Here is a 144,179-nt window from a genome sequence, read left to right on the forward strand (position 1 = left end):
TCGTAAACTTTGCGGAAACTTTTCCGGCCCATCGTCTAAAATGACACTCATTTGTAACATGATGTTGAGGATTTGCGGTCGCGAAAGCTTCTTTCTGCGAAAGAAGGAAAATAATAATATAAGAACGCGAAAAGAATTTTACGTGTCGTTCGTAGCTCGAGCCCAACTTCAATGACAGAAAACTGTGCTCATTCAGCAAAAGCTTACGACACGCTCACGCACATGCATATTCACATACAGGTACATGAATATTTATTTGCATAGCATTCACGAGAAGGACACCGTGAAATTTATTCTAGACGTTATTCATTTAAGAACTGATTTCAAGGAATATTTTATTTTGAATGTTCGAAATATTTTTTAGAGGAAGTATATAAATAGCAGATATATATCATATTTACAAGTAACATTCCTCAGAATGGTTTTGGTTTTGGGAAAACACTTTCTATTTGCTATTGCGGACATTATATGCATGAAATTTGTTTTGCAGCAATAATTATGCATGTATTCATAAGTTGTATTCATCATATGTATATTCAGCTACAGATATCTGAAGAAATTTCTGAAAATCTATGAATTCATTGAAAATTTTTTATTTTATTTTTTGAATTTGCCAAAGAATTATTTGAGACCAGGTTGCTTATACATCCTTTTTAATCTAACAAATTTTAAAGTTAATAATTTAATTTCGGGAGATACGACTAATTATCGTTACAAATACAGAAAAGAAATCTCAATGAAAAAATTCTTATACAGAAAACACGAAGGAAACTCTGTAAATGATTTTGGAATATTATTTTTAGACTCTGGTGTCACAATTGTGTGGGGTGCTTTTGTCACTGTAAAAGTTTTTCTTTTGACCCTAGGTCTGGGAGTTAAAACCTAACTTAGAGTATTGTATATGTTTTGAGTTAGAAATATAGTGATTATGAACTTTTGGGAAACTGATGAATCAAAGCGCAGCACTTAATGTTGAACTTGTAGGGGGTTTCTGAGATGGCTTCACGGAAAAAGTGTGATTATGTGAAGATGAATATACCTTGCATAGTCTTGGTTGAAAAAAATTGAAAGCAGTAAATGATTTCTCTTCACAAAAAAATTGAAAAACTTTTTTCGGACATCAAAAATGTAAAAACATTTTGAAAATTCCAAGAAATGAATTCCTGGTGTCTGAAAGGGTTGTGAAGAATTTAGTTTTCTGATACTTTTTTGATGCTTTTAATAAAAAATATGCGATGAAATTCGAAATGTATTTGAATTAATTAGTTTAAGTGAATATGTACATGGAATATGAATTTCCATCTGAGTACAGCTTGATTGCAACCGTGGAAATAACTCAATTAACTCAAGCGACTTATACAAGGATGACGTCATCTGGTGGCAGCGTCAGCAGTTGTGAGCTTGGCCTGAGTCTGGTCCGGCCGCCCATGTACGGTCCCTTTCAGCGTACACGAGCTCCAAGGAAAGATTGAGAGATTCGGTGCCTCTGTAGTCTAGTGGTCTAGGGCATTCACCCGGAAAGTGAAAGGACGTGGGTTCGATTCCCCGCAGGGGCCGCTGAATTTTCTCTCTTTCCAAAATATATCTTCGCAATAGCCAGTTGTTAAAACCTTTGTATGGTAGCGGAGAGTGACGTCATCCTTGTATAATAAAAGGTTAATAACACAATTATCATCATTGTGTATAAAAAATGAATGGAACACCTCCAACACTTATTCTATTCTGGACTATTCGAAATATATAACACATTTTTCGATAATAATAAACGTTGGCATATTTCCAATAAAAAAGCACTGTTTTTATTGACTAAATTGTTCGGTACCGTCAACGGTTGCCCAGTTTTAAAATTGGAATGAAAAATTTCCATTTAACCCGTTGATTAAAAGTCGAAAATAAGGTTTTCATGTTTGGTTATGTTTGGTTCGTACGCACGATTTATGTAGTTTTTTTATTTTAATGAGTCTTCCTTCCTTTTTCTGAAAAAATAAGAAAGGTGGGAAAAGTCACCCGGCAAAATGGGGTGACTTTGCCCACTGCCTAAATTGTGTATGTAAGAAGGATGAATGAATTTAGGGCAACGTGACCAACACGGGGTGTCAAAAGAACAGCAATGGCAATAAAAATAACGTAGAACTATATATGAAATTAAATTTTATTTTTTAACATATGATTCAATTATGACACTTCCATGGAGCAGACTTAAGACACATTACAATAAATTTAAAAAAGTTCACGTCAAAGTTAAAAATTCGGTAAATTATATACATTAAAATTTTTTTATTATAAGGATGTAAGCTGTTTGAAAAAAAAATTTCAAATTCAAAAAAGAATTTTAAATTCAAAAAAGAATTTTAAATTCAAATTTTTCGAAGACAACGAGGGAGTCCACGTAATCATTGGTTTCATTGCAATATAAGCATATATATACAGAGAAAAAAACTTAACATAGTTCAAAGCTCCGAGCACGTATTATCTTTAGAGAGTACGTTAAATCTAATATTGAAAGAGTTGAAAAAAAAGCCAGAATCGAAAGAAAAACATACGTGTTAAGACAGTAAAAGTTTGGTTGAATGACTCCCACAGGAATTTCATGAGTCCGCTCTGAAGCATATCCTGAATAAAGGCAAGCTATTTTCTTTGTATATTGGTTCTTATAAGAGGGAATCTCATATTTTAAGCAACTTTCGATTTTTTTTTCCAGCTGTTGAATAGTTTAAATTCATGTTTACATTATAGAATTCCATTCATTTATAAATTTTAAGTTGGTACTCTGAGACAGACGAAAAACTCTCCAATTGCTTTGCAATCTTCATTACATCTAATAATTATAACATTAACTGATGAGTAAAACTGCACAAATGAAAGTTTGAGGTTTTCAAATTTTTCTTGAAATTGAATCTCGTGGACAAAACGGCTTTATATTGGAAATATCCCTTATTAAGAAACGCCTCAAACCTCAGGTTATCTCATTTATGTGTAAAGCAAATGCCCTGCAGCGCCGTAAACGATCAGCCAAGTAAGTTTTACACCGCCAGAAAATACTTCAAACTGGGCAAAGTCATCCTAGTTGACGGTACCATCAAAAATAGAAGAGCATTTTATGAATGAAATAACTTTTAACCATATTGGAATATAAAGAGGAATCAAATTTAGAAATCGTATTTGCATGTGAAATTAAAAAAAAAATCAAAGATAATTTCTTTTTATCTCACTTTCAGTTTTACATTAATTCTCACTTGGTAGATATATCATCATTTCTGTGAAAAGTTTACCGATGGTATATAAAAGAATGATAGAAATCAAAATACTTCAACACACTCCATTAAACTTCATTACATTTGTTAAAAGATTTTTCATTTTTTTAAAGAAAAATAATGACTGTTACTTGAGAAAAAAACCCGACTTTGAAACTTTGTTATCACTAGGGATGGAATTCTCCAGGTTTTCACCGACTTCATTTATTTATTTTTTTCATGCCGAATCGATGAGGATATAACGATGATGGATTGCATATTCACGAAATTCGATTTCGAGAAATACGATTTTTTCCCTCTCAGTTCGAGCAACATGTATGTTGTGTTCAACCATGAAAATTGTTTCTTTACCCACAGGAATATATACGTAGGTAGATTCTGAAACAATACGATTTCGAAACTTCTTTGGAATCTACAACAGATTAATCTTTCCAGTCTTTTTCGAGTTAATATAATCAAATCAAATCAAATTTCTTTTCGCACTAACTCTTTCAGACTATATACAAGTTTCTCTTAATTAAATATTTCACCGTATAACAGTGGTTACGCCATTTGTATTCAATGAAAAATTTAGTTTCTTTTAGTTTACTTTTTCCTCCTTGTTAGCAATGGAGATTTAATTCCATTTATAATGTTGAAAGAACGAGCTTATATAATTAAATCTGTGAAAGTTTTACCTCTTATGTAGTTTCTATTATAGAGTGATACCACAACCACATAACTGTATTTTAATACGTTGACAGGCTCAACATCAGCGGTAATCAGCCATTTACACTCGACAAGTCGTATTTTATGAGCTGTTTGCGGACACTGAGATAACGAAATCATGAATTACTTTGGTGTCCCTTGTTATATAAATTGAATTCTCGTATTAAGCATCATGATGCAATATTTCTCTTGAGAATTTTTCCGGCGTTTTGAAATATTTGTACACTTATATTTCCGTACTTTCATAACACATAATGTATGGTTTTCCATAAATTTGTAAATAGTATAAAAATTCATAAAAGGAGCTGGTATATTAGAATGTGGTTTGCGAAAAACTTTATCTCACTAGGAGGTTTCATTTTGGTAAAGAAATAAATTAAGTTTCAATTTTTCTGGATAGATGAGGCTGCACCAAAGTCGTCAAGCAGTCTAGCAGTAGTGATTGGATATCTTTCTTCAATATATTCTGTGCCCGAAACGTTCATGAAGCTTCAGGTGGCAATTTGTGGCTAAGGTATAACAACTTCAACAATAGTGCTTTATTCACCAATGCCAACATTACAACGAAGACATTGTGCACTAGTAACAAGAAAATTCGGAAATGAGCTGTTAATCTTATACTTTGCATTTTACCCTTTAAGCGGCAATGACGAGATATTTCGCCTCCTATTTTAATATTGATAAGCTCAGATTTTGAAAAGTTGAATTCTCAAGGAAAAACTTTTCCGTATACCCGTTTAGTTTGCACCTGCTGAAAATCGAAAGAAAGCCTACTTCATTAAAAAGATATGACCTTTTGAGGGGATGGACTCATTTCCGCTTAAAGGGTTAATAAAACTCTAATTCGCATATTACCGGAGGGGGGGGGGGGTGGGTTCTTTCGTGCAGCACTTTCTATCGACAAAAACTTGATTTAAATTGGTTTTTTTTCTGTAACAAATACTTAAAATTCCGCTCCGTGAAAAAATGAATTTTTCACACAAACCTCATTCAAATATACAAATTGTTTCAGTTTTTTTAAAATAAATTTTTAAGCTATTTACGAATTTATGGGACACCTTCTGCTTTCGTGTGTGAAAAAATTCATCATTAAATTGTATATTTCTGTTTATATTGTTTTCTACTTGCGTAAAAAATGTTTGATTTCTCACACCGAACAATTTATAACCTTGTAAATGCATAAAAGAACCAATTCAGTACGGAGAAAAATGCAGAGAAAGGCAATGGCCATGAATGGCTTCGCAAACATGAATTTTCTTTCTACTCCCCGAAGAGATATCATCACGAAACAAGCAAATTGTTCCGGTACAAAAAAAAGGAAAAAAGACACTTTTTTCTGTTAGCGGGAGGAAAAGCCGGAATCTATTGCTTTATGTTTGTTTTGGAACGTTATTGGTGATAGGACTATCATCTTCGGCAATTCGCAACGTCAGGAATCATTCTCGCTGTAAATGCCAGTTTTGGTTCTCATCATCTATTCTTTTATTTGAATTTCAACATTGAAATCGAAAAATCAAGGCAATGAATATTCTCAGCACAGTGTTTTTTAAAAATCTGTTATAGCAGTTTTTTAAGCATTCATATATTAATTTGCTTTTACACACGTTACGCAAGCTGATGTATCACGTTCCCTATTTCCGGGAATGACTGCCGAAGTGTGAAAAGAAATCGTAAAAGAAAGTTTGCGAGCATCACGAGTATATCCCAGAAAAAAATAGTACTTTTTTCAAATAATATCGTTATTTTAATAGAAAAAGTTAAATTTTATTACACGTTCTCAAAATCAGTTTGAATTTTTGAAATGAAATTTCATAAACGATATTTTTAAGCTATAATACACTAGCTATAATACCCGTCTCTGCCCGGATTTTTTCCAATTACTGGGAGGATTGAAAAAGTGACAAAAACTATTATAAAGGTTATATAGACGTCCGAAATGCATTGTATGGGAACCACAATAACCAAAATTTTTCAGCCATGCGGTACATTGAATTCGGTACCTCAGATTGGCAGAATTATTGTATTAGCTGACGATGATAGTTCAAAATCAGTGAGTAGAGCTCGGGATTTTATGACGTGTCGTATTCTTTTTTTGACAATTCATATTCTGGGCATTTTCGAGCGATCGGTCAGATTGTAGGAATTTTTAAGCAGTATATAATTTTTTGGTCATTTTATCACCGAATATTTCAACCTTTAGGCATTTTTTTGAGAGTTATAGTATGCGCTTACAAAAAAAATGGTTTCTTGTTTTTACTTTTTTTTACAAAAAAAAAAAAAAAAAAAAAAACTTGCATTCCCAATAGCTACTTTTTGTTCTCTGAGGATTCCCTTTTACTTTTTTTTTTGAATGAAATGTATGACGTGACTGAATGGCACGTCAAGCACGTGTGAAAGATCTTATTTATTCGGTCACTCGAAAAAAATCTCCGCGTTTAATGCATTTCCATTATGCCTAAACACAGCAAAAATTCACACTGTTGCCTGGGCCAAGCACCCATTTTGGCTCCCCGCCCTCGTAATTTTAAACGAACAAAAAGCAAACTTGGCACCCTTATTGGTCAAGACAGGGCCCAGGGCACCAGACCTCCCTGCCCTCACTTACTTGCATGCCTGCTACAATTGTATAAATATACAATCATTACAATTCTCACAACTCGAAATACAGAGTGCATCACTAACTTCACATACAACACTAGATGCACGCCGAGTTAGATACATTAGGTTTAAATCAGTTAGGTATAGACATATACACATTTTCGACACAAATCACTTACCCATGAAAGGGAGTAAAACGGTAGTAAGGTGCCCAATAACGGTAGACCACACTTGTGTTTGGTTTAAAACAAGGACTGAAGGTACCACTGTATCGCATTTTGTTATATATATGTTAAATTTCCAGCACAAAACCGATTCAACGTGTAGCAACATTGCAGAACTAAACACAGAAACTAGCCATCTAGCTTTATATGACAAGCTTTCTTCAAACATTGCTCCATATGATAATTTTCCCCGAATTTATAAAAATTATTGTGTTTCAATTATTTCGCAGAAGAAACTAAACAATAGAAATTTCTTTTAAACATTTATAACTGCTTCTCATAAAATTCAGTGAGATTCTAGAATGTACTAACGAGTAGCTTTGTGTACATAAGGTAGGCATGGTTTTCATTTGAATTTAGTGTATAATTTAGTGAATCATAATGTAAATCGATGAGTTTTTTTCAACTTCATAAGATAAGAAGCAACATCCGAAAAAGAAGAGACTAAAAATAGTAGAATAATTTTAAACATATTTTGATGTCTTTTAGGTCATAAATGGTCACTTATTTTTAAGATTTTTATGTTATAAAAATACAAGACCTATCAATGAGTATTTATTACACGCTTTGTTCAATGTTTTTTGAACACGATATCTCACCCATTCATCATTTATAGTTTTCAAGTTATTTCATTTTTCGAGCATTTTTTCGTGACACTCACAAATGGTACACCTGTTTCGAAGTCGAAGATGAATTCTACGTCAATAAATTCAGATCGGATCTACCAAACCGAAATGCAACAGATTAATTATTTGCTTCACTCGAAATATGGAACATTTATCTTCTCATAAAAACAAAACATTTGAAAATTTCAAGAAAAATATTTTTTTATAATATTTGGATTAACTTATCATGTAATCTTTGTGTAATGTACAAACCAAGAATTTAAAGAATTTGATAGCCATGAAAATAACCAAAAAGGAAATGAAGAATATCAAACAGCTTTTGACATCAGGAAATATAAAAAGGGCATTAACGAATTTCTATCGAATATACGATTTTTAGTTTGTGTATATATATATACACAAGTGTTTGCTGAATGTGTGTGTACATAAATACATTTTTTCAGGTCAGATAGATGAACAAAAGCATCGCAAAGCACACAAAAATCGAAAAAACCTGCCTTTTTATATATTAATATTTCCGACACTCCTCGATGCCTATGCAAAAGCCATGTTGACATTGAGAAAGCCATGCGATTACACAAACGTTTATTTGATGAAGCACAAAAAGTTTTGTGTTATAATTAACAAGAATTAACATTAATTAGAATGCGTTATGGAGATTCAAATAATTAAGCTCCATAATAATATGAAAAAACTGTTTTTTTTTGAGAAGTCCAATAAAGTTTTTATACACGCAGATAAAATGGTGACTTGATTAAATCGAATCATAATTATAAAAATTTACGCATCATATATAAAAAAATCGGCTGATAATTTGAGATGCGGAATGCAGACAATATTAAGTTATCAATAATTACTTTTTAATCTAACTAACCTAGAGACGTAATTGCTTTTTCGAATTATAAAAGGCAAAGTTTTCTGTAAAGAATTGAAATATTAAAAACATTTGAGATCAAAAACTTAACTATGAGAATAGTTCATGAATGAAAAATTCTCAATTTATTCAAAAAATGATACTTTAGTGTAAAATTCTCGGTCACTTTTTTATGATATCGCTGTTTGGACAGAGAATATTATAAGATTTCTCGATTTATGACTATTAGTTAGGACATATTGCTATTTTTGAGACTTTCGTGACGCTTTTTCTATGTAAAAATATTTTTAAAATCAAGTTAAAGTAAACGATACCGACAGAAACTGTTCAAGTAAAGAATATTAAGAAGAATTCATCCATTTCACAGCGTTTGACGCATTATTTGACATTTGCGTCGTAGCGAAAATGCTCAAAACTCCACAGAAACTAACTCCACAGAAAGTTTAATTTACAAAATTTCTTTTCGTTGGTTTGTTTTGCTCTTCTAAGTTGTGAAATGTAGTTAAAAGGGAAAATAAAGAACCACAAACCACATTACCTATTCATGCCCTTATATTCACGAACTACTAAAAAAGATACAGCTCATAAGCTATTCATAAATTGTAATCATGGTGGCGCATTTCCTACTCTTTCAGAGGGATTTTCCAGTTTTTTAGATAAAAGCAACAGCTAAAATTCGTTGCATTAAGAGTAAAAGAAATATTACTTTTTTTTCCCATGAGAACTAAAAATGCCATTTTTTTTTCGAACGTTTGGTGTCAAATAAACACGAACTTACTTCAACCCCCCATTTTCCGTCGAAATTGAAATTGACGTTGGAAAATATAAAAAAAAAAGAATTAAAACACACGATCAACACGTGATTTTCATGGGCGTATTTATTTGCTTGTTTTGACATTTTTACTTGTAAGAGTCTACGAAAATATATATATTATTATTATTATTGCATTTTGAAAACACTAGGGGATTGATTCGCATGAACGAGAAAAGTATTATATATATACATACACTTGGCGCGTAGGAGGCAAGTAAATTTACATTTTCATTGTTGAGAGTACACAGAGAGGCAATTTCATTTTCTAGTGGGAGGTGCCGAGAATCATCGGTGACGTCACCGCACCTAAAAGCCTATAAAATAACGTCTTCCGGAGCGCAGACTCACTGATCCCAACTCCTGAACTCTTTTTCAACAAAGTCCGAATCGAAAAGTGCTTCTTTACTGTTTCATTCTCTTACGGTCCACAAGAACGAGGAGCAGTCACTGAGAACAAGACAAGTTTCAATACAATAGGTATAATCTAATTTTTTTTTTAAATTTAATTTTTATTGTGAAGTTTTTCATTTTTAGGGTCCATATTTTTTTGAAAAAATAAATAACATGCATTGAATATAAGATTCAAGAAAGTTCCTGAACTTTTCATCTAAAATTTATTTAATCGAAAGAAGTAATTGCGAAAAATTAGTATATTTTATAGTTATAATTATTATAGTCATTTACATATTTTCGGTTTTCACTAGAATTATTAGAGAAATAACTTCTTTTATATATTTACCAAGCACAAATAATTTATAATAAAACATCTCTTTCCTTAAATTTAATTTATAATAAAATATGATATACTTTTCCTAAATATTTCTTTTATATCATGTTAGAAAAATTTATTTTTTATTATGAAGTTTTTCCGTTTTAGGGTTCATATTTTTGAAGAACGACATGTATCAATCATAAGATTCATTAAAGTTTCTGAACTTTTAATGTTTATTTAATGAAATGAAATAATTGATAAAAATAGAGTTTTCTTTTAATTTCGATTCTCAGTGGTAATTATTAGAGAAATATATATATATATAACTTATTTTACCCATAGTTATTTTTTAGGAACAATTAACATTGGCAAACAATTAATGGCTGCTTCCTACTTGAAAATGAAAAATAATATATGACCGAATGCAAAATTTAAAAATTTTTAAATTTTTCAATAAGATTTGGACTCTAATTCATATACTTTTTCACTGAAAAATATCAAAACCTTTTGGTAACTTTATAAATGTAGAAGACTCGAAAAAGATTAATGTAAAAAGAGAAATTTCGGATGAAGTATGATTGGAATATAGATAGATTGACTGATAAAAAATTTATACTTCCTTTTTCGATAAGAAACTAGAAAATTTGTTAATTTGTTGTTTAAGTGTTTCCATATACAACTTTCATTTAATTAGTGCATGCAGATTTCAGAACATAATCTCTTAGATACTATTTTAAAATTTCTCATTTGTGTTTCGGAGGCATTGAAAAGCTTATATGAAAGAACTTGTTGTGATAAAAAGTTATGAAAAAAAAAAGCTCTACAATTTCTAGCTAATATCAGTGACAATCAGTAGTTTGGTGAACGTTAAATAATTTTTAGAGCATAGTTTTAGTGTATTCACTCGTTAAAATTCAACTGAATTTTTTTTCCCCAACATATTTTTTTCGAATATAATCGGTTTTCGAATCGTTGATTTTTTCTGTGCTTTTACCGTCGATACGTATATTAATGAATACCAAAACACAGCATATCGACGAAAAGTATGTGTTATTACTTAGGATTTTTTGAATAAAATAATTTACTCTTCAATATGCTTAATCTTGGGCTTTGAAATATTACTTATTTTTTGTGTTACTCTCTGAAAGAGAGTATAACGCGAGTCAAAACATTTCGCGTTGTATACTGAACAATATTATTCTCGTATATTATGCCCAAAGATTCTTATAAGACTGAAATACATCAAAAGTTGCAGTAAAAAAAATTAAATTCGTGATTCGTAACAATTAATTTGAAATCCCCAGACTGTATGAACTGCATCAACTCAACCAGGTGACATTAACATGTTATAGTCTGCATATAATATGATCGAACAGAAAATTTAAAAGAATATACTGAGAAATACACTGAAGCGTGTATTTTTTTTTCTGTTATTCTTAACTTAGCTGGGAAGAATGGAAATTGATATCGAAGTGAAACAGGCAAATTCATGGACTGCGTATACAGAATAAACACACACAAAATATTTTATTTTGTTCGTATAAAATTATAGTTTGCGTAGATTAAATTTTTCCCAACCGAAAAAAAAATTATTACAGTGAAACTTCGATGTAATGATACTCTGCGGACCCAGAAAAAGTACCGTTGTTATATCGAGAGATAACATTACCATCATTCGCTAACAAATTTACGCTATTCTTGGCATATGTTCTAAGTCGGCATTATTTATTATTAATTATTTTATTCACAAGAAAAAATTGTAATTAATTAGTCAATAAATAAAATTCATTTCGATATTCACCCCCTGTAGAGAAGTTTATTGCATTATACTTTTTTGTGCTATTCCCAAAGTAGTTTCATGGCAAGCTCATTACCATTTTCAGGGGGTACGTTGCACAAAACACTGATGGTATTAGAAGCCCTCAGAAGAACAAAAACAGGTTGGGAATTTAGAAATGTATCAAAAGTGATTTTTTTAAGCGGAATATAATGGGATATCGTTTGTAGCGATTAAAAACTCTCTTCAAAAATATCGTTATAGAGAGATTTATCGTAGTAAAGAATATCGTTGTATCGATCGAGAGGAGTTTATCATTAGACTATGGCCAATTCCAAACAAGATTTAAAAAATTATCGTTGTTGTGGGGTTTATCGTTATATCAAATGTTGCTGCAAAGAGATTTCACAGTATTTAAAGTCTTATGAAGCTTTCGTATTAAAAAGGTCTTTCATCCCCATTGAAGTTTTTCTATTTCATTTAAGTTTTTATCTCGAGTCAAATATATAATTTTGCTCAGCTGGCAATAATTAGGTATAAATTTGAATGATTAGGTGAATCAATATTTTATAACTTTTTTTACTCAATTAGGATTAGATACAAAATAAAGATTTTTTGAAATATAGGAAAAAGTATATTGCTCTGACTTTCTTTACGGCTAGTTCTTTGGCAACCAACAAGCTAGGAATATATAACAATCAAGCACAGATCTGAACAAAAATATTTATTTTTTTTTAAATTTAGAAATAAAGCAGTTTTTTGAGTTAAGACATTGTAACTCTTCAAGTCCGAGAATTGTTCTTCTTATGAATCATTTAATTCGTTCTTTATAATATTTTGAGTATCACTCCGGAGAGAATTGCCCAGTTGGCTTGTACTCTTCCCACTTGCCTAGTTTCATAATACAGTGTTCTTCAATCTTTTTACACATGTGCACCGGTGAAAATAGTTAAACAATTCTGCGGACTGGTGCAAAGAAGAGAAAAGAAATTTTAGACCGGCCGAAAAATAAAGAAAAATAAAAAAAACAAGTTGGGACCGCAAAAAGGTATGAAGAATAATTTGCGGACCAGCAAAACACACAAATAAATAAAAAAAATTATTTGGAACTGCGAAAAAGTAAATAAATATAGGTTAAATAATTTGGGACAGCAAAAAATAAAATAGGAAAAATAATTTACGGGCCGGCGAAAAATGAATGAGCAGTAACGATAATTTAGAACCGCAAAAATAAATAAATATGAGAAATAATTGGCAAACATGCTAACGGCAAAAACAGAAATAAAAACAAATTTAGAGACGGTATTTCGTTTTTAAAATCTGACTATGTAGCAGCGGCTACATAGATTGGGCGAAATTCTTTGCAGAAAATTCCTACGGATCGGTATCGTTCTGAGGACCAGTGGTTGAAGAATAATGCCCTAGTAAGCAGAGCGAACGGTTAACGAGCCGATAGACACATGTTTCTGTATCTGGGTTCATCTCTTCACGAAGGTATACCAGATTATTTCATTCAGAATCCATAAAAAGCCGAATATCCTTACCTGACAAACCCATCTGAGTACATAAAATGATCCCCTCAATGTAATAAAATGCAATGATAAATCATAATGATGATAAAGCACGAAGAAATTGGAGCACCATCCACCTCTGATGTCAGTAACTGCTGTGACCATAGTCACAGAAATAATTGGCTTTTAATTTTTTTTTATTGGGGCTTCAAGGTGACAATAGACATTTCATTCGACGTTTAAATTAATTCGTATGAAAAATTGTGGGCCATTTTCTGTTATAATTTTATGGCACAACATCATTGTATTTTTAATTTTCTAACTAAATCAAAGAATTTACGATAGGAATCTTTCATTTTTTAGATCTTTCATTCTAGACTACACGCATTAAATTATAACTGATAAAATGTGCTAATTTTTTTGCTTTTACGAAGTCCTCAAGAACTTTCAGAATGAACTTACGAATTTAATCCCTTCCTACTTGACAGCATTAGCCTTTTAGTGAACCTCAATGACAGCAAATTTTTTTTAAATGCGAGTAACACTCGAAGACAGCTCTTGTACATAATGTTTAATGCTTTTTCTCTAGAAACATTGTACGTAATTCAAAATGAAATTCATATACGTCATTTAAAATTATTTGTGTTTGACAAGTATAAAAATTGAGCTCCATGGACGTTTTGGGATTATTTTTGATTATGATCCTAAATTTAAGTGCTTGAAAAAGAAAACTTAAGAAATTAAGAATTTTTTTTCGATTAATTAAAAAAATTAATTTTAAACACTCTATGGTTCACCCCCCTCATAAAATCGTATTGAGTTTTTTCTTGCAAAAACAGGTGTAAATTGGCGCTGTTAGCATATTTTTAATTGATACAATACATTGCAACAACAGTTTAATAGATTAGAGCGGATTTTTTGATTAGCTAAATTGGTTAGTTATGGGTGACCACTTTGCCTTGATTTTAATATTATTTACAAACAGATAAAGTTTTGCAATTAAAGTTGAATAGTTTTAACTTGAATTTCATTTCGATCACTCTCAATTTTATGCGATTTAATAAATCTCTGAACAAGTAAAATTTCAGCAGCTCTCAAAACATGACACCAACAGAGAGTCAACTGTTTTTCGATTAAAAGTGATTGATTGCACTTATATAGCCGTAATTTGTATTGAAATGACACTAAAAGATGTACTTTTTCTAAAACCCTAAAAAATTGATAAAAAAAAGATAGTTATAATGGATTTTTTTACTATTTTTAGATATACACTGGCAGCGGTGGATTTATTGTTTTGCCACCTGTGGGTTACACGAATATTCCGCCCTTCTCCCATTCTAGTAAAATTTTTTGGACCAGTGATTCCTCAAATTTGCCGTCCATTGCAATAGACCGCTTAGCCTATACCCTGTAAATACACCTCTAAGTCAAACATTTGGTCACTCACTCAGAATTGCTTGCGCACTTTCTGTGTCACACTTTTGGTCATTCACACGCTCGCATCCTGCTTTTGTCACTCACATGCTTCCAAACTCTCTGGATCACTCACCGAGCTGGTCCTCTCGCTCCCTAGGTCACTCTTTCGGTCGTTCACTGTGTTGGTCTCTCGCTCTCTAGGTTCCTCTTAGTCATTCACATGCTTGCACACGCTTTTAGTCACTAATATGCTTGCAAACACTCTAGTTAGCACTTTTGGTCACTCAACGGACTGGTCTTTTTCTCTTTGTAGATCAAAGTTTCGATCACTAACCAACCTAGTTCCCATGCTTTTTAGATCACTCACTGACCTGGTCTCACGCTCTCTGTCAGTTATATACTTGCAACTCTCTGGGTGACTGACTTAGTTCTTTGCTTCTTAGATCGCTCTTTTGAACACTCACATGCTTGCGCACTCTATAAGCCACTTATTTGGTCACTCACTGACCTAGTTCCCTCATTCTGTAGGCAGAGGCTTGATATATGGTTTTAACGCCTGTGGGGGAAAAAATTTCCATCCTCCTCTTATGCTAGTAATTTTACCACTCATTTCTCAAATTTGCCACCTCTCTGAACTTGCTGCCCTGAAGTAGTCCACCAAGCCCCTCCCCTCCCCTCCATGTAAATACGGGACCACATAGGGTTAAGAACTTTCCAGCTGATATATGTGAGAATTTTTATTTCCCGAAACACTAAGAAAACCATTTATGATAATTAATGGTTTTAATATAAATATAACAAATCACTCCGCGAAATTCTCTCTCTTTGAATAAGTTCTTTAGACACTTAAGGACTTAAATTCTTTAGACAAATTTAATTATTAAATAGCAGAAAATTATATCTTAGAAGTATTAAGTTTATATTAATGTGAGTATTCAGCCATTTGTAGAAAAAGTAAAAATGAATCTATGTCCTTTAGCGAGAAAAGAAGAAGTTACATTATAAATGAATGTTAACATAATTATGTCTTCGCATCCGGACATGGAAATAAAATTAACTCACGATGAAATTTCATTTTCCGTGTTTTTCCCAAATTTTTATTTTTTTTTCTTAGCCATCGTATAACGCACAGAATCCGTGAATAAATTTCTTGGAAACTGCAGGATCCCTGAAATTAATTGCACTGAACCAAAAAATTTAATTTTCCAAGCAATTAAGAGTTTGAAAAACTCTTTCAAAATTGATCTTCTGCTGGATTTTAATACGGTAAAAATTATTCATTTCGTGAACTTAATGGTCTAAGTTATAGAATATTCCTTATATAGGAATTATGTGGAAACGTTTTCCTCCAAGATATAAATGCTTAGAAAATGCTTTCGTTCGAAATCATTTTGTATCAAATTTTTTTTTTCGATGATAAGAGAATTTTTACTCAATTATGGGAGGAATTTTGCCAATTTATTTAAAATATGGACATTGAAATGGGTCATAATATCGACGATGAACTTAATAACCACAATTTCGATTTCGAAATTGAAGATAAAAATTTGTGATTTTAAATGAGTGTATTTGCAGAAATTATTGATTTTGGTAGGAAGAGGAACAGAGGGGTGATGATAAAATGTGCATTAAAATGAGTTTTTTTTAAAAACGTTTTGGAAGGATTTGATTTAATCGTTATTGCAACTGAAAGAAAGTGAGAGTGTTTAATCTTTCATCAGGAATCTCAATCTGGAACAAAATACCCATGAGTCTAAAATGAAAAACAAAATTAATATTCTTATTTTCTCTAACAACAATTATCATCAGCCATTCATTTTATGGAGAATTAAAAAACAAAATTGTTCATTTGCAAAAGAAACTGGTTATTCACATGAAACGAAAATTATAGAAAGACTATAAGAATAAAGAAATAGTGAATGAGGTACAAAATCATTTCCTGAAAATTCAAATATCCATTATGCTTTTTAAAATATAATCGATAATACTCATCAGTGACGAGTATCGTTATGTTTATTAAGTTTCTGTTTTGTTTGTGATGACTCATCACAAGCAAAAAAGAAACTTAAACATTGCAAACTTGTTAGCCTGCCAGGGCTTTTCTTGGAGTGCCCAAATGTTTTAGTCCACGGACCATACATGCGATATTGCTACCGTTCGTGGGCCAAAAAATGCAGTAAATAAGGTGACTGAATGACCCGTATTTAGCGGGACATTCCCGTCATTTTGTCGGGACGGTCAAAATGACCGGACGGATTTTACAAAAAAGTTCCGCTTTTTTGTATTCACAACGAAACTGACTTGAATTTGTTTTCATTCCTTAAATCAGGAATAGATTATTTTCACAAACCATAAATTATATTGCGATGATTTTGACTGTATGATATATAATTAGTTTTATTCATATAATTCATATAAATATCACCTCACGTATTCGTCAAAGTAAAGGGGACTGCTACCTTTTAACATGGTGGAAAAACTATGCTCCAGTTGAAATATCATTTAACCATTGTGACATAATCATTTAAAACCACTGTAATTTGCCATAGCACTCCGTTTCCCACTATTGGCGATAAATGAAAAATGTCATGTATGATATCATTTGACAAGTTTTTCTGCTATAATTGGCGAAGTCACGTATTTTCCCGTCAGGATCCTAATTTATCGTATTTTTTATCAAGAAAATACAATTGAAAGAGCGGAGAAACCTATTTGAGGCACCTTGAGATGTGGTCAGATCGTGTTTTGCTTATCGGTACTTCTTTGGTACCGCCAAGAAATATTGGTTTCACCTTGTTTCTAAATCTTTTTAAAGTCGGGGAACAAACTAAACTCTGATATGTTTTTGTACGGAGCACTTACAATGCAACATGACTTTGCAAAGGTGGTCCCCACATCTTGGAGCTGGGAACTTAGGGCTCCAGCTCCCCTCCGGGAGTCAGTGGATGAATCCATTTTCTGACAATTCCCGTGACGTAACTTGCTTGGTAATACTACAGAACTCGGTCTTGTATATAGCGTAATTTTTCATAGCAATTAGAGCAAGGATATCCAACCTTTTGGACATTGTGGCTCACTTCATTGGTTTTAAAGAGTGTCGCGGGTGAAATAAGTGATCCGTCAATGCACCGATAGCTACCTAAGTTATCTAGAAGTATGCCACGGGTCACTTAATTTATCTGGAAATGTGTTATGAGCCACTTAAATGATGTTTGAATGAGCCGCGGATCACTAAAATGATCTGGAAATGTGCCGTGGCACACCATGTGATCGCGAACTGCACCGCAAGTAATTTTAGTGACCTAGGAATGTGAATGGGATTGACACTTGATTTTAACAAAATTTGGTTTGAAGTCACGGGCCACATAAGGCAACTTCAAGGCCCCCTTTGGCCCGTGGGTCCTGGATTGAGCATGTATGAATTAGGGTGAAAAAGGTTACCGCTACCCTAGATATAACTAAAAAGTTTAATTGTCACGTGTTTGCTCTAATTATAATCTCATACAAAAATTATTTTACATTGTATTGATTTTTCTTTCACGCCGATTTTTAATTTGTATTTGATTTTTTTTCGAAACACTTGAAGAGGCTTCCCGGAGCACCAGTTTCCTGCGGACCACGGATTGAAAACCACGGCTCTATCGGAACACCTTTCACCGGTCGGAGGTGATGCACCCCTGATTTAGACTAAAGATAGGCTTAAATTGTGATAATCAAAAATTTATTTCCTTATTCAGTATTATAAACTGAATAAAAAAAATCATATAACATGTACAACTTGAAACGATAACCATACAACTAGATAACTATATCTTTAAAATAAAAATATCCAAAATTTTGACATTGCCTGAAACTCTTTAAAAGTGGGAAACATTCGTAAAATTCTGTTCCCGAAAATTTCGAATTTCAACGAGATATTGAAATAATGAAAAACATTTCAAAGGAAAATAAGAAAGAATGAATTAGAAATTTTGTGGTGTAAAAATTAATTATTTTTGATACATAAAATAATTCATTCGATCGCACGTTACGCTCATAACACCTATATTGTTAATATCGTACGTCTTATTAAAACCGCATACGTATACAGTATGACATATTGTTTCAAAGTTATCTAGTTTTTGTGGACATGGAATAACAAATAATTTAACGAAATTGCATTAGCATACGAATAGAGAAATTCCAAACTAACTTAATGATATTTGTTGGTGTTCTTCGCGTTAGATTTCGAGATGCTTTTGGAACTCATTTTTTCCCAGTTGGAAGCAAGCAACAATTTCATTAGCTCCAAATGAATTTTCTTGGATTCCGAGTTAAATATTTTGTTAACGTTATATTTATCTGTGGAAAATTCGGTCGAATGTTCTCGGTTCTGATTTTATTAGGTATGTTATGAAGATTCCAATGCTGCCATGATTAACGACAGATATCATTATAATTGATTGAATTTCATTATTGTAGAATTTCCAGAAAATAAATCCAGCATCGTTGCTACTTTCCTAGTAAATACATACCTAATTCAACTCGGATGCGTTCGTTAATATTTAATTAAGATATGTCACGTTTTCCAATAAAACCTGAAGATAATCGAAAAAAACGTATCGAAATCAATATTTTCATTATATATATATATATATTTTTAAATAGTTTTTGGTACATAGTAAATATGGATGAATACACTGATATCGAGCCGATATTTCGTAGATATGGTTTTTGTTGAAAGGTAATCGAACTTTAGTTCTGCGATAAACGAAATAGAAACATATTTAGAACCATTGCATAGTATCAGAAACCATGGACACAATAAATATCCAGGATCACCATTGGAAAAAAAAATGACGTGATGTTGTACGCTTTAATATACAACAATTTATTAAATTATTTCTGAAGTTTTAATTTTTCAATACAATTCATTTCATATTTCAATATTTATGTGAAGAAATATCAAGGTACCCAGTTATCCTATACAAAAAAAACTGTGCAGTTTTGTCATGATTTGGATGAGCTGTCATAAATGGGTCAATGAGTTGGGCAATATTACAGCTTATAAAGTTTCCAAGACGAAATATGATAATAAGTTATTCCGAATTAATAAATTAATTATTTCACATAAATGGTTCGCCATAGCATAACGTCTAGTACGTTATGTTGACATATTTGTCTGAGATATAAATTAAAACCCCACGTGAAATTTCATTTTATACCAGTGTAAAATGGGAGTGTAGCCTGAAACTGATTAACAATAGTAGATGCAAGTGAAATGGATTGGATTGAACTCGGTTTGGGTTGGAACGGTTTCATTGTTCATTTATGAGCCTTTAATCTCTTCGGAAATGCATCATCCACCTGCTTTGTCTGTTAATAGTGGTGGGAAATTACTATCGACTTCGTCAACAAAGACTGAGTTAATCACACCTCACTGAATCCGCAGAAAACAAATCTGCTTAGGCCACAAAACACATTTCCCTTTTCTTGAATGTAGAGTCAAATGAATCATTCGTGGAAAAACCTGCGAAATCGAACTACACTAGTATCATATTAAGAGTAATACAGTATTCTATATACATAGATTAATCATCACAGGGCTTGATACAAGATTAGGCGCAGTACCATTCATCACGATATATACGTATTTTCATACGAAAAAGTTAACGTAGAACTATACTATGCTAAGTTTTTCTGCTATTTAAACAAAATAATTTGCCGTTTTATCTTCGCCAGTAGTAATTTCCATATCCTCTTTAACGCATATTCAACCCCATCTAAAGTCTGGAACCCATTCTTACTCTAATGTGAACCCGTTGAGCAGTTTTTGGATGGTGGCCTCATTCATTCAGTAGTTCTTGGATGACAATTATGTCGAGCCGGTGTCTCATTTCAGAAATTCTCTCCGGAGTGCCGGCAGGCCTTCAATACGATACTTACATTAACTCGAAAGATTCAGTCATCTGCTATTTTCAATTCAAAATATTTAAAGCAGATTGCCCGACCACGAAACAAGCGTAACTATGACATCATAAATATGTTAGATCCAAGTAAATGTATTTACACACACGCACAAAACACGATCCTGTATGTATGTATTGCACGTGGTCCAGGCATCGTGGAGATATGATTGAAGTATTTAAGATTTTCAAGGGGAATCGATATGGTGGATCATGAAATATTGTTACGCCGTCTTTCAAATGCTTCGACTCGGGGACACCAGTTTCGATTAGTCAGGGATAATTCTAGGTTATTGTGGCAGTACAGGTAGAACAAAAACTTGACCACAGACGCAGAAAATCGCGTAGTATTTAAAAATTCAAAAATGTGTTTTTTTTTGGAAAATCTGCGTGCACCAACCTCCTTAAGCATCCAATAATAGCTATTTTTCTCAAAAAGTATAGTCAATATGACAAAACCAATGACAGATTCTGAATCAGCGCGTTAATATCACCCTAACATCACTGAATTTTCTTTGGCAATGATTTGCTTTATTTGTTTATAGCCCACAGTTTCATTGTGATTTGTATGCTGCTTATTACCTGTATTAACATTGACATTTAATTTTCACATTATCTCAAAAACTAGACGCAATGGATTTTTTAAAATTATTTTTCCACTAATTGGCATCATTTCACATTTCATTTCGTGCACCGCCCAGGCTCTATCGGCCATTGTCAATTTTAGCCATTGCCCGGATGAGGGGGCTGGGCGACTAATTGGCATCATAAAACTATAAGAAACACTAATTATTTTTAAGAAAGCATTTTCATTATAGATTTGTGTATTTAGTTGTTTAGTTACTTTTTATGGCTTATTATTTTTGGTCAGCTGTATTTAGACTACGACAACCATAATTTTACGGGCTTTTCCCTATTACTAGCTATTTCTGTTTTTTTTTTTTAAATTTCTCCTTTTACCCCTTTCCAGGCACCTTGTTGGGCAATTTGCCTCGTGGTTTCTATATAATTTGTATTTGTGTATCTATGCCTTACAAATTACCAAGACGAATGTTTACGAAGTGAATGTACAGTGTTGAGTAGTAGTGGTTTTCGGATCTCGTAAATTGGAGTTGATTGCTTTCATCACTACACAACAATTCAAATAACGTAATGATTTTAGACAATATACAGACATGTCAATGGGCTTGACGCTGAAGCTATGTAGGAAACGTGAAGACATCGGGTCCAAGCAGTTTTAAGGGCTTTGAAAAACGACATTCACATATTTTACTTGAGTTTATGCTCGAATCCCTATGATTTAGTCTTTTCATTTTTCATACTTCATATTTTACATGTTTTCATGAAAAAAAATATTTTAGCTCTTTTAAAAAGTCTTGATAACTATATGAACATTTTCTCTCATTACAATCATTTTATGCATTGTTGTTAGACCAGAACCTACAACCGTCGTTGAAAAATTACACCTGACATAGTACAGAGGTCATACCGTATGCATTCGATTCTGTGTGGTTCATAAGAGGCACGAGGCTCCTAACTTTTTGTGTTCCACGGAACTTTTGTGCCGATAGGATGAAGCCCACCGACCCACTGTGCCAATGAAATGAACGTCACGGACCTCTTACAAAACAATATTCAGTATATAGCAATGTAAAAATGGAGCTGATGATTTTCTTATTCATATGGACGCCCTGAAATAGGGATTCATAGAGCTCTATTCGAGAACCCTTGATCTAGTGCATTGTTCATCAAACTTTCAGACGTTGCGGGCCAAATTGAAACTACCAGTAAAGCCCACGAGCCACAAACTCATACAAATTATAAGAACTTTTGTACAGAAATTTTTTATTAAAACTTTTATTGTGGGAACGCATTTGGAATTATAAGAACAAGAGGACTGAATATCATGTACAACGGTAGGTAGGCTAACAAGCCTCGTAGTAGGATAACAACCACCCAAACAGGGAAAGGGGAGCTAAATTATTGAAGACTTTTATTTATTCTGAAATCATTTCTTTTTATTGAATATGGATTTTCATAAATTCTGAAATCATTGCTTTCTTTAAATACGATTTTAAGTTAATTCTGAAATTATTTATTTCTCTAGTTCTGAAAAAAACTGATAATTTCTTTCTTTCATTAATTCTGATATTATTTCTTTCAGTTATTATAAAATTATTTGTTCATTCCCCGCCGGGGCAGTTGAATTTCTCTCTCTTTCCAAAATATATCTTCACATCAGCCAGCTGTTAAAAACCTTCGTAATCCGAGATAACATTGCAAACATTATTGGAACTGAATAAAAATTATATTCTCATATACAACTCATGAAAAGAGTGGATGGTTAAGGAACAATGACGACTCGGAATACAATGGAAATCGTATTAAAGCAGATATTCGGGAAGAAAATTTGAAAATAAAAGCATATCTTTGATGTGATTTATCAAGGAAAAATTCTTAATATAAATCGTAATTTGATTCCAGATAAGTATCGAAATTTAAAAATGCCATCCTTTATGAGATGTATGAAGAATAACATAAAGTATCGGTCCATTACAGATTTCCAATCCCATTTTGATAGCGGATGTCAGGAATTTTAACGACAAATTATGGACAAAATTCAAGCCGTTGACTTTGTATTGATGGATCAGCGAGAGCGAAAATGTTTACGTACGAGTTTTCAGAGAGATTGCACTAATGGAGTCGCATTTAAAAAAAAAAAATTATTATGTATCGATTTATCTAATCACTTTTTAGTTCGTTGACCAATGTTGAAAAGCGTGATAAATTTTAACCGAATTTTCCCGTGATTCGAAAATGAATTTTTTTTAAATAAAAAAGAAAAGAGACTTTTTCGATAATTGATGACCTGGAAAAATGTCATTAACGGAATGTTAAACAACAGAGAAAAATACATAAAACAGGGTAGAAAGTTGTAGACACACTGGGATGAATAAATGGCGACGTTGTTTCGATCAATGTACTAATCTTTGTGTTATATATCACATTTTGATAGAAAGAGGGTTTTTTTTATTTGAGAAAATATAATAAAATCCATTCAAATATTTCAGAAGATCTTGCTGATTAATTGCGTATCACAAATGCGTTTCTGTTGAATATGAGACTGTATATAAAATTATCGGAAACGAAACACAATTCTGATAAAATCCCGTAAGTTATCTTCGAGACCAGGGGTGCACACACTGCACAACCTTCCTGTCCGCGGTACAGGTATGCGGTATTTCTGCCGCTCTCGGACCTAATAGTTGTAAATATAGGGTGGCCATATGACCCACCCATTTTATACTGCACATTCCCATTATTTTGGCCGTCCTAACTTTTTTTATAAAATGTTCCATTTTTATTCTTTATTAACAACGGGTTTGAATTTCTGAATTCAAAAAGTGAGATTATTTTTATCTGTAATTGGTAGTTTTATTTGCCTTTGGAAATTTTTCGGCTGCAATTGGCAACTTCATTTTCCTTTGACAGTTTTTTGACTTTAATTGCCATTTTTTCTTGGCTTTGGCAAATTTTTGGCAACAGTGGCAATTTTACTAGTCTTTGGCAAATTTTTGCCTTTAATTGGCAACTTTACTTTGCTCTTCACAATTTTTTGACTGTATTTGACAACTTTACTTGCATTTGACAATTTTCGAGAATATTTGGTGATATCCCGTATGAATCCTGATTTATCGTATTTTTACGAAGAAAATATGGTCGGCGCGTAGGTATTTATTCTGTTGAGTGTATTGATATTTTTCTACCGGAATACTTCTCGCGATCACGATAGGACGCTTTGGCGTACCGGAGGTTGTGTACCTCTGTGTGTGTTCTAGAACGTTTATTCATTAAAGGACGTTATAGTAGCATCAATGACCAAATATAACAATAAAACGAACACATTAGCAATTAACAGCTATTGCGTGTTTTAGATCTGAAAACGCGGAAAAAGAATCCAAGGTTACACGTATTTATCTCACACAAATGGCTAGAAAGCTATTGAAGCGAGAAGGAGATATTAAGCTTCAATGACACACTGGAGAACCATTAATTTGTTGGCTGCAATACAGTATTTGTTGCAACTATGAAATGTCTACAAGTAGATGCAATGTGACCAGGCGGATTACAGGTTGATTATTTGCAGCATCCTCAGTTTTTAGAAATATTTTTTGTGTATTCCTAAAACTTTATATATTTTTTATTATTATTAAAAAAAATAGCGAGTGAAATTTTAATTTAGAATCTTCTCTTGCTCAGTTAAGGGCATCATTGATAACTGTTGCGCCATTTTTATGAAATTTGAAATTTTTAATTTCAATCGTAAAAGTTTGAACCAGATTTAGAACTTCTCTCTCTGTTGCAACATTATACGCAATTTGAAAATTAATTTTTTTAGTGCGTTTAGATACTTGAAACACATTTGTATTTTTGTACCTGCAACTGACGGTGACGATACCCACCAGTGATGTAGCCTTGAGAGCAGATACAATGCATTGGATGATTGTTACAATATCGAGCTGAGTTCGTGAATTAATACTTCGTGACTCATTATAACACTGTTATTACTTCTATAGATTTTTTTATACTAAGATATTGAACTCACATGTAGTTTGCATAAAATGTGCATCTTTTATCGAATACTTTCAATGTCGAAAATCAACGTGAGGTTCACAGTTTTTAAGTTCACGGTCCGTTACATTAATATAGTATATACCTTATGTCTTTTGCCCTGCCCTAAATGTAATCCTGTATGATTCACTTCCATGAAAACGTATTGTGAGAATTTTTTTTTCACAAAAACGCATGTAAATTGAAGCATATTTTTTTATTGAAACTGAAACTAATGATTTGCACAATCGTGCCTGTCAATACACCAAGTGGAAGGCAAGTACAAATATTTGTAATTAAATTTTTGGAGAAAACAGAAATAAATACGATGAAGTACACGATTAGGAGTACGATTAAGCACAGAGAATATACACTCTCTCGAATCCAAATAAATAGATTCTTTCTCCACGCATGTTTCAAATATTAGAGTCCTACAAGGTCTTTCACAAGAATAGATAGATAAATATATAATATTACCTAAATAAATATAATGTTATAAAAATAATATTACTTGGGCACACGGGCAGAGATGAGGAGCAGATGAAAACAAGAAGGGAAAATGAGGAGGATCAAAACTCCTGCTGCCAGAAAAATATAATTTTTGATATGCCTTCGATAAATCGGAAAAATGCAGATAGAGAGGAGAGGGTTTGTTAAAAATTATAGATAAAAGTTTAATCGGGAATATAGGTATGGAGGAGATACTTAAAAATATGAGTATGTCTCCTCATTTTCCCTTCTTGTTTTCATCTGCTCATACTGAGTATGAAGTGCAAAAAATGAGCATTCCTTAAGCCGGTGATAAAGATCATTATTGGTATTTAGTTGGTTGCAAAACTGACAAGGTTCGTCGGGGTTAAATTTGTGCAATATACTTTTATTAGTGTAAAGTATAAAAGGATAAAGGCGTAGCCTGGCCATATTCTTACGAACCGCCAAAGAGGGTGAGATTGCAGGGTTAGCGTAAATTCAAAATTATCGGCAAAATGAAATAATGTTGAAGCGGACAGTCGGGATCTGTCTTCTTGGAAAGATATGAATATAGTTTTTAATAAGAGATGTTCAAACTGCTGGAGTGAGGTAAAGATGGTGGGTGGATATATTTTTATTATTGGAACAATATATAAACACAGCAATTTAACTAATTAGATATTATTTTCAATTAGCTAAAACGGTAAATTTAGGGTAAACGTACAGTTTGCCATTACTTTACTGTTATCTATAAGCAGATGAAATCTTTCTAAGCAAGTTGAATAGTTGTTTCCTTTAATTTTATCTTCAAATCTCTCAATCTGATGATTTTAAGAATCTTCGAACGTAAAGTTTCAGTAGCTGTCAAAAAATGACACAGATAAGGAATCAACACTCTTTCTAGGAAAAACAAGTATTGTGTACTTATATAGCCACATTTCGAACTAAAATGATGCTTGAAGAATACTTTCTAGAATAGCAAAAAAATTAACAAAAGTATTTGGTTTAATGCGCTTTTTTGACCACGTGTATTCAAATATATACACAAGGCCATAGAGGGTTAATCTAATTTAATTTAATACTAAAATCAATTCAATACTAAAATATAAAAAGAAGAAACGATGTTATTGCGTTGATATTGTGACATAAGGCAGAATGCAATGAAAAATTTATTGCATGTGTCTCGCGAAAATATCATTGTTGAGACATTATTAAAAGAGTTATTCATCAATGACAATATTGCCAAGGAAAATAAAAAGACAAGGAAACATGAAACACACACAACAACAAGAAAAAAAAACTCTTCAAAGCACTTTAATTCATGTTGCGTGTTATTGAACGCTATGATTAGTAAGGATGATTATTCAAATGCAGTCGGACCCACTTAATTGGATAACGGATACCCGCTAAGACGGATAAAATCCTCTGGCACCCAAATTTCTCCCATAGAGACGGTGCTTAATATGATAATTTAAACGACCATTTCCCGCTTAATCGAATATTACGCTTCAGACGGTAACTGTTAATACATACCAACCACTATGCATATAACGTTTTTATTGAATGAAACATTTGGAAAATATGTTACTAAGTTAAGATTTAAAAAAAAAATTGAGAGTAGGTAGTGTTCTCCAAGTATTGGAATTGTCCTCGATACGCGCATTTAGTAATTTTATTTTTGTTCTCTGTTGAGCCAATAGAGGGTGCTAACTTTCCTGATAAAAAGTAAAAAAAATCTGGTATTTTGGAATTGTGATAATCGTAACTGAGTATAATTTTCATTTCATTTTTGATGTCTGATTTATTCGAGAAACTTTATTGACATTTATCCTCCATCAGTTTTCGATGTACAAACTATACTAACTTTGTAAAATGGCAATATTGAATCGTTCCCCGCAAAATCAGGTACCCCCCACTTAATCAGATATCGTGTGCTGGAATCGTTGATATCCGATTAAGCTGGACCGACTGTACTATTGCCGTCAATAAGATCACATTTTATTTTTGAACATTATTTTCCCACACTTATTGCATTTCAAATGCTCTGTCAACATCTTAATCACATGCATATAATATATATACGCCATATAAATAAAACATCTAAAAATAATTAATTAGCAGCTGTGTTCTAAAGGAAGAATCTTAGGATTTCAGTAAAGAAAATACGATAGGTGGGGATGTGACCAATTTAGGTAACATAGTTATGACGACAGTTGCGTTAGTTGGGACTGATATTTTATCGTCTTCATTATTAATAAATATGCAGTCCAACCCGCTTAGAATGAACACGAATATATTACGAATATTCACATATAAATATCGAAGTTTTTCCCCCATGTCCCGTGAATTTCGTATTGCTTGTCTGTGCTATTTTGATTGCTTATAACGAACACCAATTTCAGCAAAGTACGCCTATAACGAATTTTCACCAAATTTTCACACAGGAATTGTCAAAAATTTCTTTGTAATCGTATCTAAATCTTTTTATCTGAAAATTTACCTTTCTGCAATGCTTAACTACAGCTGATAATGTCCCTCATTTTGTTTTCGTGGGAAAACACTCTATAAGGGCCTTTTCGGAAATTACTGTAAAATCCTCTCAGCATAATGGTTTTTTCACTGATTTCCACTGAGTCCTATTTTACTTGAAGAAAATCTTCTTAGAAAAAAACGAAAAGTTATTGATTTCAAGGACCTTAACCTCCAAAACACCTTCGCTACATTTCCTCTCTTCTTTAGCTAGCTTCGAATGCTGGTAGTGGTGTTGTTGCCACGTGCAAGTAAATTTGTGACTGCGTCCAACCTCAAACTGCCTTCGTTTGCTTTCAAACGTGAAGCTATACAGTTGGTAAAAAGCCAAAAACGGACAAAAAGGTGAGGTATCAAAGAAATTTAGAATTACTCGAAGTTCGTTATCCACGATTACGAGGAGCAAAGAGGAATGTTCCAATTCAGAGAAAAGAAGAATCCGAAGGTGATCAGAACATCTGCAAACTAAGAAGAGATTCAGAAAAAAAGCTCATGTTAAGACGGAGGCAGCGCTTTTTAAATTGCTCGAAAAAGTGAGAAGAAAATACGCATGTCTCGCTGAGCGGGACCTTGCTAAAGGAAAAGACTTCATACTTCACATGGTTATTAGACAGAGATGATTTTAGCAGGCACACGAAATGAAATTTGAATAGCAAATTTCTTACGAGAACCCATAAATTACACGAACTTTTCGGAAGTTCATGCGATAAATTAAAAATGACCGAACTGTTATAGAAACGTTTATTGACACTGAAACTGAAGCGATAATGTTCTTGTTCAAGTAATAACTCACTAGAGTAACTGTTTTCTATACAGTTTCGCATAATTTTTCCAAGTTGATCTTACTTTTGGACAAAGATATTTAGTTTAACAAAATCACAGAGTTCAAACTTTGCGATTTTATGCGCGAAAAGCGATGTTATTATGCAATGGGAATCTGCAACATATTCTCCAAATGACGTCGCAGAAAATCATATCCAACCATAAATGACGCATAGGATATGGAAATCAAGATATTGAAAATATCTACGAGGATATATATATCCGTTTAGTCATTCGATCTAGCAATACTGTTTTCACAATATACATATTCCTCATTACATAAAACACTGCTGGAAATGAACAATACCTACCAAATTTGAATAGTATATTCAGGTATGCATATTGTTTAACTTCGAAATACTGGAGCGAAAGGATTCTAATTTGGGTTCCAGGTGACCTCCTGCCTTCAGTGTCCTTTTTTTAAAGTTAATTTCGATAAAACAAATGTGGTTTTGGTTTGGATATGGTAGAAAATTGAGAAAATAAATGGCATTTCACATGAATATTATGACAAAAAGTGTTAATTTCACATGTAAAATCAGCATATTTTCAGTTTCATATTTTTACTTTTGTTAAACATTGTACACTACAAACTACTGCTCGTATCATTTGATCATTTTTGTCGCACCACGGTCATTTTCTGCACACGCGGGCTAATTAGACCGGGACCTACAATTCATTGCCGATTCCGAACGGCAGGCTTGTTTTTTATACGCATCGACAGGTTGGTGCGCTAACCCGTCGATGGGGAACTCCCTGCTCATATCAACCTGTTCTTTATACAGATTATTACTGTGACATTGTTCTGCGCAATGAACAATGATTCAGAATACAATGAAAACTTTTTAAGGTATGAATGTGTGTATGTTTATATGAAAAAGTATATATTTTTGGTAAAAAAATACTTGATATTATTAATCAAAAATCATGTAAATCAAAAAAAGTCAAAATATCGTTCAGTTCTTAGTTCATTGCACAGCGCCAAAGCTGTTGAAAATACAGCGGGAAAGTTTCATAGAGATATTTTGAAAAATGCTTGAGAAATTAAGTTTTTCCTGAAGTGAAAAAAGCAAAAAACATATCTTCAGCAAACGGATTAAAAAATTACATTTTCAGACTAAGGCCGGGATTACACTATAAAAGTTTGATAAAAGTTATTTGAAAAATGCAACCAATAAGATCATCAGTTACATTTGCTCGAATGTAACCAATATGCTTATTGGTTGGAATTTTCAAGTTTTACTAAAGAGCTTTTGTCAAACTTTTATAGTGTAATCCCAGCATTAAGAGCATTAAACTCATTTTACTTAAATAGTAATAACTTTGCTTTTATATAGTGATGTCCCACAATCCACTTTCATAATGGGAATAGGAAGAAAACGGTGACAGATATATTAAAGTCATTCTTGCGGATTATTAATGCGCGAAGTCAGGAATTTTAGATACGTCATTCATGTTGGAAGGGGGTTGTTGTATTGTTATTAAAAGAAAATAAATATTAGCTTTTTATACCCAATTTGTGACCGGAAATACAATTAGAAAGTTCTTGCCCCGTTTCTCTTGATGTCAAAAAAAATTAGTAATAGTTAAAAAAAAAAAATTTCTACGTTTCTAAGTATAAAATTCACAGAAAAATCCAAATTTAAAAATAGACAAAAAATTAGGAAAAAGCGTTATCCGTTGGTTTTTTTTGTTATTTCACAACTTTCTTCCGATTTTTGAATTCAGATAGCTCGGTGAATATTGCACTTGGAAACGTGAAACGTTTTTTGTTTGCCTCAGGAGAGAAAGAGCAACAGCATTTTCATTGGGTTTTTGGGCACAGGATGTTATTTTAATTTAATTTTAATAATTATACAACCCCTTGCAACATGAATAACATACAGTATCTGAAATTCCTGACTTCGCACATTTATATTCCGCAAAAATGACTGTAATACCTGCCACCATTTTTATGCTATCCCGTTTTGAAAACAGTCAGTCGATTGTGTATATTATAGGGATGAAAAGAAAAAAATATTGAGTCTAAGAGTGAAGAGTCAAATTTTGACAGCATTTCGTTGTTTTGACAGTTGACATTGACGTTGACGTTGACAGAGTTTCATTATATTAAATAAGTAGATGTAATTAATTTTATTTTATTCGAGAAATTTTAAATATTACTTGACGTATGGTGTTTTTGATATATACGACTGGAAATAGCATATTTTAAGAATTGATAGATAGAACCGCCCGCAACTCCGTACTGATGCAAAGCACCTTACTTCCTTTACCTCAAAAGAGGCAGAGGTGTGTTGGAAAAAATTAGCAAAGATTTATAGTGGTGGCTCCCCCTTGCCCCGTGCTCGCAAGTATCGAATCACTCACGCCTTTCTCTCCATGAAGACAGCCATCAACTCAATGCAACGTCCAAGCCATTTGACTAAAATGGATAGCTGAAACCAATGACTAGGGAGAAAAATTGCACGTGTGCCCAGTGGCACATAAGGACCGGAGACCGCAGCCAGGGATTTTAAAAGAAGTGTGGAAAAGGCTTGTGAGCAAGTAAGAAGTTGGCATGTTAAGGTGGGAGAGATTTGAGAATGGTGTAAATACAAATGCATACAAAATATATACAGCGCTTCGACTGTGACGGGAAACGAAGAAACAAAGCCTCCGTCCACAGTACTGGGCAATTTTGTTTCCCTTTCACGGAATATGCAATATACACACACAGCGAAAACACACAGAGCCTCCACTGCGACGGGAATAATCAAACAGAGCCTCCGTTCACAGTGCTGGGTGTTCGCATTTGAATTACATATATTATTCACATTACAAAAATTTTTTTTACACTATTGGGAATGCACAGTACGCACCATTTTAACCGAACGATGATGTTATCGTGGGTTCTAAAAGTTTTAAAATGAAGTGGTATTCACCAAAAATTATGGTTTGTGATTTTCTACCGGACTATAAGCAATTCGTCTTGACGAGGGGTCATCTACATATTTATTATTGTTCAAACTTCAAAATCTTCAATGTAAACCTTTATTTTTTTCCATCTTATCTAATTTATCGTAGTATTTACGCAAATAATGCATTTACCTTAAAAATAAAATTTCATCGCTGAATTATAAAAATGAGAGAAATATGAGTGAAAATGCGTTTGTGGACACTCTAAACATTAAGAAACTGAATTTGAAGGTTGATTGCAGGGGGAAAAACACACACACCAAACAAGTTTCGAACGATAAATACTCCATATGCTACGCGAGTGTTTGGATTTAGTGCTGTTGAAAAATAAATATTTTTTATTTTATGGGGGTGAAAAACAAACTATTTTTTATTAATCTTCATTTTAGTGACTTTTTATCCGTGATTGAACGAATATTTACACCATAATTATTTCACTTATATTCCAAGAATATCCGCTAAGAAATTAATTTTGAATTAATTTAATGACTTTTTAGTTTATGAAAACACCGTACACTGTGCTCGCGAACACGGAGATCGAAGCATGGCTAGGCTTTAGGAAGTTTCTCTTACGCTTAATTCATCAAACCTTGAAACTAGTTTATGAAAAGCATCTAACACTAGTTATATCCTGATTTTGCGAGCATTTAATTAATTTCAACTAGATGTCTCGTGAATATAAAGCTAATGTTATATCCGTTTATACACCGTTATTCCTACATAAATTGGGGGGGGGGATTTAGCCTTCCCTGGATCCTAATCTCATAGTCGGATGAGGAATAAGCCTAACTTGCTATTTCTAGATCCAGCGAGGCGAATAATTTTCATCCAGCGAAAGCTGTGAGATTAAACGCATTAAACCGACGTGTTAATACGTTCCTTAAACCTGTGGTAATTTCATAATACGGGACTCCTATTCATATAACGATTTCGTTCGGAATATTTGTTTATAAATGTGTGACCCGGAAAATGTGATGAATCCTGTTGTTATGCATAATCGCCAAGCATTTTGGTATGTTTGATAAATTTCCCTAAATTTGTTATTTTTACCGGTGATTATGCATAGTACCCAAGCGTCGTGTCGTTGCTAAACAGGGTAAATCGTACTACAATGAAATCTGTCTATAACGCTATTGTAGGATCTAGGAAACGTATTGTTATGGACAGGTTAACGTTGTAGGTAGTTTGAGCATTTGCATTATTTTCTATTGAATAGGAATTCCTCCGAGACTAAAGAAGTATCGTTATACACTGTTATACACAAGTTTCACTGTATATGGTATACTATACATGATAATTCACGCATGGATTGTATCATTATATCAGAGCATGATCTTAAAATTCGTTATCATTATATCGAGGTTCTACTATATTCATCTAACATACTGGACACATTTGGAATTATTATTTTTTCATATTCACCAATCCTATCAAATTCACCAACACCCTAGTGTAATTGGCAATCACAGATAAAAGCGATAAAAATTTCAAGTACTTATCAAATTTACCAATGACATTTGGTTATTATGCATTATATCTAGTAAAAGTAATAAAGTTTTCAGTATTTTTTTTCAAACTTACCACCGACGATTGGGGTATTATGCATAATCTCCGGTAAATTGATAATTTATTTAGTATTTATCAAATTTATCAACAACGATTAAGTATTATGCATATTCGCCAGTAAAAGTGATAAATTTATCAAATTTACCAAGACGATTGGTAAGTATGCATAACAACCGACTTTTTTTTACCGACATTTTTACTGCGTAGCATATAAATATAACACTTTTTTCTTAAATTAAAAGAATTTCTAGAATCCGTAAATAACACATGATATTAATACAAATAATATACCACACATAATTCAATACACGGCACACGAGATTTCTTTTGCTTATCCTTAGGGAAATTATTCATTAGTAGCGTTCAAACACAAAATAATAAACGATATAAATTAACATCATTCATAAAAAAAACATTTTGCGTATTTTTGTATGTGGCATGGTTAGAAAATATTTTTTTCACTAATTTAAAACAAAAATCCTGAAATTATTTCATGGAATTCAGTTCTCGGTTTAATGAAAGAATGGGAATTTTTATTTTTCTTACAATCGACCAATTGAGATCGTGAATTAAACCAGATCAAATTACTCGTGTTTGGTTAAGTTTATTTGGGACATTTAAATTTAATAATTTGCAAGATTGTTGCAGAATCACATGAAAAAAAAAAAAAAAATCTGCGTGAGAATCTCTCGTGATAGAAGTGAAACTTCTAGATTTGACATAACCAGATCCACGAATTTTCGAAGATTTGTAATTATTATAAATAAGCTAATACAACATAATATACGCCAAATAAAGTTTAATAAGGTATCAAAAACATGTACACATGGTAAAATAACCCGACATCAATGTAATTGAATAAAAATTTATCCGAAGTAAAAGAAATTGCGTTATGACAGCGCAGCCAATTAGAAGCCGCACTGTGACGTCACAAAACTTGCGTTCGTATGCGAAATATAAGCCGGGGTTGAGGGGGTTGCGGCATCATGGGAAGTAGGGAAAGGTAATAGACTGTCTTTGCCAGACGCAAACCGTCAAAATCAACCCCCCCCCCCAAACGTTTATTTTCTTACACTGCTAAACCTCTATTGACATGCCCCCCCCCCCCCATCACAACCCATCTGCTTCTCGCACCTTCATTACACAATCAGTAAGAAGGAAAAATAAAGCGTTTTCAGTTTTTATGATGATATTCCCATCCCACACAGAAATTCATTCTCATGTCACTTTCACGATATAGAAATTTCACTTAGAAAATAAAGGCAACATTTTCGCGATGAATATTATCACATGCTAGCAGATATACCAACTGCTGTCCGGTTAATAACCCGGTTGGGGGGGGGGTGTTATGCGCTCGAGTGGCGGGGGTAAGATGCTTGTCTACCACTGTGAAGGTTGCCGTCACGGTTCCAGGTGCAAACCCAGAGAAGAATATAGATAAGATATTTTCGATGTATATAACGAGCTAGAGGCGACCGCCGTGGATGGTGCCTTCATTTCCAATGCACCTCATTAATGACAGTAAATTGAAATATAGCGATATGGACAGAGTTGCTGTTTGGTGCAGTAGGTTCTGTCCGGTATTTCTGTATATTGGAAGTCCCTGTCGTGGCTTAACCGTTTAGTAATCCTTTGCAGTTACAAACTGCCAAAAAGAAGCAAACATCATTGCTTCTTTTTATCACTTTATGACTCATTGAGAGATTGTTTCGGGACTATGGTAACCAAAAGTAATTGAGGCCGTTGTTGAAGCTGGATAACTACTGTATCCAGACTGTTTTAAGAATTTGCAAAGTTTGTCGAGCTTTGTAAAAAGTTTTAGCTAATTGTTCAAGTTTAATCCTGTTTCGTATACTTTTGAAATACGACATAGTGAACCTCTTAAACAAAAATTTTCGTCTACAGTAGCCTATAGTTCTCTTCTTAAAACGAATGCAAGCACAAAGCTATAATTAATTGAGTCTTTTTTATTTTAACGAGGAAAATCATAATATTAAAATATTTACTTATTTTTGGCTGCGTCATAAATTTAAATTTGAATCTGTTATTCTAAAATCCATGAAATATAAACTTTATTCTCTATTCTTAAGAAACTTTTAAAGGAATAATAAATTAAATTCCGTCCTATTTTTAGATTCTTTGCGACAATAAAGTATCGATAGAAGCCAATGAATGATCCTATTCTGGTAATTCATGGTTTTCGAACATATTTCTTTTCCTTTATCCCGAATTCTTTACTTATTTTTTCGGATATCGGCACTAAAAAAAATGAAAACAAAATCTCGTGTGAAATGTATCAAATTTTTTTTTTTTTCTGTCAAAAGAAAAAAAAAAGTGAAAAAACTAGCAAAAGGGCAGACAACTTGTCTTCGAAAGCGAGGCTCCGTTAGGGCTAGAAGTCGGGGTGGAAAAATAAGTAGCCTTGAAGCTCAAAAAGAGACTTTTCTTCTTGTCTCCCGTCCAGTTTCGACCCACATGTTTTCTCAACGCAACTCCTCTTTGTAAGTTTGCCTCTGGGATATTGGGTTAGAATCCCATTAAAAACGCTGAGCTGCATTATACACATCCGCACAGTATGAGGCTACTTACCATTGGGTTTTTTTTCCTGCGCGCGTGTGTGTAGCGGGAATGGCAATGGGAAAATCGGACCACTTGTGGAGCGTTGACTTGTATATGTAACGGGGGGAAAAACATTTTTTCAAACGCATTTTGCATGAAACATTTGAAGGACATCTATGAATATGTAATATTTAAAGAATCCATAAAATTTTTTGCTTAAATTTCAAAGGAATTAAGCTGTATTTCAACAAAATGTGAAAAATTAATATTATTTTTAGACTATTGTGTTTTTTTTTTGCAATTAAAAATATTTACTGGACTGATATTTTTGGCAATTAAATAATAGTAATTAAGAATCTTATTTAAGGGATTTCATACTTTTTTATATGGTGAAAAACTATGCTCTAGTAGAAATGCCATTAAAAATACTACTTAACAATTTACTTATTTTAAATTTTTACCAAAGCATTTGATTGCATATGCTATTCGATATCAGTATAAGTATAAATATAAAGTTTTACGCATTTCTAATGCTCATATTTTACAAATTTTCGAAATAATGCATTAAAAACAGCTTGCGAACTTGATAAAATAGCATGACATCAATAAAATTGTATAAAAATTGATTCAAAATAAAGAAATCTGATCAATTCATGAAATGGAGCAAAAGACTGAGATTTCATCGACCCAATCTTATTCAAAATTAGATTTAAAATTTTAAAATTGACAATTCAAAATAAATATTTACTTTCCTGATATTTTTGGTGATTAAATAGTAATTAAGTCTTATTTAAAATAATACATCAAATTACAGTTAAAACAATTTTGTAACCATTCTATACAATTCTGTAACAATTCTGCACAATATTATTAAAAGTGCTCAAAATTAGGAACAATTGAATATGGCTAAAACAATCACGAAATTTTTGGCAAAAATCAGTCTGAAAATTTTCCAAGCATTACAATGCTTCTGAAGAATATGATGAATAAGATAATGATAGATGAAAGGTGATAAAAGATAATTTCATTTCATTCAAAACATAGACACAAAATATTTCGGGGCTAAACTAACTTGTGAGCCCCAAAAAATAATAACTCTAATATGTTTGTCGGTACCGATAAATGACAAGAGGAAAAAAGAAATCTACACATATGCAATATAAAGCAATAATTGGACACGGAGAGAGAAATGAAGTTGATAGATTAAAAACAAAATTTGCATTTACTGACGTAGATACAACCCGTCTGTCACAATATGACATTTTAGGACACCAAAACCATTGAAAGTACCAGAACTACATACAAAAATAACAAATTTAGAATATCATTAAAATTATATTGTAATCCAATAAGTGTAATGATATTGTAGGCTAATTTGGTAATTGTAAACATTTAAGTAGAGTAAGATCAACATTTTTTCTACAGAAAAAAATGCAGCAAATAACCCTCCTCACTCCTTAAGATTTCATGCTGTTGAATGAATGTGCATTCACGGATTATATGTCACTGCTGAATATACGGTGACAATTTTTTTTCCAAAGTGGCAAAATTCGCATCTGCGGATTATACATAGAAAATTATAATAGTTTTTTTGTTATCTCAGAATTCGCACACAATATCTTTCGGAAAAAATGTCCCAAATTCAGAACAACTCTGAAATACGAAATCGAATGTATCGTGACGTTTGAAGATCAGGCAGTAAATAACTTTAGTTAAATTTATCATAAAATAGATTTCAATGTGAAATTTATTCAAGTATTCAAATTTTATTCGAATTTCTAACATTTCAAACTATACCGAAATCGACCATTTGGGATGTCAGAAAATGGTTTTAGGAGTTGCAGGGTCAGGATCTGGTTGCGCTAGAAAATCTAGAACGTGTATACTTTGGGAAACACAGTAAAGTAAGGTGCAGTGAATTTAAACTAAGGTAATAGAGCGTAGCCTAAAGGATGTTGGTATTTCCATTCATTTTTTGGACCACGTAGTCTTTTGTCCACGACTACAAATGTCCAACCGCTTTAACTGAGAAGTTAAACACCAGTAGCTGTATTGGATAAAAAGCGTTTCCTATACCATCGAGTGAATATGCTTTCCTAGTCGCAATCCTATAGAATATGGTATTCCCAAACTTTTTCCCATAATCCTCTCTGTATCAATATCCATGACAGAAAATGCACTCGTGTTACTCCCCAACATTTGCACGTGTCGCACATTTTTCAACAATACTACCGTTTAAGGCTGCCTCTTTTGAAGAAATCTCACCAAAAGATTTCCAATCAAATTTAACAAATATGAATTTTGATTTTGAAAATTCGTTTTTATGAGCAGAAATTTTAGAACATCGTCACTATTGTTTTCTGTTTTGAAACTTGACAATGCGATATATGCTGCTATACGGCTTTGATCGAATTTAGATCAATTCGATATTTTTATATTTCATTATTGTTTATCTTAAGTCTTCGTTTCAACCAAACATTCTTTCTTAGGCCGGGATTACACTCTAAAAGTTTGATACAAGTTATTTTATAAAACTTGAAAATGCAACCAATAAGCGTATTACATTCGAGCGAATATAACCAATACGCTTATCGGTTACTTTCTAAGAGCATCGGTAGATATATTGGCGAATTAGTTCTATTTGTCAAGTTTTATAAAATAACTTTCATTAAACTTTTATACCGTAAGCCCGGTCTTACTCTGAAATTTATTTATTACATAATTACTATTTATCTTTTTTCTTAAAATTTATCCATTTTATTATTTATCTATCCAAAAATTTCTTTTTTCATCTATTATTAAAAAAATTATCTATTTTATTATTTTTATCTAGCATTAAATATTTTTCACTAGTTCGAAATTTTTTTACGGAAACTTTCACATGCACTTATAACACTGTAGCATAGGTTAGACTGAACCCCTGCCAGTGATTAGATTCGTTCCATGGGAACATTTAAATGCTCCTATTTGTTATTATAGGTAGTGATGCAAGATTTCCTACATATGGGAATTTAACAAAAAAACGTTTTCAGGCAATCATGATGCAATGTGTAGTCAACATAAAGTATATTTATTTTTATGACACCTAATATTTTGCGGGGCTAGTGGTGGCCATGACACTCACATCCTGCAGCTGGCCAAATAGGCCGCTAATGCAAACTACATCAACTCGGGTTTTATCGTCATTCGGCAATTTCCTATCGATGGAGTTAGGTGGGAAATGAAGGCGCCATCTATCAGTGGTCGCCGCAGTAGGTAAAGAACTTAGTTTCTATGTTCTTTCGAAGGCTCGAACCCGTGGAACCTGATGGTAACCTCCATGGTGGAAGACGAGCATCTTACCACTGCACCAATCTTACGCAATGCCACTTAGGCTGGGATCTTCGGTGGCCCCTCGGGTTAGGATTTTGAGTAATCTTTATAATAAATATATTTTAAGAGAAATGAGGGTTCATCCCGGGCTGGAGCTTGGTTAGCCATCTTAAGTAAGAATCATGGGTGAAACTGAGCCCATCACACCAACAGCACTGAAATTATAATAGGTGATTTGAGTGATTTAAAAATTTTTTTTGATGAGTGTGTATGATTTCAAATTTTGTATTTATGTTAAAATTTCGATTATTTATACGAAAATGTTGTGAATCTAGCGTGATAATATTCTTCAAGTATGTAAAATATTGTGTGTTTGTGATTCGGGCATCTATTCATTTACGTTGTATGCCCGACCTGGCATGTCAATTTTTGACGAATTTTTCGAGCCCTTCTCTGTATGCTATATCGAGCCGTACATAATTTTAAGCTTGTATGCCATAGATAATTTTTCTTCCATTGTTACGACAAAAATATAATTTGCAAAAAAATTAATAGACATATTCTTGATAGCCATAATGCTTCCAACTGTCATGCCTCCTAATAATATAATAAATAAATAATTTTCTCAAATCAACAACACGATGGAAGAAAAAATCTGTTAGAGCCTTCCTTGAAGCGGGGGAAAAAAACAACAGAATTTTTAATTTTTTGCCATCAAATATTCCCTGATTTACCCCTTTACGATCGCGGACGTAATATCACGTCCGAACGGCAGTGGAATAAATTCAAACAAGTTCTCCGTGTTTTCTTTCCTTTCTCTTCATCATAGCGAAGCCTTATAGTAACCGTATCAACTCTGAAGTTGCTTTTTCTTCCCCCTTTCTTTCTATATCCTCCTGTTAATGTTTTTTTCCCACACATATGTAGAATATATATCTTTCTACGATATGTATGTAAGAGTGAAAGAGAATACGTAGGGTGAGAGTGAATAGATACTCTAAAAAATAAACTCTCTCATCTACCTCATTTGTCATACCTTTTCCTCTTTTATACATATTTTTCCTTTCCCCTTCCTTTTTGTTACGTGGGGTTTGGTTAAGCTCCAGAATGGGGAAAAAATTCCAATGTTGGAATTTATAAATTTATTAATTTGAATCTTCGTACAACAGATATTTATTTTATTGCAGATATAATTGAATGCGTTGAAGTGGTAGGAATGTATTCCGAACGCGAATTCATCAAATATTTCGAAAGAATGGGGGAATTGAAATGTTAAAATTCTTTGAATGCGAAATCAGCATAAATTAATTAATTGAAATGAAAAGCAAAAAATTTAAAACTCAGCGCTTTTTTGTTTTAGACGTATTTTAAACGCACATAGATGTCATTGAAAATGTTGACGTGTGCCTAAAAAAAAAAAGATGAAGCACACATTGTACAAGATGTTGCGCGATGATGGAAATGGCAAAATGCACATAAATGCCACCTGGAATTACAATAATTAGTTTTCTCCATGTATAATAATTGTGTTTTCGACTGACAAACATAGCATTTGCATATTATATAAACGTTAATTCACACGGGAAATTGTTCTAGAAAACAATTGTTCGAATGCTTGATTCGTAATCAGGCTTTTGTATTTATAACAATTCTTTAACATGATTTATGCAATGTCATTTCTGATCGGAAATGATAATCTATTCGGTGAGTTGAATCACAAATATATTTACGAGAGAATTAGAGTGAATCGAGAGAATAAAATTCACAAAATTTCATGAAAAATTTAATATTTCAACACGATTTGTATGGAAAAATGTACATATTATTCATGAACAAAGTAACTACCATAAATATTGATCATAGTCAAGATATTGGTGTACAAATCTTATGAATATGTACATAGACAAACAAGCCCGTGAAATATGAATTTACTATCTTCTAGGTAAACAATTCCAAGTGGGCGTACCATAACTTGTAAATTATCTTCAAAAACTGTACTTCGTCTAACTTTTTTCTTAATACCTGGATTCGCAACCATACATTCATGAATTCGTAACAACACCCGTCGTTTATTAATTCAAGAAAAGAGCAATTCATTTATTTTGCCGAAGATCTTTTCTCAAAAATGTTAGTTTTAATTGGATCCGATTGTTCTTATTGCTATAAAAGTGACATAATTTTTGATAGAAATTTCTGAATATACATATACAGACTCAATTCCCATCACGTCGGTATTCATTAATGATATTTTTGAACCTATCTAAAATTTGAATATTCATAAGTTCTCTGTGGTAATATATTTATTTAGATGTTCTCGAAGCTTTGAATTGAAGAAATCGACTAAAACATTGACGGGATTCGTGTATTTAAACAAATTTGTTATCGTATTCTCAGTTTCTACTTTTCAATAGATTTATCATTATTTATTTCTTTATTATCAGTATTTATTTGGTACTTGTTCCAATAAAACAAAAAGCCTACCCAATCAGTATCTATTTATCATTACAGTCTTCATCAGGTCTCTCTAAACGAGCGTCATGTATTGCAAAAACACTGAGATTTTGAACTCAAATATCTCAGTGAATATTGTAGCTAAATGAATGGGTATATTTTTGTGGGGCTCAGAAGACATATTTTGAGCACTTTTTGAATTGGAACCATGCATTTACGACGAACGGTTGATGAGATGAAGGCAGAATGAGGACATACAGGACACCCTTTGTAATGCACTCAGCATGAGAAAAAATATAGATAAAAACAAAAAATCATGATAGTTATGAAATTGTAGTTCAAATATTATGGCAGTATTCGTCACAGTTAGTAGTATACAACAACTGTGTATTCAATCATACGCGTCAGCGTCCTGAGATAGTTCATCGGAGAGCACTAAATTTTTTAAGTTCAGCGGCCTCTCAGCATATCCTTCATTCCAGGAAATCAAATACCTGCAACAGAGTGTCTGGGAAAGATTCTCGCAAGTTCAGGGAACGAAGCTTCTTATTACATTGCTGTTTTCGCAGGAAATCAGTCCATGGCCGCGAGCGGAATGGATTCGTCAACGACAGAATACCCGTAAGACATTTGGGTACCACTCACTGTACCAGATCTTTCTAGTTGTGGTTGTCCCTCCAGAAACTGCAGATGCGGCTCATGAAATACCGAGATGAGAAAAATATGTCAGAGGATGACTATAGTTTGAGAGGGAAGGGAATTATTGTCGCATCAATTAAAATAGTTTAATTGCATCCCAACAACAATCCATTCATAGAGGTATTTAAATCTTCCTTAGAGGGGTAAAAAAACCTTGAGGTACTTCCCTTGAACGTAGAAGTACATTTCCGAGGGTACTTGAGGCGCGGATAATAATAATAAAATAATTATAAAAAAACGATTAAGAGGGGAAAAACTATCGTTTTCTGTTATTTTTGCGCTGAACAACAATAACCCTATACTCTCTACCTCGAAGGGAAAGGAAAAACACAGTCTCTCTCTCCCCTTCTAATGTCAGACTTTGAACAAAAAGTGACTCTGCTCACTGGGAGTTGATTGACAGGACGGAGAGGAGAGAAATGTTATCAGGGAAAGACTGCTGTACAGAATCAGCTGGGCTCGTCAATGCCATAATAAGAGCATCCTATGAACCCGAGATATTTCGGGACTGCCACCATAAAGCGCATCAAGTAAGATATCTCGGGATTGCTGCATGGGTTAAGACATAACAAAGATTTTGAAAGTGCAGACTTCAATGGCGTGTATTTCATAATTCTCACGGTGCAGACAAAAAAAACTTCATTGTTGCCCTGGGCAATCGCACAATCAAATACTTCCAGATTTCCGGAAAGAGGCAATGAAGTAATTATAAGGGAGTTTTGATTAATATAAAGGTATACACACCACGATCCTTTCTTTTCAGGCTGCCGCAAGTCGGAGGATAGTGACAGTATTTCCCGGAAACGTATCACTCATAAAATAATAATGAGGAAACCCCGTTAACCACACTAAGATCGAAAGCTTGAGTGTTTAGCCAGCGATATCGCTTGATCAAAGAAAACATTCATATAAATAACCTTACCATGAGTTTTATGAGCAAAGTAAGAAAAAAAATGCATCCGATTCCTATAATCTCTCTCTCTTGCAGTAGCTATTTTATCCTTTTATTGCACTTCTCAAGCAAACACGAAGAGAGTTTGCCACAATATTCCCCCGAGAACGGTTTTGGTAATTGTTTCTCAACATGGAAGATAAGGAAGGAAACATGCGGGTCTCGTTAAGGCAAAGTTGATCGGATTTGCTTTTATTTCTTGAGGAGGGAGGGAGAAAGTCCATCGATAGAGAGTTGTGGTATCGTTACCATTTCTTACATCATCATGCTCGCCGCAGAAACAACTGGTGATGAAGTCCTTACGTCATGTTTTTATAGGTATACAGATATTGAGCAAAAATAACAATATAACATTTCTTTTGATTTTCTGCGAGTATGGATATTTAGCACAACAAAATATAATATCAGTATCATCTTAATATTCTTATTTTTCACGATACGAACAAAATTGGAAGAATATTTCACCTATTAAATATTGGTAGATGAATGACAATGTGAATTTAATCAGACTTTATGTTCTAATCCAAGTAAGGTTATAATCACATGACAAAATATCATGAAGTTTCAATTAACAACAATGTTTCAAAGACAAATGATAAAAGAAAAATGACCTGATGTGTTTCGGCATGTGTTTGGGTACACTTACTGAAGATAGTGAATGATGTAACTGCTCAACTCACAGCCCGCGGGCCAAATGTGGCCCTCGAAGTGATCTTAAGTAGTCCGCGAACTCAAAAATAATTTTGCAAAAAACAAAAGTGAACTGAGTGTCACATTGACAGATAATTTAACTGTCCCGTAGCAAAATTACAGATGACTCAAGTGACCCGCGGTACAGTTCCGCATCACTTGTGTGACTCATGGCACATTTGAAGACCACTTGTGTGACTCACGGTGCAGTTCTACATCACTGACGTAACCAACGGCACGTTTTCATTTGAATTGAGTAGCCTGCGGCACACTCCCAGATCACTCAAGTGAAATAGGGCGCTGTTCGAGGTCACCTAAGTGGCCCGCTGTGTATTCTCACTTCAATTAAGTTGTCCGTGGCATCTTTCCACGTTAGTAATCCACGGCACATTCCCGGATCACTCAGTTGATCCGCAGCACATTTAAAGTTCGCACAAGTGACCTGCGGGAGATGTTCCAGATCATTTCAATGACCAGCGGCACATTTACACATCACTTAAGTGGCCAGCGTCACGTTTTCAAACCGATCAAGAGTGGCCGAACTCTCCAAAAGACTGAGCACCCTTTATCAACAACAACGAAACGTCTATTGCTTCCCTTCTATTTCATCGCACTTTTTTTTTAGCTGTCATCTCCATCAACTAATTACATATTTTAGATTTGGCTGTTCACTTGCTGATCCCGTAGCTGATGCAGACGTTCCCAGGAAAATAAAGTCAGCTATATGGCAATGGATATCTCATATATTGCAGTCGTTGATATCTCATTACATTCATTCCTTAACATGTCTCAAAGATGCCGATTTATACTTTTTTGTCGAAATTCAGAAGATATTTGGATATTTTACTCTCTTTACAACCATGTCTCCCAAGAAACTGAAAATCATCACAGTTGACTTTATTTTCCAGGAAATATCTGCACCAGCTCCGGGATCGCCACGTGGACAGCCAAATCCAAATTATGTAATTAGTTGATGGAGATGACAGCTAAGTGCGATGAAACAGAAGGAAAGTAATGGACATTTCATTGTTTTAGATAGATAGACAGACAGACAGTCTTCGATGCGCGATCGCGAGTCCATCTCCCCCTGGAAAAGTCTCGTCACAGAGAGCAACAGACTTACAACGCTACATATATTCAATTATCTCACTTTTTTAACTCGTGAAATTGATTGTAACAAGGGAGAAAAGAATAAGGTAGAGGTAAAGTGAAAAAATAAAAAAACATGTCTTGTGCACGGGGTTACCAATGAATCATTTCAGGGAGAGTAAGAAGGGACCGAGTGAGAGAGAGAGTAAGAGAGTGCGTTTTTGAATGTTTTTTTTACGGACCGATATATCTCGCCTTTGTACAGAAAACGGTTAAGCAAGGGAAAAAAAACCAACCAAAAAACAATGATGACTTTTGTGTGCCACTCCAAGATGGAGGACGGTGAGTGCGCTCAGTTATTTAGGTTCCTTAACTGAAGCTATAAGCGCTATAACCCTTTCAGACTCTGGTGCAGCAAATGCGTGGGTTACTTTTCTCATTATAGAATTTTTTTGATTCTTAAGGGACTTTGATTCTTATTTTCCAACTTAAAGGACTACGTAAGTGTTGAGATAGAAATATGGTGAATATGAACTTTGTGGGCTTTTATCAGAGGGCAGCACTTTAAGTCAGACTTTCAGAGATGGCTTCCAGGAGAAAGTGCTTCGAGGAAAAGTGTGATTTATTACATTAAATTTCACAATAAAATTCTGGAAAAGAATATGTATGTGAATATGGATATATACCTTGAACCGTCTTGGTTGAAAAAAATTGAACGATGTGAATTATTTCTCCACAAAGAAAAAAAATTTAGAATTTGAAGAAAAAATGAAGATTTGGTGACATTTTTTTTCAATGCATTTTTAGTATCAAAAGTGCAAGAAAAATTTTGAAAATTAAAAACAAAATGAATGCTCGGGTCTGAAAGGGATAAAAGTGAAAACCTCGTTAGATCGTCAATCCGGCTAAATCGTGATTTTTCCTTCGGTCCCTTCTAGCTTTTACAGATAACAATGTTATTAAACCCTCGTTTGCTTGTCACTAAAAGTTGGAGATAGAGGAACATATTATTTCCATGGTTCTGTTTAAAGAAAGAGCTTGATGACAGCATTGTCATATGTTCAAAAGTGATCATTAAAGTCTTATGTACCAAAACGGAACAGCTCAATTGACGAAAGTTACAGTGAGGAAGTTCATTTACCGACTAAAAAAAAGTTCTAAAAACTTTAGGGACTGTTTGAGCTGGACGTTTTTCTGCATGGGAGAATGATTTGGGATTCACTAATTTGGGAATTGAAATTTAAACAAAATATCTTTGTTGAAAAAATCGACATTATTTCCTAAAATGAGGCCTTCTAATATCTGCTTTTTCCTGCCCAGAAAACCCTCAAGTCAAAATTGGGTCCTGTGTTCGATATTACTTTGTATTTGTATCATGAACTACTGAAGAACTCGAAACTTTAAAAATAAATGTCATATACAACCAAAACTAATGTGCAGTAGGTTACGTTGTAGAGAAAAGCTAACTATTGTAACAGTTGCTATGATTAGTCTAAATTAAAAACTACTAGGGTAAAATCATAAGTGTACTCGTGTATTTTACCGTAAAAAGTAAAATATTAAATGCTCAAAAAAAGATAGAAATTTCGTTTCTTTTTTGTAATCTATAAATTTTATTAATATTCTAATTTGAATTCATATTTTAATAAATATTATATTACTTCAAGTCTATACAATTTTCACAGTATTGCACATTAAAAATGATGGAGCTGCGCTCAAGTCGTCGCTCCGTTTTAGCCGTCATGATTTCTCAACAACGTGAATGACGACTTATCAAGGTTTTTGTAATTGCAAAAGTTTTTTCACCGAATGGATCGAAAGTAGCATTTTTCTATTTGTTGAAGATATCGTTGCGCTAAACAAAACGGGATAGTTTATCCACACACGTAATTCGTGTGACTTTGAACAGACAATCATCTCCTTGTGGAATATGTAAGTGAGGTTCAGCAAAATCTTACCATCATACATCTTCTACGGAAATTTTGCATAAACTCTATTTTGCATGAATGATTTTTGCTGAATCAGGAATGCGCATAACGTCAAGTTTTCCACAAAACATATGACCTCATACGCATTTTTGAAATTCCAGAATCTTCATCTTGCGTTTACTTTCCGTATTTGATGCAACAAACAATACAAAGCATATTCACTCACGCAACACATCAATCATTGGATACTTTCTTCGGGCTATCGTGAAACGTAAGAGAGCGCGTTTTTCGAATCTCTCTCCATATCTTATATATCGAAAGTCTTTATTGAAGAAAAATCACAAATAAGAAGAAAGAGAAAAATGAAAAACGATCTTCTTCCATGAAATTTTCATTTTTACCCATATTTTGTTTTATCTTTTTCTCAACTTCGTGATTGGAAAAATGAGAGAGAGAAAGCTAAAAAGAGAAGCTAAATTGAATCAAACCGCCATCTTTGTTTGCTCAAAGTGTCAATCCTGACTCTCTCTCTCTATATATATACTTCAATTCCATTCTTTTCTTCTTATTATTATTTCTATCCTTCCTATTCAAACATGCTCATGCACTCAAGCTTAAAACAAGTACGTATAAAACATCACAAGTTTCCCCAGTTTTATGAATTTTGCATCAGTTGTTGGTGGGGATTGTAATTTTTTGCCTTTCTTTATGTCTTTCTTTCAACACAAACGAATAAATTTACATTCTGTTGTATGATAATACGCTACCTAAAAATCCTTTTCTGATATATACAGTAACAGAAATGTTTTACTCATGCATATTGGAATGATTTCAAGCAAAAGAGAGCGAGCGAGAGAGAGAGAGACAGTGAATGATGAAACTTTTTGAAAACTTTTTTGTTTGAGTTTCTGTTTTAGAAAACGCTTCCTCGATTCTCAAGGGAGATTTGGATCATCATCATCATTGGAGGAGTGGATTATGTCGAAAAACAGTATAATTTTACTAAACGTATACGTTTTTTCTACTCATGTCTTCGTTTTTAAGCCGCAGAAAAACTAAATTATTATGGAAAAATAGGGTGAATTATTTAATGAATTTCATAAAGGGAACGGAATTTATGAATTAAATTGGATTATGATATTGGATATTGATTAAATATGAGCTCATACAAAAAGAAAAATCTCCAGCTTTTATTAAAATAAAGAATATAAATTTTATTATGTATCTAATGGTATTTTTTTTAGACTATTCGCCTGAATATTGTTGTCGCAGTGAATTAGGATGTTAACCCATTATATATTAAAACACTATTATTTAACTTTTCAGAAAAAAATTACATAAAAATGATAATATGAATGAAATATGAAAGAAAAGCTATTTGGGAGAAAGTTTACTAAATAAGATGATTAAATATTAATTATTACTTAATTATTCATTAAAAAAATTTAGAATATTTTTATTGAGTTTGTATCGTTTATAGCAGTCAGCTCAAAATTTATGTAGTACCGTCAACTGGGGTGATTTTGCCATTTGTTAAAATTTAAATTAAACATTTCCATTCAACCCATTGGTTAAGGATTAAAAATAAAAGTTTGAGCTTAGTTCATGGTTTCTAGTTCTTATTTCAATGGGCCACCCCCTGCTTTTTATGAAAAAAATAAAATAAAAAACAAGGTGGGCAAAGTCATCCGGCATAATTGGCGACTTTGCCCACCCTACTTTTATTTATTTTTCATAGAAAGCAGGTTGAGTAGATTTGGGACAATGTGACCAATAAAGGGTGTCAAAAGAACTGCAATGACAACAAAAATAACGCAGAAAAAAGCAATGAAATTTATTTTTGAAACACATGAATTAATTACGACTCTTCCTTAAAGCGGGTCCACGAAATATTACGATAAATTAGAAAAGTACTAGAAAAGTACACGTGAAAGTTGAAGTTAGGTGATTGCATGCATTAAAAATTCATTTGTTATAAGGAATTAAGCTTTGTAAAAAACATCGTATTTCGAAGAGGACGAAGGAGGAAAATAAAAAAAAAAAACCGTCGAGCCAATGGTTTCACCGCAATATAAGTTAAACAAAGTGAAAACAACTTAACATAGTCCAAAGCTTCAAGCACGTATTAATATGTATAAAAAATACGTTAAATCTAATATTGAAAGAGTTAGAAATACGTGCTCGGAACTCGGAATACATGACGATAATGATTTTTTTTTAATTTCAAGAAATTTATTTTTATTTATTTGGTATTTCTTAATTTTTCTTTTAATTTTGTGAACAATGGCCGACAGTTACATTCCACGGAATGCATTAAACAAAACTGATAATTTTGATGCTTACATCTGCGGAAAGGGGGAAATAGTTGGTTAAAATTCCACGGACCGGTAGAAATGGGAAAAACAATTTGCTGACCCGAAAGAAAGACATATATGAGAGAAACGGGCGGGGAGAGATTATAATAATAATTTGCGGACCAGCAAAAAATATATTATAGGACAAATAATTTCAGTATCACACACACAACAAGAAAATACATAGATACGAGTAATAATTTGTGGAATGACAAATATAAATTGATGAGAGAAATAATTTGTGAACGAATAAATAGGATAAATAATGATAATATAACAATTTATGGACCAGAAAAAATATATGAATACGAGAAGTAAAATTTGAATATAGGCAAAAAATACATAAATAGGAGGAATAATATTAATCATTTTTAGACTAGCAAAAAAAATGTATAACAAGAAGAGATAAATTGAGGACCGGTGAAAAATACATAAATAGGAGAAATAATTGCGGAGAATAGTTGAAGTTATTTATATGAGAAATAATTTCTATTACGGACCAGTGAAAATAACACGAATAAAAAAATTGAATTGATACCTGCGAAAAACACATAAATAGAATGAATAATTTACGAACAATGAAATAAATGAATAAAACAATTTTAGGACCGGACCGCTAAATATACATATGCAGGAAAAATAAAAAATGTTATAAGTACTCCGGTATAAAAATGTATAAAAAGAAACTAATATATAGAAAATATTTTATTTGTTAAATTTAAAATTAGATAGCGGCTACATGAATTGGACAAAAATTTTTGAGGACTGGCACTTCACGGACCAGTGGTGGAAAAAAATGGCTTAATTGACATTTTAAAAATGCCGTTTAATAAATTGTGTGAAATGAAAAGACTAGAAATTTTGTCTGGGAACTTTTTGTACACGCGGTGTAAATACTATACTACGCTGCGTTTTACTATAAAAATACAGATCATAGACATTGATATGACTGTTAACAACAAAACGACAATTTTTTCTTCGCACATTTTTCTGGTGTAATTTGGAAAAGATGATATTATCAGTATATTTTTTCTGTTCTTAGTAAAGATTCTCGAAGAAACTCGATATAAAATTTTTGGGGTAATTTGATTAACCGGATAGGAAAATTATATATGTTATAATGTTACAATTCCCAAAACACAAAAATATTCTTTTCCAAGCTTTTCAAAATTTCTATTCAATAAAAATGTTTCTTTTGCTCTCCATTGAAAAATAAATTAATGGCGAAGAAATAAGAAATTTTTGGTTACGAACATCAATTTATTCTCTCTTATTTCGTATTTTTCCTTTTTTTTTTCACTGGATTTTTCGCTTGGAACAGAAAAATAATTTGTCACTTGAACTTATTCATTTGGCGCCTTCGTACTTCGATTACTTTGGCCCCTAACTTGATTCATTTTTGCTCTAGTTTTCCTTCCGACAGTAGCCTTTACTGGTAAAAGTACAATGACGTGGGGCTTAACAAGTGCTATTTTTCTTATTCAGTGCATGGTGTCTGTCCTGTTGAAAAATTGTGAGAATTGAACATTTATTTATTGAAATGTTCCTTTATAATGTTCTGTATACAAATAGATTATCAATAGAATGTATTGAAAAATAAAGGAGTACTAAAATTGTACTCCTTTATTTCTCAATACATTCTATGCATATAATGTGAATAAAAGAGCCTTTCGTACCTGGAATTGAGAATGGAAACAGCTGTGAAATCAGATAATCGTATAATAATATAAATACGCTCAGAAATAAAATGCAACAAATAGCAGCAAGTAAAAATTTTTTATCGGGAGAGCATACAAAAATTAAAAAATTATACATGGCCTCAATCTGACAAAAAGTGAATTAGTAAAAGTCGAGCATCTATTTTTTAATTATATCGAAAGAAATTTACTCCATTAAATTCGGAGAAATTATTTTTTATACTCCTTCCGCTATTTTTCTTTTTCTTCTCTCTTTTTTATTATTTTTATGTTATTGCTTTTTTTAATAATAATTATTTTTTCATGTTTTTTCATTATTATTATTTCCTTTTCCATTATTATTATTTCCTTTTCCATTATTTTTTATTTGTTTTTCATTAATATATTTTTTTATTTCTTCTCTTTAAAAATTAACATTTTTTCTTTTATATGAACTGCTATCATTTTTCTTTTGTATATTTTCCACGGTAAATATGCGTTTACTGATTGTACCATTACATATAGCATTATGTTATAGTGTATGATGCATAGGGGGATGTTTTTGTAACAAAAAAAAAGTAAAAATTCGTTGAACTAACGGGGATGGAAATTTATTTTTTATATCACTTTCACTACCCCATCTGTGTATTAATTTTGAGATTTTGTTATTTTAGCATTTAAAGTAGCAAAAAATCCAAAACTTCAATCATTGATATTAGGAAAGATTTTCCTATGTACCTTAACCCAGAAATGAACCAGGATGACCTTAAGAGCAGGGTTTACGTACCTGTGATGCACAGTAAAGACAGGTATCCCAAATATTTTGAGAAAATTCAGCGAAAAAATATATTTGAAAGGTTTAATTCGCATCAAATATCTCATGGATTGATATCAATTTATCATAATAACTCATTTTGAATATATCAAAGAAAAATAAAAATTAATGCCGTAAAATCTTGGAAAAAAACGAATTTCCCTGTTATGAGTAACAAAATTTATTCGTAAACTTTTGGAATTTTTCCTTTACAGAAAGCGATAAAAGCAGCGCATGCAGAATATTGTTATTATTTTTTTAAATCAAAGAAAAACGATCGATATTTGAACTAATACTTCACTCTGCTGAAGAAGTGTTCTAAGCACAAACAGATCGCTTACATTTAATGATCCTTAACAGCAGTATTTATTTTTTGACATGATATGCAATAGCCGCAGGTGCTTCGTGGAGAATAATTCTTTTGATATTTTCATCCCGTTAAAAGTAACGCGTGTATTTTTCAGTGCACCGAATAGCTTTTTGGGCAAAGTAAATACTATATTGCGAAGGAAAATGATTAAGTTCAAATAGCGTTTCGTTTCGATGGTTTACGGTTATTGCTTTTTCTACTCTGTTATTGCTATCACGTATTCAGTATTTAAGCTAGAGTATTAGTAGAAGCGAGTGAAGAAGAAGAGAGAGAGAAATTATGCGTGAATTGAACGTCAAAAGTTATAATATAGCTAGTATTTGTTATTATTAATTATTTGGTATGATGAATATGTTAAAAAATAATATTTATTTTTAATTTCCCAAAATTAATAGTACGAAATGAATAATTAGAATCCAATTGATTAAATCGTATAATTCGTCTAGTTTTCACATTTTTCACCAAAATACTCGGATTATACTTCAGATAAATCGGATCTTATAAAACAGAGTGATTATGAACTTGTATGAAATCTATAGAACACATAGGAACAAACATTTTTTTTCCTGCCAAAGAATGTTGTGTGCCAGGGATCTTTGTAAGCCGAAGCGGCCTATTTGAGTGCTATCTAAAGGTATTACAATATCATCAGGTAAAAAAAATATCCTGTCAAATTCTTTATTTAAATAATTACTTGAAATATCAGGAATCATTTCTGTCTTCTTAGTCATTTTATAATAACTGATGCTACTCTTTAACCTTACACGAACCTCGTACATATTCTTCTAATGAATCGGTACGTGCAGGAGCCAGTTTTGTGTGTGTACATATGAATGGCCTCCACGTATTTATGTTGCCAGAAATGTGTTTGTTTCGTGTTCTTCTTGTTACCACCATCTATATTTCAATAACTGATACAACAGCTTGAATTCCATGTGTCCTACTAATAATTTTTATTCACCGTCAGAGGCACTGTTTTGATTTTCCTTAACGTATATCTGCCTTTACTGGATTTTTAATAGGTGATTAATAGTATGGTGGAAATATATACAAGAAAAAACAAAACACATTTGAACTCGATTTTCTGAAATTGCAGGTTTTGAGTTCATCCATAAGATTAAAAAAAAAAAAATAACACAACAGCACCAAACATTCTGAAATTTTTCAGAAATGTTTATTTGACATTTGTTGGTAAAACTATCCCCTGAGTTCATAATTGATCAATGAAAAGTATTTTTTAAAAAATGAATTCAAATTTTTGAAGTTTAAAATTTTTTTCATAGTTTGAAAATGTATAAAGTTCTAACGACCGTTCACAGATATTCAAGTTCAACATTCATCTTACTAATACATGTTGGATAAACATCTCTGTTAAATTTCAGAATTTTAAGTGCAGTATAATTTTTTTATCTTGCAATGAAGTCAAAAACAGCAATCTGAGAAAATTGCGCTCAAAAAGTGTTTTTTCTTATATACCCGTACATTTACACTATAATTCTTTTCTTTCTATAATTCTATAATACTTTTTTTTGAAAAAACAAAATTAATCGATTGATACGAATTTTTTTGGATTTGATTTTCAATTGAATGAAATATTTTTTTGGTCATTTTTAAAAACATTGACTTGAGGGGTCATGACGCCGCTTAAATGAATAGTGACTACGTTTCTAAGATACATATTCCATAAGAGCAGTGATTTTCAACTTGTACTACGCGTACCTTGAAAAGTATGAGACGGGCTATTCACGGGCACGCACAAAAAAGAACAGTCTGTAGACAAATGGTACAGTAAAGGCGGAAGAAGTCAGTAAAGTAAATCATTTATTTATGACGCAATCCACGGGTGAGGCAGGGTATCTAGATAGACATTTTACGAATTTGTATTGGTGAGCACATAGAGATCTGACATTACTCGTTTCTAGGCGTACTCATGCCTTTTGCTCACAGGGTTCGCATACCCTCTACGTATTTCTGGAAGTAAATATGATCAAGAATTTTTAGGTGGCGGAAATGAGCAAGCCTCTACATTCCTAGAGCTATGAAAGTTCCTCCATAGTATTTCAAGGTGTACGCACCTTCTACGAATTTCCAGCGGATTATACATGAAATGTGAGAAGCTTCCGGAAGAGAGGGGATACCAAGATAAACAGTGCATTCTAGCAGCAAAAAGAGAGAAAAGAGAGAGAGAGAGAGATACATCGAGGCATGAGGAATTCTCACACGAAATTCTGTAAAACAAAATTGAGCTGTTGCAGTTGTTAACGTTTTTTTTCAGCAAACAGCTTTCTAATTCAATAGCGTTTGAATTGGCTACTAGAGCCTAAACAACGTATAACTTACGCCCATGTATTCTTTAACGAAAATGTTTATTTTATTACGCCTCATCACTCTCTGAAGTTTGTTTCACGAGTTCAGAATCACCCTCTATTACTTCATGTAATAGAAAATAACGTTTTCAAATCCTTAAATATACTTGATACTCTTATTTTTCAATGGAAAGAACCTTAAGAAAGCATCTCAACCCCCTCAAAAAAGTAAATTCAAGGGTACCGTTTGGGTTATGTTATAAGGCCAGAAAATACGTGAATATATTGTTCTTCGCAGAGTTCATGTAAAAGCCGCAACCACACGCACGTCGTTGATCCTCTCGACTGGGGGTCACGCGAATCGATGATAGAATTTCACTAACTTGTAGGAAGTCTACAAAGAAGGAGTGGATTGTATGGGAGGAATGGGAACGGGGCTGCTTTTCTTTGATACAAGCGAATTCAATTATTTGCATGAAAAAAAAATGGCAGTGGCGTAAGTGAACAGAGGGCAAAACCGAGCGGCAAAATGAATTTTTAAGCCACGGAAAATAGTCATAAAAGGAACTCATGGGCAAAATCAAACGAAGCGAGAGCTTCGAACACAAATGCTGCTGTGAATAGGTCAGTGCAAGATATTGTTGAAAAAAAGCGAGCGGCGAAATTGAATATTAATGCAATGCATTATTATTTTTCCCCTACCTTATTTTTCTTTCATTTTGTTTCATTAGTATATTCTTTTGTGACTTAGCTTTATCAAATGCGAACGCGATCGATCAAAGGATGCAATAAAATCTTTGCTAGTTTCAGTCGGGCAATGGGAAACTCCTATTTTATAAGTTGAAAATGGAAATGGAATTAGATTCGTACATTAAGAGTGAAATGAGATATTCATATAAATGCATATATTTTTTTATGTTTAATGTTCATTCCGGAGAGTCATATTTAGTCGAATAAACTAAAAACAGAGATTAATGGAATCACCATCCAATCATAATGCTGTCTTTTGTGAGTATTACAGTCATCTTTTTTTTCATTCATTCTACCTTGCGATATTATACATGGTGGATACTATCGCCCGTCCAATAATTACCACGTGATTCGTTGTGAAAAAACAAATATAAAAAAGTATTTTCCGTTTTAGGATCGGACGAATATTTCAGGATTCATACCATTTTGAAGTTTTGTAACGTATCCAGTTTTGTAATGGTCAGTTGCGCATCAAATGCCGTAAAAAGGAAACAAAAGTAAATTTGTTCCTTTGCTGTGGGTTGACGCTGATTCAAAATGAACTGAAATATTCAATTCCATTTGAAGCCAAGTTCGATCGTCTTCTTTTGCGATTGGTGCTTTTTCACTTTGTGAAGAGTGATGTTATAACTTTGTTATCACGTGTTATTTTTGCCCACTATATTGGCAAATTCATCACCAGATTTGAGAAGCTTTAGCCGAATGAGATCTATTTGAAAAACTGTTTTCCCAAAATCATCACTTTTTTTTTGCAAAAATGTAGTAGTTTTTTCTCCTTCACCGTTAAGTTAAAGACCTTTAGAGCTTCATTTATTACTATCTGAATTGTTCTGTCATGACTCCGGTCCGACTTGATTTTCGCCTGTGGCCTTCTTAGAGTATTCCAGGACTATAAGAGGGCTATGGAGCCCCCAGTTTGAGTACGATTGATGTGTATCAAAGACACGAACAGTGCCATCAAATATTTTTCGTGTAGAACTTTCCAAAAAATCCCCAACATGCCTGTAACTTGGCCCATATTTATGGTCTCTTATAAATAATCAATGAAAGAAAAAGTTTTCATTGAAACGTCACGGTTTTTTACACGCCCCAGGCTTCGTATAAGCCGCATTTAATTTTATAAAAAATTATTAATTATATTTTATTATAAATATATTTTATAAATAATATATATTTATATCATAAATTATATTTTATTATAAATTATTTAAAAAAATATAGAAATAAAATTAAATTTTGTGCGTTTGAATTACCAATTTTAGATTTTTATGCGCATTTTATAAAATAACGTGACATTAGGCATCGGTTTGGAGTAACCGAGTTAATTATTTTAACGGAATTAAAACAGAATACATATAAAATGCTAATAAGAATAAATCAAATTCCCTTGAAGTCAGAACAAATTTGTCAAAATCCCAGGGAAAAAGTAATTATTGAATAGGGCACGACTTGGTGAGCAAATTTTTAGTTCCTTTTGCACTAATTCAAAGCTATATAAAGAAATGGCTTATTGCAGGAAATCGGGGTATTGTGAAAAACATTACATGCCTAAATACGGCTGTAGTTATAGAATAGTCTCGAAAAATGGAAATTGTTGAAATTTTTTTTATTTCATCGCAAGATTTTTTCCCTTAGCTAAGCCTTATCTACTACAACCCATGATTTCTAAATGGTCTAAATAAAAGTTTTGGTGAATTCAGTTAGAAAAGTGAAATAATCTTTCGTATTCTGAGCTCATCATCTCTCGTGTTGGCTATATATTTCAATATCATTAATTTTTCATGGTTCTAGAGAGGTTTATCTAGAACTTATGTATGAATCATGAATGAAGTGTTTTGTACACGAACGATCATCGTGTCACTGTAGGAACTCGCGAACTTTTCATCGTAGTCCTGTCATCTAATATGCAGTAAAGTATTCAAGCAATGGCTAGAATTCAAAAAGAGGATGTGCAATGATTTAGTATCATCTGACCTCTTCTTTAACAGCAATTCGAACTTGATTCATACGAAGTACTTTATACTTATACATGTATACTAATTAGGTTGATACTGGAGTTTCAGTATGGTAGGGACCAGCATCTCTCATTTATCAAACGGAACTCGAATGTGAACCAGTTCGAAATCAGTGTTACTGACAATATAAAAGAATTGTCTTCAGCTTTGGTGAAAATTAGCATTTTTCATTCAATCCGTAGACCATTAGTAGAGTGAGAGTGAACGGATGATTTATCGTGATGGCATTTTGCACGCGCAGATATGATACATTCCATCTTAAAGAACTATAATATACATAAACATTCATTGTTTACTATTAAAAAAAATTATATTTCGTTTGAGTTTGGTTTCGCACTGCTTTTATCTTGTAGTTATTAACAAATGACGCAGTGCTCAAATTTCTGAAATTTCTATGAAAATAGATCTTTGATATAATTTTAAAATAGCATTGCATTATCATTTCTTTTAGAAATATCTAGAAGTCAAACTATTATTAGAGTTTCTGACAATGATGAAAACTATTTAACAAATATGATTATTAAAACATTCTTAACAAGCGGTACGAATGCGTTGAAACAGATGAATGTTACGACTCAAAATAACTAGGCTTCTCCTGATAGACATCGTCAGAATGTTCCAATTTGATACTAATTTAATTGCTTTCACAAAAGCGAGCTGGCTGCTCTCGAACGTAGCAGTAACGAACACGAAAGAGTTATTGACTGTAGAAGAGGAGGCAAATTTCTCTCCTATTTGTATAAAATTTAGTCACGCTTTTAGGAATGTCGATTTCGATAACGTGAAAAATTCAAGTTGATGACAGCGAAGTTCTCTCGTTCCGAAATCTCAATTCCGTATAGATAATCCTATTACAGACGCATCGAAGTGCCAGGGACATATATATTTTTGGAATTTATAGTAATAACTCTCGTGAACACTGTAGGAAGGGTAGAAAGAATCGGTAGGAAAATTCATAATTCTTGAGTTGATATAGTGTCGACCATGACGAACTATGAACGACATACGTTTCAATGAATCGGTAGTTCTCAGCTTTGGGAAAATGATAATAACAATTTTTGATGTATACTCTTCTCAAGTTCTCACGAACTTACATACAGTAGCGCTCAAAAGTCTTCTGACAACCAGAAATGTATCTGCAAAATTTTTATGTCAATTTCTTAATGAAATATACAAGTTTCTTATGAAGCATAAACATTGAGTCTCATTATCATTGAGTCATCCCCAGGCGGCAGTCCAGTGGTTAGGGAGCTAGCTTCTGACTGCGCAGGCCTGGGTTCGGGTATGGATGTTTGCTAACACACTAACAAATTCCCTTAGCAGATCGTAAAGATCTCTTGGGAATACGTGATGATCACATTATTATTAATTAAAAAAAATAATTAATTATAGACTGTTATGAACAAAAATGTGCGTATCTAAAACATTTTGCATTCAGAAAAAAAATAATTTACTTTTATGTTGGCTCAAAAAATCCATTCATCGGGCACCATAACATAGTAGAATAAGTCAAAGCTTTATTGGAAATAATTTAGAGATTGTAAAACACTACTTGCTATGCATTGGTATGAGTTTGTCCTATGGTCAGTGGGTCTTTTTACGCACAATTGAAAAAAAACTTCATCGAGTTTAAACAATTTCTTTCTCGTCTATCGGACTCAATCCATAAATGCTTGATGATATTCAGGTTATGGCTGTGACTTCATCACCCATATACCTCTCATTTTCTTCCATCAAGTAGTTTCTAAATAACTATAATCAAATAATTTCTAAATAACTATAATCAAATAATTTCTAAATAACTATAATCAAATAATTTCTAAATAACTATAATCAAATAATTTCTAAATAACTATAATCAAATAATTTCTAAATAACTATAATCAAATAATTTCTAAATAACTATAATCAAATAATTTCTAAATAACTATAATCAAATAATTTCTAAATAACTATAATCAAATAATTTCTAAATAACTATAATCAAATAATTTCTAAATAACTATAATCAAATAATTTCTAAATAACTATAATCAAATAATTTCTAAATAACTATAATCAAATAATTTCTAAATAACTATAATCAAATAATTTCTAAATAACTATAATCAAATAATTTCTAAATAACTATAATCAAATAATTTCTAAATAACTATAATCAAATAATTTCTAAATAACTATAATCAAATAATTTCTAAATAACTATAATCAAATAATTTCTAAATGACTACAATAAAGTAATTTTTAAATACTATATTTACGGACATTGTCGTTCTGGAATATCGGCAAGAGTGGCACTTGTTACGTCGTAAAGGACATCATAATGTGTATTATATACAGTGAAACCTCGTTACAATGATACTCGATATGTAACAGTAAATCCCTCTACAAAGATATTTTTTTCAAATCTTATTTTGAATTGCTTATAGTCGAATGTTAGACTTCACTCGATACAAAACGATATTTTTCATATTCTGCTCAAATTCGTTTTGAGTTTTATTTAACTTCATTACTTATTTTCTTTCTTCTGAAGGCGTCTAATAACATCGGTAATTTGCACCACAGAATCACCGAAGGTATTGCTATTACTACTTTCTGTGCGAGTCACAAAACTGCAAAGAGATACAAATACAAATACAAATACAACGCCACAACAGGCAAAATGCCCAACGAGGTGGCTGACAAAAAGACGCCCATAAAAATATGGTTGTCATATGTTTCAAAAATACAGCAACCCAATTAAGAATGCAATTAACACAGATTACAAACAATATATACACATGATAAAATATTATACAATTGTTTGTTTGGTTGTCTTATTCTAAGAATGGATAGCTTCTCGATTTACCCCCAACATGTTTATCGTATTTCTTTTTAAACGTGTCAATTGTGTTACAATTTACTACCTCCGGGGGTAAGCTATTCCATTTATTAACAACCCTATTGGAGAAAAATTCCCTGCGACACCATAACCTTGCATTGTCCCTCACCAATCGATACTGGTGTCCCCTTGTAAAAGCAGTCGATTGGCGGTGTACTAAAAGTTCATGGTCCATCCTATCCATCCCATTGAAAATTTTGAACACTTCGATCATATCTCCTCGACACCTGCGTTCATCCAATGTAAACATATTCAAAAAATGAAGTCTTTCTTCATAACTCAAGCCCTGTGTGCCAATAAGGACACGCGTAGCTCTTCTCTGCACCCCTTCAACCAAGTCTATGTCCCTCTGTAGGTATGGTCTCCAAAACCTTACAGCATACTCCATTCCAGGACGAACTAAGCCTCGAAAAAGCGGAAGAATGACTTTAGGAGAATGACTTTAAACAACTTCACAGAGGCAATGTATCTGTAAGGGGTCAATCTAGTATTACGTCAGCATTGAGGGGGGGGGGGGTTTCGGATTTGCTGACTTTTGATGACAAGGGGGGGGGGTTGTTTGAAGGTTGCTTACGTCATCAACCACCCCTTTTTGAAGATATGAAATATTTTAAGCTGCTGACGAAATTTTACTGACGGGGGAGGGGGGGGGGGAGAAGGGAGGGGGTCAAAAATGGCTGAAAATCTGCTTACGCAATACTTGAATGGCCCCTAACCTGAATTTTACTAACAAAGCCATCAATTAAAATTTTTCGGGGTGAATAAATGCATAAAAGCGCATTTTTTCCAGTGGTACTAACACCTATTTAAAAAATGATGCCAACAGCAGCATAAATTTGATGGCACGTAATGATAATGCCATCTCTCAAATATAACGATTTTTCCATTTTCCACCATTTTTCCTTGGTCCGCAGAGTATGGTTGTATCGAGGTTTCACTGTATTACCTACATGTAACTTGAACTGTTTTTCTTGTCAATAACAAGAGCGGCATAATTCTCATTCTCTCTCTTGTCCTTCTGCAATTAAGTAATAACAATTTTTTTGTTCAGTTGGAAGATAACCAAACAAGCTCATAATGTTCAAGGGATACACTCCCGTTCAGTCCATATTACGAATTAAATTCATCAGGTTTTTCGCCTAGTTGACATTTCAAGGATCTCTCTTTGCTTGCATTTTGATTGTTCTATCTATCCTATCAGTTGTTTTCTTGGTCGTATTGAAATAAAAGTACTTTTTACTGGATATAGAAACGTCCTCTCCACTTGTCAATACAAGATTCATCGAAAGACTGGTTATTTGTGGAGATGAAGATTACAAGGAAGGAAATTCATCACTGCCCCCACGGGGACTCGATACCCCGGTCTCTCGCTTGCCGGACGAGTGCTCTACCATCTAAGCTATCGAAGCAGATAGAATATTTCAACCTTGGAGCGTATATATATGTTGAAAGGCACTGTACATGGACGGCGTCAACAATCAACTAATAGCTCGTGAATGACAAAGGCCAACCAGATGGCCATATGCATAACATATGTATAACATATATATACGCTCCAAGGTTGAAACATTCTATCTGCCTCTATAGCTTAGATGGTAGAGCACTCGTCCGGCAAGCGAGAGACCGGGGTTCGAGTCCCCGTGGGGGCAGTGATGAATTTTCTTCCTTGTAATCTTCATCTCCACAAATAACCAGTCTTTCGATGAATCTTGTACTTTTTACTGGTTTTACTGAGATTATTGAACATGGTTATAAAAATTATGACCTTTCTTGAAATTCCATTACTTGCCATTCGAGGTTGACTTCACCCGTTACTTAAATCCTTAATTACATGATCCCGAAAAAAAATCCACTGAATATTTTTTTTAATGTTTTAAAGTTTTCATTATGTATTCTGCATAAACCTACTAAAAATTCACATTAAATTAATTACTGCCGTATATAATTAAAGCATATTTGCCAAAACACTTCCGATTCGCCTAAAAACAAAAATTAGACAATAAAAGCCCTGACCCCAACAAACAAATTTCAGCAAATTGCCGACAAAAATCTTTCTTCTGCTTTACATATGCAAAGCAGTGCATGCAAATAAGGTGGCACTACAAATATTATTACATTTGTAAAAAGACTTTCCAGCGCTACCAAAAATCGATTGTTTACGTAAAAATGAAACATGAATTAAAAATTTTTTCGCAATTCAAAGTTTTTGCCCGCGATCAAACAGTGGAAAAAATGAAGCCCACTATAAGGAATTGTTTGACTTGCTGTATAGTACTGTAATAATTACATAATCATCAAACACACACGTTTTGAAAGAAATGTCTCACCTCCAAATTTGTTCATGTGCAGTGAATAATATTGTATTTTGCACTTACGTAAGGTACAGCGAGGTCAAACAGGTTTAAAGGCTGCCGAGATAGCTGATAATTGAAAATGCCCGATCGATATCGAAAAATTAATTTTTCACCCCTTCATTTTAGATGCCTTAAGCTTTTCCCGGAAGTCTCCAAGTTTTATGAAAAAAATAACAATCTTCCAGGATTAGCAATACTTTTTCACAAGAAAGTTTACTTTATATACATGTAAACCAGATTATTCTCAAGTTGGTTTTTTCGAAAAAAAGGTAAATTTATTCAAATTTAAAAAAAAAAAAAAATTAAAATTGGCTTCGAAGTGTTGAATTTGGAGTCACAACTTTATGGGTCTTGAAACTGGAGAAAGTTTCTTCAAAAAAAAAAAAAAATCGAAATTTTTTCTTAACGGCAGGTAAAATGAAATATGATGCCGAATTTTTTATTTTTTTTTATAGAATCGCTCTTATAAGCTTACACGGATACGTTTTCTCAAAGTAAATCTCCACTGAATATACTTCTGCCTTCGCTAATTTTTTTTTCACCAGACAAAATGTAGTTGGAAGATTTGAAATTTCTGTATAAGCTTATTATTTTTTTGAAAATTCAAATATTCTCATATTACTCATTAAAATAATCTTCTTTGTCAACTGAAGCTATAGATCTGTTCCCTGAGAAAACTGTTGAGTTATTTGAGGTATTTTCGACTTTAAATTGTGATATCCGGGTTAACACTGATTTTGTTGTGAAACCGTACGGAATATGCAGTCGAATTCGGTTATAACAGTATTAAGGATTCCACCAAATTTGGAGAGGATTAAGTCTGGCTCAAGTGACAGTTAATCATTGGACTCATTTCGATTAGCACGAAAATTTAGCTCACGACGCGGCTGTTTGATGTTGGCGCATGCATCCATGTCACCGAACATGTTCGTTAACCGAATCCGAACTCGTTAGCGGAGGCAGAAAATTGTCGAAAAGAATCTTCGTTGGGCGGAACATTCGTAAGCTGAGGCGTTCATTAGTCGAGGTATCATAATTACGTAGGAGCAATACTTAGCGGAAAATGAAGTAAGACAGTAAACCGCAGTGAATTAAAACGTATTTCACGAAGAAAAAAAATTGAAAAGTTGAACATGACGAATATTTGAGATGATTATTCACATGGTTGTACAGTAGACATTCGCCACATTTTATTAACAATTTATAAATTATGCAAACTACTTCCTTCGCCCGATTTTGGAAAAAGATTGTGAATTAATTAAAAATTAAGTTTTAGAGAAAAACGTGACATTTTTTTATGAGTAAATACGAAAAGGGTGGAATTAGGGAAAAATACGGGAATGTCTCGTTTACGGGTCGTAGCAATTGCTCCAGGGAGCAAAAATCGTAGTTTTTATGAATAGTATCATATATACACCATCGTTTTTGTTCTTTATCTTTTGTTTAATAAATGGGCTTTATGAATAAGTAACGTTTGTTTTGTTTCTGAACCTTTATTTGCCGGAGATGGCATTATCCTCAATTTATGGACATGAGTGTATATGACTAACCGGTGTGTGTTGTGTCATACAAATCAACGTGAACATCAATGGCTAAGCTTATGTGAAGCTGTCTTGTCTCCTCGTGCCTGACCAGCGTGCGTCCTGTATTGGTTTGACTTTATTGCAATCGTTAATTTTGATGTTGGGATATCCAGAAAAATTGTTTAGAAAATAAAAATTAATATTTATTTAAATTTAATCAAAATAGCAGTGTCAGATGCTCTTGAAATAAATGTTTAGTTTGTTTTAGAGATGAGAAATCGAAAGAGTGACACATGCGACAGAGTGAACAACACAAAGTCTTGTAATCAAGTTATCGAGATCTCTCTACTCTTCATGTATTAAAAATACTGACTACATAACTTTTTGTCACTTCATGAGATCTATTTTCGTCTTCTTAACTTGATCTTCGCAGACACTGATTAAGTTGCCAAATATAATTATATCGACGCCATTTCATGCTTTTAATTGAATTTCATTACTTATTGAAAATTTTTTAAAAATTATAAGATGATTTTTTTCATCTAGGTTTCATTTTTTTTATAGTTGATTACGACAATATGGTGAGGGTGAAAAAATATAAATATTTTTTTTCATCAATTATTTTCATAAGGTTCGGGATAAAATGCAACATGAATATTCTCTAAATTCATGGTTGGAAATAATATTTAAAATGTGGGACATGTTATATGCATATTTAACTACTATAACAATATTAATTTGAATATAAGTTTTTCGCTATAAAACTGAATTAAAATTAAAAATCCGCACTGAAGTAAAACTGACACGCATCATAATTGTCAGGATTAATTTTCGAAATCAGTGAACTTTGTCAGTTTTATGGAAATTTATTATTTGAAAAAATATTTGAATATGGATAAAAACCAGAAATATAAAAACATTATATAAATCTTTCCAAAGTTTACCAAAGAGATTGAATAAAAAACAAAATAATCTTTCATTCAAAGTTAAATCTTTTTACTTTCACGGTGTAGAGAATCATACTTACCCACCAAACGATAAATTTGTGAAAAGGAAGAAAGAAGCGACGTTCCCGAAATAATTACCATAAAAGTAAAATTTCATGAAAATAACCGAAAGATGATAAAAACTTCAATGTGTATGATAATAATGCCAAACACTTATATTTTTTTGCATTTGAAATTTACAAAACTCTAAAATAACATTAAACATTATTCAAAATTGAATTCATTAAAGTTATTAGAAATAAGAAAACAATTTACGAGTCCAATTATATTCAGAAATTTTACGTAACAAGTGTTATAAAATTGTATTAAAAAGAAAAATTGAATGCGCTCAAGACTAATGAGGATTACATTTGAACTCTTACTACAATATTTTTATTTGAAGCCGGAGTACGGGGAAAATGAAATAATAAAAATGAAAAAAAGAGTGGGAAAATAGAGAAACATTCATAACACCTAATTGGTACAATTAAATGAACAAACGTCTCAAGGAACTCAGGGAAATTTTTGAGGTAAAATTCTAAGAAGAAAGCGCTCTTCTCCAAACCCCTAGTAGAAAAAAGATATAAAAGGAATTTGAATTTCTTCCTCGAAGTTTTACTCTATCTACAAATATAATTTGATTTCCCATCTAACACTGAAGTTGCTTTGAAATTCGAGGAATTTGAGTAAGAACTGCTTTCTTACTTCAACCAGCCAAAAAAAAATATTTTTATTGCTATTATTATTTTTTAAAAAGCCATTTAAAAGGAGAAATTCATGTTACTATGTCTGTAAATTTTATATTAACGATTCAAACTTATTTTTCTAAAATATTATGCCATTTCAAAATGAGTTAAATTAATAAAGATGTGTTTTTTTTGAAACTTGGTTCAGTATTAATATAATTTGGGTTCCTAATCAAACACATGTTCCTTCTCGTATTACCGAGATGCCAGTGACAATCCTACCGATTTGATTTTCTTGCTGCATTTTATCATTTGTGCTGGGAATTGATTAAAATTTTTAACTGGTTAATCAAAAATTTTAATTGATTAATCGACTTAATTAATAACAACATTTTAATAGAATATTCTCTCTTTCTCTCTCTCTCTCTCTCTCTCTCTCTCACACACACGCACACACAAATCCTACCACATTGCACATTGTACATAGCAATCACGTATTAGGGGAATTTTTTCTCTTGTTAACTGATGCCACAAAAGATATATTTTATTTTTTTCATTCATCTATTCACTAGATGTAAACAAATGTAGGAATAGATTTCGAAATTATGACTACATGCTTGAAGTAGTGCTGAACATATTTGTCTCTAACCGTTGAATTTCTTAACTTGGATCTCGTCGTTTTTCTTTAGAAGATCAGTCATTTTGGTTTAGTCACTGATTTCGAAAGTACTTTCGATCGTCATACACACTGTTACTTGTTTTCCTAGGAATTGTTCCCAAATGGTACTGTGTGTGGAGGAGGGGAGGAACACTGGTGTCCAGAAAATGCAAAATGCTATTCACAGTGGAGACAAATTTTAGTCTCGTCTTCTAAATCAAACCCAATTAAAAACTGAAATCATCACGTTTTAGTTGAATCGGCTTTTATTTATCCACGTAATACAAAATTTGATCAAAATATTTATTCAATTTTTTTAATATGAATATGACTTAAGACATCTAATCGGTTTCGTCAAATGAAAAGCTGCTTTTTTTTTCAAAAGGGAGCATTTCCACTTGTGCTAAATTTACAGTAGAAGTAAAAACTTCATAAAAGTAGAAAATATCTTAACAAGAAGCATATAGGAATGGTAGAAGAATATTTAAACACTATGCTTATTGATCATCATTCAAGGGAGTTATCTACATTTGAATTTTGTAAATGTTCCGTTTCGAAAAAAAAATTAGTGGAAAAATGTTACCTTTCGATTAAAATTGGAGTTGGTCACGTCTGAAAAATTAGAAATTTCTCCATCACCTGCTGATTCTAGAAGGTTTTACCTAGCCCAGGAATGCCGCACCCTTATTGCCCTATTTATTACGTAAAAAAAAAAAATTTGTCCTCGAAACCAAAACAAATTATAAGTGTTGCTGTAAATTGACAAGTTATTTTTTTTCCAGGTCATATATAACGAAAACTTTTTTATTTCCGTGAAAAATTTAAATCCTCTTATCATTGCGGTTAAAAAAAATGTTTCTGCTTTCCGTAAATATACAATATTCAAGTAAATAACTCTTCTACAATTTTTCTGTTTACATTTTCTAAAATCATTTAAATCATAAAAACAATTTCGCAAATTTTTACAATAATGATATTTATACAAAAAAATATTTATTTAATGTTTATTCGAAATTTTAAATATTTGATTATATATACTTTTGAAATGTTTGGAATATGAATACTTAAAATTTTTCTATCGATGTATATATTCTGTATCCAATTACAACTTATAAGGTATCGTATCAGTGGTACGTAGTTTCAAATAACTTTTTAGTATAATATACTTGTGAAAGAAATTTATATATTTTCACATTTTACAAGTCCTCGAATTGAGTTCACATATAAATATAATATTTCTATCTCGACGCCATCAACCATTTTTCATGAAACACAGACATCGCCTTGCAAAGAAAATATATCACCAAACATCATGTATATGAAGAAAATACAAAATGAAATCGTCTCTCTTTTAGTTTTGCCCTTCGCAACTCTGTAAAGGGGACAAGAAAGTATCGTTTCTTTTGCAACATTTTATTTGATAGCAGACTGATTCTCATTTTTGAAATCGTCCTTTTTCTTATTCGCGTTCTATTTCTTTTCGCACAAATAGAAAACATGTTTCTTATTTTATTTCCATTTGTATCATAAAAATAAAGAGGAGAAAAAATAAATTCTTGAGGTATAGAGAGATAAGAAAAAATGAAATAAAATCAAAGTTTCGAGTGGCTCGTAGTGACATAGATGAAACGTTTGCCTAAACGAGTAGATATCCTTGGGAAAGATTAATGATAAAAAATAGCAGTTTTTTTTTGGGAGGAAGATTTTAAGAAACCGAATCGCATTCGAATAAGAAAAATATTTCGAATTTTCTTGTTTGGCTGTAAAAAATGTTGAGATATAATTTTTTTAAAGGTTCCTTATGTATGTTGTCACGATTGTTACATTGAACATTGAAAGACCGGGCACATCCCGTTTCACATCTGAGAAAGAAGCGTTCACGAAGGATCAGTGCTTCCGGAAACTTTATTAAACAACAAAGACATCATGGCCACTTCTGATAAGGCGACAGAAAGAAAAAAAAATGGCATCATGTAATAATCGGCAATCGTCAATTTGAATTCTCAATATAAAAATATGAATATGCGTAATGCCCAAGTGTCTGTGGTAAATTTGATAAATACTTGAGAACATTGTCATTTTTACCGGTGACTATGTATAATAACCAAGTGTCATTCGTAAATTTGATAATTACTTGAAATTTATCGCCTTTATCTGTGATTATGCATAATACTGTAATGTAATTGACGAGTTTGACGAATATAAAAAAAAATTTGAAATGAGTCTAGTTTTTGTGATGAATAGAGTAAGACCCCGATAAAGTAATAACAAACTACACGATCGTACCCTGATGTAATGATAAAATACATGCATGAATTATCATGTATAGTATATCATATAGCACAATTTATCACGTTTACAAACGACCGACGCGACGCGACGCTTGGACATTATGCATAATTGCCGATAAAAAAAGTGATAATTTTTTTAGTACTTATTAAATTTACCAACGGCGATTATGCATAATGCGCGTTTACCATGCTAGCATAAATAATAGAAATAATTTTCATGAAATTAAGTCTTGAATCTGAATGGTCGATATAAAATCTCATCTTCGTATGACCCTCAGATTAAATCGTTAATTTGCTATTATTATGATAATTTGTAAAAAACAAAACAATCGTGAATCTAAGATTAGATCTCAGTCGCTGAGCGCCTGACTGATACTTCTAGCCGGTAGAAGTCCCAGATCATAGGTTCTTATTGGGCCTTGAGACATTGGCGATTGTACGTGGTCAGCGTCTTTATTTCAACATGTCCGGCCATTTGCACCATATTTATTGTTATGAAGACTGTGGATGCTCAGTTCCAGATATCTAATAAGTCTTTTCAGTCACCCATAATAAGTATATTAGACTTTGGCTGGTGTTCTCTTATTCTAAAATATTAGACGCCTTCCCGTTTTGTAATTGATTACGTAATGATATAATTTATTAATTTATAATAATATTAATTATTAAAATAATTTATTTTATCAGAATATATAATTATATTGATTCCGTAGTACTATAATAATTGATTAATTGACAGGGCCGCTCGACTAGAGGGAATCAGTTGCGTCTGGTGCCACGGCGCCGGATCAGAGTAGGTGCTAAAATGTGTGCTTGCCCTGGCTAATCAAGCTTCTAATTGCAGCCCTGTTAATCATCTATAGTGATATTTCGGTCTCCTAAAATTTAGGCTTGCAGTGCTGAGGTAGGAAACGGCAGATAGGACTGATATGGACTAAAACGTTGAACCGGAAATCCCCAAATAGTTATTTATTTCCACCCCACCATCAAATAGACCATACATGCACAACCCATAATGCGCGTGCCAAATGTCAGTCATCTGATGTGGCCCGTGATCACAAATCTAATTTTTGTAAGAGCGAACCAAGCGGCATATTCTCAGAGCACTTCACTGATTCGCAGGAAATTTACAGATCACTTAAATAACTTGGGGTGCTGTTCCAGATCACTTAAGTCATCCGCGGCACATTCCTCACTTCAATTAAGTTGTCCGCAACACATTCTCAGATCGCTTAAGCGACTCCTCGGTACATTTAACTATCACTTAAGTAGCCCGCGGTACAACTATAGATCACTTAGGTGGGCCTTTTTGCACCTCTACGGCCTTCAATATACATCTAGCATTTGTACCCAGGAAAAGAAAGCATACATATTTCTTCCCCCCCCCACACACAGATTTCCGGGGGAAGAAAACTCCCTTGAGAGAAAATCAGTGATTGAAAATGATTTTTCTCATAGCGAAATTTTTTTCCGAAACTATGTCCTAAGTGGCTGTTGTTCGGAGGTTACTTGCAATGTTGTCTATGGGATGCGCTGGGTTCCAACAAAATGTGACCGTTGTTCAGAGATTATCGTTGTTCATAGGTGGCCGTTAGAGGGGGTTTTACTGTAGATTGATAACTTTTTTTTTTTGGTAGATGATAAACTATCAAGTGAGAGCTTATTTTCTGTTCGGCACATTGATAAAAATTGATAAAATTTTCTAACGATTAACTCTCATTGTTAACCCATTATGCGTCATAACAGAAATTCCTCCCAGTAAAATACCATATCTTTTTTTTTAAAATGAAATAGGCTTTGTTCCGAGTATGTTAATTGAGAAAAATCAAGTTAAAATATCTGGGCTTGTGTGTCTTTCCTGAAACGAAAAGCTCTCAAGAAGGCGAGATATTTAAAAGGATATTTAAAATATTTAAGGCGAGATAGATAAAAAAGAATTTCTATGCAAAATATTTAATCCTGTATATAAAACTTAACGATTCATAAAATTGTAAAATGTAAGATATGTATTTCAAAATCTTGACATTTTCTGATGTGATGTTTATGCTATCATCGAAGATTTCTATAATTTTTCTGAATTTTTACAATTACAACTTTTGTGAGATATCGATTAAAAAAAAGATGATTTTTAACGTTTTGAACTTAACACAAATTTTAAAATGCATTTTCCGAAACTGAATTTTGAAATTAAGAATTAACAGAGTTTCGGAAACTTTTTTTAGAGCAATAGAGATGTCCTTGGGAAAGATTAATGATAAAGAACAGGTTTTCTTCAGGAAAATGTTAATAAGTTGAATCACATTGTAATGAGAAAAGCATGGAGGATTTTTTCGTTTTAATGTCTGTTTGGTTTCATGTCTGTTTGTTTGGAAAATATCGAGGCGTTATTTTAAATGTTTCTTTATTTCTGCTGTCATAATTATTGTAACAATATGGATTGATAATATTTTTGGCAGATGATAGACTATCAAAAGTGTAGGCTCATTTCCTATTTTTACTGTGGTATAAATCGTATTATATAGTAACGTGTGTCTTCAATCCATTAGCGTCGATTGTTATCAAGTGCGTCGATACTTTTCTCTAGGGAAGATGATTCCTCATTTTCCTGCAATGTTATCTTATTCTGTCACTTTTTACATCTTGTCCACACGCTATAAGCAACTAGAAATAATGAAATATGTACCTTACTGATATTTTTACGCTCAATGCGGCACATATTGCGATCTTTATTAGTTATGATTAAATCTTTTTACATTACCGTATAGAAAGAGTAAGAAAATTGAATAGGATGTTTTTTTTTTGATGAAATCAAACGTTGTAGCGTTAGGTAATTGGTAAATGGAATTAACATGTTATTTTATTATAGGAATTTTTAATATACGAAGTCCGTGGAATTATCAATTTTTAAATCATATTAAATCATGAAAATTAATCGAATAAACGTAATTTAATTTTTTAGCAATGCAGTTGTATTTTCTAAATTAAAAAGCATTTTCAAGTGTCATTACAAAATATTTTCTTTCAAAGTACCGTAAAATTTGCAAAAATGCAATATCAACAATATGATTTATAAATTTTTTCCATGAGATATCTTCAAAATTTTTTGTGTGCTTGACAATGAAAGGTTTTTTTGAATTATTTGTAATAATATTTTCAACATCAAAATTGGCAATCAAACTTTTGTAACAGAACTTCTTTTCAAAAATATTGTTTATAGCAGGGGTCTTCAACGCATGGCCCGCGGGTCACTCAAAGGATTCTGTCATGGCCCACCAACCATTTTCAGGAAATGATTGAAAAAATTGGAAAATAATTCCAGAATAAATAAAAGAAATAATTCCGGAACTAATTGATGAAACCTCAGAATTAACGAAAGAAATGATTCCAGAATATTAATGAAACTTCACAATTAATGGAAGAAACAATTTTAAAATTTTTTGGATAAATAATTTCAGAATAAATGAAAAAAAAAACTTATAAATCAATGAGAGAAATAATTTCGTAACTTCTGATAGAATTATTTCACAATCAATAAAAGAATAATTATTGAAAGAAATGATTTCAAGATATATTGAGAAGGAAAATAATTTTGTGAGAATTAAATAAATGAATAATTACAGAATCGTTTGAAGTAATTTCAGATTGAAATTAATCTAAGAATTAATTAATTTAATCAGTAATTAATTAATTTAATCAGTAATTAATTAATTTAATCAGTAATTAATTAATTTAATCAGTAATTAATTAATTTAATCAGTAATTAATTAATTTAATCAGTAATTAATTAAAAATCATAATAATAAAGCTTTTTAATTGTTTTTGTCTCTAATTATATCGGAGCTCCATTGGCCCCTTCTATTAAGATGGCACTAAATTGTATCAGTTAGTAGGGCTTACGGGCTTCGCGTGGGAAGTTTCAATTTGGCAAGCCGTGTCTGAAAGGTTGAAGACCCCTAGTTTATAACAAAGGTTATTTGACAATACGATTCACAGCAATGATTAATAATGATTTTTTTTCGTAACAATTTAGTTTAGAAGGAATCTTTCATTCAAAAATACGATTTTCAGTAGTGATTTTCTAACTAAGCTGTATATCTTGTTACACAAGCTATCAAAAAACTCAATTTTTCTTATGAATTTTCTCGAAAGAATTCTTAACTCATAAAAAAGTCCACTTTCCTTGAAGCTGTTTACATATGATCACAACTAAAATGAAAAACAAGCAATCAGGAGAACAACTTCAATATTCAAGTTCTCGTTTCCCCATGATTTCTTAACAAAGAAATTTTTTCTCACAAAATTCGTTCAGATAGTCAATATTTCCATAACCATTGAGAAAAACATCTCTTTTGATGTAAGTGCGAAATACAAGTAGTGTTTGCGTACTTCAGGCGATTAGAAGTTGATGAAAATATCTTGAATAAGTGTGAATTTTTCTGAAAGAAGAAAAAAAAATCCACTCATTATGATTTATGGTAATTATTTCCTAATGTTTAACTCTCGTAGTTACTGCAAACACGTAAATACTTCAATGACATAGAAATATGTTGTGTAGAAGATATTTCATCCTATACACCACACATGCTGAACTCATGAAACGCTGGCCAAATGTGGCTCGAAGATTCATCTGTGTGGTCCATCATAATAATCAAACCATTCAAGGGGCCCACGAAAGATTATCAAATCACTTAAGGACCCGTGAATTATTCGCTTATAAGAATAATCGCTGAAAAGGTGTGAAAAAACAGTATAATGAGAGCTTGTCCTTTATGATGTATCTCCCCACTTTTTCTTGGCTTTGAATTCAAATATCTCAGCGGAAATTGCACTTAGAAACATGAAATGTTTTGTTCACCTCGAACAAACAGGGCTACAATTTTACGACTCGGGTTTTCAGGACAAGGAGACTAAATAAAAAGTTTATTTGTTTTTATTTTTTCAAGTTTTTGACCACTAACATAAATTACGGCATTTTATGAAACCGCATGTCATTTGAAAACTTTTTTAATTAAAAGTATTCCAAATGATAACAATTTTCTAAAGTAAACGGTTGTAGAGATAGTCCTAAGAACAAACAATTTGAAACACCCTATATAAAACCTAGCGATTTTTCGTAATGCAAAATGTAAGATATATATCGTAAAATATCTTGAAAACTTCCCGATGCAATTTTTCTAACCTTAAAAATTTGTTTAACTTCACTAAAATCATGCATTTCCAAATTTCCTGAAATTTCAAGTGTATGATAAGAAGAGACATTTATATAGTGTCTTAATTGTGAAGGAGGGGAGGGGGGAGGTTTAAAGCATTCCCTTTGGAACTGTTTCGAAAAATTAAGACGGAATTAAATTTCTCGAAATAGCATTGACGTACCACCATCAATGTTTCCTATTTGATAACTCATATCACTAGAATAAAAGATCATGTTCTTTTAAAATGCACTCGTGAATGAAAAAGTGTATGAATACAAGTGTTCGTGAAAAGATATATGAAGAACTATTGATGAGATGAGATGAATTTTAAATTTCATACAAAATAAATTTTAAATCGTTTCTTTCTTGTTTCTTACAGTATATCAACCATACTTATAACGATGAAACACATTACAATCCTTTGCGGTGCATTATGTTTTTTCATTGTGATAACCCTCACAAGAGCTGATTCCTTGGATCAGGTAAATATTCGCTACTATTTTCAGTTTTGATCAGCAGCTAGGTCAGGCCCGTCATTTGGGGGGGGGGCAGAGGGGGGCCGTTGTCCCACCCCCTGGTTTTTGAAAATACACTAAAAATGGTAGTATCTATACACAAATATACATATGCATACATTGAGTACATATGCTTTGCCCCCCCCCCCTGGAAAAAGTTGAAATGACGGTCCTGAGCTCTAGCTGCCTCTTTCTCATCCGTCATTAGTGGTAGAAGATACTAAATAATGCAACTGATATTTTTTGATTTTTTTCACTAAATTTTTTAAAAATAAAAGATACGCTCCTCCCCGCCGTAGAATAACGTACTTTGGACACTTTATTTGATTGACTAAGAGATAATGGGAGGCTAAGTCGAGTATCTACAGAAAATAGTGCAACTTTATTCTGGGCATGTTTCTCGCATAGGAGAGCGGAGCACCTGCCAAAGGCCCACAAATTTTCAAAACGCCGAACTTGGCTACCTTCTGTATTATGCGCACGGGCCCTCTCAGTCTCTCCTTCCTACGGCTCTGCCTCAATGATCACTATGGTTGTAAAAAAATGTCCCCCCCCCCCTGAAATTCATACTTGTCCAGAACCCGAATTTGAGAGCAAACACTGGGTGTATCGTGAAATCTTGTTTGTGTTGGAAGGCCGAAACACTAGAGGGGGCAAAGGGGCCCATTCCACAAGTACGAATTTTGAAGAGGCGACAAACTTTAGAAAATAAAAAAAATGTTACTAAGATCATCGACTTTTGCAGTGGAGGGGGCGCAAAAATATCATGTTTGCTTTTCCTCACGAGGGCATAGCTATGACTCTAGTTAGGCGTATTCTTTCTCCAGACATGCCTACATCTGCAACTTTCGCTCAATGTGTAGGACCTAACATAATTTGTATCACCTTAGCGCAGGGATTCTTAACACATTTTGTGTTTCTCCAGAACCTCTAGTGTCAACGAAATGAAGGCCAGAGATGCTCCGTGTCATTCACCCCTTCACGTACAAGCTTTTGGAAACAAATTTGGATGATCTCTTTGATGAATCGGCGGTAAAGCTGATAACTTGGTCCTTCATTCTTTTATTCGTTGCCTCGGTAGTCTAGTGGTCTAGAGCGTTCGCCCAGAAAAAGAAGGGACGTTGGTGTGATTCTCAACATGTAGCGAGACTTTTTAAGGGGGCTCGCATTCGCACCTGGAAGTTGGGAACCACAGAAAACCAACTTCAGCCGACCACCGCTATGGCGACAGTGGGGTTCGAACCCGGGACCTCGCGACGACTGTCTCGAACGAAAAGAAAAAGCACCCCCCCCCTTCTCTCTCTCCTTCTGTTATCAGACTTTGAAGAAAGGCTGGCTCAGCCCACTGGCAGTTGATCAACAGGTTAGAAGGCATGATGGAAAATAGGTGTTTGATTATAAAAACAACTTCAACGCAATAGCGAAGTTTGGGATTGCTGAAATGAGAGTGTTTAAAGGTGCCTGGATAATTCGTGATTGCCGTAATAAAGCGGATCTAGTTAGATGAGATATCTCGTCATTTTGCCGTTTTGAGGGGCAGTTGTTTTATCTTATAAGTTTATCACCCAATTGATTCATCATCTACCGATCCCTGGTTAAGGATTCCCTGTCTTAGCGTGTTCTCAATATCAGTTGTACCGTCCGCACTTTTAAACGTGGAATGCGAGGGAGTTTTATATTTTATTCTTGACTTAGAAAAGATGTACTATTTTCGTCAGTCTATAAATTTTGTATGTATTTCGATTACAGGAAGAAGTTGGTGGAAGCCTTCCGCTGTTACAGAAGCGTCCTTTCTGCAACGCATTCACGGGATGTGGAAGGAAGCGATCTGCGGGATACAGGTCAGCGAATGAACCTAATGTGTCGGACCTGTTTCAAGGAACGTCTCTTAGGCAAGAAGCTCAAGCAAAACTTTGGGAAAGGCTTCAGCAAAAAATGGCCGAAGTCGAAGCGATTCTGTCGATTTTGAAAGAAGTAAGAACCTGATCGTGAAGTGCTCTCAAACCCCAGTGTGAATTTTTAGTTACGGTATTTTTCCAATTTAAGTCGTATAAGAAAATTCATACTGTACAGGGTGTCCTGTAAGTCCTGATTGGGCCTTTATCTCATCAATCGTTTGTCCTGGAGGTATGGTTCAAATTCAAGAAATACTCAAAACGTGTTCAGAAATCACTCTGTACCAGTTTTGAAAGTGAAAACACAGTGTGTCACAAAAAAGAAAACAACATCGATGTTTCTAAATGCAGTATTCGTTAAGCTATTGAAATTCAAAAATCGGAGAAACGTTGGAAAAAAACGGCGTAAACTAACGGACAACGCTTTTCTTGCTCATTTACGCTGTTGTTTTCCAACATTCCTTCGATATTTGAATTCAAATATCTCAGCGAATACCGCACTTTGAAACATGATCTTTCATTAGCATCAAGAGAGGCAGGGTAACAACTTCCTAATACCGTATATAATAATATATCAGAAATATGTTACCGCGCCTTATATTAGTCCATATAAAAATTTAGATTTATGTGTTTTGTGACACACTGCATTTTTACTCTTAGATCTACTTCACCAAACACCAGCTCTGGCCATATCGCTATATTACAATTTACTGCCATTAGTGAGATGGGTTGGAAGTGAAGGCGCTGTCTATCGGTGGTCGCCTCGAGTTCGTTAGGGAAAACCCGGGACCCTGACAACAACCTTCGCGATGGTAGACGAGCATCTTACCACCATGCCACTCGGGCACTACTCTTAGATCTGGTACCACCCGATGATTTTTGAATACATTTTGAAAATTTTTCAACTGGAACCATATCTCTACGGTTTTTAAGAGGCCACATTAGGACTTATAGGAGGATACCCTGTATAAGGTTACGTCTTAGTCTGTAGTTTTTTCTTTTTTTCTGAGAGGTTGGAATAGAAAATTAAGTATTGAAATATTAACTTGTAAAAAGTAATTTTTCAAAGATTTATATAATGCGTGGTGCATAAATTGCGAGTGAAAAAAAACCTAATTTTTTCCCCTACAAAACTGTGACCAACAACCTCTTACATTTAGGATTTCATTATTGATGAATATCAATTCGACGATTTTTCCTAGAGAGGTTAGACACAGATTCTAGACGTCAAAATTAGAATCTCATAAATTCTAGGTTTTACTTTCTACAGGATAATTTCGGAATTTTTGTTATCAAATGTGATTCATATAATCAGTAATTAAAATGCATTGTTATTGTTATATTTTTATATGTCAATATGTTTGAAAATGCATTTCGAATAAGATATTCGATTTCCCAAACTGATTTGTTGAATACACATACGTATTAATGTATTATTACTCAGTATATGTGTATGCAATAAATTTTTCAACTCAGATATTTCTTTAAATAAAGATTAATAATGACACAATTAAGAAAATTTCGTGCACTATAAGACAATTATTACTTCCTTTGAAAACGATTAAAATATCATGGCACGAGAACAACTAACAGGGTATAATTCACTAAACAAAATCAAGGGTCGTTTTTCCTTGAGGAAATTAAGAAAAATATCAACGTGTAATTAACATTGACAAGGAACTTCTATGGACGGTATTTTTCGAAGACCAAACACACAATACTCGTGCAAATACAATGAAACGGAATACAATACGTGAAAGATAATGTTTGTAGAAACAAAGTCGTTTATTTTTCTTTTGAGTCCATGGAAAGAAACATGAATAGAGATTCCCTTTTGTTATCAAGGTTAATGTAATTATCAAAAGCGATCTCGTCGTGATACGTTAAAGTAATGTTGAATTTCGGAAACAAAAGCTTTTCGTTCCGAAACGGGATAAAAAAAAATGAAATTATTTTTATTCCTCCTTATTTTATTCTATTCTTTAAACAAATCGGAAATATTTATATTTTATTATTATGATTTTATTTGTACATTTTTTTCCCCGTCCAAGTAAAACAAATGGAAGATGCATTTTCCGTTTCAATGACATTAGCGAAATTCGAGCCGGGAATACACATTCTGTTGAGAAGATTTTCATCAGCTTAAGAGTTTGTCGGGTTTCGTAGAATATTCGAGATATTCCTCCGAGAATTTCAGGGAGATGTTTTGACTGATGTGTTTGCTCATGCATTCACACAGACATGAATTGAAACGCTTCGAATTATTATGCCAAAATAAATATATCTACAAATTACGTCGGATGCCCTCGGTATAAGTGTTTGGTCTCCGTTCAATGTATCCGATATGATAAAATATAATCCTCTATTGTTATAAAATACACCGTGAAAGCATCATAAAGAAGTAATAGGGCATTGTATGTGTAATAAGTAAATATATGCAGTCTGTTTGAGATGCCGAGAGGCAAACAAGATTTGTTTTATTTCGTAAATACGTTTTTATTCATTGTTACGGAAATTGCATCAATATTTCGCATAGAGACTAGTGTATATGTTATACAGTAAATGTGATAAATCCGGTTATTATGCAGAATAAACTGTTACTAAGCATGATGACCGATTACTATGCATAATCGCCGACCATTTTGGTAAGTTTGATAAATTTCTCTGAATTTATCAATTTTACCGGCGATTATGCATAATACTCAGGCGTCGTTGGCAAACATGATAAAATCCATCATATTTGCCAATTATTATGCATAATAACTATTTTGTATGGTTATTAGGATGAATTTGCCCCATTTTCTGTGATAATGTTTACTATTCAGATGGCAGTACTTGTGACAGTCTGAACCGAATATAATGAGCTCTGATTTGACCAATTTTTCCAAACAGTCCTAAAATAACTTCAATGAAATTAATTCCTATTTGACGAAGTCTGACATCACAATTCGAATTAACGAACTCCTATTTAACAAATTTTACGATCGTACCCCGATATAATGAACCCTTATTTTTACAAGTTTTTGTACGTATGCAGTCAGACCCCTATAAAACTCGTATTTAACGAACTCTATAGTCGGAACCCCGATAGAATTAGCGGAATCTATGATCTAACCTGGATATAACCTATTCGACGAATTTTACAATAGTTCCCCAATATGATGAGCTCTCGCTTAACAACTCAAACTGTAACTTATAACGATATAACCTAGTTATAACGCTTAACTGACGCTATAACCAACGACGCTTAGGCATTGTGTATAATCACCGGTACAAGTGATAATATTTCAGCATTTATCAAATTTACCCACGACGATTGCATAACACTACAAGTGATAAATTTATCACACTTTCCGAGACGGATTTGTGATTACTCACAATAACCGGTTATTATGCATAATAGCCGATATATCACATTTACCGTAACATAGACATAATATCTATTCCTCTGGAAAGAAATATTTTATGACAATTTCGGAGTGAGTTAGGCAAATATTAATCATAAATGTGACCACATATTCCTTATAAACTCCGTTAAAACAGTTTTACGAATTAATTATAAAATCAATTTTTAAATTATATTCATTGTTTTTCTTAATCACTGCATTATTTATGATATTTTTATGATTTATATACTCTATGGGATCATTTTAATTAGAAATTATGGAATATTACATTATTCATGTCATTGTCAAAAAATTATTCATATTCTATAATTAAATAGTAGAAACAGCACAATTTCGCTTTTTATCTCGTTAGAACTCATTAGATGTAACTTTAATTAGTCAGTCTTTAATTAGTAATCAACAAGAAGTTTTGAATGAATTTTCATGGGAGGCCAGACGAAAATGTATGTGTCTTTCTCTTCTTCGTTCGTTCGATATTATTTTTTTTCTCCCTCATGAAATGTTCTCATTATTTTTGTCGAAATAATAATTTCCCTCGGGATTACACAACAAAGAAATAATAATGAAATATGAGAATAGAGGTTGTGCTTAACCTTCCGCCATTGAATTTCACGTGTGTTCGTGCATCAAATTTTTCAAACGGGAAAAATATCGTGGGAAAAAAAATAGGGAATTATTTTATTTTTAATGACCTTAAGTAAATGATTTGCGAAAGAGTTTGCAATTTTGGCTTTAAAGTTTTTCTTTAATATGGGGAACAGTTTATTGCATATGTCATTTTCACAACAAATTAAAGAAAGATTTATCGCTTAAGGTTTGGTATGTGTTTTCTTGCGAGGGGAATTCTACATTTATAAATAATAGAAAAAGCTAGAAATAATTTACTGAAAAGGGCAGGAGAGGTTCAAAATATGTATAATTTTTAAATTCTTGCAAGTTCTTTTCTTTATGCATTGATTATGAGTTCTACAATGATGTTGCTATGATGTATAGGTTGGAAATGATCCCCCCGTTAAAAAGACTCGCCGTAGAGAACAACAGGCCTATAACGGTATAATTATTCATTCTCCACTCACTACGAGTTGAGAAAAACTCAAATTAAAAAAAATTGATTGCAGATGGCAGCTAACAAGCATTACACAGTAACAAACTTCACGGAATGTTCACTATACGTACACACACACACACATGCAATACAAATACAACGCCACAACAGGCAAAATGCCCAACGAGGTGGCTGAGAAAAGATGCCCATAACAAATATGGATGTCATATATTTCAAAAATACAGCAACCCAATTAAAAGCCAACATGTACCAACTCGTTAGAAGTTTCGCAGAGAAATACGGGCAAGATGCATGTCTGGTTTAGTAGTGGCAGTATGTTGAAAATAATACAATTTTTTTTACAATTTCGGAACACGTGTAAGATGATTGTTTGCTTGAAATGTTTCAGGTACTCCCTAGAGATGTAAATGTTTTACTTCAGTGAGAAATGAAAAATCACTTGAGTCAAAAGACGCTCCACTGATTCCGCTTCAAACCGGTGTTTCTTAACCTTTTTTCCCTCCCATGGCTCCCTTTGGATCATGTTTTCTTCTCGTGGACCCTGTGTCTTACCCAGGGCAACACACCATTATCCAGGAGTGAGATTTTTTTCTACTTATTGGATTGATTTCTTAAGTAAATTTATAGTGAACGAATACTTTTGAGATAAGGTCTGTCTCCGAACTCTTTGACTAGAGTTTAGTGAGCTTCTCTCTCATATTATGGGGAGCTTTCATAATGTAATAGGATGTTCGGGGGTCCCCATACTTAGCTGGAAGTAGCCGCTTATACAGCCGTTGACGTTAAAAAGACATGCTTTCTATTAGAAAAAGTTGTCAAATGACATGCAGTCACTTAAAATTTCATAATTTGTTTGAGGGGTCGTGTACATAAAAAATAAAGGTATTAAATTTTTATACAGTCCCCATGTCCTCCAAACGCAATTAGGCAGTTGTTGCCCTATGTCTTCGGAGACCAGCAAAATAATCCCACGTTTCTAAGTATAATATTCACTGAGATATTTGAATTAAGAAATCGGAGCAAAGTTAGGAAAGAACAGCACAAACTATTAAACAAGCTCATTATGCTATTATTTCCTCACCTTTTCTTCATTTTTTGAATGCAAATATCTCAGGGAATATCACACCTAGAATGTTGGAATTTTTTCTGAGTTTGGCCTCAGAAGAGACAGGACGACCACTTTCTGGTTGGGTACTTGAACAAACGCAATTGTATAAAAAGTTTATTTTTTATGTATATACCTCTCAAAAAATTTTTGACATTTTAAGTAACCGAATGCCATTTGAAAACATTTTGTAATTGAAGCCATGTTTCTACAGTCAACGGTTGCAGAGATATCTGATGTGGAAAAAATTTGGAACAGCCTGTATATTTACACACTGTCTCGAAAATCATGGTACATAAACTCTTCAAGTAGCGACCCCGGGCCATTCATGGACGGGCCTATGTGTTGAGATGTGTCAGTGGCTCCCTGAATAACTTCTCTGAATTCTGAAAGTAGTCCGAATTTTTCCGATTATATTTCACTTTTCAAAGGTTAGATTTCTTCTCATCCGTAATTTTTTCACGGGTCTATGATTCCCTTAACCGCATGCCATGGATTCTCCTGCCCTTGATATTCGCCAGAGGTGATCCTGAGAATGTCCCAGGACGACAAAGGGAATATAACCCAGGTTGAGAACCACTGTTTTAATCATTTTTTTTCAGTTTACAAAAAAAAACTAATTTAATTTTAAAATTTTTTTCTGCAATTTTTCCATTTTTTCGAATACTTGGTCACTTTCAATTCTTGATCAATTTGCTTAATTTTTACATACAGGTTGAAAGCTCAAGTCCGATTCAGTTCAAATTACTAATGACTAGAGCATGTGCTGGGTGTGATGCCCAAATGAACCGAGGTTTTGAAAATAGAATAAAAAGTTCTCCTGAACCCTTTAAAGAATAGTCTTAGTCGCTTACCGATGTAATATTACGTTGACAGCGTGCTCTCTGTAAGAGATTCAATCAATTATTTCTCAACTGCATTGTGATATCTAAGGTTGTAATATCTTATGATATCTCAGGAGAGGAGGAAGTTTTTTTTTCCTGTTCAAAAATGCATGTTTTTTCTTTTGTTATTTCATGAAGCATCAAAATTACACTACAGAAGAAGGTCTTGAAAACGCATTTTGTAGGATGACTGCTGCTTTAGTACAGAAAAAAATGTCTTGAAATAAACGGGATCGGACATTTACCTGAAATACGCTGATCTAAAGGGTATCCCGTAAATTCTTAAATAGTTTAAAAATTCATAAACATTGAAAGAACTGGTATATTTGAATGCGGTTTGAGAGAAAAAGTTTTCTTGAACGAAAAGAAATTTGTTTGACGCAGAAAAAAAAATTGTTTCAATTCCTGCAGATAGAGATCTCTGCAAGAAATCTAAAAGTAGTGATTAGGACAGACCCTTTCTTCAATCACTTCTGTATCTGAAACGTTCGTAAAGCTTTAGTTGGTGATTCGTGGGTGAGGTGAAACACACAATTTCACCTAAAGAGTATTTTATCCATCGATGCCAATGCCACAATGGAAAACCTTTTGGTAGCGCCAGTAGCAGGGAAATTCAGAAATGAGCTGTCATTCATACACCTTGCATTTTATAGGACTCCGATTTGCATATTTCCATTGATTTACTTTCACGCAGCAAACTCTATCGACAAAAATTTGAACTAATAATAATAAAAAAAAATCCACCTCTGTGACAATAACGTTTTTACAAACTGCATTCAAATATACAATAACTCCATTTTTTATGAATTTCTAAACTATTTACGAATTTATGGGACTGCCTGTACGTTTTCTCCAGTTTGACAGAATGTTGCATTTACATGCTTAAACGAGGTTACAAAAATAAAGCACTTTTTATTTAAAATAAAGTACTTTGGACCCGGAGTTACATTTTCCAAATGCTATGCAGTTGTTGCTATCCTCAGGGATGCATTATAAACTACATCATTTGCACTATAATATAAAGATACTATTCTTATAAATGCTTTTTTTACATCCAATATTGCCGAAAAAAAATACTATACTTATTTTATTTTTCCTATAATCCCAGGGTATTTATTTTTCCTTGGAAGCTCTTCTACGATTTTTTCCGCTCCTCTGTTTACAAGTTTGTTGCTATCTAAGCATTTACGAATCCATTTTTATAGGCCTTAACTTTTCTGGAAAGTTTCGAAGATATACTGAATCTATAAAATGCGCCTTTTCCTGATGTTATTTCTTTGGGAAAAAAGAAATTTTTTGTTTCTAACAATTTTTTATGTTTTCTTTTCCGAATTTATATTTATTGTTTCCTGTCAGCTTCTTAAATGAACCTAAATTGAAGCAGGACGTTTATTTTATATCGATGGGAACCACAAGGAATTATTAGAAAAAAAAAATGAAAAAAAATTTGGAATTTCATTTTTATTCGAAATCTTTTGTTTCCGAATAGATTCCTTTTGTCAGAGAAGGGAAATAAATCACAGTGAAGGAATAGACGGTTTTCAAAGAAAATGTATCTGACGCTTTTGGGACTTTTAAAAGCTGAAATTCTTAAGTGAAAGGAATTTCATTATGAAAACAGTTTTCTGTGAAAAAAAATCCACGTTAGAGATTTTCAATGCAACTTCATAGTTCAACTATTTAAAACAGAGGCCCCCAATCTTTTCCCAGTCGCGAGCACTACCTACACCCATCTTCAAAAGAAGAGCACCCTTACGGCAAGTTTGACAAACTAATCCATAAAATCAGGATGGTTTCAATCCTTGAATTTAATACAAGGTGTTTAATTGGAGCGTTGACCAAGTGCTCGCGAGCACGAAATCGGACAGGAACATCGAGCACTCTGCTTACTTCCGGGAGCACCGTGATGCTCGCGAGCAACGCGGGTTGAAGATGCCTGATTTAAAGCATGATGAAACTGAGCAGTATTAAGAAAGATTTTGTTTTGTAACTACATACATCCTGCCGTTATGGTGTTCGAGTGGTCATAGTGACGGACTCGCATCGAGAGGACACGAGTTCAAACCCCATCGGCGCCACAGTGGTGGTCGGCTGAAGTTGGTTTTCTGTGGTTCCAACAATCGACGTGAATGCGAGCCGATCTCCCTGTTATTAAAGTCTCGCCACAGAGAGCAACAGGGCTACAAACGGTATAAATATGCAATCATTACACTTCACTTCTGAAATATGAATGGCGGCACTGAAAAATCAGACAGAACACTATATAGGCACTCATACTGTTAGGTACTCACATTCGGAATTCCGGCAAATTTCATTTGGTAGTAAATTGCCCATGGCAATAGACCGGAGTTATGTTCGGTTCGAAATAAAGATAAGAAAGAAACACATTACACACATCCTCGGACTGTCACAAAAAAAAAGAAAAAAAAACCGCAATTTTCTACGCATATTCAGAAAATCTGTATCCCACAACTTTGAGAAAAATTATCATCGTATAGTCCGCAGCGGCGTATGACCCGCATAAGAAAATTTCATTCATCAATAATGAAATTTTGAGTAATAAAAGGGATTGTTTGTCACGTTTATTCAGAAAATTTTTGTATTTTTTTGCACCCATCTCTATTTTATCTATAAATCTTTAGAAAAATATTTTTTACTTAAAAAATTTAAATTAATAAATTAATTTTTAAAAATTTCAAGTAATTTTTTAATAATAATTTTAATTTAAATTAATTTTTAAAATATTTATTTCTTTTCTAACCTATCAGTTGAAAAAAATTCAGATAAGGTACAGCGGTATATAATCCGCACTCAGAAATTCCGAGTTTCTTTAAATCCGTGGAATCTATACACAGAAAATTCGATTAAAACTATTCTGCTCTTGAAGAAATGAGTTCTGGCTGAAGTTATGTCAATACGTTTTAAAGGGGAAATAAAGAAACATCTTAATATAATAACATAAACATCATAAAGAAGCTAAATTGGCGAGAAATAGCTAATAATTGATGAAATTGCTGACAAAAATGGCACTATTTAGTTAAAGAAGGCTACTGCTAATTGTAGTGTATTGAAATATTTCACCAAAAAAATTTGAAAACTAGACAAATATGTGTGATAAATATTTATATTATTCATAATAGCTATAGTAATTTAGTTTTAAATTAAATAACTATTGGTAATTAAATTTTAAATTAAATCAGCAAAACTATTGAAATTAAACTTTAAATTAAATCGGCAAAACTATGGTAATCTAATTTATAAAGTAACGAAAATAATCTTTTTTTTTATCAATTTCAATATATATACAGATATAAAATTAATCGATTTTTTTTATGTGTCTGTGTATGTGTATGTTCTCAATATAAATCTACAATTTTTGATCAATTTTCGCCAATATTCATTTACACCAATCAGGATCCGACTTGAATGATAGGCTACTTTAGAGGTTCGTCGGAGCTGGGCAAATGCCCGAAATGGGCGAAAAAACTGTCGGGCAACTATGAATCTTGGAAGGGTTCGTCATTTCTTCAATGCTGCCAGCATTTGCAGAAAAGTCCAAGCAGCGCCGAGTATTACTGCTAGCAGATAATAAAAACTCAAGAATGCTTCGTTTAGAAAAGGGATGAATCAATAAAATTTCTGTAAAAAAAGGCGAGATGAGCGAAAGTATGTGAAAATACGGGAATGTTTCGTAAAATAAAGATTGAGAGTTATTTGTCCTGTACTGGTACCAACTGTCTTCTCGAGGGACATAATGTTTTGGTGAGCTCTTAAAATTACTGTTTTTTTACAGTTGGCTAAAAAAAGCCGCTGTGGTGGTCGAGTGGTCATAGTGACGGATTCGCATCGCGAGGATCCGGGTTCGAACCCCACCGGCGCCACAGTGGTGGTCGGCTGAAGTTGGTTTCCTGTGGTTCCCAACTTCAAGGCGTGAATGCGAGCCGATCTCCCCGTTAAAAAGTCTCGCCACAGAGAGCAACAGGCCTACAACGTTACAAATATTCAATCATTACACTTCACTCACAAATTGAAGTATAGATGGCAGCACTGAAATATCAGAGACAACACTAGCTACACACTCAGACTGTTAGGTACACACTCACTTTGTTCCAGACTCTGCCACGAAGCGGGGCTGGAAGAGATCTCGGCAACGGGATAAGTCCGGTGGCAGAGACCCTGGCGTTCATTCATTCAGTTGGCTAAAAAAACCTTTTAAAATATGTGTGACATGGTTCCAAACATATGAAATTTTTTTTAAAGAAATCAGTTAAGTAGTTTTCTTCCTGTTAAACTAAGTGGTTTTTTTAAACGGGTGGTGTCTGAAAGGTATACTGAGAGTTCGAGTACCCAACACGACCCAGAAAAACATTATGGGACGATTCACTGCTAAAAAATGCTACCTACTATTTTATGGGCAAAAAGTATACGCTCTTTTTAACTTTTCATAAGCGATAGAGACTTAGAGACTGTATAATAATTTTCAATAAAGACTAGAAGTTTTGAAAAGAAGATTTTAAGAGCTGTATATTTTTGTTGGCATTGAAATAGCGTCTGCATTTTCCAAAATGAAAAATAATATTGTTTTAGAGTAGGTTATACCACTGCTCCCCATTTGCAGCTTTTTTCCTTCAGAAATTGGAATGGAAATGAATATTTGCAAAATAAATTTGTAAAGATTATCCTTTTTTAAATACTAATGTAGATGTGAGTAAAAAAGTCGCCAATTTTTACAATATCTTTATATCTGCTCAAATGAAAGAATCGGGGTGACCATATTTCTTCGAGAGAAATACAGAAAATTTCGATCCTAAATACGGGACACCGCTAATTGTCACTAAAACATTCAATTTTCGACGAAATTTCCAATTATTTTGCTAAAAGTACTGAATCAAATGAGGGACTTCAAAAGCAATAAACAAAAATTAATTTCACAGAAATAGTTCTCTGTATATAAGTAGGATGATCATTTATTTCATTAAGGGAAAATAAATAAGGGTGGCGTAATCCTGAGCAATAACTGCCCAAAATGATACATCTCTGTGAGTCATACATCAAAAATTGATATCATAATACCGTCGCTCACGAGGAAGAAAAATATTGAAACAAAACCGAATGAGAGAAACAAAATAATACAAGATTTCAACAAAAACATAAAGACCAACCTCGTGTGTCTCTCAACACTATGATGTTACATACTTAAACGTGAGGATTTTGTATTAAAAATATCAAAAACAAATTTATGGCACAAAATATGGGTAATGTTTGGTGATTTTTGAAAAAAAATTGAATGTTGCTGAACTGCTAAAATTGGATAAAAAAAATAACCAACAATTAAAATCCTAAATGCTCACGTTAAATTGTATAAAATAGTTCCATAGTATTTGAGTGAAAAAAATTCAGTGCCTAAAATGAATAGAAAAATTTTAAATGTTCCTTACTTAGGAGATTTTTTCCCATAGGAAAGTATGGGAAGCCAAGATCGTGCACCAACCCCCTTAAACTAAATAAGCAGTGATTTGAATAGGATCGAAAGAGGCATAAAACTTGGTAATGCACATCAGCCGAAAACGGCAAAAAAAAATTTACATACAGGTGTTCAGAACGACTAGAAATTGTATATTATTCATACACTAGGCACTATATATAGGTTGTTCGCACGTCTGAATAAATTTTTGTAAAAACTCGACGTACATGAAAAAAGTGCATTATTTCTTTCGAATTATGAAACGACGTGTTTCGTGTTTTACGCGTTCAAAGTAATCTCGCAAGACGTTGGCGTATTTTAGATGTAATTTCGCGATCCATGTTGTATTTATTACCTAGACGGGGCAACCTCGAATACTGATGGTCGACGTTGCTGAACATACATTCTTAATGCCATTTCGCAATGATGGCGTTCTTGAAATACCGAGATGCATATAAAGAGGCACATTAAAATGATGAAAGAATACATTTCTCTCGGTGGAAGAAAATCGACGAATATGATAAATTGTACGATTTTAATTGAATTGCAAACTTCCAAGTCCGTGTGCAAATAGATACGTGGGCGTATTCACGACAGAGATGAGCCAGCCTCTGCCTTATAAATTTCTCATTAATGGCTAAGATAAACTGATCAACGAACTCGGACATCATAAATTGGAGTATCGGTGTACGAAATCGAAGGTAAATATAATAAATTAATCATATATGAGATACATTTTGCAATGAATGCCTGAAAACAACTGATCGATTCAATCTGTAAGTAATTACATCCACGCATGAGAGAACAATACAAACACATGTCTGTAATTCATTGTTTCTAGTAAAAACTAAAAAATTTATTGCATAGAACGACATGCGTTAATTAATTTCATTATTTCTTCGCAAACACTAATGAACATTTGCTATTCGCCTTTTTCCTTTTTTGTATACGAAGTCTGACAAGCGTAGAAATCCAAGAACGGCGAAGTCTTTAATAAATACGGGAACAAATTCATGTTGAACGCTCAACAACATAATACAGAAGTAATGAGTTTTCTTATGTGTTCAAGATATTCTCTTTATTTATTAACGTTTGCTCGTGAGTGTGATCAGTAAAATATTAAATGGACTGTTTCAGGCAATACAAGAGCTACAAAGGTCTTTGGAAACAAATAATAAAAGGAGAATTCGATTTTATTCCCCTTACATGATAGTTTTTACGCAGAACACAGAATACAAGTATTCTTGTCTCATCTCTATTAGAAAAGACGAAGCACATTACCGAATAAACAAAGTCAATATTTTACTTAGAAAATACTGTATTTTTTAACCGTCTGATTTCAAAATCAGATCTATCACTTTTTTTTGGGTAAATTTTTCAGGAGAAACAAAAGTGAATTAATTATATCATTTATGGCAGAATTTTATTTATATATTTTGGTATTAGATCGACATAGATCTTGACCAAATTTTAGCTCTGTATAAATATTGAGAGGGGGGATATTTTGGATCTATCTGGTTTAGTAACTAAGTATTTGGATTAGTTTGAGAATTTGTATTTGGATTAGTTTGAGAATTCGTATTTGTATTAGTTTGAGAATTTGTATTTGGATAGTTTGAGAATTTGTATTTGGATTAGTTCGAGAATTTGTATTTGGATTAGTTTGAAAATTAATATTTGGATTAGTTCGAGAATTTGTATTTGGATTAGTTTGAAAATTAATATTTGGATAAGCATTAGAATTAGTTTTAATTAGAAGCTTGATGTGTTCCCATAGCTTGGTTACAAAACCAGATAGATCGCATAACTAATTTTCAAACTAACCCGAATAATAATTCGTAAACGAATTCTTATACTAATTATCTCTATGCCTATGCCTGTCTTGATATATCAGCTTTAGAAACTGATTTCTTTATTTATCTGGCTTTTTGCAACCAAACGCTACTTTCACCACGCAAAATGAACAGCATATAACGACTTTCCGAATGTTCTTACTTCACCTACTGATAGATCTGTAGAAAAACTGAAAATAAATGTCATAATATGAAAATTAAAAAAAATAATCTATCTGGTTTTGAAATATTACACGGCTCATTTACTCTTTAATTTAGAAGAGAGCTATAATGATGGACATCGTAAAAACTTGAAAAAAGGAAAGCGCGAACTATATCTCAATTCATGAATTCGAAAAATGAAACGTAAACTCTTTTCAAAGATACATTCCCATTGATGAGGTTTAAAAAAGGTCAAAATTTAATTTTCAATCATAAGTAAATTGAAGCTGATGAATTTCTCGAGGAAAAAATTAACTGATTTTATTTATTTAGCCCGGATTCCTTCGTAGCGGCAGATTCAGTAAATGACACTTGCGATAGCGTCAAATTTAGAGACACTTGTGGACGATATTGCCAATTCGTTTCTTTGATGAGTTTTTCCCAGATATTTTCTGATATAATTGAAACTTATCGTGATCTGTATCCACATAAAAGTTTTGCCAAGTTCATCAAAAGTGCAGTGTTTCCTATTGTGATAGGATTCCATCCAGACGATTACTGCCTGTTATTCGGTCTAGATCGAGAGCGAACATATGTGCTGCGACCGAGGACGACAGCTGCAATTGAATGAACGAGAACAAGTTGAAAGAGATAGAAGCCATGAATTAGACAGTGCTTGCATAACCGTTTAGAGATGTCAGAAGAGAGTGCTTCTGTTGACAGGGATGTACAGCTCATATTCACCTTAAAGGTTCCAATATTATATTGACGTCACAAATTCAAGATTCATATAGACGATTAGGATGGGACAATTGACTTAAGAGCATATAATTGGACACTTAATTTAACACGGACGTTCTGCGCAAGGCTGTAATTTATTTGATTTATTTTTAATGACGTAATCACTCAGGCCAGGTGCTGTCCACCATCGCAAATTTTAGAAACTCTGACATCACTAGCTTGTTCGAGCCACGCACATGATGCACATACAACCACGAGGTTGGTTCAATAATATGCAGTACAATTTTGTTTACACACGTATATGTGATAAATATGTATAGGTATTTAAAAACAAATAATGGCTTGTGAAGTCTTGAGAACGTGTATAATAAAGCTATTTTATTAGGTCTAACGCTTGCAGCACGGAGCAAAACCATCGTCAAACATACGGACACCACACAGATAATTTATTATTTAACAAGTTTAAGTGCATACAAACATTTTACGTCTTTGCCGTTTAAAACCCTTTTAAGGGCAGTGGCACAGATGGTGTCCCACCAGTTTACATGCTTTTCTAAGGGTTTTGGAAAAATGACGCTCTTTGAAAGGATTAAGTGAAAAGAAACACACCAAATAAAGCAAGAGAGGAATTTTATCAAAAATGCACCAATGTCCACTTCTATTGCCATATCGTTTTTTATAATTTCGGTTATATCAGTTAATCATAGAGTGAATAAAAAGACTGCTACTGCTACTACTACAACTTAACCGGATGGTTGAAGTGAACGGAACCTCTAACGAATCGGTACGTGCCGGAATTTGTCTTCTGAGTGTATTTATGTTGCCTTGATCGTGCAGTCATCTGTTTTCCCGTATTTCGAAGATGGTGAATGCTTGAATTTTCAGGTTGAGTAAGTTCCATGTTGTAGGCCTATCTGTTCTTGGCGAAAAGACATTTTCAAATGGGAGACATACTTGCATTCGTGCGAATAAGAGGACTATGGAGACGACCTTATCAATTGGGGCACTTACCCTGTGTATAGCTTTACCTGCCAATGCGGTTTTTCATACATCGGCCAAACCGAAAGTTCCCTGAAATTTCTCCTTTCGGCACTACGTATAAAAACTAAGAAGATCAAGCGTTTTGCTACAGCGCAACAATGCTGGACCAAGAATCGCCACTTTGACTTCAATTCTGCCAAAATCCATGAAAAATGTTATTCACCCTCCTCGACTTAGATCTTTTTGATGAGCTTCACATTCATAGAAATTCTTCTTTTTCAGTAAACGATTTATATATATATATTCAGCAGCACTCCATATTTCTCCAGTACTTGGACCCAGTTCTTCAAACGGCCCCCTTAATTACACTCCATCATCGATACAACCCCGTTTAAAAATCGTAATCGCATCATCATCATCATCACTATTACGTCAAGTCTCTTCATCTGCCGTCATCGTACCATCGCGCGTTGGTCTCATATCAATCATGGTTTTGTTCAAGAAAAGTAGTCCTCGCTATAACATGATTTTTAACACTGAAGCCTCTACCACTCATTACCGCTAGCTTCGAAACAGCTGTTCTGTGTCTTAATTTTCGTACTTTGAGTTATAATCGTTGGTTTTCATTTTTCTACAAGAAGATCATTGGAAGGCGAAATGAAAATTAATAAACTGTGTCGCGATTTTATAATTATGAACAAAGATCATAAACCCGAATCCGCATAAATAATTTTTTTGTAAATTCCTCGCTTGCTTATTGATTCCTGAAATGCGTTTGCTAGAGGGAGAGAGAGCGAGAGTAATCTGAAGGTTTCACAGGGGAAAGAGTGTTCCATGACCTAGAAGGAACACGATTTCCTTCCTTGATGTCTAGGTTTTCACACTAGCGTAATTAATTTTACTAAAATTATAGCAAGACGTGTGTTGCTTTCCTGATTGGACGCTGAAGCAATATTTTAAAACCTCATTCATCACTACTGCAACTACGTAGTCATTTATTACTACTGGGCCATCAAAATAAAATAAGTTGTTTCGGATACATTTAGAGCTATTATTGCAATGACTTTAATGAGCGCGAAAGTGACTCACAGTTTTCATTAACCTTGAAAATGTATTTTTATGGGTATTTTATATCAGTTATAATTGCGTAAAATGCCTCTTATATTGATTAACTAATTTCAACAGTTTTTTGAGATGGGTGAGTTGCACGGGAGGAGCTGGATATGATACAACCTTCTCTTGTCTATAGTTTCTATAGTAGATGGTGCTGGAACAAGTATGTACTAGACCCGTGGATCTTAACCAGGGGTGCCCATGGGAAACATTTTCCGGGAGGGGATGAGATATGTAGAATAAAAATGTAGTAGCATAATGGATGATTATATTCCTGAAAATAGAAATGATACAAAATATTGAATTTTTTATTTCAAAAATACGAATCACATATCTAACATTTTGATACCTCATTTTTTAACCTTTCGATCTCAGAAATGTTTTGCGCAAAATGCGAATGTCCCCGATATTTATACACACCATGTAATTTGAAAGAATTTAGAAAACACACACTTACACCACACACATGCACAAGTTTGAAATGTTTATAGCAACTAATTATTGGACAATTAATTGAGTTAATTACAAAAACCTAAATTTTCACGATAATGACTATATGCCACTGCCTGTCCTAAGCATAGATGAAGTAAGAAGGAAAATTAATGCCGGGAGAAAAAGAAAAAATTACCTTTTTTCAGTATCAATCAGTATCAGCAGGAAAGTGGAGAGGGGGGGGGGGTCCAGTGAAATTCGGACATACATAACAAGAGTGAAGCAGTGCAATTCGATAGCCACGCCTACCTGCCAGTGCACCTGACCCATCTCCGTAGTTGTATGATTTACCAAAACATCGCAGAGAAAGTTCCGTGTTTCATCTTCTAAAACAAAATGAAGCTTTCCCTTGAATAGGGTGGGCCAATTAGCTTGATGTGGCAGGCAAAGTATGCAATGAAAAAGAATTTGCCTCATATTACATTTACTTCAAACTGGAACGTTTAAAGAACTCTTTGCACATATGCAAAGCTACAGATTTAAGGGTTAATGTTACTTTATAATTTCAAATATAATATTATAATCTTCGTAATTACGAGGCAAATTATTGAAAATAAATTGAGAGTGAAAAACCAATTTTTTGTTCTAAAAATTCCTATATCAAGACTGTGTTTTCGATTGCCAATTAGAAATCTTTCGATTTCTGGGAAAAACTCATCACTAATTAAAAGTCTGCAAATTTTTCATTATATAACGAGACCGAGTATTTTGTTGATTTTATGATTGGTAATTTGGGAACTTTCGTATTCGAAAGCACGATAAATCACAATTAAACTAATTTTTTTCTGCGGCGAAATTCGCGAATTAGCTCATGTCGTTCATGTTCCAACAAGTTCTTCTCTTTAATTCATAATTCCGGATAGAAAGGTAGAGAAATGAGGTTTTCTTTCCCACGTATTAAGTATCACTCATGTATTCAATGTTACGCTATCCATAATAAGATCCGACTCGTGCCCAAAATTTTGAATTTCAACACGTTCACCGAAACTTTCCTCAGAAAGCTATTAATCTTAATTCGTGTAATTATACCTGCAGTTAATCACCATCAGTCAAGTTAGCGTTGAGGACTTTCGTGACTTTGACTTTCTGAATCTCTTTTCGAAGGCCGGTTCGTTTTCTAAAATAATTCAACCTGGGGATTAAACGATTATCGATCAAGATTTTGATTTATTTATGTGATTATATTAAGCTTATTTCACGGGGAAAAAATTTAAAAGAAAATATCATTACAACATTTCCCCCCCCCCCGAAATGTTCCCTTGTTTGAATTGATTAAAAATATTAAAATCTCAATCTTAAATAACGAAGCAATGCATTTTGCATTGAAGAAATGAAAATCGAATTTGAGTCATTTTATCAATATTGATTAAAAAAATATATTTAGATGATTTTTTGAAATTATTTTTTAAGTTTATTGAATGTGTTTGTTTTTTCATATCTTTTTGTAAACTTTACTTACTATTGTTGTACTCTATTGTAAATCAAATAATTCTTTATTATTTATCTTCTCTTTTACCGGACAATTCAGTTTGATAATTCAGTCATTTTTTCGTATTTCGTGGGAGGTTTGTTTAAAAATTTCTTATGGATATTGAATATCTCAATAAAAAACCCTTTTTGTCTGTAACAATTAGTACGCAAATATTTTAAAGCATACATTCGTAATTTCAAACATTAATAACGCATTTTTACAAGATAAAAAAAAATCATTAATTTCAGTTGGATTTTTTCCATCGGTATTTAAAAAAGAATTAATTTTTATGTACATGAAATAACCGCATACATATTTGATTTCAAAGATAAAAAAAAACACATTTATTTAGATTATTATTTTCAAAAATTAAAATGAAAGAAAAAGTAATTCAATTTGAAATTGTTTCAGACATATTTCTTTTATTTATAAAAAAATTGAGATAATTTCCCTATACGAAAGATAAATAATGATGGAAAAATTTCCTGATTAAAAAGTCCTTAATTACTCTTTTCTTTCAACATTTAGAAGTCTTTTTCATCGTAATTTGTGAGTACTTATTAAAATTTTTAGTTAATATATTTATTTTTAGAATTTCAATATAAAAGTGAAATAAAACGATGACTCTTGTTCATCAAGATCAATGCTGTTTTGTTTTTGGAAATGAAAGGCAGCTCAAATAGTTACTTATGTGTATATGAAATATTTTGGAACGAAATATGAATTGTACATTCGATTTCAAATTAATTTGTAGCCTACATAAAATGAAGTTATTTAGGGAAAAAGAACCCGGAAAAACTGCAAATACTCTGGAATTAAGTGAAGCTAAAATTATCAAGACATATAAGAATTCATTTTTTGAAAAGCTGCACGCCCTTCAATGCCATCACATCGAGACTCGGAGTTTCTGATAGCAATAACCGAATGATAGCTATATCCGAAAAAGTTTGCAATCCTGTTTGCAACTACGATGACCATACATCCCATTGGTCGAACGGGACTTGTGATAAACAATATTGGTAAAACGGAACAACTTCGTTGTTCTTTCCCACATAAATTAATTGCAAAATGTTCAATAGTTAATTTTTTTTTTTATATTCTATTCTAACACACGAGAGTTTTTTTTTTCTTTTGAGCCAAAATGCTGCGTTTTTGTTACTCAGCCGTATGTGAGACGGAAGAATGGAACTGTTTGATGCAGGTGTGCACGAACTCCGACCCGAGCGTCAAATACGGCCCATTAAGGCGTTCATCCAGCCCGAAAAAGGTGTTCCGGTACAAATGTATCAATACACACAACACGATAAAAGCGTAAGCTGACCATATTTCCTTCATAAAAATACGGAAATCCATACCAGAGATAAAAAAGGGGGGAGGATATTTTAAGAAAGAGTTGTAACTGACAAAATTACGAGGATGTCCCGTAAAATGCGGGTCATACCTTCACTATAAGAAGGCATTACCAAAGCAGCTCCAAACGTACATGGATGAGAGCGAATACTACGGGCTGATTACGACATTAAGTATGGTAATATTTGTCAGCACAAGAAAGTAAAGGGATTAGAAAACATCTTCTCGCTTCCAATAGTCTTGCAGCCCGATAATGATAATTTACAGGAAAAAATGAGTTTGGTTGAGCCTTAGCCTCAGAATGAACAAAAAAAAAAGTTATAACATTTTCCGAAGTCGGACCCGATAACTAAAGACGAACTTTTTTCCATGTTATGATATTGGTCCGTTCCGTTTTTTGAGTGATCAAAGTGATAACTACAACTTTACCATAATGATAACACTATCTATGATTCTAATAACCAGCGTGTTTCGACTGTGCTATTGAAACTGCGTTCGAAAACTAAATAATTTAACACGAACTGTCAGTATATATGTATATGAGATTCGGTACATTTAATAATTTTTTTGAATAAAAGGCGTTGCAGTTACATAGGGAGCTTTTAATAAATTTTTTCACTGTTCTAAGAACTGTTCTTTTCCTGTTTTGTTTTCATTTGGATCCATAGAATAAGCTGAATACATGGTGTCCAACAGCAAAATTTTTGATTCTTTTCATGTGACTACAATTTCTCTCATAAGGAATATCTGAAGTTGAACATTCAAGTCGGGTCTTGATTGGTAAAAGTGCAAAATGTGTGCGTTAGAAGAAATATTAGAGGACCATCATAAAAGATTTAAAGAAAAACTGACATATAGAAAACTAGAAAACTAATTTCCAAGTACATATTGAATAGTTTGATACATCTTTATGTATCTTAACTCTACCCGAATCTAATTTGTAAGTACAGTGATACCTCGACTAACGAACGCATCGGCTGACGAAGATTCTTCGTGATTTTTCTGCCTTGGCTAACGAATGCGGATTCGGCTAACAAATATTCCCATTGATGTGGATGCACGCGCTAATATAAAACAGCCGGAGATCAATTTTAGCTTCAATCATCGTCAGACAAAATTACTGTCACTTGAGTCCCACTAATTCTTGTTCATCTTTTGCAATCTTTTTCCAATGTACCCACACTATTTTTTCTGAAATATTTGAATCATTTCACGTAGAATGAAAGATTCAGCAAATAGAAAATGCATCGAAAAAAAAAGAGCCGATGTTTTCGGAGCACGCGTTCTTTCACTGCAAGACTGACCATGAAACTGCACCGTCATGAAATTCTGGGAGCTAATCTTTTCAATGTTCATGTGTCAGACGCAGAAATGAACTGACAAAACCACAAATGGATGGGGATACTTACTCATGAACTCAATTTACTTCCAGAAATAAGTAGAGGGTATACGGACTCCTAGAACTAAGTAGGCCAGATCTCCAGAAATGCGTAGATACCTCATGTATCACAAAAAATGTGTTAGAGGCTTCCGTATTCCTAAAAAAAAAAGCGCAGGATGTCTTAATCTTTTTATCTGCATGTATCAGACATAGAAATGAGCTGATCAAACTACAAATGGATGGGGACACCTACGAACTTGACTGGGGTGTGTGTCAACATAATGTTTAGTAGACTAAGGCTGTGTTTGTTGTGTGTGGAGATTGGCGTAAAATAAAAATATCTCCAGCTTCTCATCTTCCTGTAGGTTCTCACTTATCTAATTTTGAAGCTGTTCATTTTAGCCCTTTTTGAAAATATTTCTTGGTATTTGAAGGAACTTTCTTCAAAATTTGGGCAGAACCTGGAACGAATCAAACTATTTTCCACGGAAACTGTAGGAATTCGCGTTTCCGCTAACGAAGATTTCGGCTAATGAATGTGCTTGCAGAACGAATCAATCAATCTTCGTTAGCCGAGGTATCGCTGTATTTAGTTCCAATGGTATATTTCTTCTGAGAATGGCTTATTTTTGGAAGAATCCTGAACGCGAAATGAAAATTATATAATTTAGTAACGTTGAATATAATAAGCATACGATGCCGTGGATTCATTAATTTCATTTTATCATGACGACGATAAAGTTTTCCCGCATTTCTTTGACCGAAAGACTTTGAAGCGTAACCAACTTATCTATTAGTGACTGCAGCAATCGATTCAAGGAAGGATTTTATGCCAGAAATGGCATCACACTTAAGGAGAACTTTCTTGAAATGTCACAGTATGTTTCCTCCGTGGTCTTATTCTTCTTCCTAACAAAATACATATTCTACTAGAAAACAACTGAAACACTACAATTGTGTCAACTCAAGGACAGAATAACCATTAGAGTCTGAGGAAATGACGTCGATTGCAATTGTTTATGCTTGGCTAGCATTTCTCGAAACTTTTCTATTGTATACTCCAGTTTTTTTGCCGTGAAAATAATTTTCGTATCAAATATTCTGAGAATATTATTCGCTATTTCTTTTTAATTCATTGAGAATGAAGAACAGTTTTTTCTCTCTCTAATGGTTCGTTGGGTCCATTCTTTGATCTAGTGCCGCGATAAATGTGATAAATCCGGTCCTTATACATAATTACCGGTTATAATGCATAATCATCGAGCATTTCGGAAAGTTTGATAAATTAATTACATTCACCGGTGGTTATGCATAGCACCCAAGCATCGTTGGTAAATTTAATAAGTACCAAAGAATTATCACTTTTACCGGTGATTATGCCTTACATCCAAGCGTCCGTCGCGTCACTGGTAAACATGGTATACCTTATATGATATACCATACATTATAATTCGTACATGTGTATTTTAATACCTTTTATTATATAAATCGTAAAATTTGTTATCATAATGTCGGGGTCCGATTATATTCATCACATTTACTAGACTAATTTGGAATTATTTCATATTCATCAAATGTCATATTTTAGCAATGCATCGGTAAAAGTGGTAATGTTTTCAGTATTTATCAAATTCCCCAACGACGCTTGGGTATTATTCTTATTCATTGGTAAAAGTGATTATTATAGGTAATAACCGGTTATTATGCATACTTATCAATCGTCTAGGCAAGTTTGAAATTCTTTTAATTATTTCAATGTAAATTTTTTAGTTATAAATCGGTTATTATAGATATTTATTTTTAACCGATTATAATATTTACCGCATCACATAAATTTTGGATAGCTTCAAACTACCATCCGCCTTTTGATCTTTGTACTAAAAAATTTAACATTGAAATAATTAAAAAAATACAACTTAATTATATCCAGTTAGACAATGTGGAAGATGAGCTTATTGGTTATTGGCTTTTCTTCCTCTCTCAGCATTGAATTGTTGAAAAAAATTGAATGAATTATTGATTAAATTGCAATGTAGCAATATAGCTCTTCATCATCAAGAGCTATATTGCTAAAAATGATCAGTACCTTTTAATAATCCAATTCAGAGAGAATCTTTGCATGATGAAGAGCTTGTGATCTTTATAGATGGTCGGTATTTCCTATCCTATAATAACGGGTTGAAAAACAAAAGCGTTAAATCATCAGAGCTAAGATTCAACACTCTAAGCTCGATAAAATTTTGAGCATCACGATGAGATTCACGCCTCACAAATACATGGTGTACTTATACAGAAATACAGGATAGACGAGAAGTCTGGACACATCTCAGATATTAATAAAAAAAACAACCCTTCGACAAAAAAAAAGATGCGGTTTACACGAAAATACTTATCATGGCCGAGAGTTTTTTTCGATAAATCAGAAAAATTCAAATTTCACTGACAGGTGGCGTTGTGAAACGAAAACCACGACACAACACATAAAATGTAACACAAACAGTATATAATTAATTTGTCGAGAAAAAAAATTGTGTTGTATAAAATTACTATATTTCAACATGAGCGCCCTTTCACCTGCTTATACGTAGCCTAAGCTAAAAAGGCCCCTCATACTGAAATGAAATAGTTTTATGTTACGGAAATTGTCACAAACATTGATTATGCTGTTTGTGGTGCATTTGTGTTATATCAAGTTTTTCGTTTTATAACGACGCCTATGAGCGAAGTTTGAGCTTTTTTTTAATCTATTAAAAACAAACAAAAACTCTAGGCCGTGATAAGTACTTTAGTGCAAACAGCATCTTTTTGTGTCAATTTTGTTGATTTATTTATTAATTTTTAAAATGCATCCAGGGCCTCTCGTCCAACCTGCAAATTGCTATCAAAATGGTTATTTTGATGGTAAATATTCCGATTAGGATTTTGAATGGCTTCCCTCACTATAAATACGATAACATAACTTTTATGTTCACTCAATAGAACATAACTTGTAACTGATAGAAACAACTCATTTGGGAAAATGTATCGGATAAATGCGATATGAAATATCTCTATAAACGGCTACGCCATTGTACGAGGTCATAAATGGCAAGTGTTAAGCGACGACTTGCCATGGTTTTTCCCCCTTTGGAGTCGTTAATGTTGTTCCACTTGAAATACACACGTTTCTTCGTCGGAATGAGCAACCTCCTTATGATCTTCGAATCGTACAAAATGTTATAAGTTGTATTGAATCTAAGATGAAGAAAGTGTTTTAATAGTAACGAGCAAAGCTTCTAGATTGTGTACCAATGTTCTCACGGACTGTTTATTTTACTGTATATGTTTCGAGCTTGGTACAAACTCGAGCATTAGCTAAAAAGCATATCCCAGTAAAGAAAAACAAACGCATTATGTACACAGTATCGTTTTCTTGGTACTTACGGAGAAAGCAATGACATCTAGAAAGTATCACATATCACTCCTGTTGCGCAAAATTAACAGCGCGTGAATTGTGGCTTGAACAATGGAGAACAATCGTGGATATAATGAAATGAATGTATCCCAGGCGTATTGTGACGCACCCAGGCGAAACGTGAAATATCGTTTGCGTACATATTTTCAGTATTCTAGCATTATATTCCAATTAATTTTTTAAGAAAATGTTCACGAGATTTCAGGGTATTGAACTTACTTGAAAGTCACTGGAATATTATTCGCATGATTTGTGATAGATGCCGTAATGAAAAAAAAATGTTATTGAGCAAAGTATTTCCCTAAAGAATCTTAACCCTTTATGTGGTTCCGTACACGTTTAAATATACATAGCAAATACATGATTAAAAAGAAACAAACAACAACCTATTATACCAATTTCAGTACATCTTATATTGTCATTTCAGTTTGAAATACGGCTAAGCAAACACAATACTTTTTCATCTGGAAAAAGTTGATTCCTTATTGTAGTCATATTTTGAGAGCTGATAAAATTTTACGCTTTCAGACATTTATAAAATTGCACAAAACTGAAGAAATTTAAACAAAAATTCAAGGTGAAAACTATTTAATCTTGTTAAGGAAGACTAGGCAAACCTAGCTAATGATAAGCGTTGAGACTTCACATGACTAATTACTACCACGAAAAATACGTGCTGCATTTTTGTTAAAGGCGATCCAAGAGAAATGTGTGACTTCTTTTTCGGTCAGGAGTGAGCACGCTCTAGAAAACACAAATATTAGTGACATTACAAAACGCCGCAAAGTAAATGAAAATTGTGTCTCCTCATTTTACGCGTATATCCTCTGTCCGAGATTATTTGAGAATTCTTTTTTTTTTTTCAATGATCAGACTTTTAGCATACAACAGAACAATGGAAGCAATAACCGAATCGAGGAAAAATTGAATCTAAGAAAACAAATTAGATATACAACATACAGTATATGTCGGAGAAATAAGCTACCTCTGAAAATGAATGTTTTTCGCAAAGATTAATTGAATCGAACAAAGAAATGCTAATTCGAATAAAAAAAGAAGAGGTGGGGATATATCAATAAAATTATTACATTTGATGAGCGAATCATCGTCTTTCGAGATCGAAATTTCGTTCTTGTTATTTGTTGTAATTACGATATTTCTCCATTTACGTTCTATGGATTTTTTTGCATTAATAACCACGTTTGGCTATAACGGAGAAAGTATCCGTTCGAAAAGCTAAAGTAAAGTCAGTATAAAATTGTCAATTACCCGTGCAAATGACATTGTTTTCATCAGAGCTTATCAAATAAATGAACAAAAAAAGTTGTTTCGCTATTTCGGTTTATACTTCCTGAGAATAGAGAAATGGAAAGACTATATATATATTTACCTATAATACATATGTTGTATTACATTTATTGGAGAATTTTTCCTTCCATATATACGCGATGCTTTCCTTCTATATACTATTTTATCAAAGCGTAAGCAGATAAACTGAAGAGCCAAAAAAACTGGTACAGGCATGCGTACGCAATTGAAGAGATATGGAACCAATCAGAGTACGGCGCTGCGGTCGGCAATGCCTATATAACTCAACAAGTGTCTGCCATAGTTGTTAGATCGATTACTGCTGCTAAAATGGCAGGTTATCGAGATTTAAGGGAGTTTGAACGTGGTGTTATAGTCGGCGCACGAGAGATGGGACATAGCATCTCCGAGGTAGAGATGAAATTTGGATTTTCACGTACGACCATTTCACGAGTGTACCGTGAATATCGGGAATCCGGTAAAAAATTATATCTACGACATCGTATGGAGACAACCTCATGTATCCATGGACCCTACATGTCAACAGGGGACTGTTGAAGCTGGTGGAGGCTCTGTGATGGTATGGGGCGTGTGCAGTTGGCGTGATATGGGACCCCTGATACGTCTAGATACGACTCTGACAGGTGACAGGTACGTAAGCATCCTGTCTGATCACCTGCATCCATTCATGTCCATTTTGCATTCCGACGGACTTGGACAATTTCAGCAGGACAATGCGACACTCCACACGTCCAGAATTGCTACAAAGTGGCTCCAGGAACACTCTTCTGACTTTAGACACTTCCGCTGGACACCAAAATCCCCAGACATGAACATTATTGAACATATCTGGGATGCCTTGCAACGTGCTGCTCAGAAGAGATCTCCACCCCCTCTTACTCCTACTGATTTATGGACAGCCCTGCAGGATTCATGGTGTCAATTACCTCCAGCACTACTTCAGACATTAGTCGAGTCCATGCCACGTCGTGTTGCGGCACTTCGGCGTGCTCGCAGGAGCCCTACAAGATATTAGGCAGGTGTACAGTTTTTTTGGCTCTTCAGTTTATAATGATCTCGGAACCGAATGAGGGGGAGAATGTTCATAGTGAATTTAGGGGCTTGAATCACCGGGGATGTTTATAGTGACCGGGAGCGGTGTTGAATCATCAAGGATGTTGCTTATGATGAACGGGAATGAGGAGAATTACCAAGGATGCATATCATAAACGGGAATGGGTGGAGCATTGAGGATGCAGTTAATAGCCCAGGTTACTCGTCTGTTATAACGTCACAATATACGGCTTCCTAACTCAGCAACCGCTCGTAACGTTGCTGAGTTAGGAGGCCGTCTACTGCACAGTCCCGTTCAGCTCAAGAGAATATAGTATTCTTAAGAAAGCAAATGTCTGTCCTGTGTAGTTTAATGGAAGAGCACGCCACCTGAAAGTGCAAGGTTGGTGGTTCTATTCCCCACAGAGGAATGCGACTTTTCCAATTACCTTCGCTCGGTATCCGCATCTGCACTTCGTATAATTAGCGGAGAGGTTCATCATTTCGTTCTATCTGCGATTGTCATTTCTAAAATAGAAAGCTTAAGAAGAGGCGAGATATCTCATAAATACCAGTGAGATCGTTAATCCTTAAAAGCATGATCTTTCATTTAGAAGATTAAAATTTTTTCATAATTAATAACACGTATAGGAAGCCGGATTAATAATCGAAAAAAATCGTATTGTGCTGTTCATCGAGGGCCTTAAAAAGGAAGACCTACAGAACCTCGAAAATTGCCATATAAAATAAATGTATTGAAGTAATATTACTTTTCAACCTTCTTTGTGACCTAAACTGCAGTGAGAAAAAAAAATCGGGTTGTGTAAACTTGAGGTGAAAAAAATGAAATGCAAACAAAGAATTTCAACAAATCAGTGAAATCACAGCCACACATGATCTGCAAAAAACAGAGTTGTCGTTGATTGGGACATGTACCAGCGAGTTCAAAACATAAAATGTAAAGAATATTACCTCACCTTGAGTTCAAAAATGATGAAAATTTCTTATCTTCCAACTGGCTGCAGTAATGAACGTTTGAAGAAACATTGGCACATATGCAAAGCTACGCATTCAGGGGGGGGGGGGGTGAGTTATACTAACATAAATAAATATTTTGTTTCTAATTTTCGGCACTAGCTAGGCCAGATTCAAAGTCGAACACTCGTCCTGTTGTCATCAAACAATTGGGAAAGAGATTTGGGGATGTTTTTTCTCAACTTAGAATGACACATTTTGCTTCTACCTGTTTCCACCCAAGGTCTTCATTTAAGGACAGTAAGGATTTGGTTTTGTATAATATTTTAGCCATGCAGCTGGATGTTGTATATTTTAGCACGTATAGGTGAAAATCCTACTAAGTTAATTGTGAATAACTATTTATAAAATACCGTTCCTTTCTTTTTCACTTAAACGCGGTTTTTTCAAATATGTCGTCTTATTTTGCTGTCCTTAATTGAAGAATTTGTCGTCCAGTGTCATACTTCCTATTTATGTGTTTAAAAAATCTTTCGAAACACTCTTAGTTGGTGTAATTTCAACAAAATATCCCACTATCAAGTATCACGGTGCGGGTGTTAACGGATTAAAATTTTCTCATCAGCGATCTTTTGTATTTTCAGTGGGGCTAAAAGGAATATTTTATTCAAATATGACCAAAAAAATCCCAAAAGTAGATATCCCCGGACTTAGAATGGTAGAAAGCACAACCATACACGTGAACACTCATGTATAATTTCATCAAAAACAGTTTCACCCCCCCGAGTTATCACCAATTTACATGGATTACATATCACTACTTACTCTTACAGCCCCTTCAGTGGTAGTGGATCCTGCTATAGGGATTATATTAGTATTATTCGAAATAATTCAGTAACATAACGAATATCTACACATCTATATTTCTGTTGCAATCTCCAAGTCACGTATTTTTTTAGAGTAAGTTAGCAAATTATATTTTCCGAACGATATTTATGTGATTATATCTATAATTTCGTATTCATCTTTCAACAAAAGAAATTACGGTATTTCTCCATTTCCACCACGTACTTAGAGAAACATAATTGTATGAACGGAAAGAATGATTTCCGAAATATAAAAATGGACACAGAATATTAATGAATATATTATGTTGTTGTAACTAGTGAATATAACTTCCTGACAGTACTTTTTTTGTCTCTTTTTCAGAGCGAAAAATGAGAGATTGGATTGTCAAGGGCTCTTTTATCCGATATGTGTATTAACGAAAATAATAATTATAATCATTCGTACCTCTCCCTGGTTTTTTCTTCATAAAAGCAGAAGACTGTTGTCTTACTATCTCTACGTGTGTTTGTTTTTTTGTTTCTCTCGCGATTAAATATATTGTCAGAAATATTGAAACATAATGTAATTATTATTATTGAGTTATTTTATTCTCTGGAGGAACTATTTGTGCTATATCGTTTGGATATATACTCATCGTTGATTAACATCTTGATGTTGTTCTTTGTACTCGGGTATTTCGGATTGATATATTGCCTTTCTTTTTTCATCCCACCCCCACATGTATTCTTTGTTGTGAAATCTATGGAACAAAAAATAAAGTAGTTTTAATAATTAGCAGACTCCATGTTTCTGTGATATTCAATAAACAAAAATCATATACGTATTGCACGAACAAAGGATGTATGAACTGAATTGTTGATGCCTATTTCATAACGAGTGGGCTGCATGCAGCTTTGATAACGGGTGATACACAACGAGTCATAAATTCAACCAGAGATCAAAAATGCATCAGTAGTATAGCTCATAAATATCAGCAGAAGATTTTCGTAAGTAAGGCAAATTCTTTAGAAGATTTGCATGCACTTCTTCATTCAAATCCATTACGATTAGTAAACCGTTACATACATGCATTGCTGTGAACCGTAAAAATAGAGATTTTCAAGCCAATAAAAACTCTCCGATAAAGTGATAAATTACAGAAAAAAGGATTAATTTACATCTTAAGTATCTCGGTGAACATTGCATTTGAAAATATGGAGTATTTTTCTTCAGGAATTCTTGCAGCACTTTGGACATCTGCCTCACTATCAGGACGTTTTATCAAACGGGGTCCATATAAAAAAACATATTTTTATATGCAGATTTTTTAACAAACTTTTGCATATTCCTGTAGACCAGTGGTTCCCAACCCTTTTTCAGGTCACGCCCCACCGAAGCATCTCTGTCCTCCTGATATTCCCCGTATTTTTGTCGACGGGGTAAATTTTAAAAGGCGAGGGTTTTTGCTTTCCCCTTCCATTTCTGTCTACTTTGACTTAGTCAAAAGCAGTACGTCTTAATTAAGGGCCCTGGGAAGTATTTCAGGGGCTCCGTGAGCTTGGATGAGGAAAAACTTAACCCATTGCGTTGGCATACGCTTTGAGGACCGACGTCTAAATAAGAATAAGGACTTACTGGTTATTAGACCGTGGTCTGCTGTTTCTCTACAACGTTTCGCCCACAGCTGTGGTGGACATCTTTAGAAGTGAATCGGGTACTACCGAGTGCTGACGACAACAATAGCAAGTGAAGACGGAAATGCTTATAAGAAGAGCACCTTAGTGGCATTCGGTAGTACCAGACTCACTTCTGAAGATGTCACCGCAGTTTCGGACGAAGCGTCGGAAAACAAAATAGTAGACCATGGCCTAACAACCAGGTAAGTCCTTATTCTCAATTAACTGTTTTTCATTGCTATATACAGAACGTTATTTTGTAAAGGAATTCACGGCTTTCATTTTATGGGCATGGGGGGTTCGTGGACTTTATATCACTCGCACACATTTTTAGCGCATTCCAAAACAGTAAGAAGCCGTTGTAAAACCCGTCCCTCTGGAAAAGAAAAACAACGGAAAGAAATCACATCAAGAAATCATTTAAATCATTTGAACTGATATAAAAAATGAAGAGAGTTTGGAAGATTTCACATAAGACTTCATAAAAAACTCAAATTGTCTCCCTTGAAAATCAGTCTCTTGTGGCACCCTACGTTGGGAATCACCGCTGTATACAGACAATTCGAATCATCCAATATATATGTTTCAGTAAATGTGATAAATCGGTTACTTATGCATACTTACTAATTATCTTGGTAAGTTTGATGAATTTATGACTTATACCGACGAATATGCATAACAACCAAGTGTTGCTAGTAAATTTGATAAATATGAAAATAAAAATCCAAATGAATCCAGTATATGTGATGAATATAGTCGGACCCCGACTATATCCATCAGAATGATAACAAATTTTACGATCACATCCCGATATAGTGATACAATACAAGTATGAATTATCATGTATAATATATCCTATAGTGCGATTTTAATGTTTACCAAAGACGCGACTCTTGGATATAATGTACAATCGTGGTAAAAGTAATTTTCTTAGTACTTATTAAATTTACCAAATAACGCTTGGGTACTATGCATAATCACCGGAAAAAGTGATTAATTTTTAGGGAAATTTATCAAACTTATCAAAATACTTATCAATTATGTATAATGACCGGTTATTATGTACAATAACCGTATTTATCACATTTACCGTAATGTATACATTTCTTCCAAAAGTTGAGCACGCGACGGCTTATAAAACACAGCTCTGGACCGGACGGTTAGTGGAACACAACATGTGATATTCGGGCATACAGTCTCTTCATTTGGAGCCTTCGGTACAGTACTGGCAGATATTGTCTCACCAAATGATGCTGCAATCATGGATGTAACAGTTGTGTAGATCACCCGTAAATTCCGCTTGGCTACTATAGCAATATGCCTATAATCAGAGGAGGTGATAACCCTTGGTCGAATTGAATAACTTGTTTGGAATTGTTTCCCATAATCAGAGTATATTTCTATAGTAGCCAAGTGGAATTAACGAGCTACTTCCACTACTCCCACATCTATGGCTGCAGCACCACTTGGGTAAAAGAATATTTCCTAGTACTGCTAAAGCTTATCTAGTAGTATCTAGGAGGCTTTAGTACTGTGCGCCGAAGACTCCACACGAATAGACGTCTACTACTAAACCGGACACAAATGCGCCTCTTCCATATTCCTCTGCGGAACTTCTAAGAAATTGGTACATGTTGGAATGTGTGTGTACGTATAGTGAACCTACCGTGAAGTTTGTTTCTGTGTAATTCTTGTTATGTACTGCCATCAATTTTTTTTTAAACTATGAGTTTTTTTCTCAACTCATAATGATTGAAGTGTAATGAATGAGTAAGGGGTTGCAACAACCCCTCGAATTTTCCAACCCCTCCCATTTCCCCCTCGAAATTGGGAACCGCAGAAACGAACTTCAGCCAACCACCATTGCGGTGACGGTGGAGTTTGATCCCGGATCATCGAGATGCAAGTCCGTCACTAGCACCATTCGACCACCACTGCGGCAACACGAATTGACTTTTTTTTCAAACCGAGCACAACTCTGGTCTATCGTCATGGGCGATTTACTACCTAGTGAATTGTGCCGGAAGTGTAACTGTGTGTACCTAACAGTCTGAATGCGTATGTAGTGGTGTTTGATTTTTCAGTGGCGCCATCGTTCCACTAATCATCCAATTCAGTGGGACACGATTAACGTGGTGTCGTTATAAACAGTCGCGTGCTTAACTTTGGAAGCCAGTTTACATCAACAGCAACTTACCGACGTGGGTAGAAGCTACAGAGTCAGAACTCCTAGAGATTTGCATGTGTGTCAACCGTGCTGATCAATAATATTGCAAATAACACTTCATTATATGTTTGCTGTACAAAATAGAAAATTATCACACCATTCAAATTGAGGTTTACTTCATTATGTGGGATCGATTTAAGATTAGAATTTCGGGTAAAATTTAGTGAAAAATCGAAATTTTGAAAAAAATACATTTTTTGAAAAAATACCCCATTTGGACTTTAAAATTACCACTCCCTAGTTAATCGTATTGGAGAGAAGAGAATATATTCGAGTTAAACTTCAGGGCTCAAAAATAATTTTCAAAAGTTTACAAAAATTTGTTTCCTGATAGTTACTTTCAATTACTGACATTATTGAGTAAATTAAACGAAATTAAAACTGAACATTATATTAGATATTATCTGACTAACCGAGTTATGAACTGTGGTGTTTGTTCAGAACACGATAAAAAAATGGCTTTTTGATCTAAAAGCAAGTCTTGCTAATTATAACTAATTAGAAACGAGATAAATGCACAAATACGTGCTTACGGCTAAATAACATGCTGATGTATGATATTTTCATTTTTATTTGTTTGTATGATTTATTTTTGATTTTTAAATGACATTGAAAATGCTTATATCTCAGAAATGTGATTTTGGAGTCATCATGTTCTGACCAAACACCACAGAATATTATCAAATTCAAGAAATTTTTTTATTTAAAACATTCACATCAAAAACGAAAATCCTCCATTAATTCTCAATCAATGTTGAAGTTCTCATTAATGATTGCATAAAACATCCATTTTTGTGAGCGAATTTTCAGTACCTGTTTTTAGCGCTTTTTTATGCAAATTATTGAAAATATTAGTGCTTCTTTTGGTAAGTTCAAGAGTAAATATCATACACGGATTCAGCGGAGTGGATTTAATGAATTTTTTTTTATGGAGTTTCTTCCGTAAATTAATATTCTAATCTGTTTTTTAAAGAGAGGATAAAACACATAGAAATATAATAGGAAATATACAATTTTCGTTTTCAATGTGGCACAAAACGGAAATCTTTCGATTTTTTTATGGCTAAGAAAATAGCAATGTGTAATCATTAAGGAAATTTTATCGTTGCGGATTTCAATATTTAGGATATTATACTGTTCATTTGGATGATAATTTCACGTACAATAAAGTTCACACAGCGGAGGAATTTTTATTTAAATCATTATAGTTGTTAATATATAAGAAATTAAATTTAGAGTAAAAAAAATTCAACTATGTATAACTTGATGGTAAGGGACATTCAAGTATTAAGCCAGCAAATTTTTAGTCATTTTTGACCCCCCGTATCCCCCCTTTGTCAGCAAAAGTCAGCAGAACTCGGACCCCCCTTCCCCCGTCAGCAAAATCTCGTCAGCCGCTGTGGTGGTCGAGTGGTCATAGTGACGGACTGGCATCGCGAGGATCCGGATTCAAACCCCATCGTCGCCGCAGTGGTGGTCGGCTGAAGTTGGTTTTCCTCTGCGGCGTGAATGCGAGCCGATCTCCCCGTTGAAAAGTCTCGCCGGAGAGAGCAACAGGCCTACAACGGTATAACTATATTCATTCATTATACTTCACGCTCTACGAGTTGAGGAAACACTCGTAGTTTAAAAAATTGATTACAGATGGCAGCACTACACATAAAAAGCATTGCACGGAAACAAACTTTGCGGAAGGTTCACTATACATACACCCACATTCCAACATGTACCAATTCGTTAGTGGTTCCGCAGAGGAATATGGACGAGGGGCATGTGTCTGATTTATTAGTAGTAGCAAAATCTCGTCGTACCCCACCGTCGCCACAGTGGTGGTCGGCTGAAGTTCGCTTTCTGTGGTTCCCAACTTCAAGGCGCGAATGCGAGCGATCTCCCCTTTAAAAAGTCTCGCCGCAGAGAGCAACACACCTACAAACAGTACAAATGTAATTCATTCATAACACTTCACTTCTGAAATATAGATGGCAGCACTGAAAAATCAATCACAACACTACATACGCACTGAGACTGTTAGGTACTCACACAGAGCTACACTTCCGGCACAATTCACTAGGTAGTAGCTCGCACATAGATGGTGATAGACCTGAGTTGTGCTCAGCTTGAAAGAAAAAAGAAAGCAAACTCTCGTCAGTTCTGCCCCTACCTCCTAACGCACATTGAGAGCAACGACGCAGGCGAGGGTGGCACGAGCCTCCCTCCTTTCCCCAGACAATCGAAAGCTTATTTTTCCGATTGCGAAAACTATTAAAAACAATCAAAATATCGGAAGAAAATACATTAATCTGCAATTCTAATGAATTTCTGTTAATTTCAATGTTATTTGAAGGCTAAGAACTTAAAACTTCTCTTTAAGAAATTCATTGCATCCTACCCTTTAAGCCATTGAGCTCAGTCCATGACCAACGGGCCGAATGTGGCCTCCGAGATCATCTGATATGGCCAGCTACCTCAAACCTAATTTTGTAAAAATGAAATAATCGCTATATTTATACAGATCGCTTAAGTGACCCGTTCACAATTCCAGAATATTTAAGCTACACGTGACATAATTTTGAGATCACTCAAATAGGCCCACGGTACATTTACAGATCACTTGAGTGACCCGCGGCACAGTTCCGAACACTTATATTTAGACAACCCTCAAGTGACAGGCACAGTTTTAGAGCACTTAAGAGGCCCGAAGTGTAGTTCTACATCACTCTAGTTACCCGCGGCACATTCTGATATTACTTAAGTGACCCACGGCATATTCACGGATTATTTGAGTGACGCGCGGCTCAGTTACAGAGCTCTTAAGGGACCCGGACACTTAAAAGATCCGCGAAGCACTTAGAGATCACCAAAGTGACTCTGTAGAGGGCTAATGAATGGGAGAATATTAGTACAAATGCCCACAATCTAGGTAAAGGTTTTTTCGTTCACGACACACTCAGTAAAGATGTCATTAGGAATTATTTTTTATAAAGGGTGGTTGATGACATAAGCATTATCTAAACCCCCCTCCCCCTCCCGTCGCCTTATCGATGCTGGCGTTATACTTGAATGACCCCTAATCGGAGATGTACATTGTACATGTAGATTTTGAGTCCATGAAACAAATTTTAAGGGGAGGCAGAATTCACTAAAATTATTTATTTTTTTAGAGTACGCATGCGTGTAACGCAAACCTGACGGTACTACAAGGCTTGTTTGGGTTAAAATGAGGGGAGGATCCGTAAATTTTGTTTACGACGTTTCATCCCCGGTACGTTTCGCCCTAGGAAAATTCATCTTTCCTGAATGTATGATTGAGCAAGTGAGTGACCACGCGAGTGACCATATGAGTAGATAAGTGTGAGTGACTATACGGGTGAATGATTGACCGTATGAGTGAACAAGTGAGTGACTAAGTGAGTGACCGTATGAGTATCCAAGTGAGTGACTAAGTGAGTGACCGTATGAGTATCCAAGTGAGTGACTAAGTGAGTGACCGTATGAGTATCCAAGTGAGATGATGAGTGAGTGACCACGTGAGTGTGTGAGTGACCGTATGAGTATCCAAGTGAGATGGTGAGTGAGTGACCAAGTGAGTGTGTCAGTAATCGTATGAGTATCCAAGTGAGATGAATGATCAAGTGAGTGACTGAGAGTGACCGTATGAGTGACTGTATAGGTGTCTGTGTGAGTCACTACATAAGTGTCTGTATGAGTGAGCAAGAGCAAGCGCCTGATCATATGAGTTGCGGATTAGTGATCAAGTTAGTGAGTGTATATGAGTAACCACGTGAGTGGCTGCATGAGTGATTAAGTGAGTGATCACGACCGAACCGTTTTCATGATCAAATTAGTGACCGAGGGAAGTAACCTTATACTGTTGTAACAAGTGAATATAAGTTCCTGAATGTTTTTATTTGTCTCTCTTCAGAGCGGAAAATGAGAGATCGGATTGTCTTTTATCCGATATGTGTGTATTAACGAAAATAATAATAATTATAATCATTCGTACCTCTCCCTGGTTTTTTCTTCATAAAAACAGAAGAATGTTGTTTCACTATCTCTACACGTGTTTGTTTTTCGTTTCTCTCGTGATTAAATATATTGTGATCCATGCGAAAAATAATGTAATTAATATTACTATATTGCGTTATTCTATTCTCTGGAGGAGCTATTCGCGCTATTTCGTTTGTGTGGATATATACACTCATCGTTGATTAACATCTTGATGTTGTTCTTTGTACTCGGGTATTTCTGATTGAGATATACTGTCTCTGCTTTGTTTTTCATCCCACCTCCAACATGTATTCTTTGCTGTACAAGGGAATAGTTTTTATAACTGCATTTTTAATTGCCATTATAACTGTATTTCAGAAATATATGACATCCATATTTGTTATGGGCATCTTTTTCTCAGCCGCATCGTTGGTCATTTTGCCTGCTGTGGCCATGTATTTTTAATTGTATAAGAAGTCTAGGGAGGATGCGCCATCTATACGGACTATGACGCACTACATATGATTTTTAACGATTTGATTCACTAATTTTCCAAATGTTCTCGTGTTAGCTGAAAAATTACCAGCTTATATATTTAGGACACCCTCATGAACATAAAAATATTTGCAAGTACGCTTCCACGGGAGATGACCAGAAATTTATCTAATTCTATTTAAACAACATTAGTTATTAGGATTAGGATTTTTATGCCGTAAAAACGTCTAATAATAGCTCTATAAAAATGTATTTATGCTCTCATAAAACTGTAAATATGCCCTTCAAAACGAAAAATATGGCCTAAATTTTTTCATTCCTATATCAAATAACATTAGTTTTAACAAAATAATTTGACAATGAGAAGTAGCGATGCAGTCCTAACTATTTTGAAACATTACTTATTGTATGAACAAAAATTCTTCGTTTATTTAATCTAATATGGACACAAAATTTTCCCCCAAAAATTTAACTTTTGTTTTCTCTACAAATTTAGCATTTATGTGCTGCCATCTATAGGCAGAAATACCTAGCCAAGTGTTCTATGTATATAGCTTCAGAAAATCATTGCAAAAAATTAAAAAAAAAAATGTTTAAATAATTCTTTTTATTTGATAAAAACTCTCAAAATTCCCCACAAATGCTAAAAAATCCCCCACACCACCACTACTAAACCATACATGTACCTCGTCCATATTCCTCTGCTGAACTTCTAACGAATTGGTACATGTTGGAATGAGCGTGTCCGTGTTGTGAACCTAACGGGAAGCTTGTTTCTGTGTAATGCTTCTTATAGTGCTGCTATCTACCGCATATTTTTCGAACTATGAGTGAAGTGTAATTTTTGAAGATTTTACCGTTGTTGGCCCGTTGCTGTCTGCGGCGAGACTTTTTGATGGGGAGATCAGCTTGCATTCGCACCTCGAAGTTGGGAACCAAAGAAAACCAACTTCAGCCGACCACCACTGCGGCAACGGTGCCTCCCCCCCCCCACCACGAGTTACAATCACCGTCACCGATTAGATGATTAATATATTTACAGCCACACACCAGGGTCGTTGAAGGGTAAGTATTTTTATGCTCGAAAAATTCAATGCCATTGATGATTGGTTGAAAAACCTGGATGTCAGGATTTTTTTTCAATCAACATCGACGTTTCATTTTTAGTGCATAAATATCCTAGCCCTAAGAGCTCTAGTCATAGGCAGGAACCGAAAAAAAACAGTCTGAAGCGGGATTGGAAAAGCTAGGAAAAATTTTACTTTTCATCCAAAAATTATGAAATATGCAAAATAGCGAAATATGGGGGAAAAATATGGAAAGACATAGAAATCGGAACCTTATTAATTATAATCCTCGAAATGAACATGCTGTTATTTGAAGTGCGTTTTCCTCGCGTGAAATGTATTTATTCCATGAATCCGCTCATTTCTTTAATATGAACGTCAGACCATTGCACCACATCTGCGAAATTGCTTACGCAGCTTTCAGACGAGATATATTATCCACAATAAAATGCCAGGAATCCATTCTGGAGTTCTGAAGATGGTCAGAAATCGCTAAGAGAGAAGCATCGGAGTATCTATGGGGAATGGAAAACAGTCTGGATATTTTTTCGAGGGAAAAAATTCAGCAACGCTTTCGCAAAATGGTACGAGCTACCTTCGCCATTACCCCCGGCGGTCATTGCCCATGGACACTATCAACGAGACGAACCAAGATATTCCGCTGTTCTGTTTTAGAACTGTCTGTGCCATTGTAATACACGCTTCCAGCTCATTTTACTTATTTCCCCAAAAAGCTTTCTGCATCTTTCCAAGATGTCTTTGCTTCCACTTTTGTTTTTCAATGCGAAGGAGAAAACTATATTGCATACCATTGTTCTAGCAACTCGTAGGTGTTTTTCTCCTCCTATCTGCACTGCTCAGCTATTCAATACATTGACAACACCTCGTAATGAAACGTAACATGTACTGAAATGACGTCACAGTTTAAAAAAAAAATTTGCGTAAAAGATGGGAGATAATTTCAGTGTAATTGTTTTTTGATCACTCGACGAAGTGCCCTCTAGATCCCGCACATTACAGGTAAATACATATAAATGAAGTGCATGTATTATGGAATAGTCGGGTAATGTGAGATACCCCGGGTTTTCTCTGCCTTCGGGTATGGCCTCCCAAGTGGAACAGTAATAAACGGCATTTCAAATGCCCGCTAAGATGGTATAGAGTGCTATATGAGGACATTTGTTTTTCCAATTCCTGAAATTTACTCAAACAAGTTTCCAAAAGTATTCATTAATTATTAGAAATGTGCCCAAAACTTTGGAATTCAGCACAAGTACGTGTTGTGTATTGTATTACGCTGTGTCATTTTGAGCTAGCGATTGTCTCCGGTTAGATGAAATGCTATTTTTCATTTTCGTGTCTAGTAATATCTGAGGGTATAACATAGGTATACGTTTGGCTTTTCTCGATCGCAATTGGTCGCTATACATTTTAATGTTGAAAATCTTTAATGTCTACTGTAAAAGCGATACATCGGTAGTTATGCATAATCACCATTTGTCTCAACAAAGAAAGTTTGATTAAAGTTCACTCCATTGATCGCTTTTACCAACGATTATGCATAATTCCCAAACAAAGTTGGAAAGTCCGATAAATATAGAAAAATTAAAAATCTTAAATTTTAAAATTTTAAAATTTATAAATACTTTTATAAATAAATAATGAATTCATAAGTTTATGAATAAAATTTACAAAAGTTATAAATTTTAAATTTTATAGCCTTCCCTTCATATTAAACCAATTAATTATTTTTATCCCTACATTATAAATGGACTACACCAACAACTTCTATAGCAGAAAGCCTCCGTGCGAAGCTCGCGACGTTCATGAAGTGGTTCATTTCACCTATAGTCATTGAATATACTGCAAAAAAAGGTTAAAATTATGGTTATGTAGAACCCTCCATGATGAATTTATAGCGTCTAAAAACAAGAAATAATGAGAATCATCCTCGGCTCAGAGTTGGATCCCTGTCAGCTCCACTCTCAGGAGGGAGCCATGTCATTAGTGGTGAGAAAGTGTGGACCAATCAAAATTGCAGTGAATTAAAATGTAATTAATCAAAAAATGTATGAACTATGAACATACTATACATTTGTTATGAACTATATGAGTATATACTAATTAGATAGTCATATAATTCATATGACTATATAATTAGTTATGATAATTATGGAGTCTTAATTACCAAAATAAAATTTATAATTTGTGAAAATAATCTCAATCCCTGATTTAAGCAAACAATAAAAACTAACGTTTCAACTTCGTTGAAAAGACAGGGGGAAAAAACGGAATCTTCCTTTTTTTAAAAAAAAAGGCGGAAATGGGTAAAAATTACGGGGGTGTCTCCAGTAAAATTCAGGTTACATGGTCACCGGATATATTGCGGATTTCGGCTCTCCAACAACAGAAATACCTTGTATCCGACCCGTGGACTTGAGAGGTTGTGCACCCGTGTTATATTGGGTATTTAATGATCACAGTGTATCAGTTTATTTTGCAGATATGTTCAACGAACACTAGAAACAACTTTACAGAAGCATCATCCCAGAAATACTTGCAGAAGTAACATATTGATAAGAATTTAGCATGCTTTTCTTTGTAATTATTGGATATTTTCAATTAAATAACTTTTTAACATAAATTAAATCACTTTATTTAATTTAATCAATTCGCATCTGTGTCATGCATCACGTGACAAATGAAATTTGAGTAGGAAAAACTATTTTATTGACAACTTTCTGTTCATGGGAATGGGAAAAAAAATCTCCATATCGAAAATCAGGAAAAAATTTCCAAAAATTTCATTTTTGAAAAATTCTTTATATAAATTGAGATTTTTTTCAGAATTTTCTATATAATTTCAAAATATCTCTCTTTACGAGAAAACTTTTTTCCATCGTGGAACTATACTGACATCTAGCAAAATTCGTTATCAACAATCGGGATCATCGGAGTTGCAGGTTTACGCCTATAGATGGCAGTGAAATTTTCTCGATCGCAACTATGTCGCAAGAGACAAATCGATCAAAGAAAGTGTCGGTAGTACTCTTATTCTGGATAATAAGTTTTAAGCATGAAGTTTGTTTTACCGTGGAGGTAATGATTGTTATGTTTAGTGCTGTCATCTGCCATCGATTTTTCTAACTATAGTGTGATAATTGAACGATTGTATCGTTGTAGGCCTGTTGCTCTTCGTGACGAGACTTTTTTAACGGGAAGATCTCGGCTCGGATTTGCGCTTCGAAGTTGGGAACCGCAAAAGAAAACCAACTTCAATCGGACTTGTAACTAAATTTAATTGGGACTGGAATTTTATATCCAGGCCTTTTAATCAGGCTTGGGATCGAAAACTTTTCCAATAATGAAGTAATATAGAGGATGTAAGATGTAGGATATATGATGTTATATATTTATGGTAATGAGGTTTATATTTATCATATAATTTTAATTTCCTTGAATAATCAGTCATGTTGTAATTTTTTTTCCAACTCGCACACCCGGTTGGGAACCACTGCTCTAAGGGAAGCCACGGATGAAAATCAGATGAAAAAAGAGAAACGATAAGTGGCGAAAGGGCCACAAGAAAGCTGCGAAGAAGTAAAGATTTGAAGGAAAGATATGTTAAGGAAAAATATGACTGCTTTCAGAATTCAGCATAGCCATCCATGGAACCAGGGCTATATCAATCCATGTCCCCATATGGGCATGGCATGAAGCCTTATGTTCATAGGGGTGCCCACATGATCATATTCGGTACTATGATCTTCGAATGCAAGTATGTTAATATGCAAGCTGAAAATAAATTCTTCCGGCTAAGTATGGGTCGCCAAAATATTACTTCGCCCGGGAACTCATGATGATGAGACGGCCATGCATAGAACTCCAAGATGGAGACTCACTGAATCCTAGCCAAGATTAGGCGCGGACCCTTGGTGATGTGACGGGAGGGGCGATATATTATGTATATTTGTTGGACGGTCTTGTATTTTTAAGTACAGATCTATTTTCCCCAATATAACTCGGCACTTGGAAAGGATGATCTTTCCTCTCCCCCTCGCTCTTTTGGTTCCGTTCCTGGCCCAGGGTTCCAAAGATAAATTCCTTCTCTTTATAAAATTTATGTTAATTATAAATTCAGTTTGATTTGATTAAATTCGATTCAATAAGTAAAAAGATTCTTTCTTTTGGGTGAGGGGTAGATGGCCCTGGATAAGACACGGGGGGGGGGGACCACCAAAAGAATATATGGCCTAAATGTAGGCTTACGATTTGTCATCCAAAGACAAATCCGATATCCGATGATATCAATTTCATTATGTCAGTGTCTACTGTGCGATTCACGGAACAAAGAACGTATATTCACGTCAAAACTTGCGACTGTGTCTATGCGTCTATAAAAGAGCACCGCCCCCCCCCCCATTTTTTTTAAACCAGTTGGGTGCTCGATTTGAATTTTATGTAAGAAACTGATTTCAGAATAATTTCTGGGAGTTCTCTGACGGCATGAAACAAAATACTGTGGGTGAGCACCAACAGCATCCCACCTTTAACGCCACTGCACAAAACAGAAGTGTAGCTGTGAAGAAATACCAAGGAAAAGTGTTCCAGTGCTACCAGGAAAATCCGAGGACTACGTGTGGGTTTTCTATGGCCGTTTGCTCGATTTATAACTTAGCTGTGCTTTTAGTATATGCAGGGTTTTTTATACGAAATAGTGAATAATACAAATGAAGGAGGAACAGTAATGATTAGAAAGGTAGCCAGGATCCATAGCTGATATACTAGAGTAGTGGTTCTCAACCGGGGGCCATATGGCCCCCCTAGTGGTACTGGGGCACTTCAAGGGGGCCACGGAAGTGAATGGAGAAAGGGCTGAGAATAAAAATTAAGGTGTGAAGAAATGAAGCTTTTATATTAGTGAATATACACTTACAGAATCCAACAAAACCACCCATAAAACCAGGGCCGTCTTAGGGCGTGGACCTACCCGGGCCTCACCGCCTACATTTTGCAACAAGTTCCCTAGGATGGGGTTTTTGCGCAGGTTCCCGGTTATATTTTTCACAGACCCCCCCCCCTTTCTCTATATTAAATTTAGTGTGAAAAAAAGATAGAAAAACTATATTAAGCCCCTGGCTGCAGCTCTGTCAGTCCCATTCTTGCGAGGGCTCATACCCGGGGGGCCACATGTCCGTAAGTGATCCCACCTTATGATATTTTGTATAGTACAATTAATTTTGGGAGTTTTTTTTCCATAGTAAAGCAAGTTTTACAAAAACTATTTTATAAAACTTGACAAATGCAACGAATAAGTAAATCTGTTGCATTTGCTCGAATGTAACCGAACTTACGGGCTGCATCTTTCAAGTTTTATGAAAGTACTTTTATAAACTGTTTAGAGAATAATACAGGCACGTTTATTTTATTTCTCAAAGCAGGATTGCACAATAAGATTTTGATAAAAGATCTTTTATAAAACTTGAAAAAAACAACCAATAGGCTTATTGGCTACATTCGCTCAAATGAAACTGTTACCGATTGGGTGCATTTTCCAAGATTTATAAAAGAACTTTTTTCAAAATTCCATAGAAGCTAGACCAAGTGTGCCCAAAGATGCAGGAGATAATAAACCTAGCCTTCCATACCATCAGAAAAACTCTAGAAAAATATCAAATGGACATTTTCTGAATGTTGTCACCGGCAAAGCCGACCCATTCTGATGCTGAGCAAACTTCCCGCTTTTCCCTTCCAGCTATCATTTTACTTGTCATTTTCTTTGATTTTTGTGTTTAACTAAAATTTCGATATTTCTACTAACTGAAACCATATCTCTATCTTAAAAAATCTGAAAAAAAAAGAAATTCGAAAAATTAAATATTTCTCTATTTTTCTTATTTTTCCTTTCATCTTCAAACTTGACTACTCTTCCCTTCATCGATTATCCCTATCTTGACGGCCCTTGACTGCGATAACAACAAATGTCAAAACAGGCAATGACTCTCAGTTTTCGGGTAAACACAAGTTTACTTGAGAAAATCCAGATTCCCATTTTTTCTTAAAAATGTTACTGAAGATTGCACTCCAGTGCGAATTTTGTTTCTTTTTCGCATTTTATTTTCATAAATTACCCCACCCCTCTCCCACGCGCACAAGCACATTTTTCGCTTACATAAATATACCATTTCAACTCACATAAAACACAGAACTCTCTTAGCCAAATTCCAAATTTCCTCTACGGAGAGCCCAGCACGTACGGTGGCGTACCCATACGGAACGAAATGTGGTTCTACTCAAAATAGACGCCTGATACCTCCAGTAATGCCCAAATTCAGTCGATCAGTCAGGCCGGGATTACATTATAAAATTTATTCGATAAAGATCTTTAATAAATGTAACGTTTATGGTCAGCGGACGACCAGAGTTATCCCATAGATATGTATTCTTTATTTATGTGTGACCCACAAGGAGACTAGAAAATGTTACTCTGACTAAAATTGAATTCAACGATTAAAAATTTGCACGCCACCAATATTAGAAATATTACCCTAGAATCTCCAATAAAACAGGGTTCACAAGACCGCTGAAAAAATTGCTACCGCAAGAATTCCCCTCATCCAGGGGTTAGTGCATCAACCCCTCGACGAATATATATATATATATAAAAAAAAACAAGCCTGCCGTTCGGAATCTGCTATAAATTGTAGGTCCCGGTCTAATTAGCCCTCGTGTGCAGAAAATTACCGTGGTGCGACAAAAACGATCAATGATCAATAAAACAGGGTTCTCAGCGCGGTGCTCCGCAGCCGCTCGAGGAAAATTAAATAAATCAGTAAATTTGATAAATAAATAAAAAAAAAAGATGCCTAAAGGGTTCCGTTAAATAAATTATATAGCCTACTAATAAAGGCTCCGCGAGTCAGCCTAAGGTTGAGAACCACTGCAATAAAAGATTTATGGTGAGTTGGGGTTGCGTGAGTTTTAATTCAAGACAGGACAAGAAGGAACTGAAATCGCTTGATGGCGCTTCCAGCGCGGACATCAATCACCGCTTTGAGTGTGTGGCTTTTTCTTTTCGCACGTGTCGGCGGCGCGCCACAGATTAAACCCACGCAATCAAAGCTGAATAAAGATATTCAGCTTTAGATTCAGCTAAAGATTCTTCGACCGCTTTGCACGTTGCTGTAAGTTAATGGTCTTTAGGCAAAGCGGCTCAAGATTAAGCGTGCCCACTTAATGTTAAATTTTGATGCAAAGTTGGCCACCTGGCGGTAAGCGTACGAAACTGGGGAGAGGCTTGACCACGCCCTCATCTATTTTGATTGACAGTTCACCACCCTTTCCTACTCGCTTTCTCCACCCCTCCCTTTTCCCCCACCAGTTTGATATTGTGTATTATTTAAAACTCAACATGTTCGAAGAGAAATTACATTATTACTTGTTTTCCGGATGAAGAAATAATTTATTTGTAATACACCCCGGATGGCTCTTTAAATGTTAATCTCTGAAGATGTTTGAAGAATGATTAGAAGAAAAACAATCTCACAACAGGTAGATTATTATTATACAGGAATTATCTGGGAGGAAATGTGTAAAATTTTAAAAGAATATTTGAGGTGTGCAGTAAGTTAAAATTGATGGTTGCGAGATTTACTAAATTATTTCGTACCCCAGAAATATATCTACATAATACTGATGGAAAAAATTTTGAAACTAGCTTAAGGTATAATTACTCCTTACAATTTCAACTGGATGCCTACTAAATAGTAAAATTGATAAAATAAAAATTAGGAAAATGCATTAAATGCACAACCATTAACGTACTGAATGTATTATGATGCATTGGCTATGACATCAATAAGCAGAGCTGTCCCAGTCTATTTCCAAAATGAAAAATGCTAATGATTTATTCAAAATTATATGGAATATTGAGGCCATTTTCTAATTAAAATATTTCATACAAAGTTTAACAATTTTAATTAATTTGTGATTTAGTAATCCATGTTACAGTGCATAACTTCATACAATGATCAAATGATGTGTGTGTTTCATTTAAATTAATTTCATTGAACTCAGAACTCCACTCACATATAAGTATAAAAATTTGCCATCGTCTGCTATTGTAAAAAAGAAAAACCAAGTTGTGAAATAAAAAAAATTCATTTATTTCATCAGCTAGAAACTTATGTATAACAAAAATGAGTTACAAATGTGACTTCTAATATAAAACAACCACAAGTAACATGCCAATGACAACACTTGTGCTTCAAACTGATAAAAATCTCTCAATGACATAAATAAATAGTTCTAAACTGGAGGTATAATAGATTATTTTTGGAGTGCAAAATGAAAAAAACAAAACAAAAAAGTTGACTGATTACTCAGGAAAATCAAAATGAGAAAAATTGAATTTTTTCATTCTCAAAAAATTATGAATCATACTGTCAATTAGACATCTCATATTTCAGTTGTCACTTGCAAAAATGTTGAATGTGAAATTCATGTTGCAAACATTGCTTTTATGGTTGGTTTCACGTTTCGATGCAGAAAAAAATGTCATTAATACCCAAAATATTAAATGGTTTGTTTACATGCACATCAAATGTCCAAAACTTGAAAGTGCCAAACAAACAGTTTCAACGGTTTGCTGTTGCGTCTCAAATTAATAAAATGAAAAATTTATGTAAAATAAACCAGTAATTAAAAGAAAAAAAGCATAACATACATCTTACCATACATTCTCTTACAGGGGAAAAAAATCTAAGGAATGTTGTCACTGTCAGCACTTATTGTGGGCCAAGTATGGTTTTAATGGCACTTCCTCACACACACACAAAAACCAGGGCAAACAATCGTTCTTGCTTGCCTTTCCCGGGAAATATAATTTCAATGCAGGGTACACATACATATGGAAGGGTATCATATGTCCTGCTTGACATTGCAATGATGCTTGGGAATTTGGAATAGCGTTATGAACCAAACGATCTTTCTGGCTGATGTTCATAAAACACCATTCCTGGAAATAATGGTTTCAAACATTGGCAATCATAGTCAACTTTGATAAAAATTGTTTTTTCGGGTTCGAAGACCGTCATCCGTTTGAGTTTGTTCTCAACGTTTCCCCAACACTAGTGGTTGGCATCATCAGGAGAATTGATAAACTGGATCAAAGTCAAGTTTTCCGGAGTCTCAGGTTGTATTTATGCACATAAGTGGCTTGAACTACACTATTGTTTTGTGATTGGTCAGTTGATTCTATGGCTGGCAGCGTATTGTAAACAGTTGTTATGCTGGTAGAACCTGATTGGCCGAGAGATGTGGAGTTATCTGATTGGCTGTTGTCATCATTCTGTTGCTGGACCTTGAAGGGGAAGGTTCTTGTTCTTCTGAGAGCTGGTGTCCAGGATCTGCTCAATTTCAAAGTTTCTTCTCTTCTATTATAGCTGTTTTTGTGCTTGTATATTTCAATAGCCTCTCTGTAGATTCGTGGGAAGAAGTGGTCAACAGAGAGGCTATTGAAATATACAAGCACAAAAACAGCTATAATAGAAGAGAAGAAACTTTGAAATTGAGCAGATCCTGGACACCAGCTCTCAGAAGAACAAGAACCTTCCCCTTCAAGGTCCAGCAACAGAATGATGACAACAACCAATCAGATAACTCCACATCTCTCGGCCAATCAGGTTCTACCAGCATAACAACTGTTTACAATACGCTGCCAGCCATAGAATCAACTGACCAATCACAAAACAATAGTGTAGTTCAAGCCACTTATGTGCATAAATACAACCTGAGACTCCGGAAAACTTGACTTTGATCCAGTTTATCAATTCTCCTGATGATGCCAACCACTAGTGTTGGGGAAACGTTGAGAACAAACTCAAACGGACGACGGTCTTCGAACCCGAAAAAACAATTTTTAACAAATGATGGCCGCGAAAACCTTATCAACTATAGTCAACTTTGCCGCAAGAACCCCAACTAATACTGGATTTTTAGACACATCTTCCCGTGCTTGACGTCTGGAAAAAAATGAAAGAAAATATTAAATGCAAGGGAAAATGTTACTTATTTAAATTGATAACAAAATTACGAGAAACAATATGTGCAACAATGAATGTTTTTTGCTATACATAAAGCTGGGCACGACAAATCCATAAAAAATTGAGGTGGCGGGAAGACTTTTAGGGGCCAAACATTTTTTGAGATAAACAGGTTCAAAAATATTCCTTTCAACTTTTCCAGGACATAGCAAATGCCAAAATGAACTTGATTCTGCAGCCAAATATTATTATTATTCATTATTTAAAAGAATATTCTCAATTATTCTCTGAATTCACATTCATGAGAATATTCTACCCTCACGAGTCTTTGCATAGTACCCACAAAGGGTGGGGTTAACAGAGCTCCAGCCCTGGGCCCCCAGGAGTGGACAATTCTTTTTTTTTCAGGCTATAAATAAACTGCAAAAGGGACCATGAAAACCCTCTGCTAGGGGTTGTGGGGAGTAGCATGCAATAATTTCTGTCGTAGGCAGTGAACAATTTCGGATAATTGACGCTCTTTTGAAATGAACCGCGAGGCGTAAGCGCGATCGAACTTCGGGAGGGGGGGGGGCACAAGGAAAATCTTCCAGCGAAAAATTTTAAGTTAATTCAAAATGAATGTGTGATGATTTATTTACAAAAATTCAGTTAGCCTGCAATGTGAAATATTTTTCGATATTGTAATTTTTTTTACAATAGCATTAGCTGAACTGTAAAATACATATTTTACTAACCTGCTGCCATTTTTCGGAAATCTACTTAGATGAATTTCTTCCGACTTGGAATTTCTCTCGCCATCCTAGGAAGCCGCAATAATTCAACATTTACTATCATGATGAAATAGAGAAGAATGAAGTCGAAGGAAATGGTGTAGAGACACAAAAACAAATTAATTTAACCCAGAGAAGAACCTTTTGATAAATTAATTAAGAATTATTGATTAAGAATACCGATTTTAAAATGAAATGAGACGGGAAAAAAGAGCTACGTGACTGGGGAGAGCAATAAAAAAAAATGGCGGCTGCCTCGCTGAAAAATTTGTTTACAACTGTAGTTCGTACGCTTACCGCTTCAATTTGTGGCGCGCAAGTCTGCATCAGGCCTCTCCATTGAAGTGACAACGCTTATCTTTAATACAGCTTTGTCTTTAGGCTAGTGTTGCAATATAGAAGTTTTATAGAATAAGTCTTATAAAACTTTTATAGTTTAATACCAGTTCCAGAACTGTTTCAAATGTATTACTAGTCGCACTGAGTTATTGGATTTGGTTGAAGCCGCTTTTTTCAAAGCCATTAAAGCAGTCGCGCGGATACTCGTGACTTCAGCTCATGCGCTTCTTTTTTTTAAAATAAAATCTTTCTCTCTCGGGGCCGTCTGAAAAATTCTTAGCCACGCAGTCGCAAAAATTTGGACGTTTTCCGGATTTTTTTTTTTTTTTCGAAGTTTCAAACTGAAATTCTGAAGATGGGGCTGCCGAAAGGCAGAAAGAAAGATAGTGACCAGATCTCCGTTGACGATAAATCCATCGAGGAACGTTCCTTTCGGCAATATATCGACGGCAATATCATAAGTAAGCTACTCAAGGTATTTTGTTGCAGAGAAGGTCCTGAAGGATCGGCATCCGTCCATGTACCAGACCATGTTACAATATTTATGGCGGCCGTACTAGAGTATCTTGCGACAGAGATCATCGAATTGTCCTTTCATGATGTGGAGTATCGATCTTCAGGCAATGAGAACGATGAAGTTACGACGAGTAATTTAATAAACGCCGTGAAAAGGGACACCGAGCTCTCTGAACTGCTCGTGAAGAATATTTTCGAGGAATCGTGTCAGTTTGGCGGATACAAAGACAGCGACGACAAGCTGCTGTATAAAATCATTCAGACTGAACGGGAAGGGAGGGACAAATCAAGATACACCATGCATTGACATGCGTGATACTTTTTAAGTTTGAGTATATTTAAGATGAGTAAATATTCATTTGTTTGATCGGTAATTATGTTTTCGTGGTATTAGATGATAATAATATTGATATGACTTCTAATAACATCTTAATGTCAAAAGATAGCGCTAGTTGTGCACAAAAAGATCAAAATATAAATAAAGATGATTTTTCATTAGAGGATGACTCTGATCCAACTAAACGAGAATTCATGGGTTGAAATTAAACGTAAAAAAGTTCGTGTTCCTCCCATTTAAGTAACTAAATACGATAGTTGGAGTACATTATCTAATCAACTGAGGAAAATTTGCAAAATGCCCTTTTCGTAAAAAACCATGGGTAAAAATCTTACGCTCTTTTTGGGAACTGAAAATGATCACAGAGCAATAACAAAGTATTTTGATGAAAGCAAAATTCAACTCAGCTCTTTTACTTTGCAGTCAGACAAAACCATTAAGGTAGTCATTAAGGGGTTAGATCAGAACATGAAGGAGGAAGAGCTTAGAGGGGCACTTAATGAGCTAGGGTTTGAACTGATTAATGTGTCACAACTGAAACGTTTTAGAGGTAAGCATCCTAATAAGGAAATAGTACTTTTGCCGATTTGAACGGTGGAGCTTCCTCGCAATAATAAAAGTAAGCAAATTTATCAGCTTTAGCACATAAATTTTTTGCGAATCACAGTGGAATTTTATAATTGTAAAGAAAAAGACTTGGTATAGCTCAATACTATAACTGTCAAAAATCATCCGGCTAATCGGCTAATTTCTGTGGGTGTGAAAAGTGGCCGAAAAATTATAGATTTCGAATGCAACACAGAATTGATGATCCTATCCCCAATCAAAGTGCATTTAAGAACACAAATGTCAGAACTGTTGATATAGACACGCCAGGGTGTAGTAACGAATATGTTATAACACAAAATCACTCGAAAAATGTGTCTGAAGGCAATAAAAGAGACTTTTCTCATATTGTCTCAAAGAAAACTGTGTCAAAAAATAAATAAACAAGAAATGGTGGGCATTCAAAGAATTTGGGATTTTCTATAAATCCTAGTCAACAGAGTAGAGAAAAGTCTCAAAAGATGCAAACAAATGAACTGCCAACAACAGTCGCAGGAAATACCTGCAAAAATGGTACAATGATGACAAAATCTAGTAATAAAACTAAGGTAAGTAATGGGTTACAAATGTATGAAAATTTATATGAAACACAAAAAATAAGGAAAGAATCACACGATTCAAATGTGAATCAAGAGAAATATTTTCCTATTTGTGAAATTACGAACATAGTTGCTGAAAGTCTAGGGATGAAAAAATTGAAATATTTTTCAATGATTTCATGAAATCATCTCAAAAAATAATTTTCAATGGCAAATAATAACAATATCCTCATTTAAAAAATATTAAGATAATGACCTGGAACGCCAGAAGTGTAATTAATGACATTCACGAATTAAGGGAAGTTATTATTGAAAATAATCTTGACGTTATTTTAATTAATGAAACTTGTGGTTTTAACTCTTTAAAATACAATACAATTTACAATAATTATTAAAAAACACATTGCTTATAAATTAGTTGATTTACAAGATTCTAACGTTATTGAGCTGCTGGCAGTGGATATACACACCAATGATAGAATTATTATTAGAGTTGGAGCTGTTTACAAGCCTCCTTAATAACATATTAGATTTTCCTCTATTGGATAATTTTTTCAATTGTAGACACCCTGCCCTTATGGCTGGGGATCTAAATTTCAAATCCAGATTATGGAACAGTATAGGAGTTAACCATTGTGGTAAACAATTGGAAAATTACTGTAGAAAGAAAAATACAGGCCCGTCATTTAGGGGGGGGGGGCAGGGGGAGGGGAGCCGTGGCCCCCCCGGCTTTTGAAAATACACTAAAAATGGTGGTATATATATATACACAAATATATATATATACCATACATACATTGAGTGCATCGGGCGTTTTCGTCAGTTTTTTCCTCTGACCCCACTTCTTCTCAGTACTCCTTTTCCGATTCATTATTCAACACTAGTCCTGTCTTTTTCTCTAAAGCAGGCCTTCTGAACCTTTTAAAAAATCTGAAACTCCACTCCACTGGCCCCAATGGGATCCCAAATCATATTCTTAAATTTTGCGCTGATGAAATCTCTAATTATCTTTTGATTATCTTTAGCGTATCCTTAAACACATCAACCTTACCATCTGACTGGAAAATTAATAGGATTATCCCAATTCATGAATCAGGTTCTCTTTCAAATCCTCTTAATTTCAGACCCGTCGCTATCACCTCTACCTGCTGCAAGCTTTTTGAGCACATAGTTGTCAAGGAAATTCGCTCACACCTCGATTTAATGAACTTCTTTTTCTCAAATCAGCACGGCTTTCGACCATCTTTATCAGTAACTACCCAATTAGCTCTTTTCATACACGATATATCAAGCAGTATCGACAAAAACGTCCAAACGGACGTAATTTTCTTGGATTTCTCTAAAGCTTTAGGCAGGGTGCCCCACAATAAACTTCTTCTTAAACTTCAAAACCTTGGCCTATGTGTTCAACTGCTTAAATGGGTGGAAGCCTTCCTTACCAACCGCAGTCAGTTTGTCTCCTTCAACCTCTTTCATAAGTGTCTACAAAAATTCTTTTTTTTTCGTCGGAACCTCAAAAACTCCACCCGTCACCTCAGACATCTCTGTTTCCAAACCTACATCCTTCCTCTACTCTCATATGCCTGTGAAATCTGGGACCCCCTATACTCTCCCCAATATAGGCAAATTAGAATCTATTCAAAATAAATCCAAATAAATGCAGTTCGTGCGAAACGTAGTTTTATTCACGATTCCCTCTCAAATTACGGAAAAGCCTCGAGATGTAGCTCGACAATTTTGAATTGAAGACCAACGACAAGTGCTCGGTTAACTCCTCGCGAAGACAGTTTCACAGAAAATAACTAGGATTTAAAAGTGCCGGAAAAATCATGGAATGCCCTCTCAGAATTTAATTTATGTGCCATGTTGAGGGATAACGTGCCCTGAGGTGATCTGAAAGCAATTTTTTTCGCTTTGAAATATGTGTTTAACGGGATATTTTTTAACGATATTCAAACGATTGAAATGATTTGTGGTGATAACATTGAATGTGTGGTTCTTATTATTCAAAAAATTCTTAACAATTTATTTTTCCAAACTGTTTGGCCCAGCGAAACCAGAGACATACACTGTATGAACGGACGCCTGTCTTGAACGGAACATAGTAATAGTTAAGTGGATAATGAATGTTTTTTTCCTTTATGGGAAACCTTTCAAGACGGAAATTGTCTAACGCGGAAACGGAAGACATGTTTAGTCTATTTTTTTTTCAGATAAAAAACAAAGAATTTTTGACCAAATTCAGGTTTTCTTCTTTGAATGGGAAAAATTAAGTCGTACTGATTTGCCTTTTGTGAGGGAATTCTTTTAATTTTTGGAAAAACGACGAACGCTTACTATTTTATCTGAAGCAGACATATTGAAAGCTCGCTTAGAGCATTTCGTTTATGATGAAGGTGATGACTTTTGTCAGAAAGCACTCCTGTTTCTTAGAAAAAAGTTGATAATTTCTATTTTAAACTAGTTTGGAGTGCAATAAGGGGCTGGGGACTGAATTTTTATTCACAATCTTAGGGATACCTTATTTGTTTAGCGATTCATTCAGGGTAGAGATGACCGCCAGCCGCACGTCTTGGATTTGAACACAAAACTGCAGGTGATAGACGCTAAAGGAAAGCAAAGTTCAAGTGTTGCAGAGATGTAGTTCTTTATTTCACGAACGATATTGCTTGTTGATTTCATTGTGACGGTTTTAAAAAAAAGGTATGATATATATATATATAATTTCGTAATTTTTTATTTCCAACATTAAAAGTTTTTCCCTTTTGACAAAAGTTCATTCTAATGATATTCAGCAGAACATTTTATACATATTGAATTTAAACAACTATCGAATTAAATATGCAATTTCAAATGCATATTAATTTGAAACAACAAACAAAAAAATTCAAAATAACAATATGCATGTCTCTGTTTAATACTCGTTGGTTTACAGTAGTTAGGATAGGCTACTCTATAAAAGTTTGACAAAAGTTATTTTACAAAACAACCAATTGATTACATTCTCTCGGATGTAACCGATACGCTTATTGGTTCAACGCTTATACGGTCATTATTCATTTTTCAAGTCTTAAAAAATATATTTTATCAAACATTTATGGTGTAATAACGGCTTTAGGGTGATGTTATCAAATTTTCAGTTTCGCAAAGTGACAGAAATAAATCATTGCATACAGGGTGATTCAGAAAAGTTGGGAGAAACTTTAAGAGGTGATAGTGCACACCAATACAAACAATTGTCATCAAAGAATGCATGGTCTAACATCAAACGGAAACGGCCTCTCCGCAAACGTTAAAACGGCATTCCTGTTGAAATTTATCGGGAGAAAAATAACACGTGAGACACACCACGTTGCTAATACTGATCCGTAGAAATTCTGTACCTTGGAAATTCTGTGACGTGGAATTTCAGACACGAATTTTCCACGAATCAGAAATCACAGCGTCTCCGACGTGACGTGATGTCAATGTAATGTGTTTCGTCCTTTACCCGTGCATGCACCTCGTACACATTCGTCTGAGATTTCTAACGAATCGATAAATGCCAGAGTGTGTTGTGAGTGTATGTATGGCCCTGACATATTTATGTTTTCAGAATTGGACGTCTTTCTTGCTATGCTGGTGCTGCCATCTCGAAACAAGAACAATTCTGACAACAGAAATACGTTGAAGCCGCACATACACTCAGAACACAAATTTCGGCATGTAGATGTTGCTGCCAAAGACTGAACTCTGCCAGTTCGTGAATTGGCCAATTTAGTTGCAAATTGATCCGGTCACCCGACCAATGTGGGAAATTAGGACTTCGGATTTTTCATCAAATCTGAATTTTCATCAATTACAAAATTCCGAAATTTCATCAATTATGAAATTCCGAATTTTCATCAATTATGAAATTCCGAATTTTTATCAATTATGAAATTCCGAATTTTCATCAATTATGAAATTCCGAATTTTCATCAATTATGAAATTCCGAATTTTCATCGATTCTGGTATAATTTATTTAATAAATTCTGAATTTTCATCCATTTTGTAGTTCTGCATTTTCTCATCTAGAGAAAAATAATTCTTGAATTATTTCTTTCACAAATTCTGAATCTCCACATATTTCTGTAATTGGTTCTTTTAGATTCTGAATTTTTATCGTCTGGAATCCTTTCTTTCATTTACTCTGAATCGTCATGGAAGTTAGAATTACATCTGGAAATGATTTTTCTTATTTTCAATTTATGAATTATAAATTTTTATTAGTTCTCAGACAATTTATTTCATTAGGTCTTAATTTCAATTAGTTTCGGGATTATTTTTTTCATCGATTTGTAATTTTTTTAAATTCAAAATTTACATTTTAATTCTTTTGTTAATTAACATTTAATTGTGTCTATATTTTTTGTATATATGCATGTTTTTCAGTATTCTTGTATGTTTTGTAATAATGTACACATTTTTAAATGCTGATTCCCCCCCCCCCCTCCCTCCTCGAGTCTAAGGGGGCTCTGAAATTATTAAGACGCCTCTGGCCCCGGTATATTTTCGGACCTGGCCCGCATCTTGTAAGCGTGGCCGTGAACCACCTCCCAATATAACATTCGTTTTCTGTAGAATGCGGGGGGGGGGATCATTATAACGAACGTTGACTGTATTTGGAAATGGTGAAAAAGACAAAAACGACTTGAATTTTTCAAGTCAAAAACAAATGCAGACATAAATGAAACTACTTTTACTAGTACTGAATGAGCTTTATCATAGCTCATTCTAATGTGAAACTTTTAAAGAACAAGAGTAATCCGTTTCTAGGTCCAATCAGATGCGAATTTGCGGATTTGCCGCCCTTCTTTAATTTTTGTCTGACTTTTTGAACCACCCCCTCATCTACTTTCACAAATTCATCACCCTGTGCTGTAAACCGCTTGCCCCCTAATGTAAATACGCAGTCTCTTAGTCACTCCTTTGGTCACTCCCATGTTCACACATTCTCTGGATCATTCCCATTCTTGCGTACTCTTTTGGTTGCTCACTAACCTGATCTCTTGCTCTCTAGGTCGCTCTTTTGATCACTCCCATGCTTACCCACGTTCCAGCTCACTCTTTTGATCATTAGTATGCTTGCACGCGCACTGTCACTATATGTCACTGTCTTGGTCACTTAATCACCTGGTCTCCTCACTCTTTAGTCCATTGTTTGGTTGTTCACACACGATATAGTTGCTTGCACACGAGCTAGCTCATTCTTTTGATCATTCATATGCTTGCACGTGCTCTAGGTTACTCTCTTGCTCACTGACATGTTTACAAACTCTCTAGGTCACTCGTTTGATTACTCTGTGTGACCTGGTCCCCCGTCACTCTAAGCAGTGAGGGATTTATGGTTTTACAATTTTTCCATAAGCGTAAACTTGTATCCGAATTGTATAAGATCGACTTTTACAATGAGTCAGACACTGAAGAGAGTAAATGAATCTCCCTCTGCCTCACCTACCCTTCTGATACCATTTACTAATCACAAACAGCAGACTTGAAAAGTTGTCTTATCCTCCTCATTACAACCAAAGACTGCATTAGGAAGAAGGGGAGGGCCTTTCATCCAACTAAAAACCTCACCCACACCTGGGCCGTCTCCTTCTACATTACACCTTAGCGTTTAATACATCCGCATTGGTCATAAACACTCGAATGCCTTTTCAAGTGATATATAACCTCATCCTACATCCTACACCCTCTATACCACTTCCTGATTGAAAAAGTTCTCGATCCCCAGTCCTGAATAAGAGGCCTGGATATAAAATCCCAATCCCAATTAAATTTAGTTGCAAAGAAATTAATAACACCCACCCAAATCAAATAAGCGTTTACAGACCAAGCTCAAAGAATAGAAATCTTTTTTTCTGACTCACTGATTGAAAAGGTCAGCTATAGGAGAGACCATATAGCATGGCGACGCATGCGCCACCTTTACCCTTTTCTGTAGTACATCCAACGGCTATAGGTGATATGACCTTCTTCAGTGACGTCACGAGCTTCGCGCGGAGGCCTTCTGCTATAGATGATGTTGAGAATATGATGACTGAAAGTGCACAATCTAATCTTAATGAAATTCACTCGTAAATGTTTTCCTTTAAATAAGCATCAAAGTTCATTGTTCAATAGTTTCCTTGTTGAATATATTTAACAATGAATTTATTAAATTAAATAACGCGATTTTCACGTATTGCCAAGAGATCGGTATGATCGGTCCAGGGAACTTGTTAGTGTTAGTAGACGTCCATGCCCGAACCGGGATTCGGAAAGTCAGTTCCCTAACCACTCGACTGCAAGGCGGCAATGACTGAAACAATGAATTAGACAACTTTGACTTCAATAAATGTCTTGAAGTCAAGTGCCAAAATTCGTCATCAATCGAAAAGAATGATAGAAGGGAAAACGTAACAATGGAAAACCTGTCTATTGTTATAAAAAATGCATTTCAACAATGAAATACATTTTTTTATAACAATAGACAGGCAGGCCGACTCTTTCAGACCGTACACCTCCCTATTCACAATTATCAATTTTATCCAGAGTCCCTGTGCTAAGCGGCTGAGCGGTGTCGGGTGCTTTATTATCCATGTACACCAGGGGTCTTCAACGCATGACCCGCGGGTAACATTTGGCCCTCGGACATTTTTGCTGTGGCCCACCGACCATTTTCTGAAAATGGCTGAAAACATTGAAACTATTAATTTTAGAATAAATGAAATAAATAATCCCAGAATATTTTATACAAAAAACTGACATGCTTTGAAGATAAATAAAATTTTAATTGGTCGTGTGTTGGTCGACGCGTTTCGGCTCTACAATGGAGACCAGTCATTAGTACCTCGTGGTCAGAAATCACAAGTGAGTCACTGAAGGGGTGATGTTTATGTTGGGTCGTCCGAAGAGTTCGCCTTTGTATTTGCTGAAGCAGAGTGATCTTTGGATGCGAATTGGGGCGCAATCTGTGGCAAAGTGTTGAAAATTCTGTCTCGACTGAGGTTAATAAATCCTGTCCAATCTGACGAAGTAGATGGCGTGTTTCTTCCATCATTAATAAGGAAGTCCTGGCAAGTTTTGATGAAGTATGCCTCGAGAAAATTCAGTTCGGAATTATGTGTTGCTTTTTTGAAAACAGACGCTTCCTAAAAACCAAAATTATGCAAAAGTCGCCAACAGTTTCGGGCAATAGCCGAACTATTCGTCTGTCCCCTCTCAACATGCTTCCAGTTCTGTGTTCGAGAACTCGAATATTAAGATTTCTCCTAGTTTGGCCGATATAACGTTTTTCGTAATTCTTGCATGAGATGAAGTAGATAGATTCTTTAGAGGGTGAGATATGATCTTTGAGTTGAAAAAAAGGTGTAAAAGGTGAGTTTATTTGTTGGCTGGAATATTGTATGGAAGTCGAATTTTTTTAAGATGGATGAGATCATGAAGTTTGAAGAATCGAATGGATGAACGACAGTATTAGAAAACTTTTTTGAGTCAGCTGGGAGCAAGTTCGTGGTGCATGTCAGGGTCATTTTTTGAGAATCTTATTGATGAAAAAAGGTTAAAACTACGAGCAGAAGTGATGTCACGAAGGATATCGAGTTCATTCTGGAGGGAGGCTGAATCTCTGCTAAGTATTGTATAAAAGTCGTTTTATATTGCATTTAGTATATGCATTTAGTAAATGAATTTTTTACAACAATAGACAGGCAGGCCGACTCTTTCAGACCGTACAACTCCCTATCCAAAATCGTCAATTTCAATTTTATCCAGTGCTCCTGTGTTAAGTGGGCGATGAACAAAAGAAGAAAATGCCGAAAGTTTCTGATTGGGAGGATGAAAATATTCTGCATGAGGTGTGTGTGGCATGGAAATAGTGAATGGCTTACAATACACAGGTATAAGAAATTCAGTGTTTGTCTTTTTAATCAGCATGTCGAGAAAAGGCAGCATATTATTTTGAATTCACCTGTGAAATAGAAAAAAATAATATGAAAAATGTCATTAACGATTTAGGATGAAACCTAATGTTGAGAATGAATGTGATTTTTTCAATACATACTAAATGATTTTTTTCTTCGACCTACAGTTGATATAACAGTCGATATATTATTCAGTTTCTGAAAAAACTAGTTATGTTGTTTTAATAGCATTTCTTTTTTAATATTTCGTTTGGTTTTTAAGGAATTTTTTCGAATTTTGAGGGCATTTTTCCGAGTATTTGGGCCATTTTTTTGGTCATTTTCCAGGATTCTTAGGTCAAAAACATCCAGGCCTTGGTTATAGACATATACAGGTATATATCATACAGGCCGAATAGATGGTATCATACAGAAATAGAAGTCTGTTGAATGATTTGTGAAATCTCTCCAAATCTTGGGCACTGCAAAAAGCCTTGAACAACCTTTACCATGAATACAATTTCGCAAGTTGCTGGCACAAATGTTGCTAACAACATGCGGTGCCCATGTTTTATCTTGGTCTCTGAATTGACAACAAAAATAATGGTGATGTACCAGTAGAATCAGTGGCGTAATCTCTTGTTTCTGGCTAGGGAGTGTTACTTCACACACGCACAGAGCTAGTAGCAGGATTTTATTAAGTGTTGTGCTCAGCTTTATTTTCCTTTTCGGTGGGGGGGGGGTGGGTTCATTTTTTAATGCAAAAAAATGTAATCTTGGCACAGGAAGCGAGTGACCCCTTCCTCCCCTTTGGGTACGCCAGTGCACATACCAAAGGTTGTCAGGTAAATTCACACAAAGTTGGGGCATTCTGAAACGAGAAAATGAGATCACCAAGCTATAAACAAACAATCACACATAATGAAAATTAAAATAAAGTCTAAATATTTGAATTACAACATCAAAATAAACAGCACCTGTGTAACCCATTTTATATAGTGTAAGGGTCTTCTCACACGGGCTGGGTTGAGTTTGTCAGTTTATTATTATTGTCATATTTTTTAGAATTTATAAGTTCCATCTGTCCTTTCCTCTTTGCTGCTTTTAGCTCAGCTGTTGAAAGTCCACTAGTACTAGGGACAGCAGTATCATAAAAAAAAGTAGGGATCTTTTACTTTTTATTCTTCCCTTTTATCACCAACAAGGTCAGCGTTTACATCTTCACTGTTCATAAAATCAATTACAGATTCATTAGCTAGATTTTCATCACAATAATTATTTTTAGACTTTTTCTTAGATATTTCTTATTTTTTCTAGTTTTACTCGTTTTATTTTTAACACACTATTTTGCATCTCAGATAAGGAGCCATTTATACTCAACATCACTTATGATATTATTGACATTAGCATCAGAATTTTTAGGAGTGCCCACCATGTCATCATCATTCTCTGTAGCATTCATGGGATCAGAAGTGCTCAAAGGAGCGTAAACATTAGAAATTCTAATATCAAAGAATCAGAACCATTAAGGTCATTAGATACATTAGATACTTTGCTTAGGTTTTAATGGGTAATTAGAAGTAAAAGAAAACTATATTTCAAAGAAATTAAACTGGGATTTTTTTCAGCATTTTCTATATAATTTCTACTTATAAATATCTCCACGAGAAAACTTTTCCATCCTGGAACTATACTGACATCTAGCAAAATTCGTTGTAAACAATCGGGATTATCAGAGTTACAGGTTTACGCCGATAGATGGCAGTGAAATTTCCAGTGATCTCACATGCGTAACAAATGAGATAAATCTATCAAACAAAGCACCGATAGTACTCTTAATTTGAATGTAAATGAAAATCAATATTTCTTCAACATTTCTGGTGGACATGAATTCGAACGTTTGATTCAGAATTTTTATTCATGACATTACTGTAAATCTATTTTCTTTGCAAAGAGATGTAGTAGACACTAGAAACAACATTCAGGAAAATTTCAACCTTCGATTATTTTTTATTATGGAATAAATTAAATTATTATATATAAATTAAATTAATTAACACGAAAAATAATTGTGAAATTTTTTAAGCTTTTTATAATCACCTTAAAATATCAATGATACAGAGTGGAACATAATAAAACATATGTTATTATATATAGAATTCTTGCAAAATATGCACTATATAAAAATCATGTGCACACAAACTTTTCCACTTGCTTGCCGTATCTCACCCAAGGATAACTCTCACGGTCTATGTATAAGATCTGAATTACTTATTCAAGTGGCCAAGCAGGAACGAAAAATGTTTATGAAACTATCATGATCACACTCATCTTAATCAGCGCAGAGGTCTCTTTTGCTTAACTACGCTATGTAACACGATTTTTGTTCTCGGTTAAAAAGCCACATATCCCAATGGTTCACTACTAAAATGACTGAATACAGCTTTTTTTTTGCTTCAAACTATGTTTTTGTCGTAAGGGGATCGATATTTGTGAATTAGACATTTACTAATAGCTGATTGGGTAATTGGAATATTGAGAATCACGTATCTAGACATTTAACCGAAAACAAAATAGAAGTTAAAATAAAATTTTAAATTTAAACATTTATGGGACTTTTTCCATCGTTGCTCCCACATACACTTCACATATCTCTTTTCTGTTCCCAAAAATAATTGCATGATATTTTACATGTGCTCTCACTTATATAGATGCTCAAAGTCGAAAACTGTTTGGTGAAGCTACTCTTTTGGGTAGGTACCTATGCTTTCATTGAAATTTTCCAGATGAGTGGGAAGTATGTCACATACGAACTCTAATTACAGTAAAGAATATGAAATGCAAAAACTTTCCAAAAGTCAAAAACCGATAAAAAGGCTTGCGATATATCTATTTGCATTCTTAACGGATTCTTAGGGAACCAATGGACCAAAAAAAAAAATATTGAGCTTGTGGGAAAAACATCAAAATCGATAAAAAATGAATGAAACGTCTAGTGTCTCTTTAAGTATCACATCGCATTCTCCACGGCTATTCCAAAAAATTCAAAGAAAGCATGAGTGTTTACTAAAAGAACAATTTCACTGAAGAATTTGCGACTTGGAACATGTATATTACACATGGAAAATATCGTGGCAATCATTTTTGGGAGCTAAAGCGTGATGTTCAAGTGTCCATAATGGAACTTTTTTATTTCATTTTAATTTCTTAAATTTAAAATATTTAACTCTTCAACTTCTGCTCTGGAACCATTAGTGTTACCATTAATTTGTGTACATATTACACGTCCAAACTTTCAACGCCGATAGAATATTTTTAGAATGGCCGCGTGTGAGCCAGATAAAGTTTTCAAAAGGGCCAGAAAGGCCGGCAGGCTCAAGTAAGCGAACGTATGTATTAGTGTTCGTGTGTATTCTACACAACATTATAGTATGTTCTTCAACTATTTTATGAAATAAGTCTAAATGACGTTGGATTTTTCGTAAGTCGTGGGTCTTCGTAGAAGCATTTTATTTATGACAGAGGAATCATATGCAGTCATTTGATATATGGATGGGTTAAAGTTACATTGGTGTAAATTACATTTTCAACAATTCTGACCAAGTCTAGAAATGCAATCTAGACGTGCTGTAATTTTGAAAGAAAAAGTGAATTAAGTGAGAGATTCAATAGTTTGCTTTTGAATTATGAAATCAAAAAAAAAAAATTAACATATGGGAACCTATAACAACCATTGTATCAAGACCTTTTTTCTCAAAAAGAGAATTATTGACTTACACTACTGCAACGTTAACCCGTCCATATACGGGACGATAAAAAGGAAACATAAGTTAATCAATAGCATAACAACCGGATTTTTATCGGTAATTATGCATGCTAACGCACACATATTTGTGTTTTTTTTATTGCATTTTCCCTAATATATATATTTTTGTAAATAAAATATTACACTGCTGCCATCTATGTTTAGAAACTGATACAGCCGAGGTGAATTTGTCAGAGGTTTGATCGATCTTGCCACTGTTTTTGCCTTGTACAACAAATCTTGCATTTTTTCCTAATTAACTGAAATGAAATTTGTACATATATAATAGATAAAAAATTGAGAACGAAAACAATATTGTATTTGCATGAACGAACTTTACAACACACACCTTGTTCAAACACAAATATAGAAAATACAACCTGAATGAATACAATAAATCTTAACCAGTTTTTCAAAAAGTAATATATGATTATATAAAAAAAGAAAATTAGGGATTACTCTCCAATAAATTGCTTTCAAGTTTTCTATAGACTTTTTTTTAACGATAAAGTGCTGTGGGTTGAAGCTGTAAAATACAAAAGTCAAAGAAGGATTCAAATCCTTGAGTTTTTATTTCCTTTATTTTGAAAAGAGGGGAATAAAAAATGTGTTCCTTTTTTATTTCTAACAAATGTTTTTCGTTCAAAAAAAAAGAAAAAAAATTTAGTCAAGACTTTGCTCCAATTTACGATGCAAACAACATGTTTCTACAATGACTTGCAGTTTTTTTTTTGTTCTCGTTGTTGCCGACGTATTTAAGTTTTCTTCCGCTTGAAACACGTAATCAGTTTCGGACGAATATCTCGTCTCTTTGTTTCTACATGATTTTCGCTCCTCGAAGACTGAAAAAAAAAAAAAAAACTATTCATTTGTTTGCTTGTGCATTTCTTTTCGTACGTCAAATAAAAAGCAAGTGTTCGTACGTATAAATAAGACTCTTACGCCAAAGTTGCACCATTTATTTTTATTCATTTCGTTAAAAGAAATGCAAGATTTATTTGAAAGATTTCTGCGGCAAGTTCTTGTTAAGCAGCAGCATTCACGTCCGTGTACCTGAAAGAAGAAACACGTTTTTGATGAGTTTCGATAAATATTCGAATAAAATATTAGTTTGAAAAGATGCAAATCCTCATATATGAATAGGTTATTCTATTGTTTTTAAAAGAAAACATTCGAAAGATCTTTGTTAGATTTTATTCGAAAAATCCTAAAACACTCACCTTTGAAAACATTGTAAACATTGCATGCAAATCTTCATTTATTATTTAAATAATCTTCATTTATTATTTAAATAATCTTCATTTATTATTTAAATAATCTTCATTTATTACTTAAATAACCTTCATTTATTATTTAAATAATCTTCACTGTTATTTTGAGCATACTGACGATTCTCTTCAGATGATATTATTTTCAAAACTGTATTTATAATTACAGTTTTACAGATTTTCTTTCAATTAGTATGTATGTAGTTATCGATAGCTTGGAGTCCAAGCAACTTTTTCAGAATAAGATTTTAATTTGCTCATTTCCATGGTTTTAATGTCGAGAAAAATTTTATGTATTTCTCACGCATTAATCAAAACACAGTTTTTTATTTGGATACAGTTATTATGTACGAGTACGAATATGGTAATGATAAAAATAACAATTATGAAAATGGTTCATGCTGGCTATACTGGCTATTTAATAGTTCGCTGGGGCGATTGAGTTTTCTTCGATATTATGAGCAGGAATATTCTGAGACGGGATTTTCTGAAGGTAAACAAAAATTTAGACGTTTCGAAAGTACTTGAAGTAGAAAATGACGAGTTTGACAAGCAAACACAATTTTCAGAGAATGGAACGTATAAATATGTGGAGACAAGAATACATGCCGAAAAATTTTAGACTGAACAGTTAATTTTGGATGGTAAAATAAAAATTACAGTATATGGCTCCGATTACCCTCAAGTATATTTAATTTTATAATTATTATATACGTTAAGTGTAATTCCTGTTAGGGAGTGCGGTCAATTAAATGTTTGTGCTTCTGTGAAAAGTTATTTTGACAATCATTATTTGAAAAATAAATCCATTACTTAATATTTTTATGTGTACTATATAATTCAATCATGTACGTAAAACAAACAAGAAATGATAACAAATGTTCAAGACTTGAAATGAAATTTGATATTCTATCTGTACTTTGATTTTTCTTCTCACATTTTTCAATGCATATTACTTTTTTATGATTGACACACACACACACACAATGATCACAGTAACTGTTGATAAAAGTTAGGTTTAATTGAATGATTTCGAATGAAAATTGTTTTTAAATGAAATAACTGAAAAAATGTATGTACAGTCTCCAAACGACTAACGATCATGTCGAGTTACAAAAAGCTTAAAATGAAACGGAATGATGAATTGATTTTTGTACTTGCGATTTATAGTGGCTTTGAAAGAGCAACTCAACAAAAGTAAGTTCAATTGCGTAAAATTACATACGTACGTGACGAGTGCCCGAGAGTATAGGAAATGGGAAAAGAAAAGAATAAATTGTCCATGACCCACGGTTCAGTCACATTTCTCGGAACAGCCGATCATATAATGACAATATAAACCTTTAAATGATTCTGTTTGAGCAATTCTAATTGGCAACGAAGCCAGGAAAACACATCCCGGTCTCGTTACATCACGAATGGCAGCTCTAGCCAAGGTACAGAAGCAATTGCAGCTAACACCCGCACCCGGAAACAAGTCTAAGCTCTTTATGAGGAAAGCCATCACGCGATCAGGGCCGCAGTTATATCTCATTTAAAAGCGGCAATACGATAATGGGGTGCCGGTAAACCCTAAAACTGCGAGAAATGACACTTGAATACTAACAGAAAATAAATAAAAATATTTATTAAATACAGTGAAACCTCGCTACAACAATACTCGATATAACGATAAATCCTTCCACAACGATATATATTTTTAAAATCTTATTTGGAATTGCTTATAGTTTAAAGTTAAACTCCTCTCGATACAAAGATATCCTTACCCAGGATAAACCTCTTTATAGCGTTATTTTTTCAGGATGTTTTTAAACCTTTACAACGATATTCTATATATTTCACCCAAATTTACCTTCAGTATACTTTTAAATTCCTCACCAGTGCTTGTTCTTTCGAGAGTGTTTAATAACATCGGTATTTTACACTATCTACCCGTCGAAAGTGTAAATGAAGTTACCGTGAAGCTATTTTCTGTATAGTGAACAACAGTGTTGTGCACGAAACTGTTTTATAGAATGATCGAACCAACTGAATTTTAATCATTAAGTAATCAATTAAAATATTTCGGCATGAACAAATACGAACAAATGCATTTTACGGTGGTACTAACAATGCAAATTCAGAAAAGATGTCACCAATAACATAAATTTGGTGGAACTTGATGATATTGCTACCTCTCGATACAACGATAACCCCCCCCCCCCCCACGAATTTTGATCCGACGAAGAATCGTTATATCGAGATTTTACTGCAGTAAAATACAAAATAAGAAAAGAGTCTATTTAGAGATGTCATCCTGGAATTAATCTCTGGGGGGAAAAAAATGTTTGAACCAAATCAATCGATGAATTATGCGACGATGATATAGAAGCTTATGTGCAGGCAACAAAGAGCTATAAAATAAAAAAAAAAATTTTGGATTCATTCGGTTGTGGAGAGGAAAATTTCTATCGATTATAGGACAAGAGTTGAACCTGGAATTAGTAAATGTGAATAGATATAAAGGTTGCTTCACGAAGAGTATTGAAACGAAATGGCCATTCTCTCGTTGATTTTAAAATGAAAGTGAAGTAAGAGAAAAGAATCAGGAAAAGAAGAGAAGAAAATATTCAACTATGATAGTTTCATTTTTATAGAATACAAATTTGATGAACATATGAAAACTAAAATTTCTATGTTGCTCCGAACAATATAAAAGTATCGACAAATAAAATTCTCTTCTTCATCTGTTATACCGAAAAAAATTACTCAGTAACATTTGAAGAAATGCATATAATACATATCGATGGCCCAGTTTAAAAAAAACAATAACTTACAATATTGCATTTGGAGTTATGCATGAAATAAGAACGGTGCAAAATGCCTCTACATCGGAGGTCTTCAACCTATTTCCAGTCGCGAGCACTGCCTCTCTGTACCCATCATGAAAAGTAGAGCATCCTTATGATAAGTTTGACATACGAATGCATGAAATCAGGATCACGATCACTTCAATCCCTGAATGCAATTCGTAGAAGGTGTTTAATTGGAACGTTGATCGCTTGTTGATTGGAACGCTTGCGAGCACGAAATCGGACACGAGCATCGAGCACTCTGGGTGTTTCAGGGAGCACCGTGGTGCTCACGATCAACGGGTTTAAGATACCTGCTCTACATATTTCAAAACG

At 33.9% G+C, this 144,179-nt stretch overlaps 1 protein-coding gene and 1 non-coding gene across 2 annotated transcripts; both read left to right on the forward strand.

Moving 5' to 3' along the window:
* The first annotated feature begins 9,440 nt into the window (after window positions 1-9,440).
* Window positions 9,441-106,226, forward strand: CCAP (Crustacean cardioactive peptide). The gene is made up of 4 exons (XM_089242680.1): window positions 9,441-9,575; window positions 74,329-74,431; window positions 76,214-76,438; window positions 105,808-106,226. The coding sequence occupies exons 2-4, from the start codon at window positions 74,351-74,353 to the stop codon at window positions 105,817-105,819; spliced, it is 318 nt and encodes a 105-aa protein (XP_089098806.1). The 5' UTR covers window positions 9,441-9,575; window positions 74,329-74,350; the 3' UTR covers window positions 105,820-106,226.
* TRNAA-GGC (transfer RNA alanine (anticodon GGC)) lies at window positions 61,837-61,908 on the forward strand. Its single transcript has one exon. It is a non-coding gene; the product is annotated as a tRNA-Ala (tRNA).
* Window positions 106,227-144,179: the final 37,953 nt, after the last annotated feature.

Source organism: Pholcus phalangioides, unplaced genomic scaffold (assembly GCF_987345545.1).
Source record: "Pholcus phalangioides strain wild (caught in Gottingen) unplaced genomic scaffold, Ppha-v1.0 ptg000015l_1, whole genome shotgun sequence".
NCBI lineage: Eukaryota > Metazoa > Arthropoda > Arachnida > Araneae > Pholcidae > Pholcus > Pholcus phalangioides.

Bases quoted from the DNA above. Each gene is read 5' to 3' on its own strand.
- CCAP (XM_089242680.1), top strand. From the start codon at position 74,351: ATGAAACACATTACAATCCTTTGCGGTGCATTATGTTTTTTCATTGTG. The intron at 74,432-76,213 runs GTAAATATTCGC...TTTCGATTACAG, and splicing joins GAGCTGATTCCTTGGATCAG to GAAGAAGTTGGTGGAAGCCT.